Source organism: Phalacrocorax aristotelis, chromosome Z (genome assembly GCF_949628215.1).
Source record: "Phalacrocorax aristotelis chromosome Z, bGulAri2.1, whole genome shotgun sequence".
NCBI lineage: Eukaryota > Metazoa > Chordata > Aves > Suliformes > Phalacrocoracidae > Phalacrocorax > Phalacrocorax aristotelis.
In genome coordinates, this window is record NC_134311.1 from 59,829,818 (window position 1) to 59,950,583 (window position 120,766).

The 120,766-nt window shown below is 40.1% G+C and overlaps 2 protein-coding genes across 7 annotated transcripts; both read right to left on the bottom strand.

The window, feature by feature from the left end:
- Positions 1-20,466: 20,466 nt before the first annotated feature.
- On the bottom strand, positions 20,467-108,119 carry IPO11 (importin 11). Of its 5 annotated transcripts, XM_075079359.1 has the most exons (32): positions 108,031-108,112; positions 107,560-107,634; positions 104,140-104,223; positions 103,705-103,848; positions 100,388-100,488; positions 98,420-98,492; positions 93,743-93,946; positions 89,557-89,689; positions 88,539-88,597; positions 87,982-88,030; positions 86,183-86,253; positions 85,451-85,643; positions 83,823-83,975; positions 83,524-83,567; positions 82,535-82,625; positions 81,989-82,036; positions 81,233-81,338; positions 79,444-79,570; positions 78,260-78,293; positions 78,037-78,077; positions 76,788-76,904; positions 75,270-75,383; positions 71,249-71,364; positions 69,661-69,737; positions 63,788-63,867; positions 63,118-63,198; positions 60,883-60,978; positions 57,328-57,441; positions 56,325-56,446; positions 37,742-37,837; positions 29,398-29,482; positions 20,467-21,347 (listed from the first exon to the last, which is right to left on the bottom strand). In XM_075079359.1, exons 4-32 carry the CDS (start codon positions 103,840-103,842, stop codon positions 21,183-21,185), a joined length of 2,928 nt encoding a protein of 975 aa, XP_074935460.1. In that variant the 5' UTR covers positions 103,843-103,848; positions 104,140-104,223; positions 107,560-107,634; positions 108,031-108,112; the 3' UTR covers positions 20,467-21,182. The 5 variants fall into 5 exon arrangements, with proteins under 5 accessions (XP_074935460.1, XP_074935465.1, XP_074935461.1 ...); XM_075079364.1 differs by lacking the exon at positions 107,560-107,634 and having other exon boundaries at positions 108,031-108,119; XM_075079360.1 differs by lacking the exons at positions 20,467-21,347; positions 29,398-29,482 and adding an exon at positions 37,002-37,246.
- LRRC70 (leucine rich repeat containing 70) lies at positions 43,117-46,283 on the bottom strand. 2 transcript variants are annotated; one of them, XM_075079366.1, is made up of 2 exons: positions 46,140-46,283; positions 43,117-45,557 (listed from the first exon to the last, which is right to left on the bottom strand). In XM_075079366.1, exons 1-2 carry the CDS (start codon positions 46,155-46,157, stop codon positions 43,749-43,751), a joined length of 1,827 nt encoding a protein of 608 aa, XP_074935467.1. In that variant the 5' UTR covers positions 46,158-46,283; the 3' UTR covers positions 43,117-43,748. The 2 variants fall into 2 exon arrangements, with proteins under 2 accessions (XP_074935467.1, XP_074935466.1); XM_075079365.1 differs by having other exon boundaries at positions 43,117-45,676; positions 46,140-46,268.
- Positions 108,120-120,766: the final 12,647 nt, after the last annotated feature.

Here is a 120,766-nt window from a genome sequence, read left to right on the forward strand (position 1 = left end):
TCTTCCTTATGAATTGTCAAGTCATTTTCATCTCCTACCTGTGACTCTTCCCTCCTACATCCCTCACAAACAGGTAAAAATGAAACACATGAAGATTTCTGGGTTGCATCTGCTCTGTCTTATCTCATTTCCATATGTAGGAGATAGGGTACATTTTAAGTGTGAAATGGTTCTCAGTAACTCACCACAAATCACCAATCTTACAAAATACTGCTGGCAGGAACATCAGGTCCCCCTTGTTGTAAGTTCAGACTGATACACTAATAATGAGTGCCTGTCTGAAACCTCTCACAGAGCATTAAAGGAAAGTTCTTTTGTCCTGATCATTTAGAGACAGCCATCCAGAAGTCTGCATGCAAAATGGATTTTATGGCATCACCTGGGACCAGATCATGCAAACTGGTTTTATCTTAAGACAAGTGTATGAAATCCATCAGTTTCCACATAGGCAAAATTCCCCAACAATAGCAAAGTGACTGAGTGGCATCTTTGTGATTTGATTTTTATTTCAAGGTCTCGCTGACATTTATTTTTAGAACCTGCTTTCATTTCAAGTGCCACTGCTGCCATATAAAACCAAAGCACAGAACACACTGCTCATAACCACCTCATACAGAGTTTTGCATGTATACATAAATTTATCTGATTTCTGTTTCATTTTGCACAGGGCTCTGGAGGTGGAGGTACAAAATATGGATCATTTACTTATTTTGTTTTGCCAGCTTATCTGCCTTCTTTCTTATTATCTTGAGCCATAATGATAACAGGTGGCATGATTACTAGGAATGTTTCAATTCCTGTGAAAGACAGATTTTTGCTCAAGGCTTACAAATGCAAAAAGATGTGGAAAGGAGCTGTGTTATTTTACACACACACACACATATAATTCAGGTGCAATTTATATGTAAAATAAAACACAAAGACATTTTAAAAGTCATCTATGCTGATTCCCTGCTGAGAGTCTTCCAATACAACCCACTTCCTAGGCCAGCAGGACTTACAATATGCTTAACTTTGTCATACTAGGTCTTTTCTTGATCTAAAACTGGAATAGGTGTATTTATCTCTAAAATAGTCTTTAGACTTTTCCGACCAGTCTAGGCAGCACTCAGATGCACAATGATATAGGTTAATAATGTTGCTTGTACCTAATAACTTGGCCTTGATGTTTTACTTTTCAACACACACACAGCCTGAGATGGCATTGCTGGCCTGGACATCTGGCCAACAGGTAGAGTAAGCAAAGACAAAACCATGGAATGGTTTAACACCACCCCTTCTTATTAACTAACTGTTACAAAAGTGTAGATGAACATCATCTCTGTCCACTACTGACTTATCCTGTTTAGCATTCAAACAAAAATCGAAGTATTTATTGGTAGCGCTGACTCACTTGACTAAGTCTGACTTCTTACTACAGAAAAGCAATTAGCTGAAGATATGCACAAAAAGACAGATGATCTTGCAAGCTCTGCCTAGCTAATGGGTCTTACTATTAACATACCAATGACAAAAGCTATCTGGCAGAATCCCTGGCAGACTACCTGGGCAGCCTTCAGGCCATGATGAAAGCAATGTTTTCCTTTCTTTTACTGCCCAAATTCTCTTGTCCTAGTCTGAAAGCTTTCTATTTTTATTTCTTTTATCTTCCTTTTCTTTTAAGAAATTCTAAAGGCCTGAAAAAATGTTCATGTACCATAATATTTACAGAAGAGTTGTATAATTTATGATCTTCCTATTTGGAAGCATTATTTTTTAGATTTTGGTCTTTCTTATCTTAAGTTAGGTAAGATTCTGCTCTATGTGTCCAAAGAGTGATTATTCTCTAAACAACTTTAAATTTCAAAAGGCTATAAATAGGAAGAAAAGGATCTGATAGGTCTGACATCAGCTAAAGAACAGAAGAGAGCTGACTTTCCTTAACAGGAGTCACAGAAGATGCAATTTGCAAAAGACAAAAAAATAAGCAGCTCAAAATCTAAGAAGTTAACAGCATTAAAAATTTTCCAGTTCAGGTATCTATAGAGCTTGTTCTATGACTCTCTGAAGAATGGTGTTGGAAATGGGTTTAATGTATTGCAGCTGAATAACTCCTGGTTGTGTCATATCAGATATTTGGTTGTTTCTCTCTTCCTCAGATAAGTTTGCTCAATTCACAGACAGCCTTTAGAGAGAAAATCTCAGAGGAAAACATTTATATTTTGGTAATACTGAGGATTTAAGTGCACAGTGTGGATTATGCTATTGCGCATTTGAAACAAACTTGAGGGTAAAGTGTAAAAAGCTTAGCGAGCAGCTAATTAAGAACTTTCTTTTGCACTCTCCATTAACCCTGCCCTGAATGCACATAATTTTAAATTATTACATTGATAGCTTATGGCCGCAGGGGGCTGACACAGGACCTGAAGCACACCTGTAGCCAGGGTGGAACTAACACCATCCTCTCCAGCTACAGGGCTACAGGCTCTGACTCATTCCACCTGCTTGCTGCCCCTTCCCTCAAGGTACCAGGTTAGTCCCCAATGCCACCTGCTCCTGATCAGCATCTCCTCCCTTTTTCTCTTTCCCAGCAGAGCAAAGTCTGAACTGGGTCCTGCCTTAAAGCAGGAAAGTGACATTGTTGAATCAATCCTTGGAGAAAACTCTCTAAATTCAACTGAAATATAATGAAGCATTACTAATAAAATACCAGAATTATGACAAGAATATTAAGAGTCAATAGTTTTGGTAAATGGTGAGAGAACTTGTAAGCACTTTATCACAGCTGAAGTAATGCTGACAACTGTCAGGACAGATTTATCTCCTCAGATAACAGATTAACTCTAGAGGTACATTATCTATTTTTCCTGGTTATAAATTTTTTCCCATATCAGCAAAATTGACTTATAACTACAAATAAAAAAATACTTTCTAAACGAAAACATTTATATCTAATAAGCCACCATAACATCCACTCAGGCTAATTGACTACTTCAGTTCTCTTGCATAAAGTCTAATCCGTATTTGTGTTTTGCAGTGGCAAACATACAATCAGTCTTGCTAATGCAAATTAACTTATGTCAATAAGGGCTGCCCAGTGACATATATCAGAGTCTCTACACCCACAGCACATAGTAGGATGGTTTAGGGAAATGGGTTCCTCACCACAGAGGCAACCTCTTCAGGAGGCCTGCTTAGGGCTGAGCTGCTTCAGGACATACTCTAAATTTATGAGCACTATTATAAGCACAGGCTAACAAGCCAACTTTTTTATCTCATGCTCTGACCCAAGTCCCTTTCATAAACATACAGTCAATCCCTGCAGTCATAGATCTGCATGATCCTTGTGACTGCAGGAGACCTCTGCATCTTCTTTACAAGCAGCTCCAGAGCAGCCCGCAGAAATGCAGAAGCCCTGTGATTAGTGCTGGCTGTCTCTTGGGTAACATCTGCTTGACAGATCCTAGTGTCACATTTCTGTTGTTGCAGTAGAACAAGAGCAAGGTGCCCAGGGCCTGTGCTGCTACTCTCAGTAAAGATGATCACTGCAGCAATGGTGATGCTACTGTCACTCTAAGGATGCACCTGGAAGAGGGCAAACAGTGCTTTTGCTCCCTCAGCTGGATAAAGATGCACTGTGCTTCTCTCTTGCTGTCCAAGTCAGAGAACATGCTGCAGATGAGAAAGCAATAGCAATTCTGCATTATACGATTAATCCATCCTTGACCAACACTAACATAAAGAGTACTGCACAGTGAAGGTTGGATATCACCAAGTAATGACATATGTAGGAAAGAATAACCTAGAGCTAAAATAGGAGAAACCACTAGCACAAAGGGTACACAAACTGAGCACTGATAACACCCATTTGATTTTTTAAATTCAGTGTTCTGTTTCTGAAGCTTGTAATAATTTTTGTTCTCGATCTACAGGCTAGGAGAAAAAGTCAACTGAAAGACACGATTCAAAACTGTTGACCAGAGATATTTCAGGTCACTGGGCAATGAAAATAAACCCAAGAACATCACACCTCTACTACCCTTTGCCAGGAAAGAGACTGTTAGCCACACATGACATAAATCAATATTGTCTAAAAGTAAAAAATTCACAGAAAACTCAGATATCTCTATGTGCATACATGCACACATGTAGCATTGTATAATATATATATATTAGTCAAGATATAAATTGATTCCAGTTAGCACTTGCAATAAGTTAGATATTCATGTGATCAAATCATGCTTAACTAAATGTAAAATTCATTTCAGTCTAGTTTTCACAACTGAAAACTGATCATCACAAAGCAAACCGCAAACTCATCAGCTGTCCTGGTTTCAGCTGGGATAGAGTTAAATTTCTTCGTGGTAGCCAGTATGGGGCTATGTTTTGGATTTGTGCCGGAAGCAGTGGTGATAATGTGGAGATGTTTTGGCTGTTGCTAAGTAGCGCTTACACTGGTCAAGGACTTTTTCGGCTCCCCAGGCTCTGCCGGGTGCACAAGAAGCTGGGAGGGGGCACAGCTGGGACACCTGACCCAAACTGACCAAAGGGACATTCCATACCATATGACGTCGTGCTCAGTATATAAAGCTGGGGATAGAAGAAGGGAGAGGGGGGACATTTGGAGTGATGGCGTTTGTCTTCCCAAGTAACCGTTACATGTGATGGAGCCCTGCTTTCCTGGAGACGGCTGAACACCTGCCTGCCTGTGGAAAGCAATGAATGAATTCCTTCTTTTGCTTTGCTTCCTCACACAGCTTCTGCTTTACCTATTAAACTGTCTTTATCTCAACCCATGAGTTGCCTCACTTCTACTCTTCTGATTCTCTCCCCCATTCCACTGGGGTGGGAGGAGTGAGCGAGCGGCTGCGTGGTGCTTGGTTGCTGAATGGGGCTAAACCACAAGCATATCTGAAAAATGGGTATGCAAATTTAAGATTTGATCCTTACAGCTGGGTAAGAAACAAACGTTACTGTAGATGTACTTTCCAATCATACTGGCTTTCCAAGCACAGTCCAGAGTCACCACTAACGTGGAATCTATCTGCAGTTTTTATAGTCAGCAATTTAAGCTACCCTTACTCATCCTGCTGATACAGGTGGGTAAAGAATACCTTTGTCTGCGAGAAATGAAGAGTCAAGAAATGCTACACCTCTGAACCAAACACCTTATCCAGAGTCTTCTAGCAAAGCAACAGCAGCCAGAAGCTCACAATCATAGAGAATTACAGCTATAATGTCACATTCTTTCATCCCAGCTAATTCCCCTCCAAACTTAATATCCTTACCAGTGCTTTGTGCAATTCACTCTCACTATTTTTATTGTCACAGCTTTTTACTTCACCTTTAGGGTCTGAAGCACACTGGGGAGAAATGGTGTGGAACAGTGAAACCTATTTGTATCTTTATAGGCAGAGAACAATCTGGTGCCTCTTATAACCAGTTTATCAGAAAAATGGTAGGGAAAGGAGAAGTGATTGCCTTGTAACATTTTCATCTTTTAAAATGATTGCCAGAGTTTATATTTCTGAGCTGAATAACAACAAAAAAGATCCCCAAAGTTCTTTTGAGTGAACTAGAGTTCTTCCATGCTGATACCTTCTGTCCTTTAAACTAGTCTTTCGGAAAAGAGATGAAGTGTAACTTTGCTGCTGTACGCTTCTATGGGAGAACTTATCTTGGGCTGCATATCTCCGGGACACAGGGCTCTACCCACCCTGGGGACAGTGATGCACAGACATCAATATGATGGATACAAAATGTCCGTTTATTTGGCTGCGTCACACGCTTATATAGCTCTTGCGCTTCCTGTTCCTGCCACTCCTATGGGGAGGAGTCTATCTTTCCGTCACATCCTGTGATCTTCCGGTCGCCGATCCCTGTCTATTCCCCTACAAACTGCTTCAGACACTTCCAATCTTTCTGTATTTTGTTCAGGTTTGTAATTTATACATTTAATATTGTTTAACTTATTAATAACTTAATCTGTATAAATATTATAGTAAACATAAGATGGTAGGGTATGTCAGCGGGTAAGAACCTTCAAAATGAAGGGATGTGGTGACCTAGACTATCCAACAGATTTGTTATTTAAACAATGCAGATATGTTAAAATTACAGAAAACTGATCTGAAAGGAGACTCTTAAGGCAGGCATCATAAAATTAAGAAGGCCTGGTGGGAAATTTCTAGCTTTGATCTGAGTTAATCCTCATAAAACCAAAGATTTAATTCTACGAGAAAACCAAAGACACAATTCTAAGCATAATTTTGCATTTCAGAAGAGTCTTCAGAAAAGTGAGCGTAACACTTGAAATCCATAATGAATGCAGGTGCTTGATTTCTGCAAGCAAGAAGGTTGGAATTGGTACCCAGGGGTACAACAAAGAACCACTGCTCTTGAATAGGATCAATTAACACATAAAAGAACTGCTGAATACAAATGTCCTACTAGTTTCACATTAACAACAACAAAATTCATTCATCTCTACAAGAGTTGCTGGTTAGCTCTCTCCAAAAGCAATGATACGAAAAAATGAAAGCTGATATTTTCCAGGTTTATTTTTTGGGGAAAAGAAGTTAAGCTTTACTGCAACCAAATTCTTCAAGTATGACATAAGCTTCAGATATGTTGATGGTCAGACATGTGTAAAGAAAGCACCAATCTTTGCAACAGACAACTTCCCACTACCAGACTCTATTTGGGAGCAAAAGTAGGGGTAAGGAGAGTGAGTGAGTCCAGGGTACAGGAAGAGAGGTGGATTCAAGCCCCAGAATAGAGATTGCCTTTAGGAAGTAAGGAAGCAAGCAGGAAACCTAACTGTAAGCAGTATTTCTCTTTGTACTCAGCACATTGGCTTTCCAACACCTTGAAGCACTACCAAAATAGTGCATGGTAATAACAAAGCAGGAAAAGTCCTGTTTAGTCTGTATTTTTGGACAAACACTGCCTCCCAGATGTAGCTTCAGCACCAGAGGAAGCTCCTGTGCTAACCACATGCCCCCACCCAAAAGCCAGTTACCCTCCTCCACTTCTGGGTGGACTGCTCCAGGAGCTCTCCTGGCACCAAAGCCATCAGCCTTCACTGCTCCCGTGGACAGCACCACAGCGCCTGGAGGAAGGGCAGTCAGTCTAGGATGTTAGCTACCTCAGCAGGAGCAGGAAAGTCTCCGAAACTTTGGCACTGCTCCTTAAGCCAGGCGGATCCAGCGAGGAAAATTTAGAAGGGACATTGAAAGCATGGAAGCAACAAAACCCCACCTGGGGTCTGTCCCACCCCACACCTTCCTGCTCCCTCCCTTGTACCAGCAGCACTGCAGGAGCAAAGCTGTTCGCAAAAAAACCAACCAAAATCACAGACCAATTAAGTGAGCTTTCAGCTGAACCAGGGTGACAATATGGAGGCACAGATAGTATAGCGGGACCAGCCTGGATCTTCCCCCATGCTTTCCAGCTTTACGACTTCTGTTTCCCAGACAACTGCATTGCCACCCCCACACTTTCTACCTCCATTCCCCCATGCACAGCCCCCTCTTCAATATAAAGAAGCCAAAGTATTCATAAGGAGGTGTACCATCTGCAGTGTTAATTTCTGTAACATCTAGATTTAGTTTGGCAGTCTAACACCTACCTGTTCTTTGCCAGCTGCAACCACAATCGGTTTCACAGAATATGACAAGAGCCCAGCAGCCCAGATAAATACAGGGGATCATAGAGGATTCACCTCTGGCCTGTATGATTCTTCTTCCTAAAATTCCTCTCATATGGTGTTCTGACATCAGATAAACCAGATAGTAGAAAAGGATTTGATCTCTAAAATGATTTTTTTTTTTTTGCTTCAGAAACAAATACAAGCAACTGCACTTGGGCATCCTTTGTGGCTTTTCTGGAAAGCATTGGTGCTAAATCCTGAGTCCTGATGACTTAAACTGGTTTGTCAAAGAAAAAAAGAAACTCAGTTCCCATATTCAAAAAAAGCACAAGGTTTTACTTAGTGAGCTCTAAGTGGATTAGGATATGCACCCAGGAAAAGATCCCAGAATTTGGATGCTTACCTAAAATTCACCACAACCCAACTGGCTTGCAAAACAGGACTGAAATCCCACCAGAATTTGCTATAACAAAAACTCTTTTTCAGTCTTGACTCAGACACAACCTACAAATTTCAGCCTTTTCCTATCTCACATTAACTGGACTGAAGTAGCACACCAACATTTTTTATCCCCATTTTAACATCATTTTTCTTGCTCCAGAAATCCCACCCTACAAAAAGAATACAGAAGTGTACCAGCATTTATTTTATCAGTATGTATCTTTCACTATTTTATCAGCACACCCCAATTTTTGCTCAGAGTGAACAATAAGTTCAAAAACAAAGTGTATTCTGGTTCCATCAGATCTTATATTGCCTCTTTAAAACTATTGTGATCCCTGAAATCTTTTAGTTAAAATGAGGCTATTCTGAGCTTTTTAAACAATATCATCAGCACTAACTAAAATAACCTCAGAACACCATGTAACCTATGCAGCTATTACTGTCATTCATTAGACAGTGCAGATGATGAATAGAACTTTCCTGAGGTTTGATAACAAAAAATGAGACCAAGATCCAGTTTACTAAGGCTCTCTCTCCTGTTCTAACCTGCATAACATAAAAAACATCAGAATAAAGTGAGGGCACTGACAATGGTTTAGAAACTTGCAGAACTATCTCCAGCAAATCACTGCAATACTATAAAAATAAGAGTGTCCATAATAGGTAAGCAAGGAACAGCTATGAACCTCCCACTCAACATATGCACATACACACACTGCAATTATTATAGGAAAGCTGCAAATGGTAAGTCTGAAGTGTTTACTGTTTTTTATTTTTAAAAGATTGGCTTTTGACAAGAATTATCTTATCAACAGGTTCAAGAGGAATGCAAGAGCTAAACTTCCAAACCTTCAAAAATTCTTCTGCTTATCCTTTTTTAAATTTTTTTAAAGAATTATACTAATACACTAGCCCAAATAAATAACTGATCACAAATGCCACTATCTCAAGTAGAATTTTTCAGCTGATATTTAATTGGGGGTTGATTTTTTTTTAAAAAGGATGTTTTATTTCTGTCTCAACTTTGTTCACAAGCACACTCAAACCACAGCATTCTCAACAAACCATAGCATCACCTTTGTACCCCCATAAGCACTTAGTATTAAGCTTTGTCAACATTATACAGTCTTCTGTAACACTATTGTATTCTCACTAAAAGCCTATCAAGAAAACCAGTTACTACAAGAAGGTCAGCTTTTCTTCACTGAGGGAGATAAAAACCATCCTAAAACCCTTCATGTCATCAGCCCCGCCATCAGCATACAGTTTACTTCTCTACTTTTTACAGCAAAAAGCCTTGCAATGAAGAGGACTCGAAGGAAAGGAAACAGAAAAGAAAAAGAAAATAAAGCGAAGCAGCCAAAATATAGTAAAGTTCCTGCAGAAGTCTCTCTACACTAAGAGAAGCTGTTTTTATTCGAGCCTCATGTTTGGCTCAGTGGTCAAATGTGCTTCCTCAGTGTGAGTGTCTGCTGTTACTATATTAGTACCTTATGATTTGCACGGGTTTCAGAGGCACCGGCCCCAAGAAATCCCAGCTTCGGCACTGTAAGAACTGCAGGTCAACCCAAAACTGACTGGACTGTTCTGAGGTATGATACAATTATGAAGAACAATACAAAGATTCACACACAGCAAGGAAGGATTTAAGAGAACTGTATAGCAAAAGATATATATTGTGGGATACTATCTTCTATTTCCAGGTCGTTGTTTATAAACACACTTCCCAAAAGCACATGCAACTTTGACCTGGACAGACTGGAGAGCTAGGCCAAGGGGAACCTCATGAAATTTATCCCCCTTCGTCCTTCCTGAACATGAAAAGCAATAACCTCTCAGGTATAATTGCCAGTCTGTATTCAGAAACATTCCACCCCAAAAGAGATTTACTAGTTGTGTCTTTCCATTCATCAATTACAGGGACAGAAAATCATACCACACTCTTAGGATGTGCTATCATCTTTTATGATAATTATACTCAATACAGAATTACACCTCCTTCTCTTGCGTACTACCATTAAAATTTGCCATTATCCCATTTATATGGCTTTTGATCTTCCTTTCTTCAGGTCCCTAAGCAGGAAGCTTTGTTCAAGCAAGACTCTCCTACTACAGAGGGGCTGTTCTCTGCTTACGCACAATCTCACTAGGCAAATATTTGCTTTCAGCAAATTTTACAGCAACTTGCTAAACCTAGGACTAATGTGTATGTCACACCTTAACTCAGACACACTATCTGTAATTTACAGTCTGCTCCAAATTACAGTAATGTAACCGAAGGAGGAATTTGCCTTGGTACTTCTGATATTTTTGGTAGAGATCATTACTGCCACACCATTTAGTAGCTCTTGAGTTAGTACACACCTGTTAATTTTTGCTTCTCAGTTTAACATGATGTAAAGCAAGAAGCATCATCAAATAGAGAAGAGTCATATAAATTCAGCTAGGCTATTTCACTAGAACAGTAACAACCCTTACTTGTGAAGCATGGTGCACAGCAGAACACAGCATACTATGCCTCAGAACAGTAACGAGGTCCAAGAAGAATCTAGAGCCAGGGAAAAAGATAAGAAGAGCGGTATTTCTGTCTGCAGTGCTTTAACCACCACTTCTGTCACTGCAGTGAGAGTGCACCACATGGTGCACCCAAACTTCAAGCCCTTGATGCTGCGTAGCAGGAGCCTGCAATGCTCAACACCTGCCTGTCTCCAGGGCGGAAGCAATGAGTAAAATACTTAGACTGTAGCTATATAAATGATATGTATAGTCAGAGCTCCACACAGGGCTGGTATGAGTGAGAATGAAGCAGTTTTCTAATTCTTTTCACTGTACATCCAATCTATAGAGCCTCTGTTGCTCCAGTAAGAGTCTCCCGCCTTAGGAGCTGAATCATGGTTGCTCTTCACGCAGCTCCCATCCATTTCACATACACTCAAGCAGTCACAGTATGGAGCTGGACTTCCAAGTTTCAGTATATTTTATAAAACCAAGATGGGCCCAAACAGAATTGGGCGAACTGCAAATGAATCGACCACAGTTGATGTTATCTATAGCCCTGTTTTCTTTGCACCCCTACCAGTGCAGGCCAACTGTGGACAAGTTAGATGCATTGAAGTATTTTTAACTGGGCTTTAGTGTTGCTGATACACCATTTTCAGTGATGTATTAGAACATCCAGGCTGCAGATTGAGAAGGCAGGAGGTACAGAAACTTCCGAATTGCCATGCTGTTGACTGGGCTTGGTCTGGCAATGTTTATTAGCTCAGATAGGAAGTAATTTGAACATAATTTATACATTTCAGGCTAGTTCAGACAGATAAACACTACTGTTGCTCATTGTTATGGTGGACCATAACTAACAGGCTGTGTTTGGACCTATCCTAAACATGTAGATCCAAACATGGTGTTTCTGGCCACCTTTCTTGACTTGGGAATGCTAGATACAATAGCACAAGCACATCTCTAGCAAAGCCAGCTCTGGTGCAACAAGGATCATCAGTTCTGGCTCAGCATGGACTTCACTAGAGCTGAGCTGGTTCTTGCAGATCCTATTACCCACAAGCCAGGTTATGGGGAAGCACAAAGCAGCAGGCTGTGTCCAGCACAGGCACAGAGGTAGCAGAAACCCAGACCTCAAGTCCTGGAAGCACAGGACAGTAGTGAAGGAATTCCTTGGTTTGCTTTGCTTGCACACACGGCTTTTGCTTTACCTATTAAACAGTCTCAACTCCAAGTTTCCTCACTTTTACTCTTCCATTTCTCTCCTCTATCCCACCAGAGGAGAGTGAGTAAGTGGCTGTGTGGTGCTCGGTTGCTGACTGGGGCTAAACTATGACAGCACCAAACAGCTTATTTCTCCAAAAATGCAGAAGTTCTGGCAACCTTCTCAATGTGCTCAGATGTAAGCTTCAAGGGCTTACTTCACTGGCGGGAGCTCTGTAAAATATATCAATCCTGGCAACAGTCACAGAAACACAGCTGACTGCATACACACATACTAACATGCACTGAACAGAACATCATTACTTCGACATTGTTGCCTGTGTTTTTGCTGTTTTTCATCATTTTTTATCATTTTCATAGTTTTGTATCATTCATTTCTTGCCTCTCTTCTCACGTCAACTGTCATCACCTTCCACTTTTTTTCTGTCCCACTCTACTTTTCCTCCAGAACGCACTTTTTCTATTCTCTTCCTCCCTAAGGCAATCCATTTCTCTTCAATTCCTACTGAGGGTATGTTGTACTCATCTGCTTTCTGTAAGCAGGCAGCTGAAATTGTCCTACTCCGAGCTATGCAGAGAGAATACCCAGCAGAGAACATAACTGGGTTGTGTTCAAACACTGCTGAGGAGTCACTGGCAGTTATATGCAATTCAGACAAAATAAATCTGCAGGAGTGACACTGTGAGGTCCATGCTATCATCCCAATATCCAGGCCAGAGAGAACTAGTTTAAAAACACAGTAAATAAAAAGGCTCATCTAGAATCGTTCTCAAGTGTAAATAGAAGCAAACATAGACTATTTCTTAAAGCCTGAGAAAATCTTCTCAATTTCTGACTACCAGTCCATCAAAGTCTCCCAATATCTAGGGCCAGTAGCATTATCTAATGCTGCTGTTTTTTATTTAATTCCATATTTTGGCTAACCTGCTTATTCTACATACCTGTAAAGGTAATGAATCATATTAACAATGACCTAAGAATTACACATTGAAGGTAGCTCTGTTAAAAAAAAAAACACCAAACAAAAAACAAACGCAAAACAAAACAGAACAAACCCAAACCAAACTTTTTTTACTCTTTTTGAACCTGGTAAATAGAATAGAGAATGCCAGTATAACACAATGGTCAATCAGAATCAGCATCCTGGAATCCTTCACAACAAATGATAAAAGAGGTTCCAAATAAAATATAAAAATGGAACAGCTTCTGATATGGTCTGCTAGGTTAAAGTGTTCTGTACGACTCTAATGTTACTTAAAAATAGTGAGAAAGTGAAGGAACAGAATAACATTGATAAGTTTCTATTGACAGTTTATGCCATTATTTTACTATTTACAAACAGATTTTACACAAAGTGCAACTGAAACCAGATTATCCTACTTAATGGCCTGTGGGCAACAAGACACTAAATATTTCAGTATGTCACACTTATACCCTTACATATTAAAATAAGGGCCTTGAACTCCAGACATAGTGCTTACGTAGAGGTGCTCATGCTGTTATGAAAAAACAGTAAATATCCCCATCTCAAATTAAGGTTAATATCTTCCTTACTCTTTTGCAAATGGTCAGAGCCAACACTACTGGTTTTGTGTTGTGATGCAAGTATGCATGTGGCTGGGTGCGTATGAGATGCCTCCAACCCAACAACAGATTCAGGGTTCATCTCTCTCCAGTTGTGCAAGTTTACCTAAGAAAACAGGACAAAATTATTCTGTCTTTCACTCTTCAACCTCAGTGCAGACTTCGTGAACAAATACAACCTTAAACACTACAAGATCAAATCCTTCCTTCCGCAGTTAATTTGCCAGCTGTAGGCCTCAAGGCAGAAAGTCTCCTCCAAATCCCATTCTGTCTTTCCCCATATCAGAAGTTCTCCCTTTACAAGGAACCCAAATAAACCCAAATCCATCCAGTCTCCATACCCTAACACTGAGCAGTTCTCTGTTCTAACACATGAAAAATTCTGTTTCTTTTCCACACCAGGTAACCTTAAGATCCACTAAGGTTTACCATTTCACGTTCCTCAGGGGGTGAATTTTTCCAGCCTATCATTTACTCTGCAATTTGTCTTGTGAAACCTCTCCACAATAAGACACTCTCAAATCTTGAGGGATCTTAGCATCATGTATAAATACCTGACAGAAGGAAATGAAGAAGAGTGACCCAGACTCTTCTCAGTGGTGCCCACTGACAGGACAAGAGTCAATGGGCACAAACTGAAACATACGAAATTCCATCTGAAGACAAGAAAACACTTTTTGACTGTGAAGGTGGTCAAACAAATTGCTCAGAGAGGCTGTGGAGTCTCTATCTGTGGAGACACTCAAAATCCAACTGGACATTGCTCTGGGCAACCTGCTGTAGCTGACCCTGCTTAAGCATGGGGGTGGACTAGGTGATCTCAAGAGGTCCCTTCTCACCAAAATGATTCTGTGAAATCTCATTTCCATTTCTCTCTCTCCCTCAGTAATTGGATGCTCTAAGTTTCCATTTCAGCAGCCCCATGAAGCAAAACCTGACACACAAGGGCTGGCTCTAAACATCTCTTGCAAGGCTGATCAGCATTTCCCACCACTGAAGTTTCATCTGCCTTTGCATTGCTAGACCACCCTCCTGTGACGTTCCTTGCAGTTCCTATTCCATGGGCAATTTTTGCCAGTTCACTATTCGTCAAGACTTCCAAACCATTAATAAAATTTGATAAGAATCAGTACTAATAAAGAACCTTGCAACATCTTGCTATTAACCTTTTGCTGGGTTGAAAATCACTTATTCACCTTCTTGCTTTCTACCTCAGTTATTTACACATTAGAATTTAATCTCTGACTGCGCAACCACACAATCTCCTTACCAGTCTCTGTACTACAGCTGTCTGAAAGTCCAGCTCCTCTCATTCAGCCACATTTTTCACATTGTGCTTGCAGAACCTCAAGAAAGACGCACAAATAAACTTGTTGATTTCTGCACGGGTATTTCAGGAGGTGGAGGAGGGAATGGAACTGCTGCAGGAAAGGAGCTGCTGCGAAGCAGAACAGTTCTGCTTGCAGGGCTCTGGGCCTGATTTCAAAAGAGAGACAATAGATCAAAATGCTTCAACAAATGAGCATGGCTAGCAGCAAAAAGCTAGGACTCTTGAGATCCAGGAACTATTGGCACATGCTGCATTACAGTAACATTGAATAAAGCGCATAAATAGCCTTGATGGCAGATAAGACAATAGAGGACTCACTGCTTCCTACATGAACAGCTGTTGGATTAACCATTCTCCTGCCTGTTTTATCCCTGACTGGAGTGCTCAGTGGCCTGAATACGCAGATTTCATTAATTTGTTTAAAAATCGAAAAACACAAGTGCTAGTGAGCCAGCAGGCACTTGCTAGAGATGTAGTAAAACAAAAAGCCGCTTCTGGTAGTACAGAGAGTAGGAAAATACAGGGCAGAGTATTTCAGCAGCTGAACAAGGCAAAAACATTTCGCTGCTTGTACAGTTTACGCCCATGTGCTTCCTTGAACACCTGTCCAATGCTTAAAGACTGGATTGGGGTGAAAGTGATGTTTTTAGGTTTCTAATGTTTCCTTTGCAAGTTCAGTTAGAGAGTCAGGAGTCATAAACTCTGAATGCACATACAAATTGCCACATTCCTGCTGTACGAGAGTTTCTAGTTTTTCTCAGTATCCTGGAAAAATGGGAAAATAAATCTGCAAGATATGTTTCTCACCTTTGTCTAAAAAAAAAAAAAGGAAGTAGAATTATAACTACGCTAAATAGAATGTTTCCAAGTGAAAGAAAGACAATTTGGTTTAAAATACTTGAGAATTTTAGAAATGATTCACAGTGTATTTTTGAAACCCTGCCATGCAGCAAAATAACCAGATTTAGACTTTCTCTGCTCAGAATTTACCTATCAGCAATTCCAATATTCTCAAGTTGATAAGTTGATGGATAGTACTTGTCTATGCTGTATGACTGATTCAGTTGGTTTCCTGAATATCTTATGAAACTTTCTTAGCTTAGACCACAACCACCGACCACCAGACAGGCCCCACAGTGTTCTGTGACTTTCCCTGAGTAATACCAAATATTTTGCTGGTGCAAATATTGAAAAAAAAACAGATGTAACTTTTAGGTCAAAAATTAATTTAATTTAAACCTTTTCTATTTTCAAAAACTGCTTTAATAATCTTTCTTGCTAGGAAGCAGTTAAAATTGCTGTGGGAAGTGATGACAACCCACAATCACAGTGAACATGACTAATTTTTCATTGTTTTAAACACCATGTGTCCTTTTATTTACACTATATTCCATAATAGAATTGCATAAAATTTTCAGACGTTATTAAAATGCAGAAACTGAAAAGTAGGTAAGAAACAATATGCAAGCTCAGGAAACAGTTTTACCTAAGAATGTTTTAAATGTTCTAGGCTTTTGACATGTTTAGAAGTGACAGCTTGACTTCAAAATTGGTTGATATTTTATTAAAAGCAGGTTAAGATATCTAAGGAAAGATACGCAACATTAAACCTTGGGTCAAGTAAAATGCTTTTGCCAACCCACCATTTTTTCCCTTCTTCAGAAACAAAATGAAAAAGTCAATTACTTGCACAGCTCCACTCCAGAAGACATGTTTTGTCACCTGCTGACAGCCATGGCTGGCTTCAGAAATGACATGTACCTTGATGTGGGATGTGATTTTAGTTTGTATGATCAACTTTTAAGGGGCATGCTTTAATTACATTTCTGTATTGGTGCTGGACTTTGCTTGTTTGGAGCAAATTCACTTTTCCTGCTTTTCACTTCATTTTAGACCACTCTTTGGAAACTGATCACCCATTTTGTGTAAACCTGAAAACAAATTCCTTCAAGATCAGTATTTTTAAGCACGTAGTAGTCAGTGAGTACTACTCAGTGCACTAGGATGCACTCAGCCTAACGAAACGGTACCTAGCCAGTGTGGAGAATAGAGGATGTAACATTTTTAAGCATTCCTTATGAAGCCCCAATGAATTTTTAAAGGGGGTTGACTACAGTTAATTTAATTTTCTCCAAAAGCCAGCAAAATCTGGTAAGAACAAGCTATTTTACCTTATGAAAAGTTCCTACAGAACCACTCAAATCTGATTATCTGATGTTTAGTCATCATTATTAATCAAAGTTAGCAGTATGATGGAAATTGTGAACATTTTAAAATTAGGAATTAATAATTTATTTTTAGAAGCAGCAGCATTGAATCAAGACAAGTAAATTAATTTGGAAAGCCTTCAAAATGTGTACCTTAATTACAAAGGTGCTGCCTTTGCTAAGTGAAGATGTGGCACATTCGGCAGTTCAAAGAACACCATGAACTGCAATTTAGGAGCATCACAAGAGTTTGGAACTAAATCAAAATAGAAGAAAAAAGTTAATCATATATATGAATATGAATATAATTAATGAATATATTAATATAATTCAATTACTGAATTATATTGACTGTAAACCTGATACTGCGTCTATGTTAATATGATCTAGAGAAGTGATTTTATCATTGTTGAACCACCAGAGAAATGAGCCCATCTGTTACAATTCGCAGTCACAAGCTGTGATTCCACTTAGGACTTCAGCTGTCACTCCTGGTACCCTGGCAGAAGCTGTCTGAACACCTGCTGGGACCAACAAGAAAACAGAGTATCTTCATAAGCAGCTTTGCTATGGAGTAAACACTATATGGTGGTCCCTGTTCAAACAAACACTGTGGTTCAAACCTCGGAAAACAGATAACATCAAAACAGGAAGGGTGAAGTCTTAACTCTCTAACATCCTTTTCTTCAGGGCAGTATTAGCTTGAATAACGCAACTTACAGAGCAACTGCAACAGCTCTTCCTCAGTGTGACGCCACAGCACTGCAGGAGCCAGGCTTCCTTCCTGCAAATGCTCTGAGGCTTCCCTGGAACCGCTGAGCCCCTTCTCAATTGAGGAATGAATGGCCGGCAGAACGCCCCCTGACATCTGTCAGCGACGCTGCAAGCACTCACTTACCTGGCAAGAAGCAGAGTATTTTCCAATGGCTTTGCCCAAAAAAGGGCTCCCAGGATGGCATGCAGCGTTGCAGCATCTACAGGCACCCACCGTGCTGTGCACTCTCCCTGCACCCTCCCAGGCCACCACAATGGTGGAGGTTATCAGGGAATGGCCTGGCCCTTGCACTTGTTTGCAGATGATGCAAAAAACCCCTCTCGTTTCACCAGAGCAAAGGTAGAAGGCCACAACCTCCCTCCCAGTGAGGCAGGGAATGCTGGGACAGCCCAAGACCGCTTCCCCTGCCCAATTCAAGTGTGGCGGGAGTGCTGGCCCGCCTCTCCGCAGCAGCGGGGCGCCTGCCGTGAGGAGGGAGGCCTGAGGGAGCGCCCCGGTGGCAGCGGCCGCCGGCAGGCGTTCTATTCCAGCAACCTGAACAGTGCGGTTGTGCTGAAACCCAAGTGCCTGTTACCTCCCGCCCCCATGTATACAGGATATACATCTATCTACGTGAAAATTTCATAACATACCTGTAAAAATATATTTATTTTTACTTTGTAAATCTAGACCTTTATCATACTTAATGTTATCTATCACACTTCAGGTCACCTAACCTGAAAGCTTTTGTAGAAGTAAAATTATTCCAGTAATTGTTTTCTATGAGACAAATGCCTGGACTATCTAATAGAATTAACTCAGAGCATGGATAAAATAACCTTTAGAAGCTGAAAAAATATTAAACAAAATGCAATGAGATTAGATGGGTCATTAACACTTCAGCTGGGCCAAAGGCCTAAAGATGGTCACTTAATTGATACACCAAAGTTAATTTTTTGAAGATGGAAGCAGTAGAATTAGTCTTCTTAGTTTCTTTCAACACATACCTTCAACGATATTTAACTCTTATCAGAGACAGAAAAAAGCTTGTCTTCAACTCACAGTCATTGCCTCTTCTGAAAAGTAAACTGAATAAAATTAATTGTGCTGTAGAAAAAAAAAATCCCCAATTTTTGCCTTGAAAAACAAAGCTTAAAGGGCAACAGGATCAAAGACTCTTCCTCATGAGAATTTCAGAAACTATATGTTTCTGCTTTGGTGTAAGGCATTTTGTTGTATTCTGTTTCCCTTCTTCCCCAACAGGCTAAAGTCAGAAATTTCAACAACCAAAAAAAGGGCTAAAGCTTGCTGCAGTTCTAATCCACAACCTTCCAGTGAAAATTTAATCCTATATATAAGCATTTAATATATAAGGATACTATCTAGAAGTTTTTCTGCTGTTTTAAGCCAAAATTTCTCCACTTTCTCAGTACTAGACCATAGATGGACACTTGTTTTGTAGTGTGCTAACTGACCGTGGTTGTCATATAAGCAGCTAAGGTGATGATAATTGTTTCCATTTAAAGTCCAAACCTTGGAGTAAAATCTTCTCGGATGAAAAGCTAAACACCTAGTGACAAATTTAACTTGTTCCCTAACACATATGAAAATTAATACAGACACTTATTCAGAAACATTACTCAGAAAGTTAATCACAATGTTATCATGCCATTATTAGCCAAAAGTATGTCCATCATTCCTGACAGAGTCTGTGCCAACATTAGTTATCATGCACTAAAATAAATTGCAATTAACACTCCATCACATGAGGTAACGGGGGCTCGAATACCTCAGAGAATGATGCAGGCAGGCAGGTCTGGCTCAGCTGAGTGCAGTCGTGCTGACAGGTTTGCCTGACTACAAGGTGCTGCACAGGGAGATTGGAAGCTTGGCCACGCAGCAGAAATGCAGAGACCAGGCTTTTGGCCAGGGCTGGACTACAGTAGGTAGGACCTTCCTCCCTTCGAAACATCAGGGAGCACAATTTGGCTCTGCCCAAGTGATTTTACTGAATGGTGATAGAAAATTATTGCTTCCCAGCCTTAGGTTTTCCTGTACACCATGCAGTCATGCTGTGCAAGGTCAAAGCTAGCAAGGCTGACCAGATGTGTGCTAGTTTTACCCTGAACCAAAAGCTGAGGGTCTCTGCAGATTAACTATGCAACGAATGCAATTTCAGTCAAATGGTGCCAGGTTCTAGTAATTGTAGTTCACAGCTGAAAGGGACCATTAGCACACTGTGTTCCTTCCCTTGCAAATACCAAACATAACCAGGCAAAACTCTTGTGAGAATTGATCTTGGTAGAAGACTGAGAAAATGACATGCTGTCATACTGTCTTAATAGCTTAATCATCCCTTAGTGAACCAAACAAAGTTCATTTCAACTTTGAAGGTGGAAGATCAGAACTTGAAAGGAAAATCTCAAAATGGAAAAGAGCCATCTCTCCCCCATCTTGCTCCCAAGGTATGAAAGAGAAATGCACATAGAAAGGAGCAACATTAGCCTGTCATTCCTGCAGCTGTCCGGGTGACTAATAAATAATGAAAACTCAAAGTGAGCCTCATATTTGCAAATAATTATTTCAGCTGTGAACATCTGGGCTAAAACTTTTCAGTAACAATTATGAAGTATCCTGATGATATGTCTTTGATGAAGAAAGCAAAGAATTGAGATACTGAACAACAACAATTCTAGAGTAGTCCAGGTACAGCCAAGAATTAATTGGAATTAATTACTTATCTAGCTCTGGTGAGTTTCTCTGTATTACAACAGCTAACAGTGAGACAGAAAGAACTCAAGAAAGCAAGATCTTTTCCATAATACAAAATAAAATTGGTGATAAAAATGAAACCCCATATCTTCAGACAGAGATATACCTTGATATTCTTTAACACCTCTTCAAATACAGTTTAAGCATTGCAATCTTAAGTTTCTTTTCCTCTGAGACCATTCAAATGGGAATTATCTTTTCTCATGAAAAGATATTTCTGCTCAGTCTTACTGCTTTCCTAACTCTGCTTATATGGTTGAATGTACAGTCAAGAAATGGTAATAGGAAGGGGAGAAAGTTGTAGGTACACAATATCAAGACAAACAGCTCCAGATACTGAATTGTGCTGCCAGATTAATAGACACTTTTAATTAATATACATTATTAAGTTCCTTCAGACAACTCAGTTTATGACATAGCCTTGTGAATCAGTGAAAAACTATGGGGTTTTTGTGAAAAAGCCAGTAATGGTACCAAAAAAATGGTACTATCTACAACAGCAAGTACCATGTTAGGAATCATGGAAGCGTTACTTTGATGATAAAACTCTAGGCAGATTATTAAACAATAACATAAAGCGGTACCAAAGTTAGTTTAACAGCAATAACAGGAACTTATTTTTTAACACAAGTTATTTTCAGCCTTCAGTAGGCTCTTCCATACACGATGGAAGGCTAGAGTTCTTTCGTATTTTTTTGATAGGGAAATCAGACATAAAAAATCTTGTTTCTGCTCATCTAGAAGCCTTGCAAAAATTCTTGTAGCTGTGCAACTATTTCTGTATCCACGGTTTCCATAAGTGCCTGAAAACCTTGTTCTCCCAGTATCTCCTGCTGTGCCTTTAGCTTCTCATAGATGAACTGCTGCAGTGACAGGGTGTGTACAGGGTCCTTCAGTGCAAGCTGTGGAAAACATGTAAGAGAAAAATATGTAACGATGCACTACAAAATACTCTGCAACTTACTCATCTCTTTTATAACCTAAGCTCAAGAAAGAAATCTGCTTTTCTGTGTATTTAATTAAGAAACAAGAGGAAAAATTCCTGTAAAGCAAAGATCAAATTAACTATTATCAAAAGCAAACATCAGTTTAAAACTATTTGAAACACTCCCATATCCTGGACCCAGTCTGCTGTAAGATTTCACCCTTCTGTAAGATAAAACATTTTCATCGCTGCTTTGTTAATCACTGCCTAATGAGTTTCCCATAACTCCTAAAAAATACATCAGATGTTACCATGACAAGCACTTTAGAGATGGCACGAACTGTGGTCAGTTATATTTTGTTAGCAACGAAACAAAACACTGAAAAATTTGAACTAGTTTAGATTATATGACAAACAACAGCTAAAATAAACTTTACGTACGCATAAAGAATAGACACACTTCAGAAGTAGTACTTATACAGCCTCATCAGTACAGCCGGATTATACAGTTTTCTTCTGGGCAGGGAGAGACAGTGTTCCACGTTTTAACTGCTTCTTAATGAAAGCAAAAAGTGATAAATGAAGGGGCTACACTGACAGAGGACCTATTTTTAATTTCAATATCAGAAGACAGGTGTGGGCAGCCTAAGGACAGAGATAGTTATGCAGCACTGGTCCCTCAGTCCACCAGGCTGGATCAAAGGGCACCAGAGGTGGGGACACCTGAAGGCTGCCACATCGTAAAGAAGTAGGATGTTGAAATAAACATGTAATTACTGCAGACCTGTGATCTGTTCATCTTAGTATCAAAACCTAACAACACTACTATTTACACTAGAAGGTCAGGAAACAAAATATAATGCTAGCTCTCAGAGTCCACTGAAACAGGAGACTTCTGAGCTCACAATACCCTGCTATACTATTATTTCCAAAGAAATGAGGCATATTAAACTTGCAGAACTGCTCTTTTGGCATGGTACAAAAAAAGGAATATTTGAATTTCAATATGCAGTGGAAGACATTGAACCTTAAGATTATTTACTTCTTTATTGAACAATATTATAGCTAAAACAGGGGGAAATACTCATTGAAAGAGCCACATAAATATAAGACACAGTAAAACATCCAAAACCCCTGTAATTACCACAAAAGAAAAGTTAGTCTTATTTCTTATGAACAACACCTGTGAAAAAGCAGGCAGCTTTTAAGCCTTTTAAGCCACTTCCACGAATGCTTGCAAGTTCTTCTTTCTTACTCGGTCACCTCACCTTTCATATTGTTACTCTCTTAATCATTCCTTCAGTATGCCTAACACTACCTTTTAGTCTTCGATCCTTCACCATTTTCTGCTATCCAGCTATTCTACATTTCAAAGGCAAGATACAATCTTATTATTATTTATTCCTAACATTACGCTCTTTTGCCAAGGTTAGTTACATCTTTTTTTTTAACAGTGTTAGCACAATCTACAAGGTAAAATAAAAAAACCCTGTCTTGCCAAGCAAAGAATCTACCATTTTCTGAATAACTTGAATACATCTGTTAACCAACAATCATAATTTGGGACATATAACACATTTCTAATTAGTTAGTCTCAGAAAGTTCATAGCTCTAAACAGTTATGTAGAAAATCATTGAAGGAAATTCTGCACAGAAAAACAGGTATTAAAATTGCCATAGACAAGGAATCTCATCCTCGTGACCCTGACAGAGCAGAAGTTAGATGAATGGCATGCATTACAAAGTCACTTCGGGAATCACTGCCAAAAAGACATCCTTTAACAACCTTTTAGCTCACAAACCAATTACCCTACGTATTTAGTTAAATGCATGACTTATGTGACCCTACCATAAATCCTTGGTTAAGTTAAAGTACTCAGAATTAGAATGGGAAGTAAGAATAATTTGCCTTAAAATATCAATTTCAGGTAATTTTTCTTTCTACTCTACCAAGACAAAATCATGTAATCAGCAATTTCATATTACAAAGTTTATTCTCCTGATACAATTTTAAAAAAAAGAAATTAAAAAAAAGAAATAAAATCACAGAATCACAGAAAGGCAGGGGTTGGAAGGGACCTCTGGAAATCATCTTGTCCAACCCCCCTGCTTGAGCAGCCACACCTAGAGCAGGGGGCACAGGACCGCGTCCAGGCGCTTTTTGAATGTCTCCAGGGAAGGAGACTCCACAGCCTCCCTGGGCAGCCTGTGCCACTGCTCTGTCACCCTCACAGGAAAGAAGATTTTTCTCATATTTATGTGGAAATAAAGTAAAGAAAACCAGACTTAAGTCAATGGTAAACAAACCTCTCAAATCATATGTCAACATTCACTAATAAGCCTCCACTTCAGTCCAATTTTTTCTCCAATTTTAACAAGCTACTAGAATACATGTATGAGTGTAATGCTGTTCCAGCAGCCCAATGGCAGTTTGCAAACTCTGGACACAAGTGCTGTATTGTTTTGAATATAAAGGGTTTGAACCCTTGCTTATTTGCAAAGCTTGCTGGAAATTCAAGTCTGAGCTATCTCTACCATCTCTTACAATAATAATTATAGAGTTGCTCTCTAGCATCTCTTACAGGTGCTAACCCTCTACCACCTGCCTTACGGCAGGTGATGATGGGTTTCCAAATAATCTTCTGAATCACCCCTGCAATACCACTGAAAAGTAATTAATCTTGAAAAACAATCACAGTGAAGAAGATTACAAAACAATATATTACAGAATTCAAAGTTAATATTTTTTATTTCTAATGGAGCTGCCGGATTTGCACAATGCTGGGAGTTACAGGAATAGGCTACTGTATGCACTGCAACTTCAGTACCTCAATACTTCGATTTTAGAAGTATTATAATTCCACATTTTCTTTTTCATAAAACTTCAGTGAGGCTAGTTGACTTTATATGTAGTCTTTCCATTACATAGGAAAGTAACTGAAACACTTCTGGTGCAGATTTACCAACGCATGGTCTGTCAGGATAAATGAGAAATTGTACAAAATGCTGCTTAGTTTATTGAAACAAGCATAAACCCATCCCTCACAGTTCAAAGCAGCAGCACTGGAAGCCACTAGGGACCTTTGTGGTATGATTAATGCTTGCTCCTAGAAGCAGCATCTAACATCTGTAAGCCAAACAGGATTTAAGAGTCTTCAGACTTAATTAAGCAGTTAATACACTAATTTGATTTCATTCAGATAGTCTTGTCAAAAATATTTCAAGTAAATTAAAGTGTGTCCTGCAACAATAATAAATTTGCTTTCCTTTCACTCTGTGTTATTGGAACTTGTATTCAGAACTAACAAAACAAATTAAATAGCTTGGTATAATTTGTCAACAATATTAGACAATCAGCTGCAGTCTTAGCTGAACAAACAAGCAAAATCATAAGTTTGGATGAACTGTAAGCACTGTTCTTTATTCACTCTATTTTCATTATGACAAAATTAAAATAGTATCTGGTTTAAGAGAAGACCCATAAGATGTTTTCAGATTATTCTATTTGCTTTTTGGAGGAAAAATCACGCTTTTGAAAGTTGAGTTCCCAGCTTGCTAAGTGCTAAGCATCCATCATCAGTGCAGCATGGAACACAACCATACAAATATTAATACTGGCTACTTAGTCTGTAAACACTGGGTGAGGGACCATATTTTTGAAAGTAAATATGTATGCTGAGTTCCTAGGTGTGTGGCCAGAGGTTTTTTTAATTGAAATGCTCCTGATTCTGATTCTGATAAGAGAAAAACACATGTATTTTCCCATAGAAATAAAAATTCCTAGAAAATTCCAACAGCTTCTTAGAACAGCTACAGACAGGAAACACAAGTTTGGCGAGGAAATACACATCATCGAAATGTGCTTTACGCTGCTCAGTGAAAACCTGATTTGACTAGCTTTAGAATCTATTTACTTTACAAATTGGTCTTGAAACTGGACACAGGTGCCAACATGGGACTGGACCAAAGAAACAAATCTTCCACCTCACTGGTTGCAAACAGCAGTTTGAATCAGAAAAGCAGTACAGAAGTTTTACAGAACAACATTTCCCACCCCTTCAAGCTCTACCTGCCAGCATCAATGGCATTCTGCAGAATTATCAGTTGTTTGAACCAGTACTTGTTAGATGGATCTCTTTCCTCAACATCTGTAGTGACAACACTACAGTAAAAAAAAATCAATAAATTAAATTCTAATAAAACTCAAAAAAGTGTGTTGGTGGTATCTGAATTAAATTGTTGAAAAGATTTCCAGACTTGAGATACTCTCTTCAGTTTACGTATGGATACATTGATACTAAAGAGGGAGGAAGAATGCTGGACATAAAATTACACATATTTACCATGAAGTTTTGGTTAGTATCTCATGACTGTGATGCTCTGGGAAAGACAGGAAAGATAATTTAAGGAGGGAATGTATCCTTTATGTTTAACAGTGATTATAAAATGGAGCCAAATGACACGAAAGGCTCCTAATATCAAAACTTTTTAACAGATTTCAGTGGGACTTACATTAGACCTGTGGCTAATTTGTAGATTAAATGTATATGGAGAAATTATACCCCAAACAACGAACGAAAAGTATTACTTTCAGTAAACCACACTAACACATAAACGTCATCATTTGGCTTATTACACTGCAACTTATTTATTTATTTTCCTGAAGATATAAAATCACAATTCATCTAGTTTCTTCCCAAACTAGGGTAAAATAAAAAAACTTCGTAGCCTTCCATGTTTACGTATAAGCATCTTCTAAAACATGTACCTGCATGGATGATTCAAGTTTCAATCATATGGATTTTTATTGGAAAATACTTCATTTTTCTCTCCACAGTTTCAAATAAAGAGTTGAAAAAGCTTTACTCCCTTTTTAAACAATGATATTGGAGTTCTTAAAAAATACATTAAGGGCACTCAAAAATAAGACACCTGAAGTCTATACACTATGTGCAGTGCAAGGTCATGAATCACTCTCCACCTGTGTACATTTTCCTCAATGTATCTGCAATGAGACTAAAATATAGCAGTATCTGGAAATGTTGATTACATAAAATTATCATAAACTTATAAAGCACTGTTCTAGCTGAAACTCTCTTTAATAATTTTGAGCTATGCGTAATAATAAATGGAGGTACCAATGACAGGATAAAGGGATAGATCGAAGAAAAATATCTAGACCCTGTTCCAACATCAGGAAGTGATACTTACCATGGAACATGCCAGTCCATCTTTTTCCTCATATTAATGGCCTTAAAAGTTGCAAAGCATTATTATTTTGAAAAAGAATCACATTTATCTTTTCATTATTGTTTTATGAGGTTTAAGATCTAAGCCCTGATACAAGCTGCTGATTCAGCAATGGAATATATAAAATGGTAGGAACCTCTTGCACGAATGAAGTGGGACAGGAGACTAGAAACTTTCTTAAATAAATTGCAGATTCCCTTTAGGTTGTTCTTGATTTTCCTGTTCTCATTTCAAGTATTTGTTCCCACTTTTATTTCACCAGAGGTACCTGCTACTGCAGTTGTTCTAAATGTCACATGAATTGAGCGTGTGCGCTGAGGCTCCTACAGAGAGGAAGAAACTTCCAGTACAGGTGGTTAGGAATGGGCCCAGGTGACGTTCTGTTTTTAATCCAGTTTTTCAAATAAAATGCTAGCTTGTGCTTTCAAAGCCATGATTAACAATCCTGATTACTATTTGACACTTCTACTACTAGTGACGTACCGAAATGACCTGTAAAATTTTGAAATGAACAGGCATGAAAAATGGCAAGTCTCAATTTCTCCACCATCCACAAGAATTTATACCGACAAATTTCAGCTGGGATTCAGAATGAATTTATAGCAGATATTCATAACAACTACAGTTCACTTGCTTTAACAGCTGTGAGAAATTGCATAGAAAGGAATAAGAACACAGTGAATACTAAAGTTAGATGAAAAAATGACAGTATAGAAGGCTCAAGTCTGAAATGTATCAGAAATCATCAGCTAAATATGGGAAAGAGTGAAACTGACAGCTGTTCTTACAAAAGAGGATTAAAAGGAGAAAAACAAAGGCTTTTCATCATGCTTAGGAATTATTAGGTTATTTCCAGTAACCGTGGAAATAGTTATGTCTAGATTATGAGATCAGAAACAAAAATGAAGATTCGATATTCATGTATGACAATTTATTCTGTGTAAACCTTCCAAGGAAACAAAAGCTGGAAAGGTGTTTAAGCTGAATGGTAAAGAACAGCTCAGGAACAAATCACAGGCAATCCCTTACAGAAAAAAGGAAACTGACATGCAAGGGAAGATATATTTCCCATGTAAATCAAAACCTGCATTGCTGTGACCTTATCAGTTCTGGCTCCTCCTTACAAAGGCACAGCCATTTCTCTTTACTCAAAAGGCCATTGACTCTGTATTGCATGTGACCCCTGAGGAGTTCCATCACTATGACTGTGTTCATCAACACTGTACTGGTGCATTGTATCATTGAGGAGGGAAGAATGATCCAGGTCATAAACCAATGTGCCCTGCTTTTCATTTTGCCTAATATATCTACGCTGCAGGTAGTCCACAGCAAATCTAACAAGTCTAAATTCCTGAATACTTATCCAAACTACTAAAGTCAACCTGTAACTGCAAAATTAAGGGAATTTCTGCAAGGTAGTTATTAAAACTTTAGCCAGCCACCAAGAAATAAAATTTAAGTATTATATTAATAGAAAGGACTGTAGGTTTAAATTCAGTTTATGTTTTCTTAATCTGATTAACAAACAAAACGTATCTCTCTCCCTGTTGATATATAGATACATCTATCCCTATTGATAAAGATATAGACATATCTATATATGTCAAGAGATTATCCAAAGCCACAAAGAATAAAAATTATCATTCTGTAACAAGCACATAGAATTTAATCCCACAAACTAGAAGAAAATTTAACCAAATTTAACAGAGTGTAGAGATGCTTTTAAGAGTAACTGAATTATAGAACTATCTAATATGTTTTTAAGGACCATAGAAAATAATATTTCTGTGTTTTGTTTAAATTTCAAGTTGCAAGACACTAGGAATTTCTCTTAAGGCATTACCAATAGCAGAAAAATACACAAGAGTTCTCCTGGCATTTATTTTTTTTTAAAAAGGAACCATATATTGATTAGTATTTAGAAGAAAAGCCTAATAAACTAAAAGCATCCAGTGGCTTAAAAAAAACCCAAACAAATTAAAACAAACTATCAAAAGCCATCCAAACTCTCTTCCACTCCTACAAGAAGAAATAAAGTCCTAAAAAAACACTGTCCACAAGTATTCTTTTGGATACGTATAGGTCAGTTACAGCAAATGCACAACAGGGCTACACATATCTACTCAATCACCCAGTTCTACATTTTGTAGTTACTCAATGACAAGCAGTTCAGACTCTCTTTTATTCCACAGCATTTGTACACTGCAGTTTTCCATGTGAGGAACCAGTTTCCCTGAACTCTTATAGAAATAAGTTAAATTATGAAACATTCACAGATTAGGTTAGACAAAAATAGCACAATTGCATGGTACCTAATCCAGATATCTTCACCTAAATCAATGGTCCTTATTAAGAGTACTTTATATTAGAAAAAGGTTCTATGCAAGCATATGGTTCAATAGCTGTTCAGGTAAAACACATAATCCAATATAAGAAAGATTGTTTCACATATGTGAATTTTGGCCTGCCATGACATTTCAGTAAGCTTTGTCTCCCTGCATTTTTCAAAAAACCCTTTTTGTAGTATCTTAGTATTATAATGTCCAGATTTTGTGAAGAGCTGTTTATTTTGGCAACATTTTCCCAGAGTCAAAAGGAAAGCAGAAGCAGAAGTATTGTGGCTGCACAGTTTGTCATCAAAGCATTTTGCTTTTTTGATTCAAGAGAAGATTTTCCAAGAACAATAGACAAACCAATTCCAAAGGCAAAGAATTTAGTCTGACACAAGTGAATCACATTAGATCTGTTATTCAATTATAGAACTGATTAAAACTTACAATTTTTTTTCTTTTGTCTTGTTCTGTGGGAGGTTCCTCATCTTCTGTAACTTTGGGCTCTTCAAAATGAGATATCATCATGCAGCTAAGAATGGGAATATAGTTTCAAAGTATTTTAGGAGATAATTTCAACATACATTATCATTAAAAATTATTTTAAAGCACCTTTAAAAACACAGGACAGATATGAGGGAGTTTGATGAAAGTCAGGCAATCTGTTACAACACCATTTTTTTCAGAGAACAGTGAATCTAAAGAAGGCTGAATGCATGTTCTGTGTCACCTACACCCATGTAACAATCTCAGTTATCCTCCATATTTTATCCCAAGTTTTGGCTTAAAAATGCATTTCTGCATATACAAAACAGACTATGTGGGTTTATAAAAATTAATATAGAAAAACCTACTGTTCCTAACTAGAATTTCCCAATCTTTCCAAGGAAGTGCTACACAAGCAATCTGTATGCTATCAACATGAAAATCAATGTGGCATACATGCAGAACTAGCAAAGATTTCTCATTGCATTCATGCTTTCCTGTGAGATCTTTAACAAGAGGACCTGAAAACTAATGTGGTCACTGCTGTTGGTTCTAGACACTAAAATCTGCAAGACACTGAACAGTAATGTCTTAGGTGGACAGAAATTAGTTATATTCTGCAGTCATTTATTTAGTTTTTTCTAGGCAGGTAAAGCAAAGCTTTTAAATGCCTTATTTTTTTGTTTTGATCCACCCTCAACTGATAGGTACCAATACACAAAATTAACAGCTACGTTTTAACTATTATTTTTGTAGTTAAGTATAAAACCAGAAAATGTGAAAAAAAATTAGTGTAAATGCCAGATGTTTTTCTGTCCCTTGAGACAGTTTGAATGGACTTTATAAAGACATTGGTAAAAGCTATCCTACAGCAAACATGCTCTCCATTCACTTTACATTCCCATGTTGAAAGATATATAAAATATTCCACCACTTTACCAAATTTTTCCTATAAAATCTGCTTTAAAAAACAAAAGGATTTAAAAATCAATCAGGTGACAACAACTTGACACCAGGTGCTAGGTAAAGGTGCTAGGAAAGACACATAATCCACGTATTACATGATCACTCATTTTCAGCCCTGTACTACTACGCATTTTAATTGCTGCATTCCACTAGCGGGTGAAAGGTTCCGACAGCGAAGTTAAATAACTTGTTTTAAAGTTAGTAATACAAAGAAGAGTTGTGATTTTATGTGAAAATGTTCAGACTTACTCTGTTTATATATTCAGTTTTCTATTAACATGTGTTTAGAGTTATATGAAACACTTGCTAAACAGCACAGTAGAAGGGTCAAATACTAACACAGAAGCCATTTCCAACAGAAAGATTAGCTATTTCAAAATAATACAGCAAATCTCCTGTCTCCTTTCCTCATAAATGGCATCATCTCTCACAACTCAGTTTATTAAAGAAAAAAGGAGACAAAAATATGTTGATTGACAAAATACAAGATTGAACTAACTTATCAGACCTTGATAAATTTTAGGTACCAAAAAGAGTAATTCAAAAAACTAGGAGAAGAGGGAATAAAAAAAAAGATGATTATGAAAATGGTAAGACTGTGAATAATATTGAGATAAGACAAGAGCAATGGAATGCTCCCCTTTCCAGAGATCTGACTTCTGTAAAGCTTTCTTGTAATTATCACTACCATTTGAAACATAAGCGCTAGGAAACCTGGCTGAGTATAATCCCTTTTTATTGTAAGCCAGGGCACTGTGTGATAATTTTCATAACTGTCACTGTTTTGGCTGGGATAGAGTTAATTTTCTTCACTGCAGCTGGCATAGTGTTGTGCTTTGGATTTAGAATGAGAATAATGTTGATAACACACCGATGTTTTAGTTGTTGCTGGGTAGTGCTTGTTCTATTCAAGGACTTTTCCAGTTTCTCATGCTTTGCCGGGTGCACAAGACACCGGGAGGGGAGGGGGCACAGCTAAGAGAGCCGATTCAAATTGGCCAAAGACATATTCCATATCATATGACATAATGCTCAGTATGTTAACTGGGGGAGTTGGCTGGGGGGGCAGAGATCGCAGCTCGGGGACTGGTGGCATCAATCAGCAGGTGGTGAGTGGTTGCATCACTTGGCTTATTTTTCCCCCAGGTTTTGCCTCCCCACCTCTTCCCCTCCATCCCCCCACCTTGCTCTTTGCCTTTTCTTCTTCTTATTATTATTATTGTCATTATCATAATAATTATTATTTTAATTATTAAACTGTTCTTATCTCAAGCCACGGGTTTTCTTACTTTGACCCTTCCGATTCTCTCCCCCATCCCACAGGGGTGGGGGGAGTGAGTGAGCGGCTGCGTGGTGCTTAGCTGCTGGCTGGGGCTAAACCACGACACTCCTTTTTGGCGCCTAACATGGGGCACGAAGGGTTTGAGATAATAACAATTGCTGGTCACAGCATTGACTAATCTGTTCTCAGTGTTAGTTTATTTGATCTGCACCATGCTCTCGCTTTTGCTGTACATGTTAAAGACTGGGGTTGTTTTTTATATTTTGCTGTGCTCCGCAGTGATTAGCAATGTTGTGCCTAGGAGGTTTGTTATTCAAACACTAGCCTGGAGCATTATCTGGTATTTGCGTTTTGTACTGAATCTGTTACTGTACTTTGGGCACCACCTCCTGGAAACATTTAGGAATTATACATCCTCCTCTGAGAGGTTTTTTTTATGGAAGAAGTACAGAATGGCACCTTAGCCGCCTTCTTGTATCATGTTTCCTCCTTCATTACAATAACTTTTTTGTATCATGAACATCCTTGGGTAGTTAAGACAGATATATTGGTATTTCTTGGAAATATTGTTTCAGTGTTGCCTAAGGTTAATAAGCAATTTAAGAATATCATCCAGCAATGTGCCCCAAGGCTTGATATGTATGAGCGGCAGGGCATGTGGGATAGCATGGGCAAATACCTGGGGCAGTGGGCACCCCCAGTGTTTTGGGACTTCACCCCTGAACAAGTGCAGAATCCTGAAAAACTGGTAGAATATTTGGAGAAAGTATGCTGTTACGCTGGGACTCCAGAGAGACACAGATCACTGCAATGTGCTGGGGCCTGGCCCATGTGTACTGTGCCCTGTTCAAAAGTATTCAGTGCTCCTAAGGGGAAGAGAAGGTCTCTGGATCAAAAGACAAAGTGACAGGCACTGCGGCCACTCAAAACCCTCAGGACAAGCACTGTGGCTACTCAGACCCCCACGACAGGCACTGCAGCTGAATCAGAGAATTAACCCGTGCCAGTTATCAGTCGCCCCCATCACAAGAAGAAATCTTGGAAGCGGACATCAACTTGTTTAGAAAGGGATGATGAATCCCTGGAGGTATTAAAAGACGTGTAGCCATGGCACTTCAGGGCATGGTTTAGGAGACAAGGTAGTGTTGGGCTGATGGTTCAACTTGATGATCCTAGAGGGCTTTTCCAAAATTAATATTCTATGATTTTATGATTCTAAGAGCAGGCCCATCATGAGATCAGGAGGAAGAGCTCATAAACAAGACAGAAACCACCTGATCCCTATCCTTGAGTGAGTTGCGAGATACTCGAAAAGATTTTGGCCATCGTTCAGGTGAGCACATTAGCTGGCTGCTCCAATGCTGTGATAATGGCGCCAGTAGCCTGGAATTAGAGGGGAAGGAAGCCAAACGACTGGGATTCCTTTCTGGAGAAGAGGGCATTGGCAAAGCAATTGGAAAAGGGGCACAAGGCCTAAGGCTTTGACACGACTCTACTCCTGTCAGTGTGAAAGAAAGGAATCCCTTCAAGGAAGAAGTTATATATCACCCAGGAAAATGGACAACCATGGGGAAAGGTATCCAGCACCTGAGGGAACTAGCTGTGCTTGAGGTGATTTATGGTGACCTGGACGATGAACAGTCACCCAAAGATCCAGATGAAGCCCAGTGCACATGACCCATGTGGTGTAAGTTTGTACAGAGTGCACCTTCATCCCATGTACACTCATTAGCAATATTGTCCTGGAAAGATGAAGAGGCACCAACAATGGGGGATGTGATTGACAGACACTGGGATTATGAAGCACATGGCTCTTCCTCCCCTGTCTTGGCTGTGGAGAAACTGTCCCAGGAGGTCCAGCAACTCAAAGAAGATATGTCCTACTCCCTACCTGTATGGACCAGTATCTCAGCCATTAGGAGTAAAAAGCCCCTTTGCTCATGAGAGCGGTTACACGCCACAGTCCACCTATGGTTTTACCTGCGTGACCACAGAAAGGACATGAGAAAGTGGGCTTTTGATATTGCTGAACAGGGGAAGTGGCCAGTGCTCTATCTCTATACTGACTCCTGGATGGTGGCAAGTGCCCTGTGGGGGTGGTTGCAGCAGTGGAAGCAGAGCAACTGGCAGCACAGAGGCAAACCCATCTGGGCCGTCACATTGTGGCAAGCTATTGCTGCCCAGGTAGAGAACCTGGTTGTGAAAGTATGTGATGTGGATGCTCACGTGCCCAAGAGTCAGGCCACTGAAGAACGTCAGGTGGGTCAGGCTGCTAAGATTGAAGTGGCTCACGTGGATCTGGACTGGCAACATAAGAGTGAATTATTTCTAGCTCGGTGGGCCCATGACACCTCAGGCCATCAAGGGAGAGATGCAACATACAGGTAGGCTTGTGATCGAGGGGTGGACTTGACCATGGGTGTTATTGCACAGGTTATCCATGAATGTGAAACATGTGCTGCAATCAAGCAAGCAAAGCGGGTAAAGCCTCTGTGGTATGGGGGACGATGGCTGAAATATAAATATGGGGAGGCCTGGCAAATTGACTGTATCACACTCCCACAAACCCATCAAGGCAAACACCGTGGGCTTACAATGGGGGGCCCATCCACTGGCTGGCTGGAAACATACCCCGTCCCCCACGCCACTGCCTGGAACACTATCCTGGGCCTCAAAAAACAAGTCCTGTGGCGACATGGCACCCCAGAGAGAATTGAGTCAGGCAACGGGACTCATTGCCGAAATAACGTCATAGACACCTGGGCCAAAGAGCACGGCATTGAGTGGGTGTATCACATCCCCTATCACGCACCAGCCTCTGGGAGAATTGAACGGTACAATGGACTGTTAAAAACTACACTGAGAGCAATGGGGGGTGGAACATTCAAACACTGGGATACATATTTAGCAAAAGCCACGTAGTTAGTCAACACAAGGGGATCTGCCAACCGAGCTGGCCCTGCCCAGTCAGAAATCCTACATACTGTGGAAGGGGATAGAGTCCCTGTAGTGCACACAAAAGTATGCTGGGCAAAACAGTCTGGGTTCTTCCTGCCTCAGGCAAAGGCAAACCCATTCGTGGGATTGCTTTTGCTCAAGGACCTGTGTGCACTTGGTGGGTGATGCAGGAGTCCAGTGCATGCCTCAAGGGGACTTGATTTTGGGTGAAAACAGCCAATGAACTGAACTGTGTAACATTGTATGTCATCACTTCTCTGGTAGCTCTATGCCATATCAATGGTATCACAGTAGGAATCTCCCAAATTAATGAAGAATGAACTTTGATTAAACCGAGGGAAGCACAGAGGTGATGGAGCAAGTGCTGACTTCTGCATGCAAAAATGCAACACCACACACACCACCTCTCCTGCCCTGAAAGACTGTTATGACAGATGAAGCCCAAAGCCATGGACTGAATGAACTCAGTGGGCATTTTGTGGACATTTGTGGACATTTTACAGCGATGGTTCACACACTAAGGAAATAGGTTATGTGTATTATATCAAAGGATGGGAAAGGGGGTGGAGGTTAATGAGGTTGTATTAGATAGTATGGGACATGAGCATGACGTAAATGGTAAGGAATAAGGGGTGGATACTGCATGGTTTTGGCTGGGATAGAGTTAATTTTCTTCACTGTAGCTGCTACAGTTCTGTTTTCTGGATTTAGTGTGAGAATGATGTTGATAACATACTGATGTTTTAGTAAGCACTATTTAGGAACAAAACTAGTCAAGGACTTTTCCAGTTTCCCATGCTCTGCCAGGTACACAACAAGCTGGGAGGGGAGTGGGCACAGCCAGGACAGCTGATCGAAACTGGCTAAAGGCATATTCCATACCATATGACAACATGCTCAGTACATTGAGGCAGTTGGCTGGGGGAAGCAGAATCGTGGTTCAGGGACTGGTGGCGTCAGTCGGTTGTGAGTGGTTGCATCACTTGTTTGTGTCCCATCCACCCCCGCCTCAGGTTTTGCCTCTCTCGTTATTTTCCTTTTCAAAAATGGAAATAGAAATAAAAATAACTGTTCTTATCTCAACCCATGAGTTTTCTTACTTCTGCTCTTCCAACCTCTCCCCCATCCCACTGGGGTTGGGGGAGTGAACGAGTGACTGTGTGGTATTTAATTGTTGACTGGGGCTAAAGCACAATAACCTGATCAAAACTCCCTCTAAAATCTGGTGAGACCTTTATCTTTGCAATTGTATTTGGAAAGGCTCTTCCAAAATCTCATTGCCCTAACTACAACTGTTTCTTCAAATTTCCAGTTTAAATATATTCATGGTCAGCTTACACTTAAGACAACACTGTAATTTAATGTATAGTTTTCCTTGTGCACGTTTACCCCCTTCTTCATTCTTTAGCAGCTGCAGGTCTGTATTGTTTCAGTCTTGATTTTCCTATGCTAAACATGTTGTTTTAGTCTCTATCTAATATTTAGCCACTGTAGTGTAGTCAGTGGAGTACACAAATTTTTTTCTGAACCAGTTCAAGCTTAAATCGTTCTTCTTCAACCTGGAGAGCCAGAACAGTGCACACAACTCCAGATTATCTCACCTTATTTACTTTCAGATTATGTCAAAATGTGTAACACAAATGTTAGAATCTTTCAAACAGCCCATTCACTATGTCATGTTAACAGAAATATGTCCTCGGTTCAGTGTGCCTATATTCTACAAAGTAAGAACAAGGCCCAGTTTGGAAAAGTACAGTGACACAGTCTACAAGCCTTCAGGCTTAAAATATGAAATGAACTAGGACAAAGTTTTCTTTATTTCTCTGTGAGAACTCTTTTCAACAAGTGCTCGCAAGGTAAGATATTTAGAAATAGAAGGGACTCTGCCACATTGTCTCCAATTGTAAACAGAACACAGGTACAAAGCACATTCCCAGACTTTGGAGTTACGCCTTCTATACTGGAAGTTGGGGGGCGTGCAGAGTGGAAAGTACTTTTTCTAGCAATTCTTGGGCATAGTTCAGGCTCATCATGAGTGGGGACCATTCTCAGAGCACACCTGTGTGCGTAGCACCTGTTTTAAGTGGAGGAAAACTTAATGGATTGCATGCAGGCTGTTCTGTGCTAGCTGGTTTCAGTGCCAGCAAACATCTGCTCAAGCAGTCAATTAATTAGTTCAGATACAGTCTGTTCTATCCACCAGGTAATTATCTGAAAGTTAAAAAGTGTATGAATCTTAGCATCTGGTAAATAGTGTTATTAGAATTTAGTGTCTGTAGGGACATCTTGCAGAGCATCTGTTTTTAATGTTTTAGAACTCTTCACCATTTTAAAACTATGTAACAATTACAAAGAAAAAACAACATTAAGATCTCTGTCCTAAAAAAAATCCCTATTATTCAGTGTTTTTTCACTTTTCCAGCTTTGATGAAATACCACCGGTAACCTGGGAGTCAGCAGGGGATGAACGAGCGAGGAGCTGGGTGACAGTACACTCTAAGCACCCCTGACACCACCTTCCTGCCATGAACAAACTCTTCCTTCTGGCTCTGGAAACTGTCTTTTGAGGTATGTCCTGTAGCAGCCAGTGTGTGAACTGGAACACTGAAGGGGGAGAACTGCCTTTGTGGGGTAGGTTTTCAAGTTCCCAGGGCTGTGCAGTATTGTACACTATGTCCACTCAGTGAGGCTGAGGCATTTAGGAAAAGATCTTGGTTAAAGTCCAGATGTCACACGCAGAGAAACTCTGAGCTACCACCCTACAACATACAAGCTTGTTGGATTGTAATTTTAGATATAATAGTAAAGTGAGCGAAAAGCAAATCTAAGGATATGAACATTTTAAGACATCACTTAGTAGGTAACTTAATGAACAACAGAAAATTATATTGACTCTCATTTTAAGCTCTCCCTCCCCCCATTACAATTATTTTTATTTAGGATCAAAAATTTCCTATTTACTAAAACATTCACTTTCGTTAAAACAGAACTCTCACAAGCATGTCTTATCTGCCTACAGATTTTTCTAATCAAAGTGCTATATATAAAACAGTACTACTACTGTTAAACACACAAAAATTCATTAGATTTTCCACTTACTCTTTGTAAGTTCCTGTTTCAGGATCTTCGGTCATAATATCATGCAGCCCTTCCACTGAAATGTTGATGATACCACAAAATTTATCTTGGATAACACTGGAAAAGAACAGGAAAGTGACTTAGCTAAAAGAACTACACAGGAAATTTGCACAATAACTGTAGAGCACATTTAATGAGCAGTATTTTCACTGCTTACTGCTTAGCTGAGCATGCTGTCAAGCAGCTAATTCAATATTTTCTTTAATTACACAAAGGCTTCAAAAATATGCAAGAAACATTATTCTTAAATAGAATAAAACCTGATGTGCCACCGTTGAAAACCTAGAAATAATTGCAAATGGAATAAAAGAAAAAGTACATTAGCACAGGACTCAAGAATTGAGTGGGGATGGCACGCTCCTGCTAGCAGGTAGGTCAGAGTACTGCCTTCTATTCCTAACATATTTACACATTTTCTCCCATCCCTGTTCAATGCAAAATCTACACACAAACCCTTGAGCAAAGGGCAGCTTGTGAAGATGGTACACTTCCCTGCTGTTTTCTCTGACCAGTCTTATGGGTATTTCTTCACCCTCCTAGGCAGCTGAATGACTCCCCATAGAGAGTGAAAAATATCTGCACCCAGGTCTGCAGGAAAGCCACTTCCCTGACTAGAGAGGTGAGGTAGGATTTCTGTGCTTACACACAGGCACCTCCTGCCATTTGAAACACTAACCAATTTAAAACAACTGCCAAGGGCTGGTAGGTATCACTCCGGACTTAAGAGAGATAAGCACCTTTCCCCAGCATGAGCTGAAGGCCAGACTGGATGCCCCCACAATGGCCAAAATGACACTACACATTTAGGCACTTGCCCCTGCCTTGAGGATTCATGTGCCTGTAGGGTAAAGGCACAGAAACATGATCTCCCCGTGATGTATAAAGTAGTTGCTAGCAGCTCCTAGTTAACGGAAAGCAGCTGTGACTGCTGTCTCTGCGGAATTTACTGTGGGTCTAATGCCAGAGATGCACTATTGTGGGACTTCGGTACATGGAACCCTACTCTGAACTACTAAAGGGTGAAGACATACTGCAAATGAAAAGATGTTAACTTGGGAAGACTGCAAAAGTTCCAGCCTCAAGCAGCAAAGAAACAGAAATTACCTAACTGATGAAGGTAAACTACAGCTCTCTTCCTGGGACTGCAATTGATTGAAGCATTTTATTACTCCCTGTTTGGAATTTCAGGCTTAATTTTCCCCAAAAGATGCTGCTGCTGTCCAGCGGGCAGAAGCAGACATGTTCCAAATTTGTTTAAAGGTACTGAATACTAAGGTCATGTATTGTACTTTGATCCTTTATGGTTTAATGTAGACAAATCTATTTCTGAATATTCTTTCATTTCCTTACTTGAGATGAACATGGAAAAACTGGATAAACTGCAGCTCCTTGTACATTAGTTATTGCATTTGAAGAACTTTGTGTCAGGCATAAAACAAAATTTTACGTATATTACAAACAGAACTTATATAGCAATAGATGCTTTGGAAAAATGCCTATCAAGTTAGAATACTAAGCATATAAAATATTTCTTTTAGATTTGTTTTGACAAGATTATGATTCAAATCACAATCATTTTGTTTCCAAAGGATTATTTTTGTTCCCTTTTTCCTTCAGCTGCTGTCGAATGCCAGGATCTGAACTGTATTTTTATGATGAAACTTGAAACTCCTGAATTCCATAAAATTAAAATTGACACAATTTTGACTCAGTCTGGCTTATTCTTATTATCACTGTCAAGTATATATTTTATAAATTACTTTCTCCCTTGCCAAAAAGCTTCTCCACCTCATTCAGAACAGCAAAGTATTACATGTTGTGAGACTGAATCTTTGTGGGGTTCTGCAGGGAGCAAGCAAACAGCCTACCGACCACAGAGTGCCACTGAGAAAGTGAGTGATGCCTCCTTCATACTCTGCAGAACAAGCCCTCAGAGACAGAGCAGGTTTCTTCACTCAAGTCAGAGATTCCCACCTAGCACACCTCCCATTAAAGCTCTTTTGCTTCATACTTTTTTTGAAACACATCTCTAGGAAAATGCAATTAATGTGGTTAATATTTTCAAACATGAGAAAGGAAACAGCTGTCCTCAGATTCATGTCAATAGAGGACAAGGGGCATTCAACCAAGACAGATCCGAACACTTTGCACCCTGGAGACATAAAATATGCCCCGTACATATGCACTATTTAATGAACAATACAGGTTGCTGTCTATTACCCTGTAGTTGTATTTTTTCCTTCCAAGCTGCGTGAAGGATCCCTAACTGCCACAGAAATTTTACACGGGGAGGGAAGAGAAAGGTGTTTGACCCAACGAAGGCATAGCCTTTTCATGAGCTGCACTGCTCATGGTCAGTGTATTCAGGGAGGTTACTTTAGTTAACCAACAGGTAAATAAATACTCTAGGCATAATGCTCATTAACTTTATGATTTTTTTCCAAGCTTGCAGATTGATAGGAGGAACACACAGGGAGGCCTATTTCAGTAACTTGTGTTTCCAAGGATCTGTGATATTTCCAGAAGAAACTGAGGACAGCTGCTGAAGACCCAAAATACTGGTCTTGATAGTTAACTCCAAAGCACATAAAGAAATTATTCATTTAATTACTTGGAGAGGTTATTTGTACTTTATGGCATAAATGAGGGATGATATTTTACTTCTTTCTTCCATGAAAGATGGAAAATTCAAGGAATTTTATTAATTTTTTTAGGGAAGCAATGCTGAAGAATGTAGAAGACCCTTCAAAAGGGGAAACTCCTTCCTGCAGCTTTCAGTAAAGATCACACCTCCTTTTTTCTACCCCTTCTTCTTTTTCACTTTAAATGGGACATGAAGTTTCTTCCTACCAAAGACTCACCGAAATGTTTACCAAGTATGAAATCATTAAACCATGCAATTATTTTTAGAATTCAAGACACATGCTAGTGAAAAATAAAGACAGCAAAGGCTTATTGTGGTTTGAAAAAAATAAACCTCAGTTGAAGTTCAATGGCAATATAAAATGCATCAGGCCTTATTTTCACAGAAGAGAAAAAGAGCCATGCAAATCAACGCAATACCTTTTTAAAGATACTAAAATTAACCTGCTTGTTCCAATAAATACATTAGAAAGTCATATGAGAAGATTCAGAAGATGACAGGGACACTGTATTTAGGTGAACTTTCAAAATGGAAGTTAATACTGTCCATACTAAAATCTTAACTTCAGAGGAAGGTACCATTTAAGCAACTCCCCCCTTGAATTGCATATAATCCAGACCAGCACTGGAACAAACAACAGCATCAAGTTATAACTGGTTTTATAACTACCCAGTTTCCCTAAGTTACCAGGACAAAGCCTCATTTGGTATGTAGCAAAAATTGTCAAAAGGCAGGCCCAGAATTAGACGATTATAACTTCTATGAACCTGTTAGGATCTAAACCACTCAAGAACAGTTTCAAATATGAAATTTACACATATTAACAATGCTTTTTATAACAGAAAGGATCTTTTATGCTGTCTGTAACTCAAATTCACCTTGCCTATAATGAAAACAAAATATAGTGAGCATTTAGGGCAGCTTATACCTGAATAATCTCAAAACTTTTATTTAAAAATTTGCATAATTTGTAACATGAAAGAATAAAAGCTTTGCAAAGGAAAAAACAGACATCTGTTCCGAAAAAAGTAATATTTGTTTTTTCTCATTCTATCATTTCTAATACACTCAACTATCTATTCAACGTATTTATTATCCTGAGGTTTCATGCAAAAAATCAGAATTTGGATTTCAATTACATAGATAGTCACTGGAAATAAAGCTTTACCATCATCTTAATAAAACATCTATAATGATATATTTTTAGGGATACTTAAATAAAATGGTCCCCATGTCTGCTGTGCATCTTCCTCAGCCTGTCAGAAAGGGAGTTAAAAATCTGCATGGGAAAACATACTTTTTTAGAGATTAAAAGGAAGAGGTAAAAAATCTTTTCTGCTTTTCTCATTCACCAGGATGAAGCAGTAAACACAAAACAAGGGAAAGCTTAATTTCGTACCTTTACTACCTTTACTAGTGTACAGTAGATTTTGGAAAGATTAATTCAATATTTATTCTTATCTCATTAGCCAAGGAAAAAGGTGGAGTGGGACAACTGGAGATTACTTTGCATGTACTGTGAGCTATGTAAAAGATCATTACACACACACAACCCCACCTTAGGACACGTACACTGCTAAGGAGCTCCTAAAATAGTCATGCAGCAGCTAGGACATTTCCAGGAAAGTCTTATGGCTGACCATAAACTTGATAACCATAAATCACCATTTTGCTTCAAGAGGGCAGACTCAACTGAGTCTTCTAATGTAAGACATATGAACCACATGGGCACATGGAAGGGTCTGCAGTCAGTGTCTATATATGTACTGGTAGCAGATAACGTGTGTCATTCCTGGAAATCAACTGGAGATGGATAAACAGGACGACAGGGAGCAGCACAACACGGCTGCACATGAGTTACACGAGCAGAAATCAGGCAGGCTGGAACAAGAACCTTGAGGGCAGTTCTGGTTCGTCTGGAGAGTGCCCCAGCCTCAAGGCTGGATACTGGAACAGCAATATACGTCTACACAACTTAAATAGACCCCAGGAGGACAGACTATCAAACATTGTTCTCCATTCTCCCTTCAACAAAACAATCTATCTGTAAATTGTGTTGCTTATAAGCAAAGTGATTGAAGTCTCTATGGCACAGGCCTGTAGAAGACAAACAGTATCTAGAAGGCCTATTCAGTTATCTGAAAGTTTTACAAGATTGGTCTATTTGGAATATATTTTTATGACTTTTTCCTGAATAATGTTTGAATTATTGGAGTAACGATGAGATTAAAAAAAAATCATAGAAATTCAGGTTGAAAATAAAGCTGCAACACACTAGACAAACCCTGACAATAATGTAAATAGAACATCAATATTCAAAATAGAAATAAAAGTTAAAACAAATGCAAACTATATAGTAAAATAATATCAATCTTTTGAAGATAAAGCCTAAAATTAGGTTTTCACTAAGAAAACGTGCTTTGACCTGGCACTTCAAAATATATACTACAAATATGTAAACATCTTCAGTAATTAATATAAAATTATGTATTTAAAGTGTAGTATATTTCTTCAGTTTACACTTCTTATCCAGCCAAAACCTCCCTCCAACTATTACTATATAGAAGACAAAATACCTTTTACCGACAATAATTAACGAGCTCATAATAAACTTGGTAAGTTTTCAATCCAAAAGAAATTCAGTTTCCCTATTAACTCCAGTTTCAGGTATTATCATAAAATGATACAGATACACGCTAACAAAAAATTATTTTTAATATATTCATTATACAGACTGAATACACAACTTTGTATATTAAAATGTCATCAGTATGAATATGATTTGTATAGTTTTAAATTTTTCTTTTCCTTGAGAGGTCAAACATGCCAGATGTAAATATGCTCACTTTTTTCCCCACTGTGACGATTAATAGAGGCGGAGCAGAAACTGCATTACAATAAATAAATGAAGCATTGCTTTTTTTTCTCATTCTCCCGATTTCTTGGCTTCACGATCCTGCTAAAAACTGATGTTTTGCTTGCTTCAAGCTTCCAGTTAGCTTTGGAATTTCTATAGAAACTTACACCATTAAGTACTGCAAAATAAATTAAATATATATATACATTATACTGCACATTTACTTGAGTTATTCCTGCAACAGGGTCAGAGGGTAACATACCTATCCATGTCAGATTTAAATGGCATCTAATAAAAATGAATAAATTTCAAAACATTCAGAAAGCAAATGATGATTCAGAAAGCAAATTATACCGTTTTCCACAAGTCTATCAACCAGTTGATTTTAATCAGTGAAGAAAATTGAGTTCTTCATTTCTTGACATTTCAGATCACAATAAAGCTAACCTCAAATCAAATGAGATAAATTACAATGATGAATGTTCAAACAATATGACCTGTGCCTGACTTTCAGATGCTGTTCGCTTGAGCAGCCTAATTTGGTCCATTTCCGAATGCCCCACTGAATTCCGAGTTAAAGACTGCACTGGGTCAGTTATGTTGTATCTGCCAGGCTGATAAAAACCATAGTATTCTATTCTCTTTTCCCCTGAACTTTCCAGCACCTTTAGTTTCTGCCTAAACTGAATAATTTTACAGGTTAAGAACAGGATCACAGCACAAGCCAGAATAAAAAAGCCTAGTAAAATGTCAAAAGCTTGATTCAGCTTTTTAATCTGCTGTGTACAAAGTAGGGAAGTTTTTAATGATACAGGAGCAGCATCTGTCGGAAAGAAACCTTTTTCTTCTACAGTTCTGTTAACAGGTATAATCTGCGCTGGTATTGGCACCATTAGTTTTGATAATACCGTAGTTGCCCGGGATGGAATTTCAGCAACATTTTCTTCATAGGGCAACGGGTTAGCAGATGTGGCTGTAGTTTCTTCCCAGAAAGCAACATACTTAGTTCCTGTATTAACAAACTGTTCAAATGCATTGTGCCTGCTTCCCTTATGCCACGCCATCAGCAAAGTGGTAGTGCTGTGATGGACACCTACGGATCCCAGACTCCAGGTTGCTTCTGGGCTGGCAGTAGGGCTACTGCAGTTTGCAAACTTAATGTAATGCAAAGGTCTACCACGCATACTCAGGGGACTCTGACAATGAATTTTTACAGAAACAGGAGATGATGCTAGCCAATTAAGTAATCCAAGCATTTTGCAGCTGCAATTCCAAGGATTATAATTTACCTGTAGATGAGTTAAAGACACTAAGGGCTTGAGCACTTCAGGTTGTAACTCAGTAATATTATTAAATGCTAAACTGAGTATTTTAAGTGACTGTCCCATTTTTTCAAAGGTACCATTGCCAATACTGGTTATTTTATTTCTGTCTAGCTGCAGATACATTAAATTGTTCAATAAAGGAAATGTGCTGGAATTTATATTTTCTAAATCATTATAACTTAAGATTAATTGGCTAAGGCTGTTTAATCCAAAAAATCCATTTACAGCAATACATTTTAGCTTTACGTTTTTTAAAGACAGGTATCTAAGCTTGTCAAGTCCTTTAAATGCAAAAGGATGTATTGATCCGATGGGATTGTGAGACAAAGAAAGTCTTTCAAGATTTTTGAGCCTTCCAATAGCATTCGATGGTACAGAAGTTAAGTTGTTACCTTCAAGGAACAAATATGCAAGGTTTTCAAGATGATGAAATGCTGAATCTGATATCCGTGAAATCTTATTATTGGCTAGGTTAAGAGTTTGGAGACTTATCATTCCCAAGAAGGTCCCACTTCCAAGGACACTGAGACGATTTCTTTGGAGTGTTAAATATCTAACAGAAAGGAGATCACTAAATAATCCTCTGGAAACAAAAGCTATTTGATTATTCTGAAGGTACAAACAATGAAGATTGGAAAGACCTTCAAAGATTCCTGGATCCAGGCGTTTAATATTATTGTTATTTAGATGCAAGTAGCACAGTTTGGGGAGTTCCACAAAAGCTTTTGGGTGTACGTATGAAATACTGGAGTTATCCATGTAGAGTGCAGCAAGCTTCTGAAGGCCTCTTAGTTCATTTGGAGTTACACGCGATATATTGTTCCCACTGAGGTACACAAGAATTGTGGTTTTTGGAAAGTTCTGTGGGATGCTTGAAAGCCCTAAATTTCGACAGCTAACTTGTCTCCCAGTGCAGACCTGGCAAGCAGCTGGACAGCCAAGAGCCTCGTTCTGGAGCAGCAACAAAAGAAAACAATTAAGGATATACAGGAATGCTCCCAAGCAGGGTGGAGAACTTTGCAGACCACACATATCCCTGTCTTTGGCCTTCTCACTCATCTCTGACTTTGCTAGTAGAGATAAAAAGAAGTTTGTAAATATTATTAGCTCAAAAGTTTAAAGATTCTATGTGTACAGTCTAATAATATAAGCATTGCTTTCAAGGTTGGTATTTTATATATTCTCCTTTGATGCCAAATAACTAGTTTAAAAATAAAACTTACTAAGTTTGAACTACACTGAAAAAAATTTTCAAAGTAAATGAAGAATGAAACAAATGTACTGCCAACCTAGCCAGAAAATATTTAATTGGTTACCGCATAAAAGCAACTAAGCTGCCAAAATAATGTTCTCTAGTAAATTTAAAATACTGCTATGCTTTACAGTTAAGAATTACTAGGAAATGTTTCTATAGCATTGAAGTAGAAATGCCAACTGGAAACAAGTTTCCTTTCACTGGTGGTTTATTTATAATTTGAATTTTACTTTTATAAAGCTAAGTTATGTTCAAAAGAAATAAAAACAATTCCTTACCCCAAATCTGAAGTTCATTATTTCTGTTATTTTGCTGTTTTTGCTGTTCAGTGGACTAAGTTACAAGCTGACCGACTACACCCATCCGTGAAACCTTTGTAAAAGCGGTATTGCCGTGTACTAAAGCGCTCACATTTTGCCCCAGGATTTGCAACTGTTTGCTCAGGAAACTAAGAAAGAAGTGGTTAAAGTCAGGTTGCCATGGATACAGGAAACCCTGGGACAGGAAGCCATTTTATCTGTGCTTCAGAAGTATTGTTGGAAAGGAAATCTCAAGTGATTTGTTTCTAGAAAATGAAGAGCTATCTTAGTTTGTAACTGCTGCTGTTTTGGTTTTTTTAAACCACTGTTTTTAACCGGGAGAGCTCAGAAGAGTTCTATCTGAGTTATGTAGAACTTTTAGAATAAAGCATACCTATTTGTGACAGCACTGTTGCATTATCTGTAATTCCTTTATCTTTCAGCCAGAAACTGAAATGTTTAATTAAATCAATAGCAACACTTAGACTGGTCTCTCTCTGTCCGCAGAGCCGAAGAGGGAGAAGATGATGTCTGGAGCCCCAAAGCCTCCTGCACCCCTGCAAGGCACTCCCTGCCGGCAGCCCCAGGGAAGCCCTGGAAATCTTGAAGATGAGAACCACATGATGTGGTACTAAACTGCTGTGTTGTTCTTGTTATTTTTGACTTGATACAGGCACTTTGTTAAGACTCACTTTAGGCCACTTTTTTTAAAGCAAATCTATCCACAGAGGACTATGTATATTCTGACTGCCACACCTTTGGTCCACAGCTTTTGTTTCCTGCAGCGTCCCTTGCACAGATACGCAGTGCAAACACGTGCTATAAATAACCCCCTCACTTAAGTACCGGAGACTACATCCTCATTACATCCCATCACAGGGACTAAATACCTGCGAAGTCCAGTCACATCACCAAAGGGGGAAAGGGGAAACAACAACACGAGATGGTTAATTAGACGTTAAACCTACAAATAGCAATGTAACTACAAAATCACAGTTTATACTGTAAGGAGACCTTCTGCTCAACATAACAAAGGTGACAAAGCCCAACAGTAGCCACTGCCAAGGACGAGACACAACAGCAGAAGAATCAAGTCACTTTGGCCACAATGACCTCACACAGGAAGCATGAGCTCACGAAAGGGGCGAAATACCACCCAAATTACCTTTGTCTATAATAATCCAAGCTGAAATGCATAAACCACACGAGCAATGGAAGCACAACAGACAAGGACATGCTTCTGAAGAGGCTTTCTTCCAAATTCGGCCAAAAGAAACTTACATTTCTGAAGTTTTCAAAAAAACATTTTTGACCATATATAACTGGCTTTTTATGTCTGAAATCTGTAAAACATTCAATATAAAGAGAAACACTCCTTCAATTAAAAATTAATTACCTTCAATTCTATCAAAGTCCATGCATCTTACAATATCTAGTCTACAGTAAGAAATCGGTAGGACATACCTCTTACAATAGCTAGTCTAAAGTAAGAAATCAGCAGTACCAGTAAAATTGGTCCATGGGCCACTTCAGACAAAGCCTGTATCAGTTACAGCCCAGAATTTGAACAGCATTTGGTTCTTTTTTTCTGAGACCATTAAACTAGTAGGAAAACTAATTGTTCTTCAGATTTAACTATTTATTTTCATATTTTAATTTTTAATGGTATTCAACATAACTGTTAATATAAAGGCAAGTAAACATAATTGTTAACATGAAGGAAAATAAAATGTCATTTCCTTAAAGTAAAAACACTGCATAGTTTTGAACATCCCAGGATGATCAGGGAAGTATCCCAGATATGGGGGAAAGAACAGTAAGAGTAACTGAAAAAAATTATCCAGGTCAAATAGAGCCAGGTGAAGGGAAAAAAAGAGATTGACTAAAAACGAAAAATTACTTCAAGCAGGAAATTACCTCCTACCTAAGCTTCACTACCTATAGCCTGTTTATGCTGATATTTACTTGGGTAAAGAAATAGTTAAAAATTATTTCTTCCAAGGTGCGCTATGTGAAACAAACCCATAGTGCTAAAAAGAAGCAAGCCCCAATCTAAAAAAGAAATTACAACAAATTAAAATACAACCCACCCAAACCCCAAATCTTTTTAAAGGACAAATGTTAATACATGTCTCTTTTTGCAAAATGCCACAATTAACATATTTAGAAAGATTGAAGGAATTGCTGAAGCTCTATGGGATATCAGAGAGCATGGAAATGTAAAGAAACCAACAGAGTAGTGACCAGATAAATGAAAGCTGATGCCCAGTAAGTGCCTCAATGTCTCTCTGGTCTTGTACTAAAGGTACCTTACCAATATTCATAAAAATTTTGCTCAAACCCTAGCTGCCACTGTGGTTCTGAGTGTATCGTTGACCCTTCTGATTCTCAGATCCCATGTACAAAATGAGGAAGAAAAATCTTAACCTGGGTCATGGCTCCTCTCATTTCACACTAGGAAATCTGGAGAAAGTCCTGTCTTCCACTTCATAAATACACACTGTTAAGTACACACTGTTAGGGTATCTGAAAGCAATATCTGTTAAAATGAGATGCAAAATAACATGCCACATAACTGATACTATCTGGGGGAAAACCATAAAAAAGACTGGGGTACACATATAACTTGGATCAGCATTTCTCAACTGGCTTGCACTTAAAACAATTAAATTCATTACCAGTTGAAAATTGTAAGGACAACACAAACATTTATTTCAAACAAGCATGGGCAGCTCCAAGAGTGGTTTATTTTATTCAGTGCAAATTTTGTTCTCCAGTGACAGAAATACCAAGTTTATATCTGAACACATCTTCGCATGGCAACAGAGAAAATTATTTTTGAATCCTAACGTGAATTTTGTCTTAATATGCCAACATTGATAGTTACTAATGTCACTGCTTTTTAACATATTAAAATCTACTTCAACGATGACTCCTTGTCAATACAAGCATAAAGTCTGAGCAACAGCAATCTGTCAAATTGTGCATAAAATGACAGATCAAAGTAACTGAAAGAACATACAAGCACTGCACCCAGTACAGCCTTTACAAACCTATATTTTCTCACTGATCCATGTTAGATTAAAGCCAATATAATTCAGATTATTAGTATTAGCTAGCATAAAATAGTCATCCAACTCCAATTTATGTACAGCAGAAAACATCCAACAAGTTCAAAAAAGATTCTGAAGTTACCCATTTTTAAAATGTATTAAAGCTAATTTTTGAGGAGAGATTTCACTCTTGTAGTCACTACAAAATTATGTTAAAGCTCACAGAACAGAGGAAAACCAATTTTTAGCACTACAATTATTTTTTTAAGCTTATAAGAGTGAAACTATCTGTTGCTCCCACTGTACATTTAGCAAGTACCTCCTCTTGCAGGTTTTCTTCCCGTGTGATAGAACTTTCTTGGTTTGTTTTCAAATACCTACCACCTTCTGCCTGCATCATTCTCCATATATGATTGCAAGTCAAAGTATTTCAGCTACTAATCTGCTGCTTGGGTAGCATGCACACCAACAGTCAGTCTCGTTTCACCTGCCTACATCCAGTAACACCTGCTGTGAGCACCTTGTTAATGTTAACTTATCAGACCTCAAAACCCTGTTTTGTTTTTCCCATTATCATCCAGATTATCTCAAAAATTACAGATTCCTCCTAGTATTTCATATTCCTGCCTAAGTAAAAATCTTTATTTGCTGCTTCAGTTACTGAAAATTTCTCTGTACCACAGAGTGTTATTCCACTTTCATAATAGCAACAGTGATAGTTACAAAGTGGAGGCACAGGCACAGAAGTTGTAATACTAAATTAATAACCCAGCAAAAACATTCCTGTTAATAAACCCACAGTACTGAACATTTGTATATGTAAAAATACATCACAAAATCTGTTTCAAAATTATGAAGCTGTCTTTTAACTTATTTTCCTTATTAACCTTGGCATTTATTATATTTTATTAAATCATCAAGCAGGTTTTGCAACATGATGAGAAACAGAAGTGAAAACTATATAATCGTTTTCCCCATTGAGGATAAGAAAATAAGTTTCCCTTCTACAAATCTTATTTGGCTTTAGACTTTAGTAAAGAAATATGACAGAAAGCTCTTATGAAACTGAGACCTCATTTTGAGAAATTGTTAGAGTAAATTTCTCACCTAGTTGAAAATCATTATTGCACCAATGAACTGCATTTGTCATGCAAACTGACAAAAAAAAAAGTCTTCTATGGAGTAAGTAGTAAGTCTGTGAACAAAACAATAATATAAAAAACGCTGGCGACCAATGAAATCCACAGATGTGATGTGCTGATAATAACTATATTTATAGCTTTAGCTTTTATTATTCACAGCAATATTTACTAAACTGTTCAAACTATAAAAGCAAAAAGAAATGTACCCAATATGAATGCAATTCAAACCAAAAGGTGTAAAGAAATCAAAGCAAAGTGATTTCCCAAATTTCGACCAGAAAAACTAATGAATTTTCTAGGAATTGATTCAAAACTAAATCCAATTGTACAACTTTCAGCAGCACAGGGCCTGCTAGTTTAGGAGACAGGAGGGACATGCACTTGGCATTAGCAACTGATAGCTTCTAAAAATTTTACAAAACGAGAAAATGTAAACGATTAGTGCATTTCCTGAAAACTATTACAGAGAATACTCACATGCAAATACAAAAGCTATTTCTTCCTTAAAAATACATCCTTTACACCAGGTGTTTCCTTAATATCAAAACTTGATGTTTTGTTTCAAACCCTCACTTTCCCATTAAATTGTAGACAAAATGTTAATTTTTAAGACAATACTTATTTGCGTAAGTTCTTGCAGGGATATGTATTACGTTGTTAACCACTTTTGGTATCTTATCATAATAGTCTGGCACTGTTAAAAAAAGTTACCAGAATCTCAGTTACTCTCAGGTAGTCTCAAATTTCACTGAGTATCGAGCAGAGAGGTAAGCAGGTGTACCAAAACTGCTCACAACAAACTGAGGCAGAAAACCAGCTATAAATCTGTATTCATTCTTTTTTTTTTAATTTGTTATAATATTAGAGATTTTTACACATTTTTAATAATATGCTATACTTCAATCACTGCTTATTGAATAACTGATCTGCAAACATGTAAACTGTGTATTACAAAGGACAAAGGTAAAAAGATTGAAGACAACTATTTAGTCCATTATCATCTTTTGCTGTCTTTTATATAATTAAAAGGTTCAATTTTAGGGTAGAGTATAATTGGAAAAGTTTTAGGGAAAGACTTCTGAAATTCTTTGCATAGGCCACAAACGAAAGCAAGATACCAGCAGCAATCAATCCCTTATGACTGCAGTTTGTTCTCTGCAGCAATTCAGCTGCAGTTAGTGACATAATCCCATGCAATCACTTGGTGCATTTTCCCTTGTAAACAAGCCTTATGGGTCTTAGAGGAAATGATAGTTTGTTTCTGACCTGTCCATACTAACAATTAGGTGTAGGAGAAAAATTAATGGGGATCGTGAACAAGGGAAGTTTAAAGAGTGCATCCTCTTGTCAATGCTATGATGTAACACACAAGTATGGAAGTTGTGGTATTATATGTAACACACTGAATGATGCCGAACATGATACTCAGACTAAGACCAAAGCCACATTTTTCACTCACGTCATTGAAACTGCACTGTTACCTGGTGGGCAAAGGAAACAAATCCAAGGCCAAACATGGATGACAACTGCAAAAATCATAATTTAAAGAGCTCCTTTTAATACTAATGGTGTAATAGATGTGTGGGTGAGCACACCTTTGACTAGAGGAATTAAAAAAAAAAATCAAACAAAAGTAAAGACAGGGAAATGGATTCCCTATAAAGAAACGAGGATGTACAAGTTAGTTATGTAAAAATTCTTACTTTATAAATGAGGACATAACTACCCTGAAGAAGAACATGACATTTTATTAGGCACATTTTATTGCCATTTCCTAACATTACATATAGACAACTTCTTGAGAGGAAAATTAAATTTCTCACAAGGTACTTTAACAAATGATAGAAGAAAATGTCTGTAATAACCTAATGAAGATTTATAATTGCATACTGTAAGTACTTATACTCACAGAATACCAATTATCTAATTGGCAGAACTCATACTGGCTGACATATCAGATTTGATACACAGCGAGAAGAAGCACACATTCATTTATGTAACTCTTAGAAGTGAACAGAACAACCTGGAGAACCTCTTAGGATCTTAATCTTTTCCTCACAACAGAGTTTCCAGATAAACCCATTTGACTCAAAGGGGAAAAATTAACACTGGCATCTGGAAATGCTAGTCGTGTAACACAAATTAAAAAGGAAAAAGACAAATCAATTAAAATGTTTCATATTTCAAGCTCAGTAATCTCCTCACTTCAGAGTGGTACCACTTTACACTGGTAGATCCACCAGAATGTACCTATCCTCAAGCATCACAATTAGTGGACTGTTTTGGAAAGCACTGACTGAGCAAAAGCAAACTTGGCAGCCTCCCATTCAAGAATGATAGGCATAGTATTACTAACACTTACCAGCAAAAGAGGAGCTTTCAACATGGTGTCAGATGCTACCCATGCTTACAGTTAGGTACCACACCAAGCTAAGTTAATCATCTACACAGCGTCTTTCCAAATTCTGTTTACATTTCCTGTTAGAGACTAAAATATTCCTATCATTCTTAAGCATCTTTCAGTGTTGTGTTCCTCCAAGATACACAGATAATAACTGGAGGAAATAAAAATAAATCTACTTTGCTAAATAAATCATTAAAAGCTTTCAATATCCCCAAATTAGGACATTTCAAAATATTGTAACGCTGACATTATACAAAGGGACAGCAGCACAGTAAGGAAGCTGATTATCTCCAGATATATGTAGGTATGAGAAGGGGAAAAGGTGCAATTATAGCCATATAAAACATAACTACGTCCACTGTACTGCCTAGAAGATTAGTCTTAAAGTTGTACGTTCACAAACAAGCCATTAAGATTGTAGACAAACTGGAATATGACTGAACTAGACCAGGAAAGTATGATATTTGTGAATGTACTCATCTGGGTTGCTGTCACCTCTCATGTCTCACACCCTAGCTCAGATGATTCTCCTCCACCAAACTTCAAGTCCTCTTGTGTTTTTCAAAAACCCTGCACTGTTCTAGCTATTGTGTGTCTATCCATACTTCTCTCATGTGCTGGAGGCACTATTACTCAGTAAGTGTATCCTTACTGCCTAAATCTTGTTACTGGACCCACTGGTGTATACATCAGTTTAAAGACAAAGGTCTTTATTTTACGAAGTATCGAGAACTTTTAATAGATTATTAAAAATGCATGTGGATAGATATAAGTGGCAAACAGGCAGCAAGAGTACGAAATGTGGAAAATAATATGGATACCTATATCAGTCAGACACAAAAAATGCTAACATTGAATGGCCAGACTCAGATAGCAAATGCAGATAATTAGGTAGTATTTAGTTTATGCAAAAAACCCAAGTAATACCAGGAAATTACTGCTAAGTGAAAAGGTGCTGCAACACACTAAACGGGAAATAAGCAGTTATTGTTCTGTTTTTAATATGAACTTCTAAAGTCTAACACAATGTGCAGCTGTGTGCAGGAAGATAAACAGGATGCTGGATTGAAGGACTATATGCGTACATGATAAAATGCAATGGTGCCGTTGGTACTAATATGTCATTGCATGTGTCTCTGGATGATATTGCCTAGACAAGAAAGCTATAGTTTGGCTAATAAACTGCCACTTTAACCTGCCTAGTCCAAATAATTGGCCCAAGAACCACTGTGAACTACAACTGCTCTGCAGCGATTCTCATCTTACCTGCTCTAAAATCCTTCACTTGTGATGGTGTCAAAGGCACTATATTTGAAGTAGGAATTATTTTTGCTATACTGGTTTTAAATGAATAATGATGGAGGCTTTAGCTTCCCACAGAAAGTCCCATGTCCACATAAGTATAAGCACAACCACTAATAAGAAAAGTACCTAAAAGCAATGAAGTAATAATGTAGCATTTAGAGGGAGAATAAAAAAAGGTCACTCCTTAATATTTTTCCAAACATTTTATCCATAAAGCAACTCTGAGGAAAGAGTGAGTATACACACATTATCTTCATTGTTTCCCAGTCTGTTCCCTCCCTTTCCTCTCTAAAATAACCTGATGCTCTTGGGACAGCTCCAGCTAAAGGCTAGAGGAAAGAAGTGGCAAAAAGAGCAAAATCCTTACGAAGTGCTGGACACAGTGCAGATGCCTCTTTTCCCCATAGCACGATCTTGAAAATCTGAGCTTGCTACTGGTACCACCCCTGAGCATCATACAGGAGCAAACTGTGGGTAGAACCTCACCCTCAGCTTGGCCTTCCCAAGCAAGCCCGTCTCATGGCCATCCTCAGGAGACAAAATTTTGTTCTGTCTCTGCAGCTGAGAAATCTTGAACTGGCTTTGGATATTCAAAGTAGTATCGAATCAGGAATCTGGTTAGTGAGGTACTCCAACAGGAAAAATTACTTAAGCTTTTCTTGAAAACTTTGTTTATATCAATCAAAATATTTTGTTTAAATACTGTATTATATTTAAAACATTTTTGCTTAAACTTTGCAAGAGGACTTGCACAAGAAGCCTCCTTTTGAAAAATTTTATCTTTAACACAAGTTTCAGATGTGAGATGCAGCAAGCATATGTCATATAATTCATATGAAATGGCAAAAGCAGAGTGACTCACATTGTTCAGTAGTAGAAGGAACAATCACTAGACAGAATCAGTTTCACATATTCTGTCTGAAGGTATGTTTGGCCCTGGCAGTCTATCAGTTGTATTGTAAATTTTTTGTTGCTTTAACATGTGTCCACTAAAGACAGGCTTTTTGTTTAAGAAGTGGCTTTCTTAAATTATTTACCTGAAAAATAAAGCTGTCATTTGCAGAAGGTTTTGTTATGTTAAAGACTGCCAGAAATAGCTGGCTTTTACAGCAGGTAATTTGGAGCAACTGAAGGTAGTTCAAAATAACACAGCACCTAATGCAATTTATTTTTCCTTCCCCTCTTTAAAAGAAGCTTCACAGGAAGGCAGACATGTAGTTCAGCACCTTAAATTTTAGGTAACACCTCTTTAAGAACATTTTGAGTATACTCATAGCATTGTTACATTTACTTAAAAAAACAAAAAGCTTTCTCGTAGAGCAGCTGCTTGGTTCACCTTTGGCTAGATGTTTGTCCTGATGATAGGGAACAAAAACCAAAAGCTTCTGTGTAAGTTTTACATGTTAAGAGTCCCCTGATTTTTTAGGTAGTGACTACATATTCTACAGCTTTACAGATACTAACATAGCTTTAGGATTTGTGAGCAACATCTAAATTCCTATTAGACAATACTTAAGACTTCTCAGGAAACCTGGCAGACTAAATGTAAACTCATGCAGTCTTGTCTTCCTGACTTTCAAACGGACAAGAATAACTTGAAGTTAAGCATGGACTGAACTCTTACCTAAACATGTGTTATACATGAATTCTAGTAGTGACAATTTAGAAGTGTAACACTATTCAGCATTTTCATTAAAAAGTCCTGTTTTGTATGTATATTCAGCAATGACAATGGCTAGAGAAAGGACAACAGTAAAAGCTGCTTGCCATAGAATTCTACAGTGCAAAAACTGTTTCATGGTCTTTCACAGCAACTCTTCCATTTAATGTTGTAAAGGGGAAAACCAGGATGAAAGTTCAGATCTACCCACAACAGGAAAGAAAACTGAACAAACATTGTTCCCTGGAAAGGACACCAAAATACTAAAAAGACAACTAAAGCAACTACCTCATCACAGATGAGAGAAGCATCTAGTTCAATATTGATATGAGAAATGACAATAAAATATGCAGTTCTGTTTCCTCATTTTTACTAAATGATGTTTGCCATGAAATAGAAGAAAGGTTATGATATTGCTACGCGCCAAATAAGAAGTTAATATACTATAGCATGAAAATGCTACGTTTTTAAGTTTCTCTTGGCAAGAAAAAGGCAATACAACTTACATTGGAATACTTATCTGCAGAATTGTGAAATACCTTAAAACCACCTCAAGGGCCTTTGAAGCATTCTTATTTAAGGCATTGTACATTTGCGTACCTATTCAATGATGGCAGAAGTGAAAGCAATGCCAAAGCAGAAAGTTTTCTTCTTTCTGGCTGAGTGATGTTATCCATCCGATCAACCCACATTTCAATCATGTTACCAAGAATTTGGTCCAACTGCAATGGGAAACAGAACATTCCTTTTCATTTATAAGTACTTCAGCATATATAGAAAATAATTTATTTTAATTTTTCTAGCAACTGAATACATTATTTGATCTGGGAAAGATACGATACCTGTTGCTTGCTACTTCTGTCAGATATATTTAACTGTATTTTTTTAATTTTCTGTGACAGTGCTTCCAGACCCTAAACCCCCCCTCACCATTTATTGTAACCTAGAAGTTAGAAATGCACTTAATTCATGGACAGAGCACTGATTCTGAATTACTGAAACAGTTTTCCTATAGTAGTCTAATACATATATAATGTGAACTTGTGCTCTGTTTTACCGTCACTGGTGACAAATAAAAAAAAGACTTGTCTTTACCTGTTTGAAAACTGTATTATATCTAAGGATAAGAAAATTACTGAATTTCACTTAAAGACATAGTAGAACACTTGTAGCAGAACCACCTCAGTAACCTCACCAGTGAAACTGCAGCAGACTGAATCCAACGCTCCTAAAAACTCATCGGAGAATTATTAGACCATTATCCCTGGCGCAAGACCTATCAAAATGGCACAAGGAAAGAAACTCTCACCCTGCAACACCATGCAAACTGAAAGTGTTTATATGGCTTATTGTGGGATGCAGCAGGAAGAGAATTTGGATTCTGTATAAAACTTCTAATGAGATCTTTTAAGGTAATTGTGGGAACATGTAAAACTTGTTCCAGAATGTTCAGGGGAAGGACCAAAGGAGGGGAAAAGGCCCCTTTCCAAGATGGACTGGGGAAGAACAAACATGGAAAACAGAGGGAAACCTTATTTCAGCTCAAAAGAATGCAAGACTTCCACATGTAACCCAGCTGAAATACCAAGACAAAAAGCCTTACCTCCTGACCCAACTCACAGGCCATCTGGCTCAAAAGTAAAGAAAAAAAACTTGAATTTTGTAGCAGAACTCTACCCATGATCCCCAGATAAGTCGACATCACCACTGGGTATCTCTGAAACAAAAGTAAACCAAAACAAAGGGGGCTTAAGTTAATTAAGAAAAAGTACTTAACATATAAAGCAGAAATATGTGGACAATACTTGCCTGCATCCTTTATGGTTTTTTTATTAAATACAAAATTATAAATTGTAATTTAAAAGCCTCTAAGAACACAAGACTGAGTGCATGATCATTACCAGAATTTCTCAATCCTTACAATAGGAAAACTGTGGCAACCTCAAAGTCAGTTTCCTCCAAATTTCCAAGACAAATTGCAAGGTGATTTTAGTGGAAATTTAAAAACCTGTATCTTAATGAACGAACAGTATATTGTACGGATAAAAAATTACTTTTAAATTTGATTATGGTTTTGACTAGGATAGAGTTAGTAGCTAGTATGGGGCTATATTTTAGAGTTGTTGAAGGGTTTGAGATAATGACAGGTTTGACTGGAATGTGATAGATCAAATTTATAGCTGTTACTGCTGTTCAGCTATTCACTTCAGGCCCCTGTGCTTGCCACAGGGCTTGCTTGCCTCAGGGCATATTGGAGTCCACTGCTCATTAGTGGCTGCTATTTGTTTTCTCTGCTTACTATACTGCTGATCATCTTACTCTGCTGTGCCTGGGAATATTCTGATAACTGCAATGGCCAGGTGCCTGGGCTGGCAGATGCCAGGGCATCGCTGCTGCTTCTGTGCTGCTGTACTGGACAGGCTGGAACTCCAGTGTGAACTGGAGTCGAAGGGACTGTGACCTGCGAGTGAGCCCCTGTGGGAGCAGGGCACGCCAGAGCATCTGTGGCCGTGGATAAGTCCACAGCAGAGCAGGTACATCTCGAAGTGTCTGTGGCCGTGGGTATGTCTATGCCACAGCAGGTATACCTCTGAATGTTTTGTGGCCCAAGGATAAGTCCACACTGGACCAGGTACATCTCTGAAGGCATTGTGGCCTATGGAAAAGGCCATGCTGGAACAGGTGCACCTCAAACAGTCTGTGGTTGTGGATAAGTCTGTACTACACCAGGTATAGCCCTGGAGAGACTGTGGCTTTTAGATAAGGCTCCACTTGGAGCAGGTACAACCCTACGGGACTGCAGTTTGTGGATAAGTCCATGCCAGAGCAAGGGCAGGGGGAAGAGCTCACTCAGTGTTAAACCCTATGGTCTGGTCCAAAGGGACCAGGGGTGGAGACTGTAATGGTTCTACCTTTAAATTGTTGTAACCCATGATTCGAGTAGCATGTTATAGGAATTACTATAGCAGTAACCACCTGAACCAAGGGAAGATAAGCCTTACAAGAAGCAGAACAACTGCAGCAGTGACATGCCCTGAGCTGGCTGAGGTGCCCGAAAAGTCCAAGCAACACACCACCCCTCCTGTACTGGGTGACCACCATAACCAATTGAGCCCAAAATCATAGACTAAATGAACCTAATGGACATTTGTGGACGTTTCACAGCCATTTCACAGGGGTGGTCCAGGAATGATATCTGTGTATTATAGCAAAGGTTGGGAAGGGGGCTGGTGGCTAATGAGGTTGTACTGGATAGTGTGAGTCCTGAGTACGATGTAAATGGTATGGAATATGGGGTGGAGAATGGACTGGTTTTGGCTGGGGTAGTGTTAATTTTCTTCACAGTAGCTAGTATGGGGCTATGTTTTGCATTTGTGCTGAAAACAGTGTTGATAATATAGGGATGTTTTAGGTACTCCTGAGCAGGGCTTACACAGAGTCAAGGCCTCTTCTGCTTTTCACACCACCTCACCATTGAGGAGGCTGGGGGTACACAAGAAGCTGGGAGGGGACACAGCTGGGACAGCTGAACCCAACTGACCAAAGGGATATTTCACACCGTATGACATCATGCCCAACGTAAAAAGCTGAGGGAAGAAGGAAGTGGGGGGACATTCGGAGTGACGGTATTTCTCTTCCCAAGTAGCCGTTACACATGATGGAGCCCTGCTTTCCTGGAGATGGCTGAACACCTGCCTGCTGACGGGAAGTAGTGAATGAATTCCTTCTTTTGCTTTGCTTGCGTGCACAGCTTTTGCTTTACCTATTCAACTGTTCTTATCTCAACCCACAATCTTTCTCACTTTTACCCTTTCTGTCCCCAATCCCAGCATGAGGGGCATTAGTGAGCAGCTGTGTGGGGCTTAGTTGCTGGCTGGGGTTAAACCACAACAGGTTCAAAGTTAGTGTTATCTATTTTAATATCATTAAGAAGTGCTTAGTATTTCTGAAGTTGTTGTTACTTATTTTCACTGACAGAAAGTCAGTGCCATAACTGCCATAACTAATTGGCAAGTGTCTCAAAATTAACTGGATACAGTAATAAGCTCACTAGTTTATTACCTTTTCTTATTAGTTTTGATCTTTTAAAAGAAGCTGCAGGTTTCTTTGTATTAAATTCAGCATCTAACAATATAACAGTGGGTATTTTCTAGAATTGACTACTTGAAAAAATTGCCAATATTTACCTGAAAATGTTAACCCACATTAATAGCTTTTTGAATAGGGAGCAATGAATTTAATCATCTTAAATCAGAAGACATTTTAATAATCCACTCTCCAGTCTTTTGTCTTCTTAAACTGCAAACTGTTCAAACAAACTGTCTTTTTTTGTGTTCTATACAGCAAGAAGTACACTGCTAAGCAGTATTACTTGGTTTAATCTTGGAAATATCTTATTTAACTCAATAATAATTGCAGACAAATATTGATATCTGAAAGTCTTCAACTCTGAAAAAAAGAAAAGGTTTTGATAAAAAAAGTCAAGAAGCAAAGTGAATTCCACCCACTGATTCTGTTGATTAAAGTTTTTTTTATTCCTCCTGCTGATACTGCCAGGTTCAACACAGTTAAAGCATGTTGGATTTTACTCCCCTTTATCCAACATGGAAATTTCTTGAAGGCAAAGAGAGAGACAAGGGAGAACTTAAGACATTTAAGCAAGCAAAGTCTTAAAACCTGTTCTATCCCACACAAAGCATTCTCACATCCTTCAGCTTTTCATATTAGATATGTCAATTAGAAAAGGGTGGAGTCAGTCTTCTCCTTGTCCATTTGTTCTCTGGTGCAGGTACACTTCAAAAGCAGTAATATAAGTGTCTTTAAAATAAACCCAACAAAACACTCCAACCCTTACAAAGGATCTAACTGAGCACAGAGTCATAGCATCTTATCAATGTTAATAGTGACGGAATGGCAGAATATGTTCTGTGTTATTTTATTAAAATAAACACTAAACAGCAATTAAGTGATGGATAAGTTACTTTAACTCTCACACTATGTTACCTTTACAGACTTTTAAAATAGCTGTCAAAGAGCTATCAGATGCTCTTAAAACAAGAGAAAATGCAATATCAATACGAGAAAACTGGGCCAGATAACAGAAGGTACTTTCCTCTTCAAAAGGAAAAGTAGGGGGTAATTAATGAGTAACTCTTACCTCCCCATCTATAATCCCCCTGAATATTGATGGCAGAAGGGGTTGAAACATATGAGGACCCAAAACAGGGTTTACTTTTAGGACATTTTCCACAACCTTAAGAACAAAAGCAAATTAGACAATTAGTAAAGTACATTTAAAAATCTTAACTGAAGCTTTAAAATTATATATACTGGTCTACATATAGAGGCCTAGTAGGATGCTTACCATTAAATACCAGCAAACCCCAGGACTGCTGAAAAGTATATTCTAGTGACATACCCTGTAAACCTGAGCTGCATAACAGACCTGATGAAAACTGGCATCCCAAGTGAAACCCACCTAGCCAAGCTATTCCTCATTGGCCTCCTTCTGGCCCCTGGCAAAGCTGATGGAGGTGGGCTGGAAGAAGGGGCCTTGATATAGTTCCAGGAAAAGCAGCTTGATGACATGGCTTGGCATGGAGGAGTACCAGCAATTTAAGCAATTCCTGTACTTTTGTCCTGTCACTTTCTTAAAGAACCATTGATTAGGAGCTACCATCTCTTTGCGGGTGATCAAGTAACCACAAGCGCATTCAGATGTGCTATTCCCAGTACCCTGCTCTGCTTCCTAGTTTTTACATTCTTTACATTTGCTTCTCAGCTCTTTTCTTCCTCCCATGGGCTGTTCCCTGAAGTAATTTTTTTCCACTGTGTTCTTCCAGCTTTCTTTCACCCATCTCTTTGGGCTCTCCCCTTGTACCAAGATGGTGAGGGGAAGAGGCTGTGAGAATAACAGGCCAATACCTGTTCACTAAGGACAGAGACCATACATCTGTACACTGATGTGTATAAAGCATATAAAGGTACCTCCCTTAAACATTCTCCTCAGTCTCCACCTACTTTTAGCTTAGAGGGACTAGTACTCTTCTGTGCTCTTGTCCAGTCTCCCCTAATTTTTTTTTCTGAGCCTTGTTCCTCCTAGCTTCATTTAATGCCCTCTATTTCTTGCCTTTAGAGAGATGTTAAGCCGTTGACCCCTTTCAATTCCTCTCAGTTCTGTATACCTTTAATATACTGTTATATGGAGGTGAACATAATTTTTCCCCCACTCATCTTTTCTGGGTACTGGAAGTTTTTGCTAACTCATTTGTTCCTTGTACAGAGTCTTTTCAAACCTTTTATTGCCTGTCTCCTATAATTAGAAAATCAAGTCACATCAACCTCAGTAATCTAAATAGTCTCATCAGTTCAAATTAGTCTTTTTCAACCTTATCCATTTATTTACCGTTCCAATGTCTGCTTTCAATCCGGCCTAAGCTGTTTGTAGGAAAATATTTCTGAGAACACTCCCATATGTTCCTGTTCCCAATATTTATCTTAGGTTTTTTTGTTAAACAAGTCAGCATAGTGACACTTGACAAAACACTTCCCTTTTTGTAAAAATACTTACATGGATTTAGCTCAGTTATCCCTCTGGAATCAAGTAGATACACTAGTAAGTTTTTCAGAGTATATTGGAAAACCTTGTGGCTAATGCAAGGCCACACTGGGAGCTAAGTAGATAAGTGATATATATTGATGTTATAAATTATATATCTCGATATATATCTAAATGATATATACCTATATCATAGTGATATATATATAAAGGATCTATAACTATAGCATAGAATCATAGAACAGTTTGCATTGGAAGGGACCTTAAAAATCATCTAGTTCCAACCCCCTTACTGTAGGTAGAGACACCTTCCACTAAACCAGGTTGCTCAAAGCCTCATCCATCCTGGACTTGAGCACTTCCAGGGAAGGGGTGTCTACAAGTTCTCTCGGCAACCTATTCCAGTGCCTCACCATCCTCATAGTGAAGAGTTTCTACCTTATATCTACTCTAAATATATCCTCTTTCAGGTTAAAGCCATTACCCCTTGTCCTATCACTGCATGCCCTTGTAAAAAGTCCCCCTCCAGCATTCTTGTAGGCCCCCTTCAGGTACTGGAAGGCTACTACAAGGTCTCCCTGGACCCTTCTCCAGGCTCAACAACCCCAACTCTCAGCCTGTCCTCATAGGAGAGGTGCTTCATTCCTTGGATCATTTTTGTGGCCCTACTCCTGACCCGCTCCAACAGGTCCATGTCCTTCTTATGCTGCGAACTCCAGAGCTGGATGAAAACTCCATCATGCTTGAAAATACTACTCAAACCTGATAAAACACTAGCAAGAATAATGGATGTACAGAGCTGAATATCTGGGTGTTGTTTTTATTACACTCTACCTTTAAAACTTGAACTTGACCTTCAGTAGTTATGTCCTTCAAAAGGTCACAAAATGACCGGCATAAGTCAGCAGCATACGTCTGAAATTAAAAGAAGAAAGTATTACGCAAATGTGCTTTATACCTATGTATATATTTCAAAACTCAACACATTAGGGACTACCTAAGTCCAAAGACGCAGCTTCCCTTTAGAAATAATATTTTCTAAAATGTTTGTCTTTTCCGAATTAATTAAAATCTAATCTAGCCTTTTGATATTTTTTTTTTAACATTGCGGGTTTTTTAAGCAATCTATCACAATTTTCTGGTAAAGAAGGTGTGAGAACAAGGCATAATATTCCTAGCTCAATTATTGATAGAATTTATGATCATAATTTTATTCTGGTAGGGTAATTGAAGTAATTATTACTACCATGCAGAGGAGCTTTTCAGGTACAAAAGTACTAAATCAACCCACAAAAAGTTAACTCTAAATAATAATCTTTCTTGAATCTAATTTGATTGAGTGCCCACCATAAAAGAGCTAACATTAGAACAATATGCTTGTATACACGTAAATGAGTAAGAGTATAAATGTTTTTGTGTACAATCTGTCCAATGTAAGAAAAAAAAAACTTGCCAGTAGGGAAATAAGGTGTTAATATAAGTCATTACATAATGGTAAACATACCTGTAAAAATTCCGGTGATGATAAGAAAATATAAGCATTGATGATCTTAAAGCAATTTTTGAGATTTTCTGAACTCAGCTCTGGAAAAAAAGAAATCACAGTTCAGAACCTCATCACCAAACCAAAGTACAACTAAAATTATTCACTTCTGAAAGTCTTTCCTCACGCAGCTTTTAAGTGCCAGATGCCTACAAATAGGAAAATGTTATCTTAGATTCAGTACCATTCAGGTTCTGCCTCCCTGCCAGAGACAATAACAAAAGAGGAATGATAATAGCTCTCACATGTTCTCAAATGGAAGCACAAGAAATCCATGACCTCAAAAGCCAATGCTAATTTAAAAAAACAAAGCTTTGGATGTGATAGTGGGCTAATAAGATATTGAAGATGGAACAAATGAAATGTACTTAAGAGACCTGCAATTACTGATAAATTATATCCCTCACATTTGAGTCAGTAAATGCTGAGTAGAAGCAGTGAAATAAAGATTGCAGGTCTGGTCTTCTGACCCAGGTGCCACATCAAATAGCACTGAGCTTTTAGACTGAAACACACTTTTTTAGGCCATACTTTTGAGTATTTCAGAAAGGAAAGCATATCGATTTAAGAGACAGATACACAGGAGGTGGTATACAGCAGCAGTTTGAAGAGAGGTTAAAAAAAAAAAGAAAAAAAGAGACATCCTCAAGCAGTACCTGTAAGACTTTTAAAAAAAAAAAAATCACCCCAGAACACCTAAATTAATTAATACTCCAATAAAATCATCATGGAGAGCCAACAGGAAAATACTTTTATGTAAGTATTAAATAAATTTCACCTGTATGAAAGTGTGGCTTACACCTAGTGATGCTTATACAGAAAAACTTCCACAAAAAATATCACGACAGAAACCATGGCTGGTTTTCCATTATAACATCTGAAAAGTTCTGGGGAGTTTCAGCAGTTTCTCTTGTTTTCCCTCCCGTTATAAAGAATACTAATGCTCCTGTTACCTGACATGGCCATTGAACAGCCTTGAATGTGTGACTACTTTCATACCTCAGTGCTTGGACACATCATGTCTTCTTATCACTTATTTTGAATATTTACATACCTTGACTTGAAAAGAGAGGATTTTCACCTACGCATCCAGTATCCTCATCAAAAGATTCCAACACATCTATAAATTAGCTTTAGTAGCATATTACTAGTGTTACACATTTCTTGAAGTTACTGCACTCTCCTTAGAGGCCTGCAGGTTTTTTTTCTTACTAGATACTAATGCAGTAGACAAATTGTAAAGGAATGTTTGTATAAACATGAAGTACTACCAAGCTTTCCATCACTGTCCATTCTGTGATTCTGTGATAACTGATACAAAGGTAATATATGATAGCAAAATTGCAAGAAGTTAGTTATTTCAGGCCAGAAAGAAAAAAACAGGTGAGATACATGTCATGGAAGCAACAGAATTTTAGTCACTCATCTGTGCATAAAGCTCAACGTTTAGTAAAAGCATTTTTCTAGAAAGATATCACCTTCAGCTGATTACATTTAAAAACCTAATTATGCATCAATTCTTTTGCCAGATTTCATAAATCAAAAATATATTTTGCTGAATAAATTCATATGAATTTATTCATTTCATATTAATTTAGGTTTCATATGAAACCTAAATATGAGAATTATGTTGTGAATGATTATTTTACGTCAGTGATAGCACCACAATCTATGAAGGAAGATCAGTTATGTAAGTGAAATCAAGCCTTCATATCAAATGCAACATTTTACCTCTGTATCTTTAAGATTTAAGGATAGCACTGATTACTTTAAAAGGCAAATCTAATTGTTTTGTACAACTCCTCTGACATACAGTTTCAACAGCAGTAGTATCCTGAAATGGATATGAAGAGCCCTTTTCAGAGGACAAATATATCCAGGAAGGAGTAACTACATATTACTTTCAGACTAGTTAAAAAAACAAAAACAAAAAAATTTATATATTTTTCCCCTTTTAGTTGACTTTTAAAAATTGAAGAGGTGTCACTGCACTTACATATACTTATGCTGACATATGCCACAGGCCTGTGACATAGCCATGACAAAGACATGTTCAAATAATGAAAAACCTAGTATGAGTGAATGCATCACTAATAAAAAGTCATTAACTAAATCTCAAACCAATTTTTATGCATCACACATTGGAACTGCTTGCCAAGAGATAAACATGTTTTAAAAAGAACTCCTAAAAGATGCAGGAGAAAAAATGGCAAGCAATTACTTCTCTAGGCTGCAAATTTAAGTTAGGAATGAAAGTCAGAGAATGCTGAAGGTCTACTCTTGTTAACAAGACAGTTGGCTCTGGGAGAGAAAGCATGAGAGAGACGAGGCAGCAGAGAGGCCTTCGAAGTTCGAGTTTCTAAGGTATCACTGATGGGTGAGGAACCAATGATAGATGAGCAAGTGCTTGTACAGTACATGCCTTGGGAAGCATCTTAAGAGCACTTTAAAAAATTGTGTAACAGATAATATATTCATTTGCAATCACCTAAACATTCACTCACCAACAGGAAAAAAAAAAAACACAGCAGCATATTTCTGGTAAGTGATATCCATAGCACACTTCAAAAACTACCAGGCATAATTTGCACACAGTATATCTTAGTCGGTTTTATATCACTTTATCTAAGAATATGTACTCTTATAACACTGAAATCATAAATCAAGTTTTGTACTTTGATGGTTAAGATAAACTCCCGAATCCAATGAGAAACACTAGATGTTCAAAGAGCTTTTAATGGTCCTGACTCAGAACTGCCAATCTATCACTGCATACCTCCCAAATTTTCTGAAAAAATACAGTGTACAGTCACAATCAAGTCCCACAGGACCTTGCTCACAAAGGCAATGAATGCAAAGCAAAAGCTACAATACAATGAATAACAAACACCTGAATAATACACAATCCAGCCTATTGTCTGTATCTCCTTAAACATAACCAAAGCATCTACTTTTACATAAATGGTTATCAATATTATTTTTCCACAGTCCCTTTGGGTCTGAGTTATCAAAGCTGCACTGTATCTATTTACACACGCTGTTCAATTCCCACAGAGGTTTGTCCCCTATTATTGTATATTAATACATCTAAGAAGTAACATTTATGCAAGACTTAAAAATGCTATAATCTGGTCGTGGAGAAGATAAAACGTCTTCTCTCTCTCTCCAGTTTGATGACTTTTTGGCACATCTCTTTTCTCCTCTTCAGCAGGACAGGATCTGCTATATACACCTAATGTCCAAAAATCTCATGTATGAGTTCTACTTCTCTTCTTCCCTTCCAGCTCCTCTAGTTCAACCATGTTGACCTCTAATAGGACACTTTCTGAAGGACATCAATGCTGATGCAGCTGTTCAACACACCAGAAAAATAGTTACCTTACCCCTATATTAGAGTAATTCCAATCAGGAAGAATGAATTCAGAAACTAAAGGTCAGAAGGTTCATATTCCCTACACTGTATTTTTAACAAAATCATTTTCTGGAGCACCTTGTTGCTAGTCTTCCACCCTGCTCTGACAGATGTAAGCAAGGCAGTCTTCTCAGAACTTCCCTTCACCAGATCTGCCCTTTGGCTTCCATTTTGATACCTTAAGACTGAATTGAGAACCCATCTCAGATTTTCTAGTTTGCCTTATCTCAGACAGCTAAGGCACACAAGACTTACCAATTTTGAAACTTTAAATTTGAGGATCTCGAACTTTGAATGGATTTCTGCATCTGTCCAACTGAAGTCAGCAGACTTCCCAGTTACAACACCTTGTCCTGACAGCTAAGTCACCATCATGAGAAGGATAGGAAATGTTTGTCCTTTAAGTGCTGGAAGTTTCAGGTGAATACTGCCACTTTTATTCTGGAGAAACTGTACTACAGAACTAAGACTGAATAGCCATTTAATTAACTTGCATAGCTGATCATCACTGATCACATTAAGTGAAGCATCCCTTTTTCAAGTATACTGAATGAATGAAGTAGCTGCCTGAGGGATACTGGATGGTAGTATTGCATTGTTTTTGTAACTACCAAGTTTTAAAATAAGGTTAGCACTAATCCAAATTCAAGCTCTATTTCAACATCACAGTGCACGGCTATGTCATGTGGAGGTTGTCCAGCTAGATTCTCCTCATATAAACAGAATGGAATTGCAGGCAAAGACCAGAATGGTTTCTACTTTCTGGCAAAACGCACACCATTTTGGCCTTCAGCAGTTAAAATTTTGGACTGACATGACACTCAGAAGACAAGTTTCTCAGAAAAATGCTCAGGCAGTAAAGTAGTATCAGAAGTCTATATGAGGAGACCAGTCTATGGTTACACATCTGCTGCTGTGTCTTTGCCACTCACCCCCTTCCTTGATAAACCTCCCCCCCCCCCACTTTGGCATAAGTGTGTTTGAAGCCTCACCTTAAGGAAAGCCTACCTAGCTTAAGTGTACTACTTGCTCTACCAGCATCATACATCAGCTTTCATTTCTCCGAACAAGGAACATTCTCTTGAGGATATATTTTTTCCAAAGGAGAGCATATATTTATGCTCCTGGTTTCATTCATAAGATAAAGAAATTGTTACAAGCGTATAATATTCCTGAATAGTCTTCTAGCAAAAGGTGGAGGTATGCCATTCATACTCATCTCTACCCTGGAAAGTATCATATGAGGACTACGGAGGACGGGATGGGGAGGTAATAGCATTAGCAAATGTAAACAAGCCACAGATAAAGTATTTCTGAATTTAACTCAAGCAGATTGGCAGTGTGACACTATTATGAAAATCACATCCAATATATAGTGCAAGCTTCCTGTAGCAGATATTATCTACTACTAACACAAAACATGAAGGAGGAAGGGTAGGTGTGTAGATTTGAATGAAGACAAATAGTAAGTATTTGGCAGCTACAGAACCTGAGGTAGCCCTGGAGTTAAATACTAAAACCACAACAAAACACTACTTTCCTGAGCAGTTTTGTCATTAGATATCTAGTATACACAGAGAAATAACGGACGGTGTCATCTTGCACCTACCCACCATAATATAACTTTCTATTGATCTTTAGTCAGTATAAAATATTAAGTGCCAAAAACAACAATTAAAAAGCTAACTTCTGTAATTTTATACATTCCTCTGAAAAATGAATCCATTTGGTGTATTAGCTCCACAACCTACAAAAACACAGCTAAACATTTAAACAAAAACATGTTACATAATAAAATTAAACTACAAAATTTTTATATTCCCTTTAATTACAAAGCAAAAGCACCTCAAATATCAGTATTTCTTAAGCACTGAATCATAATCCTCATTAATAAGTTTATATTTTGTCAAAAACTCAGGCAAAACTACTGATTTTGATCTCAGTGCTGCTTGACTGATATGCTTATAGACATACTTAGGTAGTTTGAAAACATCCTACACAGTTATTAACTGAATAATGGAAAAATCTGATAATGGAAACTTCTAATTCTTCAGACTAGAAATCATCATTCTCGTTGTAAGCAGAACAGGACAGCATTCCATATAATCAACATGACTGAAATTCAGCACATTTGGTGTTAAATTTCAGGAGCTCCCTTAAAAAAACACTCTGAAATTATAAACTGAAATTTGTCTTACATTGTGGGTACAAAGGAGCTTCAATTAAAAAAAGAGAACTGGGCTAAGCAGATAAATATTAAATAAGATGGGAAAGTCAAACAATAAAAAACACCTCTTCACTTTTTAATGCTTAAAATTTTGCAAGCTCATTTAGTTCTTGCAGCCTCAGCAGCATTACTTAATGCATGAACAACACAAGTAGTAGGAAAAAAACCCAGAAATGTTATTAGTAAAAGACTTACCAAGAAGGGCAGGCATGTTTTGAAATACTCTCAGGAGCTCAGGGGTAAGACATGGACTATTCTCCAATGTCACTAACCTAAGAACAATTAAGAAAAATACTTCAGATGATCTATGAGTAACATTAAGCAATCATTTTGACAGATGTAAAACACTTGTTTTCTGTAACAATTAGTGTAACAATGTGTAACAATTACTTGAAGCATATTTCAGGTGCAGCAGTAGTCCTTACAACACACCCATCAGTATAGGCATGGGTCTTGGTAAGGTAGGAAAAGAAAGAAAAACATGCTACTGTCTTTTTATAAAGACAACATAACCTCCAAAATGCAGCAGTGAGAATATTTAAGTACCCAGCTTGGGAACTCAGAGAAGGTGGGTAGTGAGGAATATTCCTGGTATAAGGATAAAGCGTGTAGTGCTCTACACCTCAAAGGAGCAGCTGTGGCAGCAACCAGCTCAAACATTTATTTTTTTTTTTAGGTCTGAAATGATGCATTGATTACCATACAAAAAAAGCATAACTATATGCACAGCACTGTTTGCATCAATTTAGAATTCCTGAAGTTTGAAAACCGCAGCTATAAATTAAATTCATACTTAAAGCTGCAGGAACACTCTCCAGTCTGTTCCTAGATCTTAGGTGTGGGATTACTGTATTTAAATAATGTTTCTGATTACATAAAGTATCTTAGCTGTTCTTCTCCTCTTGAAGAAGCTATTAGAGTCCCAGCTGTCCCTGCCAGTTCCATACAGATCCCTCTGATGCTCTAGGACACCTTAAAATATCATTCTTCTGCACAGGCATTAGAATAACAACCTCGAGATCAGTATTATTGAGAAGATATAGAAGTTCTGAACTGATACATTAAAAAGGACCCTGTGAATCTTAGTTTTGCTGCGCCTACAATACATTATTTGTAGGTTAATTATATGTAATTCAAATGCTCATCTACAATTTAGATTAAAGGAATTCCTCACTATTTCAAGACAAACTCAACATATTCCTTTTCGGCAGGAAAGAGGTATGCTGAATTCGGTCCAGGCAACAGTTTCCTCTTCCTAGAGTGTCAGCTGTACCAGAAAAAAACGCAAATTAGGCTCATGGCAAACTGAGCAGAGTGCCACTTCTTGTTTTATGTTCAGTCACCAAACAGCTTGAGATCTGGAAGAAAACTTCTAGCTTTTATCCTTGTAAACTCACCACCTCTTCCAGCAACCAGCTCTAAGAATCATTGGGTCATTTTGCTTCCAAAGGCAAGCACATCAAGTTGTTAGTGTAGCATGCACACTACAGTGAGTCTAGACTTTTTGTCTTGCTGTCGATTATCACAGTAGAGCTGTCTCTTACTACCAACTGCCTAAAAATGAATAATCTACTCAGTTATTTTTGATTGTGTTTCTTTTATTAAGTTCCTACACTCATCTCTTCTGAGAGAACGTATGATAACAGATGATATCAAGGTAAGATAGCAGGAACATAAATTCTTAATACATTAAAAGTTTTTTTAAAATCTTTTTTTTTTTTTCATCTGGTGGTACAAAAAAATAACATTTTAAAAATTAGAAACTGATAAAGAAGATTCTTACCACAACTCTAAACCATCTTCAAGAAGATAGACATGTGGAGGCTGAGAAACATCTGTACTTAGCTGAATAACTGGAAGTAGGAAAGGATAGAGATTTTTGCTGTCTGCTCCCAGTCCCTATAAAAGTAAATAAAAACTGTAAAATACTTCAAAAACCTCAAATCAAGTATTTCAAGAATAGCATTGAAAAAGATCTGTGATGCTGTTCTATTCACATACTGTAAACATGCACTCAAGAAATCAAAGTTTGAACTTGCATGCATTTCATACAACATAGTCTGATACTCCTGAACTTTCTCTCAACATACCTTGAGAACATTACATAAGTTTTTTAAAAACAAGCAGCTTACCAATGGTCTGCAAGAAAAAATTATATACAGTACACATTCATAGGTCATTCTCGTTCTGAGAAAAGCCACAGTTCTAATAAATAGTAAATGACTAAATGCTGAACAAAATGTTTTAAAGATCAAGAAAATAATTACCCTTTGGAACTTTTCACATACTAAACCTTTGACATATTCTAAGAATCAGGAGAAGGGTTACACAAAGATCACCTGATGACAGTGACGTATTTTTCACATGATCCATGAGCCATACACAAAGATAGCTTCCCAAGAACGCAGAGTAAAGAATTTTTTCAGCAACCATTTAAAAAGGAAACCCACTTTTTAAAAATTAGTTAAAGATAACAACTGTCAAAACTAACCATAGATTAAAACTAATCCTAAAAGGAATGGAATTTTTAAATTGGGATCTACTGCCTGCTTTATAACATAAACATAATGATATGGAAAAGAAACCGAGGCTAGGTGAATGCTGCTTTTGCATAATTACTATATGTGGCAACTGGTAAGTTTAAAATTATTTGATATATCTAAGCTAAGGCTTCTTTGTGGAATTATTTATTTAAACAAATTTGTCCTAAGCGAAAAACAATCTCCCATCTATTTGTCTAATCTTTGTGCCTATCTGTATTTTTGGCCTCCACAGACATCAGTAACAAGAAGTTCTACAATTTGTTTATTCTGAAAATATATTTTGTATTTGTTTGAAATGACTCCACTTTTACAAAGAACCTTAATTTTTCTTTTAGTTGCAATGTCTAGTCATTTGTCTTCCACTTTCTTTCCACTGCTAACCTCTGTAATACCATCCTCTTAGTCATGCATTTCTGCAACTTCAAGACTGCCTGCATATTCAGTCTGTTCCTGTATGGACACTGCCCTACATCCCAGGAGCGCTTCCTTGGACTTTGCTAGTCCTACTACATTTCTTTTTGAGATGTAGTAGGAGTTGGAGAAGGTGGAATGGTAAATAGTCCATATTAAAGAAGTACTTAATAGCAGAGATTCTGCAGACAACATAGCTATGTATTGTTTTATTTGTCAGTCTTTTCTCAGGAACATGTCACATTTTATCTGCATTTTTACTGCCAGCAACACAGATATTTCATGATATTTCAAGTTCAAGGATTATTTAATTATACCAAAATTCTTGGTCAAGACAACCCAAAGAGTTGTGATGAATAGTTAAACGCAGTTGGCAGACAGTCACAAATGGTGTTCCCCAGGGCTCAGTGTTGGGGCCAGTGCAGTTTAATATCTTTATCAATTATCTGGATCAGGGTATTGAGCGCACCCTCAGTACGTTTGCAGGTGACACCAAATTGGGCAGGAGCGTTGATCTGCTTGAGGGTAGGAAGGCTCTGCAGAGGGACCTCGATAGGCTGGATTGATGGGCTGAGGACAACTTTTGAGGTTCATGAAGGCTGACTGTCAGGTCCTGCACTTGGGTCACAACAACCCCATGCAATGCTACAGGCTGGGGGAAGAGTGGCTGTAGAGCTGCCTAGTGGAGAAGGACCTGGGGGTGCTGGTCAACAGCCAGCTGAACATGAGCCAGCAGTGTGCTCAGGTGGCCAAGGCGGCCAACAGCACCCTGGCTTGTATCAGGAATAGTGTGGCCAGCAGGAGTAGGGCAGTGATCGTGCCCCTGTACTTGGCACTGTTGGGGCCACACCTCAAATACCGCGTTCAGTTTTGGGCCCCTCACTACAGGAAGGACAATGAAGTGCTGGAGCATGTCCAGCAGAGGGCAACAAATCTGGTGAAGGGTCTAGAGCACAAGTCTTATGAGAGCAGCTGAGGTAACTGGGACTGCTTAGCCTGGAGAAAAGGAGGCTGAGGGGACCGTATCACTCTCTACAGCTACTGAAAGGAGGTTGTAGTGAGGTGGGGGTTGCTCTTGTCTCCCAAGTAGCAAGTGATAGTGACAAGATGAAAGGAAATGGCCTCAAGTTGTGTCAGGGAAGGTTTAGATTGGATATTAGGAAAAATTTCTTCACTGAAAGGGTTGTCAGGGATTGGAACAGGCTGCCCAGGAAAGTGGTAGAGCCACCATCCCTGGAGGTACTTAAAAGATGTGTAGATGTGGCACTTTAGGCCATGGTTTAGTGGTGAACTTAGTAGTGTTGGGTTATCGGCTGGACTCGACGATCTTAAAGAGTCTTTTGACTATGATTCTAAAAGGTCAAAACTCAGTTACCTGACTACCACCAACTTTCATTTAGATACAATGCTGGTCAACATAGCTATTAGCGTTATATGACAAATTCTAGGACCACAGGCTGTCTCACTTTCTTTATTTGTGAGAACTGTAAGATACGAGTGAACTAAACAAACTTAGCTAAATAAACAATATGGGCAAATGAAACCTAATGTTGATAAATGTGAACAATATATTCTGGAAAGGAAAAGTTCCCTACAACACACAGATAGAAAAAAAAATTCCACAAGTATCTACAGAAAAACAATGGTCTAAGAATCATTACGTTCACCTCTATTCTCAGTGTTACTATCACTTATTGTACTTTGAAGCCACAGTCACGAACAAAGGTAAGGTAACAGACCCTGGCTCAGACTTTTTAGTAGTTCTGACCATTCCATTTTAAAATGAACATTAAAAGAGGAGATATTCAAGTATACCTAAAAGGAAAATAATGAGCATAGATAAATTCTCAAAAAATAAAAAAAATCTAAAAGATTCAAATGCAAGTAACAGGATACAATATAAATTGATTACATAACAAAGCAGGCAGCTCAGAGCTGCTATTATCTCTGTTTCATATAACATATGAACAAAGCAGAAAAAAGCATCAGAAAAGCTAGGAAATATAAAACTTTTTTCCCATATATTATATAAAAATGGTGCAGAAATCATTGCCAAAGTATGTAATAGGTACCAGAGGTTATGCAGTAGAAAGGTAATGGTAAAAGTGATAACAAAAAAAAGGTCTGGAATTCTAAATAAACCAGATGACCCAAGATTAGCCAATGACAACCAACACCCTTGAGACATTAAACCTAACAGTTGTGACTTAAACAAGAAACATTTGGCATAATCTGAATTAAAATGCAAATGTGAAGAACAGGCAAAGTGAAACTTCTTGTGGTGGTCCATATCTTGGCCTATGATTTAAAAATGGCTCATCTTCCCAGGAAGTTTGGATTCCCCCAAAAAATTCCACCTCCCTGGGAGCTGAACAGAAAGCAACGGGGAAACAGACGTGCCTACACTGTAGAAACAAGTCTGAACCATACACAATGATTGTGAGAAGACATTGACACTCTTAATGCCAGCTGGGAAATACAGGAAGCCAGAATCAGCTTTTTCTCAGACAATACAAAGTCACTAAAGGAGGTTCAATTCCAAGATTAGAAAAACAAAACCCACTCCAGAACACAAGCGAATTTGCCTAACGAACTGCTTTTACTGAACAAGTCCCTGAATGCAAAATAGTTAAGTCCTTAACTTCAGCCATTTTTACCTCCACTATCAAAAAAACATCTTTGCTGTAAGACTGAAAAGCTTTTAAAAACAGCCTATAAAGCCCAAATATACCTTATTTTTACCTATACACCTATATACACCTACACACAAAAACACACAAAAAATATAGGCATGTCTGAGAAAGAACTGTAGGAGATACTGACAACATTTATGTGATTCTGGTCTTTTACCTGGACGAGATGGATTAGGGTGGTTAGAATGGCACATCGTAGCATATTGTGCTCCTCACTCTGTTTCCAAAGCAGTGGTAAATACTGAACCAAACATCCTACATATGGTCGTATCTGAAGTTCAGAACACAAATTTCTTTCTCAATGTGTGAAACAAAGCCATTAATTTATCCCAAGCATCATTTCTAAAACATTTAGAACTGCTTTTCTAACATAAAAATACACTTTGCTTTAATTTACTCCTCTTCTGTCTTCCTAAAACGCCGTATTCCATACTCTGCAACTCAAGTAACTTCACACTGTGCAGTGGTTTGATAAGAACATAGTAGTTACGGTAACATTTGTGCATGGCAATCAGACTTGAGTAATAAATTGAACACCAAAAATACTTAATTTTGTAACCACAGATATTTTCATATTAATATATTCTTTACTTAGAGAGGATTCCTAAATATCAGTATCCTTTAAGACAACCAGAAACAGATCCAGTTCAAAAAAAAAAAAAGAAAAAGAAAAATGCTGAATAACCTCTGAAGTTACTCATGCTTTGAGCAGGGCTTCGACTACATTACCTCCAGGGGTTTGTCCCAGTCTGAATTTGTTCTATGATGCTCTACAATACTAAAAAGTTAATCTAGTTGTCTTCTGAAGTATTTTATTAGGAATTAACTTAGACAGACTCAAAGGTTCTTTCTCTACTTGTTTTTTCTGCTGCTTCTCCAGCTGATCTAAAGAGCAGGGAAATCTGCTGTCACATTGACTTTTACTACAAGGGAAAATTAGGAAAGCTTCACTTGGCTCTCAGAGAGAACTGACTACATGTAGACAGAGAAGACAGGCTAAAAGCCATGCATGAACTCTGTCCTTCGTACAGTAATACTGCAAAAAAAGACCCTCAGAGAAAAGCAGTCAACACTTTGGTTTTTAATTCTTCGATTTCTTCATGTATAAGCTGAAGAATATACTTTAACACTAAGAAGGAAATACTGAAGATTCATAATGTGAACCTGAGACTTTGTATGCAGTTAAGGAGACTGCTGTGTAGGCAATCCCGATACTTATCAGTGCCAATGAGAGATTCCAAATCTAACTGCACCGTCCCTAGGAGTGTGAAGCGTTTTCTACACCAAAATGTCTCTTCTAATATCTAAGTTTTAATAAAATACTTGTTCATGTATAAGAAAAGACAAAATAAATTATAACTAAAAAAAGAAAACTGCAAGAAGCGCAATAACGTAGGCAGGGGAAGTCTTTCTGTACTCTAAAAAATACATAGTAAATAAAGGAAATAGTAACTGAGCAAGAACATTTTACACAAGAGATAAATGAGAACTGAAAAGTGAAAGGAGAACCAAATAATGCAAACAATGCAGGCATCTACTGTAACAATAACCAGGCTATTAGCCAATGACATTTTTCTACCAGCTTTGTATAAGCCAAAGCCATCAGATCCTCCTCTGTGTTCTTCGTGCAAAGCCAACACTGAAATCTGTGTAAAAAAATTATATATATATTTACCTGCATATTGACTCTTTCAATCACACAAGACAGAACGTGAAGAACATGCATTTTGGTGTCACATTGTGTTACTTCCTGAAGCAGCTCAAAGAGCAGTGTAAACATGGATTCCAGATACTAAAAGAAAAATAAACCACTATGGATTAGACCACCAAATATACAATCGGTGCCATGAATTGGTGATTTTCCTGTATGCTTGCAACTCTAAGATGTCTGTGAACTTTGAAAGACACTTGCAAAGCGTGCAAAATGTTACTCTTCCATTTGGAAAAATGCACACTAGCCAACCACTGCCTAAACAACATAGAAAATTTCAGATATGCTCTTACGTAACGGTTCAAATGTGATCAGTTTGAACATCCAGCATGTTCATGTTCTGGTAAGCATGAACATGACTTCACAGTTAACACACTAGAAACCTGAAGGCCGTCTCTCCAGGAGGAGTACTTTGTTATGGTCAAAGCAAAGGTATGGTCTTCCAGCTTTTGGGTCAGTAGATAAAATTTAGATATTGAACTGAAAAAAAAAAAATCTGAAACAATGCCAATGTTCACGGAGCAGATGCACCTGTGTTCTTTAGTTTGCTCTCAAGAGAGTTGCAGTTAATGTGCAAGTCATAATCAAATGAGAAGAAAAAGTACCTGCTAAATCTGAGTGAACAAAATAGATCTTTGCCCTATTTATAGCTAACATTTAATTGTTTACTTAATGACAAGGTAATGGCCACTGTAAACAACGCAAACAGAGGAGACCGAGAAAATCTAGGATTTTGAGGCGCTGTTTTAACCACTCTCTTACATTTAGTAACTGGGTGAAACAGCAGGTTAGAAAGTCCTGTGGAAGCAGGCATACTGGAAAGTCACACTGGCATAGAAACCTATTTATTGAAGACAGCACTCCTATTGTCTTAGCATGAAGAAACTTAGCAGCTGGTAACACACAGTGTATATAGTACTAAACACAATGCTAGGGCGTTGTTCAGAGTCCTAACACTACAAGGTTTTGAATTGTCTTTCTGTATCCTGCACATTAACAGCCTTCACAGCAGCAGTATGAGTCTTCACAGGGTTTGGCCTATGAAGGCTTAAAAGAAAAAAATACACGCACACTGATCACTAAGTAGTGTGGTATGAAATGAAGTTGGAAATAATTTTTTTCCTGGTTCAAAGTGAAATTGGAAAATACTTTTTCCTGCTTTCCTCTACGGATCTATCTGCTCACCAGAATATGCCCATATAAATGCTCTTACCAACAAGAACTGGTCAGTTGTGAACTCAAAGTCATCTACAGGTACACGACCATTAAGGAAAAATAATACAGGTTGCGTGTGGATAAGAGATGCAAATAAGCAAATATTCCACAGGTACACAAAAATCGTAACGTGAAGAATTTGGTAGTAAGTTTGAAATGGTTTACTTTCCAGTAACTCTGAATGAAGCACTAATCAAACGTCTTTGCCAATAAAAGGATATTTAACTTCAGTGTCGTAGCTGTCTCAATACGGACCTGAAAGACAGAAGTCAAGAAGCATCACGCATACATCCATTAAACATTCTGATTATCAACGTAATATCTGACAATATCAAACCAGTGGCTGCTTTGGCAGTTTGCATCATTCTATGCGTCCTGTCATCGTCTAAGAAATGTATTTAGTCCTACCCAAACATTTTAATTTGCTTTCATTTTATTACCCTTTGCAGTCCATTTGGCATTGCTAAAGCAGTACCACCTGGAGAAACTACTCAGGCAAAACTTTCACAAAGGTCAGGAAAGAATTAAACAAGAAGATATCTAGCCTGCAATAACAACTCTTGCAAAGCAGGAGTTTAACTTGGGGTTAACCTCATGGCTTGCTGCCACCCAAAAGGCATAGAGTCAAAGCAACTCAACCAGTTAGCATGGTCCTCCCTGGTAGATGTTCAGATGCTCAGAAAGCATTAACTGAAAACAGTCACAACACTGACACAGAAGCACATCCTGCTCTGCTCAAGCTGCCTAGAATCACAGAAATAACTGTTATGACCGCCAATTTCCAATATTTAGCTGACAACCTAGCTGGGTTTATTTGGTTCATTTGTTGTGGCTGCTAGGTCTGCTGCTTTGAAAATAAAAACACAAAAGAAACAATCACAAGAACAGCTGCTCAACGAAACCTCACCTGCTGGCAAATTGAAACTAGCTTAAAACCACACAATTGTACTCAACCAGCTTAGCAAACAGTGCCCTTTATCATATTCAGTTAGAAAATAACTATGCTGATGCTTAAATAATACTGTATACAGCAGGGACGAGTCACAAAATAACCCTGTCTTATCCACACAAAGTGTTCATTTGTTTATAAATCATTTCTCTCAAGACACCTCACAACTTTCTTCTTACAAAAACCAGACTGTTGCTATAGCCAGTCACCTTCCCAAAGTCATCACCTAGAAAAGATCTTAAGGGCTCGTTTCATGTCTTTGACATTGCTGTTCAACATCTCCACAATGAAACACCCCTACAACTCCCCAGTCGATTATCTTGTACAAGACACAACAGACTTTAAGGTGTGATGTTATGAAGCTCTCAATCAAGTTTACACAAGGTATGGTATTTACGCTTCACCTGTATTTACAGAACAAATGCGTAATCCAAAACGTTACCTACTGGTACTTACCACTAAGTCCTGGTCTTGAAGCAAGTTACGAATTGCCTCATATAACATGGGTCTCAAGTCTGACTGGAATTTTACGGAAATCCACTGTCCAATCAGCCAAATTACTCTTCGGCGTATTGCTTTATATCTTTAAGAGTGGAGGAGGGGGGGAAAAAACAAACACCATTGTATTCTTTAACTAATTTCACTTGCTGTTCACGAATACTTTGAAGAAGTAAGAACATGAACAACTATGAGCTGTGTGCACAGCATAAAAATGCCAAAGCCAGAACGTGTTACAAAGACCATGGCAGCCTTATTCACAGATCAGGGCTTGGGCGGCACAACAACAAAGGATCAATCATATATATGCAAGACCTCATTATTTCCTGCTAAGACCTCATTACTTACTGCTTTTCTGACATTTAGCCTAACCATTGGAGTGCTTGGCCATTGGTGGATAGCAAGGTGAAGTTGAGTCACACACAAAAAAAACCAAACACAAGACTAAGGGAAAAGAAAATAAATCATCAGGAGACACCAGGTAAACAACTGTGGCACTTACTCTGTGACTCTGAAGTAAGGTTATACATCCAAAAGTAAGTAATTAATTTTTTTTAAAGTATATTGTAATGAAAAGAAGCATTTTAATATTTCTAAGTTTAGCAGAGTCTTCCACTCAACATGAAATTGAATGGTATTTGTAAAGACAGTGCTTGTAACTAGCATTTGGAAATTAAAAAAGCTGGCTGGCAACTCATTAAGGAAAATCATTTACAATTTATAATAGCTCCTAAAGGTATGAGCAAGCAAATTAGTTTATATTTCAGATGCAATCAGGCCTGGTAAGACAAACTTAAGGTGTAGAAGAAAAAAATAGTAAAGTTCTTCAAAGGACATTAGGGTCACTGCTAATGAGATGGCAGTGAGAAAAACAGGACGTGCTTATTCAGAGTCAAAGGGTTAGTGGGAACTCCTCTGATGAGGAGTAGCACCTACAACAGCAGTCACTGTCCTTCCCCTGAGGGAAGAGTGACAGTTTGAGTAAGAGGACAAACACCACCTTCTAGGTAGTTGTAGAGATGGACAGCCTGTACTGGGGTGACCACACCAATCTTTCAAAACACCCTATGGTATCTGCTAAACAAAAAAACCAACCAAACAAAACACCCGTACTTTTGTGAAGGCCATCCAAGTGAAGGGGACCTTGGTGAGAAGGAAAACCCGCTCCAGATGGGCTATATAATACACTTTATGTAGAACCAACCTGTGATCATTCACACTTCACAACACAAATCCTTACTTCCCCACTTTACTGCCAGCAAAATTAACTGAAGCATGCTACAGAAGGCTTGTATTTAAACTAGTAGAGAAGAACAAACCACTATTATGGCTAAGCTCCCACCCTACAGAGACTATTTCCACAGATTTCAGTTGGATTTTGCTGCCTAAAGGGCTCTGCGGTCTCAGGAGGCCTAAATACCTTTCTTTCAAGGAGCGAAGGTGGCTGTCCTGTGAAAGTTTACTCAACTCAAACATATGCAAGAGGCCAGACTTGTAATATTATTACAGAACCCTGGAAGCATCCATCACACCAGTAATTCAGCCACACACAGAAACTCTCAGGAACACTGCCGCTTCTGTGACTGTGTCAGTCATCTGTATGGATTTCATACCTCTGCTCATTTAGTGGGTATGTTTAAATATTGAGTATTTTTAAAGCCTGCAATTATTAGACATCATATTTTACCACATTTGTATCAACAGTTTGTATATAAACAATGAAGGCATAACAAACCAAGGTGTTTACCTGTCATGAGAAACCTGTAGTTCTGCTAATAGCTGACTTTTAAACCACTGGTCAAAATCCACACTATCAAACAGTTCATAAGCAGCCAGTCCAACCGCATTATATACTGGGGAAAAACAATAGTTATGCTTATCGTTTGCTTCCATGTTTAGTTTTTAATACTAAATAATCAGACTCATTTAAGTTTCAAAAAACATTTTTGATAACCTGAGTGTAATACAGAAAACAAAACCAAAGCATATCTTTCTGATGAAAGATATCACCAGACCATGGCAAAGGGAACTATGGAGGAAATTTTAGTCAAAGAAAGGTGTTACAGAAGAAAATTCAGATTCTTGAAAATAGCCAAAAGCCAGAAGGACAATATAGATCTTATTCTAACACCAAGAATGGTGCCTTCACAGGTCTTAGCCAATTCTTCTCTTTTGCCATAAAATCTCCTTACTTGTAAGGTGGACAGAGTATCTCCATGGAAGCACTGCAGCTCATTTATGTGCAGAGAGGAAAGGACGGGACAGTAAGGGAGATTGTCTAAGGGTTTGTTTCACAAAAAAGCTGAAAAAGTGACCATATTTTTACACAAGCATTTCAAAAAGGGAAGACTGTCATCAAGTGCAAGGAGAAATAGGTTTTAGGTCCTACTCTCCAAACGTCTTAAAAAATAGATCTTGCAAATTCTTCACATACTTTTTAAGAAGTCAAGCACATACACAAAAGTGCCTCTGTTACTTCAAAGGTAAAGTAAATTTAATTTACCAGCATCTTTAATAAGTATAGCGCTGCTATCTTCCATGTTGGTAGATCCTACAAGACAAAGTTCAAATAAAGAAAAAAGCATAACTAAAACAAAGAGCGCAGTCAACTTTGCACTTTTACACTTTCAGTAATGATGCCGTGAATTAATCCTGCTTCCCTGTTTTCTTTTACATTAACAAGTTCAGTTATTTGAATTTTTGTACTTTCTTCAGTAAATACACTAAAATCAAATCTCTGCTTTCACATGCTATTTTCAGTGAGTTCTTCGGAGCTGAACATTTTTGACAGCCACATGCAAGAAAGTCAGAAGCGTGTATTTTATTAAATGAACAGATTCAAAACCCCCAAATTGCTGAAGACCGTTGACGATATGGTATTATTTCCAAAGAATTTTAAAATATCAATATGTCCTTTCAAAAATACAAAGTGAATGCACTACATAAAAATAGACATCACAGGGTAAAATTGTTTAACAGTTCACAAAATAAAATGTAAAGAACTCTACATTTTACAGTTCCTTTTTTTCCCCCCCAAAAAAAAACTTACCTTGTAGACTGTGAACCATTTCTAAAAGCACTGGGGTGAGAGTCTGATTATATTCATGGAAAATATCAAAAAAGAGAACTTCCGTGCATGGCTGAAAAATTAAAAGATCTGTTTCAGAATCTATCAAAATGCAGGCAACTAAGAAATTTTAGCAAAAAATGTATTTAAGTGCTGCATTTCTCGCACCAAAGGTGCAGCAGAATTACTATTACGTGAAATACCACTCTGCCTACTATACAGTATGCTCAACTCCAGCAAGATTTCCACAGCTGTATCTGTATCAGCCAGTTGTGCGGTTGAAGAACACCACATCTGTGCAGTCAAACGGCTGGTGCTGAGCAGCTGGTGACCACACTGCAGATATGTCATGGTTTCTTTTTGCATTAGCTTGAGCTGAGTCACCTGGACCAAACACCCGCTTGCACTTGGAAAACACTAGATGCACAGGGTTGTGTGTTCTAGTTTTGCAATGAAAGTAACCCAGCAAATGAACTTTGAAACCTCTCTGCAAAGCAAACCACAGCAGCAATAACTGGGAGGTTTACTACCACAGCATACTTTCAATCTGAACTAAAATGCTAACACAGATGCATCTGAAACTTTCTTCGCTCACTGTATCTACTAATAAATAGTCGCAACTGATAACATCAGTTACCAGTTTAAAGAGGAGACAACTCCTACTGCATTTAATAACCATCAGATACTACAAAATACAAATGCTGAAGCAAACTCCTTTTCCCTCCCTCGTAGAATACAGAGAGCGTAGTTTCCAGTGTATCGCAGCACGTTTGAGCATTGAGAAATTAACAAAGTTAATTCATACTAATTCTAATGCAACTTCTTTAACAAAAGAATTTTTTTGAAAAGCACAATCTTATCTTTCTACCAAATTGGTAGGTTTGGAGTTTACCAACCTCTTGTGGTTATAAGACTACCAGGAAATCCATCCAGAAATGTTGAATAGTTTTCTTTCAAACTGAAACACTTACTCTGAGACTGTACTTCCAAGAATCTCCTCCTGACTCTTCCACAGCTATTATTTCATAAAGAAAAGGAAAAAGTATTATTTCAGCCATGGCTCAAGTAAAGTTCACGTATGTCAACACCATAGACTACTGAGAAATCTCCTCTTCTGAAAACAATCTCTAGAGGGAGTATTTGTCCACATAACAAGACTTCAGAAAATCAAGCAGCCAATATTGCAGTAAGCAAGTTGTAGAGGCAATGGGGATACAAAACTCTTACACCAATACCTAAACTGCAACCAACTACACAACACGTTTCTTACTGAAGCCTTCGGGGTCCTCTTCCCACATCGTTAACTCTTCCTTTGTCAGCAGGAAATAGTGAGTGACTAATCTCCTACATATTTCCATTAGGGTTGGATATGTGAAAAATGCTGTCTTTATCTTATGTGCTTCAAGAGTTTCAGGACTGCTATCTGAAATAAAACACAGAAAATTCCAAATTACAGTTAAGGGGCTTAATGATCAAACAGTAGCCTTGTAAAATCAGAAAGAAATCAACAGGGAAGAAAATCTTATCCTCAGAGAAGAAAATAAAGAAAAAGAAAACATTTTCATCGCTGACTTTCACAACAGACTTTCAGGTGGTATGTTTTTCTAAGAAAGTTAAACTCCCAAATTAATTTACTTTGAAGAGAATTCTCTAACAACCCAATTACACTGAAGGGTCATTAGGGCTTCACAAACTATTTATGATGCTTTTTGGCTACTATGTAGTTGAAAAGAAAAACCACATACCTGCTGCTTTTGGTATTTTTGTTTTATTTATCATTACTGAATTAGAAAAACACAAGGACCTCAAAGAAAGATTCTTTTGTACATGTTCAGAAAGTTTATTCAAATACAATCTTAAAAAAACTTGGTTTTTTTAGGAGTTAACATCCGAAAAACAAAGCAGCAATAAAACCAAACACTGTGTGCTGTACAATCAACACAAACGCTATATATTGTCAGAAATTACATAACATAAATTTTCTATTTTAATTTATCTTAACCACCCTGTTCTCAAAAAGTCAAGTGCTATAGCTTTTATCAGAATGTGCTATGTTCTTCTTGTCTCAAGTGACCACATTTCTATTTCAAAACTCAAACACAGCTACGAACTTTCGCAAGGAGAAATACCTGTCAATAATCCGTGGATTGAGGGCATTCTAATGTATCATAAAATTATGGAGCAACGCTGAAATACATCACTCTTCTGAATAATTTTAAATGCTGGGTTTCTGTGATCGGACACATACCAGTATGTTCATGAAACTTTTTCTTCCCCCAAATTTAGAAGGAGAATGCTGTTATCTAGTGATTGCCGAATGTCAAAGTAATTTGGAAAGCTCTTATTTTTTTTAATACAGTTCAATTCTATTTTTTATTATCTCTACATAAAGCAGTGTATGAAGACTCAGAATGAAACATAGTCCTACAAAGCAGGCCACATAAACTGCTTTGTATTCAAACGCATGTCCAATTCAATTCACTGTGTTTCTTTATTTCAGGTTACTGTTATTAGTTAATTACGGCAAAAACCCCATTTTGGCAAACATTTCTCAAGGGAAAGATGCATCAAACCAATTGATGAATTTGGGTTATTCACCAAACCCCATGCCTTAATACTTTTTAAAACTAGTTCAATGAAAACCAAAACAATCAACAAGGAGAAGATATTTACGCTACTTAGGTATATGAAACTACTTCAGCAAGTCAATGTCTCTCTCTATATATTAATACTTTAACCATCAATATAAGAATTATCAATGTAGAGACAGAAGCACACATTACTACCTATTAAAACATAAAGTCCTGCAAAAGAATGTCTTCAAGGAGTTTTTCTGTTGGGAGCAAGCAAAAGTTTCTCAAGAGACAAGAAAACATTTTGAGTAAATAGGTACAGTACCTTCAAGATTTTTAGATGGCTTGTAAGCATCATTTTTTACAATCATCTTAATGAGATTCATGCACTGTACAATAAACCGCTCAAATACAATTCCTTCACCAGCCTCTGTGAAAACATAGCTTACAGCAAACTCCAATGACCGCTGAATCAAAGGGATGAATGAAAAAGGATGCTGATCCAAGAAGTCTAAAAGCTACAAATCAAGGAAGGAGAAGAGCAAGAAAGAAATCAAATTACTTTTTGCGCAAGTCTTTTAGTAAATGTTTTCATAAATTAGTTGCCAAAACCAAGAGCCAATTCATATAAAATCAGAGAAAAGAAAACTGAACACAGACAGGATACTAGGAAGAGATCAGTACCAATGGCCAATGAAGCATCACTTTGCCCTGAACTTCTTCATTCATGTTCAATATGACCTTTTTTTTAAGTTTACGGGACAATAACCGTTTTCAACCACACCAACTTGCTAGCAACACAATACATAAAACATATCAGCCACACCTAAAACCCTGAACATTTCAGCAGATAATTCATCTCTATTACGGGTACCTTTTTCTTTAAAAAAATTCAAAACTATATTTCATAAGAAAGAAGTTTTAAGTTGCAGTACCTTCAACTGCAGTACTTTAAAAGATCTGAAATCTTTTGGCTTTAAGGTACATACATAGCTGAATGGGGACTGTTCCTCCAGAACGGTAAACTATTCAGTAACTGAATGGAGAATTTACTTACCACTTTAGTGAACAGAATTATAGTCTTTTCTAGACGGTCTCTGCATACGTTTTCTGCTCTTACACTTCTACCTGGTAAATCAGATATTTAACAACTATCATTTTTTTCAGACTTTCCTTTTCCTTCTGGAGAGCTCAGTTTTAAAAAATTAACACTGGACAACAACTTGTTTTACATGTATTTTGAGCATTATGGCAGCCGGAAAACACTTCCATGGCAGAATAAATTCAAATTCAAGGTTAAGGTAACGGGTACTGGGGTGGGGTCGGGGTATGTGGAATCTTTAACCCTGTCTCTCAGCTGCTTTGAAATTCACAGTAACTGACCAGAATAAAACGATTTGGGCATCATTACAGACAACTCAATGACAAAAGACAGTTAAAATAATGCAAACAAGTACTAGCATAGACAGGAAGTAGGAAAGCATCAAAAAGATGAAAATGCCCTTTTATGAAAATGATGCTTTATCCTTACTACATAACACTATGTGCTTTTCTACAAACGCCACCTTAAAAAAACCTATTGATTATGGACACTGGAAAACATTCTGAACTTACAAAAAATAGATTAAGTTTTTATAACAAAAGAGAAAAGCAAGAAGAGCCATAATGAAGGCATGCAGGCAAAAACCACGATGTGATAAATGCATACCACACACTAACCTTGTGAGGGAGGCATGCCCGCTTTTGCAGAACAACTTATTGAGTAGAGAAGTGGAAATGGGAAGCTTCAGCTCAGTTCTTGTCTTAGGACATTGAAACCCCACAGGCCTCAAGTTCTAGGGGACTATGATAACCACCAAGCTTCAGGATGGGATGTCCTTCAATTCAGTCTACTAAAGCTAGGCAGCTATCTCACAAAAAGTGAAAGAAGGGCCAGAAAGGGCATGCTATAGTATACTAGAAGGGGCAAACACTTGCATGCAAAGCAACCTGCATTTCAGACGAGCATCAAAGGGATTTTATTTTGGTACTGAACACAGTGGTGGTCTCCATCTTTTCTAGAAACAAGGCTCAGAGCCCATATCAGCCCCTCTCACCTAAGTACAGTCTCCCAAGCCAGGTACCTTCCTTTATAATCAAACAATTCTTTCTAATCAGTTTAGACATGTATTCCTAGAGTAAGTGTTGCTGAATCCCAGAAGAATGACCTGACAGGCTTCAGATGAATGCATGGCTCACACCAGCTCTACTACAAGTGTACCAGCAAGAAAAGAGCAGTGAGTTCAGACGCAGCACTGCCAAACATCACCTTTCTGCTAACTTTGCTGCAAAAGCACTAACATCTGCCAATTATGCTTGTATTTCTGCTGACAGTGTTAACCTGCGGTTACCTGTTGCACAATACTACTCTTCCAGTTATAAAGTACAGATAGCAGAATGTCCTCTTTATTTCCCATTTGACACTTACCAAAATACATGGCAAACTCCAGGAGAAAGAAAAACATAAAACCCGCCCAAAGAAGAAATTGCAGGATGGTCTGCAGTATCATAGAAAACTGCAAATTCTAATATGGATATACTTTGTCAATCCATAGCATAAGAGTTTGGGTTTTTTAATTGGTGTTGTCACACCAAGGATAATTTCGGTGGAATTTTAGTCTGTTGATGTAAAAGGACATTTTTACTGAACTCTTTTCTGACAGTTTCAGTGGCATTGAAAGCTTTTGGATAAGCTTTGCACTTATCCAAAATACCTTACAACTAAATGATTAATGATCAGGCACTAAACTGTATTATGTTTTCATCCAGCTTCTACTGTTTAACCACCAATACAAGGAAAAATATTCAGATACTTACTACACTCCAGAAACTGTTTTAGCCGTTCAAACACTGCATGCAGAAAACCCTGAAGAATTGAAAAGTATACGTGTCTTTTAAAGATGAAGCTTATTTTGTTTCTTTTCTTCCACCCTCCCACCCAGCTCCCCAGATGGGCCACACAGCACCGGCTTTCATCTCACTCTGACAAATTCTATCGACAGAATTTGGTAGGACAAATACGCCATTACATTCATCATTAAATGAAAACATCCTCTTCAAATGATGGGGGACACTACAAATAAGACATCTTCCTGTAGGCAACAGGGGTGTCACTATCACAAGGCAGGTGAATTGGAAGGGGTACCTTTTCTTTTTTTAAACATCGTGCCATTGGTGTCAAAGTGTTTAACATCTATCTAGGATCTGGCAGTTCTTAACTGATGAGAGGACAACTTCGAGAGCGCGTTGCTTCATCTTCCTTCACATAACACAAGTGCGCGCTTGCAATGGTTTGGAAACATAGCTCAGACAACAACTGAAATCATCACAAAAGATTTCTAACCTAGAACTAGAAACAGAATTACATCACTTACCATCACCTCTACACTCCAGCGAGGTTCTACAAACCCATGGACTGTCAGTTTACGAAGCACTAAGGGGGAGGGGGGAAAAAAAGTTACTTGTGTAGCTGTTTCTCAGCCCTTGTTCCAGCAGATTTCAGAACATGATTACAATTACAGTGGCTCTGCCTTTCTTCCAATTCTCCATATCAAAAAGTACATTTCATTTCGGGCCCTTGGACGCCTCAACCATACCTAACATGAATCTGATCTTCTTGAAGTTACTCTAGAATTCAGTACATTATCTGTAAAATAGTACTCCAAGAGTCACCGAATCAAGGAGAATTCTGCAAAAGCTGTAAGTATTCAACCTCTGAAAGGTTCTGCAGCAGGAAAAGGGCCAGCTACAGTCTACTAGGGCCCATAAGCTACCTTATGAATTTTCTCAGGTTTAATCACTGCTGGCAACCCAGACAAACTGCACACTGCACCTCCTGAAACAATTCAAGACTGCTATCATCTATATTGCAAGCACCGCACACAAACATCTCGATTCCTCAAAGCAGCAAAGGACAGTAAGGATATGCATGTATTCATCCCACTGATGACTACTTGAGCATCAACCTAAAGCCTAAACTGACTGCTAAGGCTACCTCTTCACTGAACACAAGGTGAGCTTAATGCAACAAAACTCACAGTCCAGCTTCTCAGTCAAGTGCCTAAGATAGACAGATGCAAGCCTAAAATACAACGCATGTAAAAATACTGTTATGCCCTCCACCTTCCTACCTCCTAGGCTTTGACTTCTTACAACAGGCATATCAGAACAGTACAGTACTACTGAGAAACAAGAGCCCCTTCTTGCCCTTCTGTGTGAACAATCCTCCTTCTGCCTTGCTAAAGGTACAGGCAAAATAAACCAAGATTACTGCTTTTCCCAATGGGCATAGCTTTGTTAGAGAATGCTAACTCTTTACCAAAGAACCCTTACTTGTTCACTGTGAAGAAACTTATTTGACTCCGTATATTTAATATTATTCTATTGTATTACCTTTCAATGACAACAACGTTCTTTCTAGAGAATTTGAGGCTGCAGCTTCATCCCCTTTACACACTTGCTGTAGGAACGTATCGGTATGATGATTCCACAAGGAACACACAAAGCTATAAATACCTGATGTAAGCTGCAAAAGGAAGAAACACCAACAATATATTTGATTTCTTGAATTTGGCTACGGCATAACAAATTCCTAAATTTTAAAAGCCAGTTTCAACTGTTGAACTACTTAATCTACATTCTTGTATATTACAGGCCACAGTGTTTCACGTACTTCTTTGTTGTACTGAGTTTTACCAATCCAAAGACCTCTTCCAGAAAAATACCTTGTCTTAATTTGAAGATGTTATGATACACTCACCTGCTTCCCTGACTACTTGGTCTATGACTCTACCACTTTAAAGGTAACTCTTCATGCCTCCTTCTTACCTAGTGATTTTCATTAAATACAGTCAAAGCTCTACAGTACAGTATCAGGCTTCAAAAATCTATCCACTCTCCTCATCGCCACCTCTCCCGCAAGACTTAAACTGTTTGTCTTAGGGCATAGTTAATACCTGAATCAGCTTACCCTGGGACACACTTAGCAGTTACACGCCTACTTCTAATAAAAATAGTACTGAACAATGCCTACACTGAAACTAACTTTTGTTTTGTTGATTGATAGCTGCAAACCCTGACTTTTTCCCTCAAATTATTTGATGTATAGAACGACAAACAGTTTCTCATCAGCTAGCACCAAACAAATGTCAAACTCCATTCTTATTACAAAACAGTGCTTACCTGATAAGGTTATCTGAAGTATAAAGAGAAGATAAAGAACTTTTCATTGAGTTATGGCAGCACTTGACAGCTTCAAAGTTAAGGAAGAAACTGCACTTAAGTCTGCTACGTGTGACATTGATGGCATCACAACCGCATACGACCCGTTTACTTGGTTCCTTTGACTGAGTAAAGGTGAGACAGGATAAACTCTTGATAATCATTCAATGGTGTGTTTGTGGAGTTGCAAAAACACGTCACAGAATAATTATCAATAGTTTCAACCTACTCATGTTCAGGGGTTGACTCTGTGTATTGGGCAGGGTGTGTCTTTTAAATAGAACACACTAATACCAACCCATGTAGTAAGCAGTTACCACTCAGATAACATAACAAAAACAAACAAAAAACAATGTCCCCCCAAAAACCAACACCAATTCAAAGCAGCAATAATAGTCCTAACAGTAGAATATACTCTGGATAAACCCACTGGTCTGTCATCCAATCAGTGTACCTTAGTACTACAAAAATTTTAAACAAACATTCCTGTATTAAAAACTGGGGGGACAGAACCACAAATACACAAAGTATCCAGGAGGACCCACCACATTTTTCCCGTTGAAGTCATTCAACTAGCAATTATAATTTGTATTACTGCAGGACCTAAAGACCTAGTCATGGGGCTTGGCTGCCTTAAATTCCTCTAGTCAGTAAAACACGGGCAAAGCATGCTGGTGGTGGTAAAAAGATCCCCAAAGCAGCAAAGAAATCACAACAATCGTAAAATTTCTCACTGAGGTTCTAGAGACACTAAACTGAATTGTATGCATCCAGTTGCAGAGGAGGCACCCAAAACCTTCTTGTACATTATGGTAGGACTGTAAAGAAAAGTGCTCCCAGTTTAAGATAGAGGTTGTGCAGAACTACAGTTTCAGGGAAAAAAAAATCAGATAACCTGTAAAAATATAACAGCATTCTTTCAAACCAGGGCCAAGAAGCAACAGGAAGACTCAAAAGCTTAATGTCAAATGAATTAGGGGAAAACTCTGTAACCAATATTCTTACTGATTTGCAGTAAATCCACGATATCACTTCTCCAGTATGTGCTATATGGCTACGTGAAATTATAAAAAAGATGTCCAAGTCCTACAGGTTTTAACACATAAAATCAATTGCTTCCTGAATGTAGTAGTACATTTTTGTTAGAAAAACAAAACTCCCTGGTTTTATTTCAAAGAGGCACCATACTCATTTAATAGACTAGGTCCAGAAAAATAGGCTCAAAAGAAAATGGAGGTTTGTAAGCATATCACCAATGGTATATAACCAGATGTTACATTTTTCTGTTTGAACTAAAGCAGCCGATTCCACCTTGGAGATTGTTAATGTAATTATAATCATAACTGTACTATTCACCAGAAAGATGAAGTTATAAATCGGCTGCATCTACAAGTTAGTGTTTCACAATACACACGTCATCTGACATTTTTCTCTTCTTCAATAAGGGATGCCTTCTCCATAAGCATGACCCTGTAATTTTCCAAGTACTGTAGTACATGAAAACTTATCAAGTGTTTCCAAAGCTGTACTTAAAAAAATGTTGAAACTGTGACTGCTTATGTGAAAGTATCAAGAATGTTTGTCATCCATTACTTAAGCTTTTAGCTTCAGATGGGCTTCATTCTGCAAGAAAGGTTTTTGGACCATCCGAGAGAAGTCATGTGCCACTGAACAGATGTGAATTCCCTTTACCAGGAGACAGAAGAAGCAGACTTCAACACTGTCCAATTTTGCCATTACTTCAAAGAACAACAACAACAAAAAAAAGAATCCTTCACTGTGAACCCTACAGCACCAGATGCTCAGAAAATTTCCTTTTCCACCTCAAGTTCAAAAACCCATGAAGATAGACAGTGTTCCCAACACAGTGAAACTGGATGCACTGAAAATTTTCATTCATATTAAATCGGGGGATAGAGGAGCTTTGGATACTGAACATAGCTACAAGTTGAAAACCACCATTTAAGCATAAAAAGCCTGCTTAAAGACTATGCTTATTAAAATGAAATGCCAATTCTATTGTTGACAAGAACTGCCTTACAAATCTAAAAAAAATTTTCATAAGCCTTTGCTTCGCATGTCTGAAGTTGACACACTCCACTAATAAAAGCATAAACAAAGAAAATACCATGCTGGGAAAACGGCATCCCGTAAGGAGAAAGGTCCATCCCAACTTAACGAGTTTCTTGGAAACAAAAAAAGGGCTGAAAGTAACTAAGCTCTTTTTGAGCATGGTAGGAGGGTGGAAACACACCAAAGGTACTCTTGGACGTGACAACTTTAACAAATACTGCACCTTACAACCTATAAATTCCTTTCTGTCCCTCTGTTGAGATGGCATGGATCTGGCTCTTTTATGAAAGTGGGGCTTTGGGACTGGGTTTTGTTCTTTTTGCTATATCCTTGAGCATTAGCAGTATTTTCAGCTGCACAGCCAGGCTGTATAAGCAACAAGACGATTTAGGAGAGCTCTAGAAAAGAAGTCATTATCTCGCTTTGCTCTTTATTGCTTTGGAATTAGTGATTTGCAATTATCCAGACCATGTACAATGGCCTAATAAATCTCAAAATATAAACAAATATTTCCTATACAAAGATTACATTGATCCATACCTAAACATGGCAGAGAGAGAAAACACCTGAAAATTTTGAAAATTCAAATGTAAGATGTTTGGAAAAATTCAGTTAACTCTACTAAATTCAGTTAAGTCTATTACATCACTGCCTAACTCCAAGTGGGATTGAAGATGTAACAGCCTACAGCCAAAGGTAAATCTGTGTTCTGATCAGTGCGTTCTTACAACATACAATGTAAGCTGCATGACGCAAGATTTGGCATTTGCATTCACAGCTTGCCTTTCAACTGACGTGGAGAAAGTTGATCTGGAAAACCCCACGCACACTCCCACTGACAATAAAAGCCAAAAGTGCTGACATATGGACGCCTGAAACACAGTATTTTTCGAAGACTATACTCAATTATGAATCCAGAGCACACTTCCAAAACCACTGCAAGTTCATATATGAAAAGATCTGCTGTACGGCATGGTAACATGTGGCTGATACATAGATCTTGTTCTGTAGATGAAGTTCTGCTTCTTAACACAACTTATTATAACAACACTGAAGCTGCATGCAAAATTAATAAAGATCTCAAAACCATTTCACCTAGGAGCTGACTCCCAGGTATTTTGTATTGTACACGCACCCACCAAAGAAAGAGCAATTCTGTTTCTAAGGCACACATTAAAGTCAACATACCTGCCACTAAGGCACTGCCAGCTCACCATGGGAAGTGGCAAGCATGTACAACATGTGGTTTGTGTGTTGCTCTACAACATTGCATCACGTTACTTACATCATAGAAAAGTTTCCTATCTGCAGCAAGCCGTTTGGATGCCAGGGTCTTTGTAACATGATAAAAGGTAAGTAGGGCTCTGTGTTGTTGAAGATCATCCTGGACCTTCACAGATTGTAGAAGAGTGGGTATAAGTTCTGGCCATTGCCTTGGGCAGTCCACCCTGGCAACTTTAGCTATCAGTACAGAGATCTGAGTTGCTATCTGAAAAAAAGCAAAACAAAACACAGATACTACAAAGTCAAAGATCATTTTCAACATGTACAATGCAGAAATTAACAGCCAAATAAAACCTGAATCAAAAAACCTAGTATGGATGGCTAGATTTTTCTGTGCTTTTTCCTCAAACTATTTTTAAGTTTGCTGAATGCAATAAATGTGGAGGAAAAAAAAAAGTCTTCTATTCAATGCGGACGCATAAAGAAATACTTACACAAAATGCTAAGCCAGCTACCTTGTTTAAATTTTACATAAAGACCACTAAATTTATTTGTTCCAGAAATCATGGAAAAGAAGAAACAGATATTTGGGTGTCATGGTTTTAGCTGGGATAAGAGTTAATTTTCTTCACTGCAGCTGGCTTAGTGCTGTGCTTTGAACTTAGTATGAAAACAACGTTGATAACACACCAATGTTTTGGTTATTGCTGGGTAGTGCTTACACTAGTCAAGGACATTTCTAGCTTCCCATGGTCTGCCGGGTGCACAAGAAGCGGGGAGGGGAGGGGGCACAGCTAAGAGAGGGGATTCAAACTGGCCAAAGGGATATTCCATATCATGTAACGTCATGCCCAGTATGTTAACTGGGGGGAGCTGGCCTGTCAAGGAGGGAAGCAATCGTGGCTCGGGAACGGGCAGCGTCGGTCGACAGGTGGTGAGCGGTTGTATCGTTTGTGTTTCTGGACTTTTTTCCTTTTCCGTTTTATTATATTATCATTCTTGTCATTATTATAATAATCATTATAATAATTATTATTTTTATTGTAATTATTAAACTGTGCTTATCTCAACCCACAAGTTCTTTTGCTCTTCCGATTCTCTTCCCCACCCCACAGGGGTGGGGGGAAGTGAGTGAGCGGCTGTGTGGTGTTTAGTTGCTGACTGAGGCTGAACCACAACATTGGGAAACACTTTTAACTTAGTGATACTTTCCATCACTTTCTACAAACAAGCATAGACTGATGAATACACTCATACATTACCCTTAATTCTGCTGTACCTAAGTTTTAGCTTTAGACACACATTGCCCCCTGCCAGGCACGCGTGCCTGTAAGACACAGTGGCTGAAGCTGAGACTCTCACTCGCTACAGACCCTCACACCACAGGCCAGGGCCACCTCCACCATCTCACTCGGCTTGCTGGCACCAAATCCCACTCACGCCAGTCTTGCCAGTAGCTGCACCTAGTCCTTGCAGCACACACACACCACAAACAGAGTGAGATTATGCAGAAAGACAGGTAAGGGATTCAATCAGAAGACATGGCAGGTGGTGGGGATTAGGCACAGGGTTGGTTCAGACACAGGTACTGACCAGCCATGGTCTACACATGACTGGCCCTTTTCATACCTTCTTCCCACTTTGCTGCTCCACAACCCCCTTCCCCAGTACATTCCTTAGTAAATTTCAAATAGTCACTCATAACCCCACCTCAGATAGCCAAAGCCTTCACATTCTTCTATCCCCATTCTTAACCTGTTCACATGGAAAAGGTCGCTGATTGCACTGATGAAGCAGATGTTCTCTCCTTCAAGATACCCCTACAACCTCCACCACACTTCCAGCCCAGGGAATAATTCATCTTCTTTTGCTATCAAAAGGAATCCAAGCAATGTACAGGCATAAGAGGGAAGAGCTATGCCCTCCTTTCCTAATTCCCTAGCTGCTTCAGCTTAACTCTGACCATGCCACAAAACTTCCCACAATATTCATTCCTGCCCACTTGCTTAGGTAGGAGAATTGTTTCAGAAAACTGACGTCAACATTTGTAAGGAAGAACTGGGAGACTTAGTTATTTTCAGATCAAATTTTGTCGATTGGCAGGAGGGAACAAAAAAACCCTTCTCCATATCTGATACATGAAGCAACCTCACCAGGGATGTCTAAGGCCAGCTGGATGGCCTTTACCTCTGCAAACTGGCTCGATTCACCTTCTCCATCAGCAGTTTCTGTGACTTGTCGCATAGGACTCCATACAGCAGCCTTCCATCTCCGGTGCTTTCCCACAAGGCGACAGGACCCATCAGTGAACAGGGCATACTGCTTCTCATTTTCTGGCAGTTTGTTATACAGTGGGGCTTCTTCAGCACGTGTCGTCTCCTCCACTGGGAGGAGGCCCTCTGGGTGACTGGGGTTTCCTACTCGAGCCCGCTGGGTGATCAGTGCAACCCATTTATTCCACATAGCATCAGTCGCATGGTGTGTAGAAGGGACCTTCCCTTTGAACATCCAGCCCAGCACCGGCAGTCGGGGTGCCAGGAGCAACTGTGCCTCAGTACCAACCACTTCTGAAGCAGCTCGGACCCCTTCATATGCTGCCAATATCTCTTTTTCAGTTGGAGTATAGCGGGCTTCGGACCCTCTGTATCCCCAACTCCAAAACCCTAGGGGTCGACCTCGGGTCTCCCATGGTGCTTTCTGCCAGAGGCTCCAGGTAGGGCCATTCTCCCCAGCTGTGGTGTAGAGCACGTTCTTTACATCTTGTCCTACCCGGACTGGCCCAATGCCTACTGCATGAACTATCTCCTGTTTAATTTGCTTAAAGGCTTGTCGTTGCTCACGGCCCCATTTGAAATCATTCTTTTTCCAGGTCACTTGATAGAGAGGGCTTACAACCAGATTACAATCTGGGATATGCATTCTCCAAAAACCCACAACACCCAAAAAAGCTTGTGTTTCCATTTTGCTAGTTGGTGGAGACATGGCTGCTATTTCGTTGATCAATTCCATTGGGATCTGACGATGACCATCTTGCCACTTGATTCCTAAGAACTGGATCTCTTGTGCGGGTCCCTTCACCTTACCTAGTTTTATGGCAAAATCAGCTTTCAGAAGGATTTGGACTATTTTCTTCCCTTTCTCAAAAACTTCTTCTGCTGTGTTGCCTCACACGATGATGTCATCAACGTATTGTAGGTGTTCTGGAGCTTCTCCCTGTTCCAGCACTGTCTGAATCAGTCCATGGCAAATGGTAGGGCTGTGTTTCCTTCCCTGGGGCAGTCGATTCCAGGTGTACTGGACGCCCCTCCAGGTGAAAGCAAACTGTGGCCTGCACTCTGCTGCCAGAGGGATGGAGAAGAATGCATTAGCGATATCAGTTGTGGCACACCACTTGGCCGCCTTTGACTCCAGTTCGGATTGAAGTTCTAGCATGTCTGGCACAGCAGCACTCAACGGTGGAGTGACTTCATTCAGGCCACGATAGTCTGCTGTTAGCCTCCACTCTCCATTAGACTCCTCCACTGGCCATATGGGACTGTTAAAGGGTGAGTGGGTCTTACTGATCACTCCTTGGCTCTCCAGTCGACGAATGAGCTCGTGGATGGGAATCAGGGAGTCTCTGTTGGTGCGATATTGCTGCCAACGCACTGTTGTGGTGGCAATCAGCACCTGTTGTTCTCTGACCTTCAGCAACCCTGCAACAGAAGGGTCCTTTGAGAGGCCAGGCAAAGTAGACAGCTGTTTAGTTTCCTCCCTATAAAATCTCTCCGAGGAGGAGGCATAACTGCTAATTGCCTCAATAAGGTGGTATCCAAAGTACAGATAGGGTTCCAACACAAACCCAAATACCAGATAAGGTTGAAAACCAGTGTTTACATAACACATCTCTTAAGCAAAACATCACTAATCATGGCAGAACACAGCAGAATAAACAAACCAACACCAATCTTTAAACACGTACTACAAAAACAACAGCATGGTGCAGTGACCAGCAGCTGTTCTTATCTCAAACACTCTGAGCCCCACGCTGGGAGCCAAAAGATACTATTGTGGTTTAGCCGGAACTCAGCCTCCATGCAGCCGCCCGCTCACTCCCCCACTGGTGGGATGGGAGAGAGAATCAAAAGGGTAAAAGTGAGAAAGCTCAAGGGTTGAGATACGAACTGTTTAATAATTAAAATAAAACAACAACAACAACAATGCAATGAAAAGGAAAATAACGAGAGCGAGGCGGAACCCGGGGCGGGTGGGGGCGACGGGGAATGAACAACCCAAACCAACAGCACGTGTTGTGGCCGCTCACCGCCCGCCGACCCGACGCCGCCAGTGCCTGACCCGCAACCGCCCCCCCGCGCGCCAACTGCCCCATTAATGTACTGGCCGTGGCGTCACATGGTATGGAGTGAACATCCCATTGGCCAGTCGGGGTCAGCTGACCTGGCCGTGGCCCCGCCCCTCCCGGCCTCCTGCCCACGTGGCAGAGCGCGGGAAGATGGAACGGTCCCCGGCTACTACAGGCGCTACTTAGCGACACTGAGCCGCTACTTAACAGCAACTAAAGCATGAAGGTGCCATCGGCACTTTACCAGCTACAGTGAAGAGAATTAACTCTATCCCAGCCAAAATCAGCCCACCACTTCATTAGTATTATCACTGAACACTTTGTAAAGAGAGAAACCAAATTAGATAGCAATACAAGCCTTTGCTGGGAGGGTAATAACAATTGTCCACCACTAACCTGATTCACTGGCTCATTGAAGTTGGTGATAAGTCCAGCACGCAACATAGTTTTCTCGTCTTCAGAAAGAGCACTGTCAGAGTATATTCATTAGAATATTATTTAACTATCAGTAAAAAACAACTATTAATTCATATTCAGAATTATCTCCTCACTCTTACTGGACACAGAGGTTAAATGATCATTTCCATTTGTGCATCCGTGTTTGACTGGGCAAACATTACTTTTATATGCCATTTCCTTGAAACTTTAACAAGTTCCAGTTTGATAAACGAGCAAGAGAACGTCCCTTGGTTTTCCACTATCACCAAGATATTTTAAAAGAGAGAGAACAGAGAAACAGACAAATATTTATGAGGCCTTATGACCTCAGGTTTTGACCTGACCTTTGCAAACACAAACAGCAAAAGAGAAAGTTCAGAGTCAGGGACCCAGATATTTTATGAACATAAGGGAGAACTGTACAAACTATAAACTGATGGTTATTAGACAGTTATTACAGAGTTATTACCATGGGCATTCATGACTTGAGCACGAGTTTGCCCATGCATATTCATGGATAGTGACAAAAAGGTGCCCAATGTAAGGCAATCCTTGTATCAGATGACAGCTCTTTTTGCAAAAGCAATAATCCTCTTCTACCACAAATCCTCTTCAACAAGAAAATCCTACAGCTACACTTCCAAATATGGATTCTTTGAAAATCATACCTTTCAGTGAAGAATATGTATATGTTGTTGTTCAAAAAGCAAGGATGAATTCTAAGCCACAAATGTTCATTTTCATTCAAGTGCAGTTTTATGCTATCTTTATACTTCCTTTTAAGCAACCTCGTTCCATTTGATGCTACAAGTCACAGTATCATAGCACTCCTGGACTATTTCAGACTTTATATGTCCCATGTAATTTTCGTTTAAGTTCCAGGCAGGAAACAGAACAAGCTGCTTTTAAAAATACTTCATTGGTATTTACATATAATACAATCAGGAAAAATTGGAAAAAAAAAAAATCCACTTTAATTTACTGATAGCAACTAGAAAGCTGTTTCTGGTATAGAAAAATACCTCAGTTATTGCGCAGCATTGCTGAGATGAAACTGTTTCACCTAACGTTGCAACAATTTAGAAGCACGCACACAACCATCACATCTCAATGAAGTCTCGTGGCTGGAAATGAAGATTAAACACACCAACACAACCACTTCCCATTTTCTGACCTCAGACAGAGATACTAACCTACTAGTTCTATACACTGAGATTTGAAATGATGCCTAAAGCTCCCTAAAACACAGCTTTTACATTAATCTAGACAAGTATGAAATATTAATCTCAAAATAATAGAGAACAGAGGTCAGTTTTACTCTAAAAGCAAACATTTGCAACAATATTTTAGTGGTCACGTGTCCCTCTCCTGTGCATGTAACACAGGGACTCACTACTTCCAATAGCAAAGACTTATCACGCTGAGTAGAGTAAAAAAAACCTCACACAGAACACTGGGAAGTGTATAGCTCTGTAGGTATCACCAATTATAATGGCATTGCTTGTAACTTTTAAGTCAACGATTTGGTGCTTGAGAATACTGGTTAGATTTTTAGCCTCTCTGGAGAACTTTTTGTCACACATTATCAGAAGCCACAGAAAATGAATATCGGGTCTTTCTCTCGTGACAGCTACTTCCTCTTTCTCAAGTCAATACAGATTATTAATCGGCTTCAATGAAATGTCTCCTTCATAATCTCTCCAAGAGACTTCCTATCTTTCACATCTGCCACTATCAGAAAGTCCAGGTGTTAACTTTATAAAGCTCATCACGTCACTTCAAAATCTGGGCTTTATGAAATAGCCTTCTAACTCAGCTTTCTGAAGTAAAACATAAATAACCAACCAAGTAATTTGCTGCTTTCCAACTTGGCAACTGTAACAAAACCTACTGTAGAAGGTGCAGTGGAAGAAAACCAGGACTTACTGTGGTGCCACCCGTCTCCAGTAGCGGTCAATTCCATTTTTGAAGTACAGCACAGCTAACCATCTTACGTTCACATCCAGGGTATGATTTGTAAAGATGTTCTGTTTAAAAAACCCATTACGTTACAAACTACTCAATACACCACAGACAGCAGAGAAAGTGTTTTAACACATGCGCTGGCAACTGGCATATGTATAAATACACACATCTCTCTGTACAGGTGTATATAAACAAAATGCACTAGTCACCATTTGACAGACAAGAGAAACAAGGTGTTAAACATTAATTTTTAAGGACTACAAAAATGCTTATCACTAGCCCTAATGCTTGACTTATAAAAAAGAAACCCAACACACAAGGCAAATGTATTTCTGAGGTCATCCAGCTGAGCAGGAAACAAAATGGTAATAAGCACTAGAACCAGCCAATTATTACACTCTTTAATGACAGAGCTGGATTCTGACGAGAATAAGGAATTACTCAGTGTTGTGCAGAGCCACAGATTTCTGAGACCTTTCAGGAGATTTCTGCATTGTCTTGACATGTGCTGAGAACTGTCCTGGCTACCACTGCTGACTGCAGAACAGTGACCTGGTAGGACCGCAACTCTCAAACTTGCCTCTGCTTATTCTAGGAAATTAGTTTCTACTACTGAAAAGCTACCTATCCATAACACGTACCTATCTCTGTATCTACCTAGGTACACTTTTATGTGCCTATTTGTATATACAGACAAACACAGAGGGATTATTTCATATAGTAACATGTAAAATTAACCAAGCAGGAAAAGCTAAAATAAAGGTAGGCTACTGAATCCTAATACAGGTACTGCTCTGAACAACAACTGTCTTCTTCCTGTTTTCCAGTGCATTCGATGGATCCTTCTCGAGGGCCTGAGGCATTACTCCCACCTTCAGGCAGCAAATAGGCATGACCTCAGTGGTCTTACTGTACAGTGCGCTGTAAAGAAAGAGCGTACCACTTGTGTCAATTGCTTTTAGGAGGCCACTGGGAAGGGACATGAAAAACTTCAAGAGCATCTGCTACTTTTGTGTGCCATGTCTGAAGAACCACAAATAAACCCTTCCAAGAACTCAGCACTGTAGACACCTGGGACCTCCTCAAGCATTTTCACTATGAAGTAAAAATTTAATCTTGTCTCAAACTCTACTTCTGTAATACTAACAGCTTTCTAGATATAATGCCCAACACGATAAAAACCCTCACAAACTCCAATCACTAGAAAGCAAACAGGCTTACATGCCAACAAAGGTATTGACTCCCAAAACAGCAACCTGTAGAAAAACACCAAACAGGTTGTGGCCCACTGACAAACACCACACAACATGAAGAGGATCTGTATGCGTATGACTTCCTTTCCCAAAGCTCATTTCGAAAGAGGGATTGAACCTCTGCCAGATTTGACCTCTCCCAAGTGCAACTTAGGTATTTGGCACTGTGAAGAGGAAACTTCAAACACCCCTTTAGCCTCATATCCATGAAAAGCATTGCAGGACAAGTGAAACACAGAAAAAGAAAACTATTTGTTCTGAAATTCCCATTGAGTCTTCTAATTACCATTCCACTCCTTGCTACAACATTCATTGGAAGCAAAGCTTCCTCAAATCAAATACCGTGAAACTAGGTGGGGCCTGGATAAGAAATGCAAAAAAAGGCCATGGGATCTACACAAGAACCAACAAAACCTCTCTACATACTCTCCAGCTGTATATGAGCTTCCCAAAACATAAAGAATTTCATACAACGCACTAATGCTGCCGTAGAAATAACAGGAATGACGTTAAACAATACATAAACTGATACAACTGGTAAAGGACAGAGGTTGCTTTTCAAAAACAGCCACTCTCTCTCTGACTTTTCAGCTCCCATTTTCAGCAGAGAGGTATATAACACCTCAAAACAGAAGCATAGAAACTAACCTGAATAACTCCACTAGGTACTAAAAACAGTACGTTTAGAGATGCTCCTTTCATGGTTCATTATCATTTCTCTATCCTGATCACCCTAGGGGCAAATGTGTCTGACAGTGAGTAATTATACTACTTTCCATATCCCACAGAGATCTACTGCCTCACCAACCCTCCATTTAAAATCATCTGCTTCCACCCACCCTTTTCTGCTCCAGCAGGAAGGTGCCAGTTGTCTTCTCTCCCAGGCAGTACCCCTCTCATAACCAAGTTAAACAAAGAAGTACAGATTTTCTATTTTCCCTTCGTTTGGAAAATTACTGTCTCTACTTCACACTTGAAGAAAGGCTGATGTGTCCCCAAACAGGGCTACTTAACCACACTACTAGAATTAACAGTATTTGATCCTTTCAAACCCTTCGTTTTTAGTCCTTATATTTAAAACAAATCATAGCAACTTCAGTTACACTGGGAGTGCTCAACTTGCTACAGCCTGACTTGTAAACATCCCACTGCAAATGTCCAGAAAATAACAAACGCCCAGTCACTGGCAATTTCTGCTGTTTTCTATCGAGATCATTTATCACTACAGAAACCCTCTTCCCTAAATCCCCTGACTCGCCTTCCACTTTCCAAACAAATGAAACGGAGGGTCTACAGAGAACAGAACATGTCACTCCACCACTCTGAGTCAGTCATCCAAGGCACTGAAGAAAGATCTTTGTAGGAAAAGCAGGTTATCTGTGTTTTTAAGACTATTATAAACATACACACCAGAATCAGAACTCTTCTTTGACTATGTTTTCATCACTTTTCACCTTATAAATGCATCTGTTTTTGCACGGTCATAGTACCTTTAGAAGTATTCACCTTTCCCATTTCAGGAACCTCGCTGCCAGCCCAGTCAGCTTAACCCCCTGGGAGTCTCTCTCCACTGAGGAGGAAAGCAATCCCAGCTGGGTACCAAACTCAGTGCACTGAAAACCATGGGGGAACTTCTATGAAAACAGTCATAGTGCATCACCGCCACAATAAGACAACCGGGTTACTGCCTCACTATATACAACTGTCCCTGCCTCATGGGGTACAAAAGGTAATTCCTCTCGGCCGCCTATTAGCCACGACTCACAACAGGCCAACAAAAGGTTTAGCGCCAGAGCCACCCCCCTGTGCTGCTACAAGTTGGATTTCCTCCTTCTGCTGAATGCCTGGGAAAAGAGCCTGCTTTGAGACACACTGATGACAATGCCCACCACTGCACAGCATAAGGTTACTAGCAGCTGCACCATGACAGCTCAAGGCTTCTCTTAGCCAGACATCATGGTTCGACAGTGTTCCAGAGAGCCACAATAAAAGTTACTCAAAGTCTGCTTTTCCACTGTATCTTACCAACAAGACTGAATAAAAACCTGGCTGTGTCTCCCACTGCTTCAGTTGTTCCTCAGCTGGCTTCAGCACTGCAGTATCTTGACTGGTAGCTTGCGTCAGGACTTGCAAGACAATAGTGCTAGCACTATTGAGATCCATGAAAACCTAATAATGTTTAAAAAAGAGGAAATACACTTAAGAAAAAAAAAAAGGACAGTGAATATAGACAGATATTTCCATTCACATTATCTAAACAACCTACGGCTACTTTTTCATTAGATTACACTGCATAAGATAGCAGCACACCCACTCACAGGCAGCATCAAGGTACAGCCATTAATGGGTTTTGCTTTCTGAAATCTCTCAGCTGAAGAAACAGGCACTAAGTCTATCATTACAAGCACATTCACCCGATCTGAGAAATTACAGGAAATATTTTGATTTTAAACCAGTTACCTCCCCTGTGAAGCACAGCAAACTCAGAGCAAAACTGCAACTCGCAATGACTTCAGATGTAGGCAGAACAAACCACGGGCTTGTCTGAAACAGGCAAAGATACAGAGGATTAACATTTTTGTGTTTTCAGAATAGTTTTTCCTCAGATGAGATAGTGACCCATTTCAGATAGTTAAACTCTACAATTCCAATTGATCTAGACATTTTATGTTGATCAAAAGAGGATAAATTGTAGTTTCACAATTAAAGTCCTGAATGAAACTGGATTTTCCTCAATATATTTGTATTCCTTCATTACCTATTAGGCATACAAAATGCTAATGAGCTGAACCAAGAATGCCAATTGCCTGATTTCCAATCTAAATACATTCTTGTGCTCTCTAAACACAAAACTTTGCAACTTAAAGAGAAACATACACAGAAGCAACTACGAAGCCTGGCAATTAACACTGGATTCCTGTCCATAAAAACTTCCACTTATAACCTATGTAAACCTTCCGCAACACAGACACATGTTAAATATTTATATACTTAAGTTTTCTAAATACACAGCCAAACACAGTTTCTCTTCAACAAACACGCCTGAGGATTTGCTTTTGCTTAACACCAGAAAAAAAAAAAAAGGTGCTGATTTTTCCAATGATCAGGAAAAAAATATTGAAGTGTAAAATTGTTATAGTGATGGTAAGGAAGCTAGAGAAATTAAATCTTATTCTGACATAGGTTTCAGATTTTGATTTTTCAAAAAAACCCAAACACCCAAACCACTAAAATAGCAATAAAAGACCTTTTACACCAGTGACAGCCCTGCACAATTGAAAAAATAAAAACAACACAAAAAAACCCCATAAGAAATCTCAATCTGTAAGTCTCCAAAATTCCTCAACAAAAACAGACTAAAAATTGAAGATCCTAGTGTCAAAGAAAGTGTACTTTCAAAACTATGAGCCACAAAATCAGATCTTTCTTTACAGCAATAATTGAATGGAACTAGGAATTCAACCTCTGCTTTATACTTTACATGTGATGCACCTTTTTCTCTCTCTGCTTTTACTGCCCTGTGTGTTGGGTTTGCATGGCAAGGTTTTGGCAGCGGGGGAGCTGCAGGGGTGGCCTCTGTGAGAAGCTGCCAGAAGCTTCCCCCATGTCCAGCAGAGCCAATGCCAGGCGGCTGCAAGACGGACCCGCTGCTGGCCAAGGCTGAGCCCATCAGCAACGGCGGTGGCACCTCTGGGGTAACAGATTTAAGGAGGAGTAACGCTTCATGTTATGAAGTTATTTCATTTAGTTACATTCAAAAGTTAAATTACTTGCTTTCAAAAGAAACACAGACATTGTCAACACTTTCAAATAAGACCTGATAAGTATAATTATGAGCGCCTACTCAACTGAAAAAAGAGCAGGCCATCAGTTTGACTACCAGATGAAAACAAAAAAGAGAGAACTTCTGAGAGTCAGTAGGCTGACAGAGCACGTCTGTGTAAACAAAACCATAAATAACTTCTTCAGCTTCAGAGAAGCTGATTTTAGGCCTTTTGCTGAACAGTGTTTGCAGCAGTACCTGTGACTGCTTCTCGAATACTGTCTTCAGTTCTGCCATCAAAGTTCTCCCTTTCCCCAGCACAAGAAGGAAGTGTAGAAACTGGAGAGGAGCCAGAGCTACTAAGACGGTCTGGGGCCTAAAGCTAATCACCTACAAGGAGAGCCTGGGGACTTATTTAGTAAAGTCTTCCCCTAGCTTCCACTTAGGAGACACAACTAACTTCCTGAAGGGCACTCACAGAGGGGACAGAGCCAAATGCTTCTGTCAGCAATTATATGACTAATACATCACCATAAAGCTACGAACTGCAGCTTGGCAGGTTCAGGTAGAAACTTAAGGCTGTCTTTTCTAGCACATTCGTTTTAAGTAGAACCAGAAGATCAGTGTTGCCATTCTGAAAAGCCACAGGAGCCACTTACGGGCCACCTTCTGAAAGGCGTAACACAAACGCTAGCATTTACAGTGACAATGACATGACTGACATATTGGCGATGCTTTCAGGGACACTGTCGATTTCAGGGACAGTTGGTACTGAGACCAATCTCTCCCCAGACTTTTGTACGCTGTCCCACAACTATCTTCCTGCCCCTACAGTACCTGTATCAGTCATGCCAGATGCCAGTGTTTCGACAGAGCAGTACAACCAAAGAACCATCAGCATCCTGGCTACGCGAGGCACTACCTAAAACCACTAACGACTACACTAATGACCACAGCCACTACCATGGCTAATGGCAGTCCTCACCAAGATTTTTTCAAAAACAACAGATTTAACTTTTCCTTACGTAAATCAACAAGGCTGTCCCTACTTTGCCCAATCTAAGCCACAGTGAGTGAAGAAGACAAATAAAAAGACCCAAGTTGCAAAGACTTACAGGGCTTTGGTTTTTTTTCCCCATGCTGCTACGGACCAAAACAAAGGACTAGAACTTCTCCAAATTCATTTTTACAAACACAAGACATCAAAACTGAAACCTCAGTCTCAAAATAAGCCAGCATGCAGAAGACACAAAGGACAAAAGAACAAAGACCAAAGAGGAGCACAGGAATAAAGGACCGCAGTGACCAAGGTGGGCAATAATAATAAGGGAAGTCAGTCAGATCACATTGACAATACTGAGGAGACAGCCTTTCTGGTTAAACGCAAAGCGCCAAACTGACCAAAACTGACCAAACTGACCAAAAACGCAGTACAGGCAGTACAAAAGTGTCAGTGGGACTATTCCTAGGATTTGCTTGCACGTAGCTTGTAAGAAACTCTGTCGCAGGGTTCAGTGCTGATGACTCAGGAAAAGCCGAGGCAACACACATACACCAGAAGAATATTTTTAGAGTTTAATAGTAACCTGATGGGAGGGCCCATCTCCCAAGACCAATCTCTTTCCTTGGGCATCTCATCTTTGTTCATCTCATCTCAACAGATGTTCAAAACAATATGACAGAACACTTCACGTAACCAGCTAGGGTGCAACAGCTGAAGCAGAAATGCAAGTTGCAGTCTGCCCTCATGCTCCGAAACAGCTTTAAACCATGTCGCCTTAACCGCAGTTAAAACCTGCTTCTCATTACACAGTTCCAGAAGTTTCCACATAAACCTTGGGTAAGAAAGACCTTTCTTATGTCATTGACATGTATGGTACTAAATGCCCTTCTGCAGAACAGTGCAATGAGAGGACGAGAGACGAAAAGCAGAGAGCAGAGAAGAACACCGGCACCGAAGTGAAGCTTACGCTATGGACTGCGCTTCACCGATGAGGCATGGGAAGCAATGGGCACAGGAGCAGCCGGAAGCGCGATCGGTATGGATTCAGGGCCACGGTCTTACGCTTTGCACACGCGGCTGCCTTTGAAGGTAACAAACTGGAGAAACAACTCACCACCGCGCACTGACTCTGCCTTTGGCTTAGGGAAGAACCTGCTTAGCAGTAAAACGGCAGCTGCTCCTCTTCACCCTGCGGGAGGAAAACAGCCGCCTTCAGCGAGGCCCAGCCTTGCCCTTCCCTGCGGAAGGTGAGCTCTGCACCGAACCGCGCCGCCGAACGCTGCTCCCCCGCTGCCCTCAGCGCCGACCCGGCCTGCGGGCACGGCACCGGCCGGCTCCGCGCCGCGCCGCGCGGTACCGCACCACCTCGCCCGGAGCGGCGGCAGCTCGCAGCCGCCCCCCCCCGCATCCCCCCGGCCCCGCTCGGAGGGCCCCGGGCGCATCTCACTGCTGGCGGCTGCCGGCGGCCGTGGCGGGCCGGCGCGCGAGACCCCCGCCCGTTCCGAAGCTCGAGACGATATTCGGGAGCCGCCTCCCCGCGGCGAGCCCGCGTGTCGTCATGCCCCGTGGCGCGCGGCCGGCTCACCCCGTGGCGCGCCGCCGCTGCACCACTGCCGCAGACGCACGGCCAGCTCCCGCCTTGGCGAGCCTTTGGGCGGCATGACGTCAGTGATCGGCGACACACGGAGCCACGGGAGTGGCGCGCGGTCGTGACGTCGTGCACAGAAGTACGCTGCCGGCCCGTTAGGTGGTACCCGAAGGTGCCGGTGCGGCTTTGTTGACGGCAGTTCTGACAAGACTGACGTGCCGTCTCCACATCAGTTGGAGAGTTGCCAGGGATAATGGGACAAGCTCTTCCCATAAGAGCAGGGCCTGCATACAGCGTACGCGCTCTGGTTCTGAAAGCCTTACATGCAAAACACAGACTGTAAGCAAGAAGCTGCAGCTCTGTATTTTAAAAGCATCAGTTCTTTCATGACTGAAGTGAGGTGCTCTCTCTTCCCTTTGTCCTCTGGTAGCTACCTGCATTCCAAGTCTGCTAGCAATCGGCTTCGCTTGGAGAAATCCCAGTTACTGTTTCTTGGAAACGAGCATTTATCTTGTTTGTGGGCTTGGTATCATTTACAGTTTACTCTTATGACTGGAGCGCTGCAATGGATGGCTCTAAGCTCTTGTCATGGTTTAGGCCCAGTCAGCAACTAAGCACAATGCAGCCACTCGCTCACTCCCCTCACCCCTGTGGGATGTGGGGGAGAATCAGAAGAGCAAAAGCAAGTAAACTTGTGGGTTGAGATCAGAACAGTTTAATAACTAAAACAAAACAGTAATGATAATAACAATGATTATGATAATAATAACAAATAACAATATGATTAAAAAACCACAAGCGATATAACTGCTCACCACCCGCCAACAGATGCTGTCGGTCCCTGAGCCGCGACTGCTCCCTGCCTCCCCCGGCCAGCTCCCCGCAGTTAACATACTGGGCATGACATTACATGATAAGGAATATCCCTTTGGCCAGTTTGAATCCCCTCTCTTAGCTGTGCCCTCTCCCCTCCCCGCTTCTTGTGCACCCAGCAGACCATGGGAAGCTAGAAATGTCCTTGACTAGTGTAAGCACTACCCAGCAATAACCAAAACATTGGTGTGTTATCAACATTGTTTTCATACTAAATCCAAAGCACAGCACTATGCCAGCTACAGTGAAGAAAATTAACTCTTATCCCAGATAAAACAATGACAGCTCTTCAGAAAGAGAAGGGATGAAAAGAGAGGCGGTGGGGTGCATCTGTTAGGGAGTATTTCGATCGTATAGAGTTCAATGACTGTGATGATAAGGTCAAGTGCTTATGGGTAAGGATGAGGGGGAAGGCCAACAAGGCAGACATCCTGCTGGGGGTCTGATACAGACCACCCAACCAGGATGAAGAGGTAGACGTAGCATTCTAAAAGCAGCTGACAGAAGTCTCACAATCAATAGCCTTTTTCCTCTTGGGGGACTTCAACTTCCCGGATATCTGCTGGAAATACAGCATAGCACAGAGGAAACAGTCTAGGAGGTTCCTGGAATGTGTGGAAGACACAGCTGGTGAGTGAGCCAGCCACGGGAGGTGCCTCGCTTGACCTGCTGTTCGCAGAGGACTGGTAGGAGATGTGGTGGTTGGAGGCCGTCTTGGGCATAGCAACTGTGACGTGACTGATTTCTTGATTCTTGCCAAAGTAAGAAGGGGGTCGGCAGAACCACTACCATGGACTTCCGAAGAGCACACTTTGGCCTGTTCATGACACCGGTTGGGAGAGTCCCTTAGGAGGCAGTCCTGAAGGGCAAAGGGGTCCAGGAATTCTGGGTACCTTTCAAGAAGGAACTCTTGAAGGTGCAGGAGCAGGCTGTCCCCATGTGCCATAAGACGAACCACCAGGAAGGCAACCGGCCTGGCTGAACAGAGGCTTTTGCTGGGACCAAGGGAAAAAAGGGCAGTTTACCACTTTTGGAAGAAGGGGCAGGCAACTCAAGAAGGGTACAGGGATCTTGTTTGGTCACGCAGAGAGAAAATTAGAAAGGCAAAAGCCCAGCTAGAACTCACTCTGGGTACTGTTGTGAGGGATAACAAAAATGTTTTTGCAAATACTTTTAACACAAAAAAGGAAGTCATGGTGAATCTCCATCCTCTTGGATACAGAGGGGAACAACGCCACTGAGGATGAGGAAAAGGCTGATGTACTTAATGCCTTCTTTGCCTCAGTCTTTAATAGTCAGACCAGCTATCCCCAGGGTATTCAGCCGTTGGAGCTGGAAGGCAGGGATGAGGAGCGGAATAAACCCAATAATCCAGGAGGAAGCAATTTATGACCTGCTGTGGCACCTGGACACTCACAAGCCTGTGGGGCTGGATGGGATCCACCCGAGAGTACTGAGGGAACTGGTGGAGGATCTCGCAAAGCCACTGTCCCATCATTTACCACCAGTCCTGGTTAACAGGGGTGGTCCCAGACAATGGAGGCTTGCCAATGAGATGCCCATCTACAAGAAGGGCTGGAAGGAGGATCCAGGGAGCTACAGGCCTGACCTTGGTACCAGGGAAGATCATGGAGGAGTTAATCTTGAGTGTGCTTACAAGCCCTGAGCAGGACACCCCAGATTCATGCCCAGCCAGCATGTGTTCATGAAAGGCAGATCCTGCCTGACTAACCTGTTGTCCTCCTATGGCCAGGTAGCTCGCCTAGTGGATGAGGGAAAGGCTGTGGATGTTGTCTACCTGGACTTTAGCAAAGCCTTTGATACTGTCTCCCACAGCATCCTCCCAGCAAAGCTGGCGGCTCATGGCTTAGACAGGTGTACTCTTCACTACATAAAAGACTGGCTGGATGGCCGAGCCCAGGGAGTTGTGGTGAACGGACCTAAATCCAGTTGGTGGATGGTCACGAGTGGTGTCCCCCAGTCCCCCAGGGCTCTTTTTTTGGGGCCAGTTCTGTTTAATATCTTTATCAATGATCTGGATCAGGGGAATCAAGTGCACACTCAGTACATTCGCAGATGACACCAAATTGGGCAGGAGTGTCAATCTGCTCAAGGGTAGGAAGGCTCTGCAGATGGATCTGGACAGACTGGTCAATTGTATGAAGTGCTGGTCCTGCACCTGGGTCACAACAAACACATGCAACACTACAGACTTGGGCAAGAGCAGCTGGGAAGCTGCCCGGTGGAAAAGGACCTGGGGTGACGGTTGACAGCCGGCTGAACATGAGCCAGCACTGTGTCCAGGTGGCCGATAAGGCCAATGGCATCCTGGCTTGTGTCAGGACCAGTGTGGCCAGCAGGAGCAGGGCAGTGATGTGCCCCTGTACTTGGCACTGGTGAGGCCACACCTTGAGTACTGTTGTTCAGTTTTGAGCCCCTCACTACAAGAGGGACATTGAGCTGCCGGAGTGTGTCAAAAGAAGGGCAATGAAGCTGGTGAGGGGTCTGGAGAGCAAGTCTTATGAAGAGCATCTGAGGGAACTGGGGTTGTTTAGCCTGGAAAAGAGGAGGCTGAGGAGAGACCTTATTGCTCTCTACAACTACCTGAAAAGAGGTTGTAGCGACGTGGGTGGTGGCCTCTTTTCCCAAGTTATTAGCGATAGAACAAGGGGAAACAGGTTCAAGCTGCATCAGGGGAGGTTTAGATTGGATATTAGGAAAAATTTCATTACTGAAAGAGTGGTCAGGCATTGGAACAGGCTACCCAAAGAGGTAGTAGAGTCATCACCCCAGGCGGTATTTAAAAACATGTAGACATGGCACTGCAGGGCATGCTTTAGGAAGCACAGTAGTGTTGGGTTGACGGTTGGACTTGATGATCATAGAGGTCCCTTCCAACCTTAATGATTCTATGATCTTCATTCTCACTGCTTCAGTATCTGTCTAGAGCTGACCTTCACAGCAGGCTCCATCACAAAGTCTGTCTCTCAACATGTCATTTACAAAGCTTCATAAAAAGGTGCTGCATCCTATCTGCCTCTGTCCTTCCTGTCCTCTTTGGTACCCATTGCAAACCACAGCCTGGCTGCGGCTCTAGGCTCCCATGGAGGTAGAGTACGGAAGTCACTGTTTCTCACGTGGGATGTCTCAATCGTCAGAGGCTTTTTAGAAACTAAGATTTCTCTAGAGCAGCTTTGAAGAAACCCTCCAGTATTATAGGATAACCTGTACTATCACCTGCTTCCAAAAGCTGCTGCCTTCTATTTCACTGCTTTTTCTTTTAACTGTGAAGTACGATGCTCTTAAACAAATGCTCAGAAAGATGGGTAAGTGTTGGGGTTTAGCTGGCAACTAAACCCCACACAGCCACTATCTCACTCCCCCACTGGTGGGACAGGGGAGAGAATCAGAAGGGTAAAAAGCTCGTTGTTCTTTGGCTGTTTTCACCCAAAATCAAGTCCCCTTGAAGCACGCACCGGACTCCTCTATACTCCTCCATCACCCACCAAGTGCACCCAGGTCCTCGAGCAAAAGCAATCCCACGAATGGGTTTGCCTTTGCTGGAGGCAGGAAGAACCCAGACTGTTTTGCCCAGCATACTTTTTACGTGCACTACAAGGACTCTATCCCCTTCCGCAGTATGTAGGATTTCTGACTGGGCAGGGCCAGCTCGGTTGGCAGATCCCCTTGTGTTGACTAACCACGTGGCTTTTGCTAAATGTGTATCCCAGTGCTTGAATGTTCCACCCCCCATTGCTCTCAGTGTAGTTTTTAACAGTCCATTGTATCGTTCAATTCTCCCAGAGGCTGGTGCGTGATAGGGGATGTGATACACCCACTCAATGCCGTGCTCTTTGGCCCAGGTGTCTATGACGTTATTTCGGCAATGAGTCCCGTTGCCTGACTCAATTCTCTCTGGGGTGCCATGTCGCCACAGGACTTGTTTTTTGAGGCCCAGGATAGTGTTCCGGGCAGTGCCGTGGGGGACGGGGTATGTTTCCAGCCAGCCAGTGGATGGGCCCCCCATTGTAAGCACACGGTGTTTGCCTTGACGGGTTTGTGGGAGTGTGATATAGTCAATTTGCCAGGCCTCCCCATATTTATATTTCAGCCATCGTCCCCCATACCACAAAGGCTTTACCCGCTTCGCTTGCTTGATTGCAGCGCATGTTTCACATTCGTGGATAGCCTGTGCAATAGTGTCCATGGTCAAGTCCACCCCTCGATCACAAGCCCACCTGTATGTTGCATCTCTCCCTTGATGGCCTGAGGTGTCATGGGCCCACCGAGCTAGAAATAATTCACTCTTATGTTGCCAGTCCAGATCCACGTGAGCCACTTCAATCTTAGCAGCCTGACCCACCTGATGGTTGTTTCAATGTTCTTCAGTGGCCCGACTCATGGGGACGTGAGCATCCACATCACATACTTTCACAAGCAGGTTCTCTACCCGGGCAGCAATAGCTTGCCACAATGTGATGGCCCAGATGGGTTTGCCTCTGCGCTGCCAGTTGCTTTCCTTCCACTGCTGCAACCACCCCCACAGGGCACTTGCCACTATCCGTGAGTCAGTATAGAGATAGAGCACTGGCCACTTTTCCCGTTCAGTGATGTCTAAGGCCAGTAGGTATGGCCTTCACCTCTGCAAATTGACTGGATTCACCTTCTCTGTCAGCAGTTTCTGCTACTTGTCAGGTAGGACTCCATACAGCAGCCTTCCATCTCTGGTGCTTTCCCACAAGGCGACAGGACCCATCAGTGAACAGGGCATACTGCTTTTCATTTTCTGGCAGTTTGTTATAGAGTGGGGCTTCTTCAGCACGTGTCGTCTCCTCCTCTGGTCATAATCCAAAGTCTTTGCCTTCTGGCTAGTCCATAATCACTTCCAAGATTCCTGGGCGGCTGGGGTTTCCTACTTGAACCTGCTGGGTGATCAGTGCAACCCATTTACTCCATGTAGCATCAGTTGCATGATGTATAGAGGGGACCTTCCCTTTGAACATCCAGCCCAGCACTGGTAGTTGGGGTGTCAGGAGTAGCAGCTTTCCTGGAAGAACCTCCCTGAGTGATTGTTCTTACTTGCAGCTCATGTACCTGTGCCTTTAGGGTGAAGGTAGGCTTGCCATCCCACCTGCTCATGTCCTTTCCGTGGTCATGCAGGTAAAACTATAGGGTGGTCTGTGGTGTGTATCCTCTCTTTTGAACAAAAGGACGCTTATTCCTAATGGCTGAGGCACTAGTCCTTAGAGGTGGGGAGCAGGACATACCTTCTTTGAGTTGCTGGACCTCTTGGGACAGTTACTCCACAGCAGAGACGAGGGAGGAGGAGATATTTGCTTCATAATCCCGGTGTTTATCAATCACCTCTGCCACTGTTGGTGCCTCATCACCTTTCCAGGACATCACTGCCAATGAGTTTGCATACGAGGATGGTGCGCTCCGTACAAACTTCCTCCACATGGGTCGTGTGCACTTGGCTTCATCTGGATCTTTGGATGACTGTTGATCGTCCAGGTCACCATAAATCACCTCAAGCACAGCTAGTTTCCTCAGGTACTGGATACCTTTCTCCATGGTTGTCCATTTTCCTGGGAGATATGTAACATCTCCTTTAAAGGGATACCTTTACTTCATTCAGGACAGGAGTGGCCTCCAGAGGCTGAGGGCTTGTGTTCTTTTTCCAATTGCTTTGTCAATGACCCCTTCCCCAGAAAGGGATCCCAGTTGTTTGGCTTCCTTCCCCTCTAATTCCAGGCTACTGGCCCCATTATCCCAGCATAGCAGCAGCCAGGTGACAATGTGGTCACCTAGATGGCGGCCAAAATCTTTTCCCATACCTTGCAACTCACTTAAGAACAGGGATGGGGTGGTCTCCGTTGCATTTATAGCTTCTTCCTCCACTTCTCATCCTGATGGCCCTGCTTTTTCATCATCCATTTCTAAAACAGTTGATGTCCGCTTCCAAGATTTCTTCTTGTGATGGGGGCGACTGATAACTGGCACGGGTTGATTCCCTGATTCAGCTGCAGTGCCTGTCGTGGGGGTCTGAGTAGCCACAGTGCTTGTCCTGGGGTTTTGAGTGGCCGCAGTGCCTGTCACTTTGTCTTTTGATCCAGAGACCTTCTCTTCCCCTTAGGAGCACTGAATACTTTTGAACAGGGCTCAGTACACATGGGCCAGGCCCCAGCACATTGCAGTGATCTGTGTCTCTCTGGAGTTCCCAGCATAACAGCATACTTTCTCCAAATATTCTACCAGTTTTTCAGGATTCTGTACCTGATCAGGGATAAAGCTCCAACATACTGGGGGTGCCCACTGCCCTAGGTATTTTCCCATACTATCCCACATCCCATGCCACTCATAACTATCAAGCCTTGGGGCAGATCTCTGGGCGATATTCTTAAGTTGCTTTCCCACCTTAGACAAAACCAAAACATGCCCAAAAAACTAACAACAAGTACATCTTAACTACATAAGTATGTTCCAGATACAAAAAGGTTGTTGTAATAAAGGTGGAGACAGCGTAGAAGGAAGTAGCAAAGATACCATTCTGTGTTTCCTCCATATAAAATCTCCATAGGACTCCATACAGCAGCCTTCCATCCCCGATGCTTTCCCACAAGGCAACAAGACCCATCAGTGAACAGGGCATACTGCTTCTCTTTTTCTGGCAGTTTGTTATACAGTGGGGCTTCTTCAGCACGTGTCGTCTCCTCCACTGGGAGGAGGCCCTCTGGGTGACTGGGGTTTCCTACTCGAGCCCGCTGGGTGATCAGTGCAACCCATTTATTCCACATAGCATCAGTCGCATGGTGTGTAGAAGGGACCTTCCCTTTGAACATCCAGCCCAGCACCGGCAGTCGGGGTGCCAGGAGCAACTGTGCCTCAGTACCAACCACTTCTGAAGCAGCTCGGACCCCTTCATATGCTGCCAATATCTCTTTTTCAGTTGGAGTATAGCGGGCTTCGGACCCTCTGTATCCCCAACTCCAAAACCCTAGGGGTCGACCTCGGGTCTCCCATGGTGCTTTCTGCCAGAGGCTCCAGGTAGGGCCATTCTCCCCAGCTGTGGTGTAGAGCACATTCTTTACATCTTGTCCTACCCGGACTGGCCCAAGGCCTACTGCATGAACTATCTCCTGTTTAGTTTGCTTAAAGGCTTGTCGTTGCTCACGGCCCCATTTGAAATCATTCTTTTTCCAGGTCACTTGATAGAGAGGGCTTACAACCAGATTACAATCTGGGATATGCATTCTCCAAAAACCCACAACACCCAAAAAAGCTTGTGTTTCCGTTTTGCTAGTTGGTGGAGACACGGCTGCTATTTCGTTGATCAATTCCATTGGGATCTGACGATGACCATCTTGCCATTTGATTCCTAAGAACTGGATCTCTTGTGCGGGTCCCCTCACCTTACCTAGTTTTATGGCAAAATCAGCTTTCAGAAGGATTTGGACTATTTTCTTCCCTTTCTCAAAAACTTCTTCTGCTGTGTTGCCTCACACGATGATGTCATCAACGTATTGTAGGTGTTCTGGAGCTTCTCCCTGTTCCAGCACTGTCTGAATCAGTCCATGGCAAATGGTAGGGCTGTGTTTCCTTCCCTGGGGCAGTCGATTCCAGGTGTACTGGACGCCCCTCCAGGTGAAAGCAAACTGTGGCCTGCACTCTGCTGCCAGAGGGATGGAGAAGAATGCATTAGCGATATCAGTTGTGGCATACCACTTGGCCGCCTTTGACTCCAGTTCGGATTGAAGTTCTAGCATGTCTGGCACAGCAGCACTCAACGGTGGAGTGACTTCATTCAGGCCACGATAGTCTGCTGTTAGCCTCCACTCTCCATTAGACTCCTCCACTGGCCATATGGGACTGTTAAAGGGTGAGTGGGTCTTACTGATCACTCCTTGGCTCTCCAGTCGACGAATGAGCTCGTGGATGGGAATCAGGGAGTCTCTGTTGGTGCGATATTGCTGCCAACGCACTGTTGTGATGGCAATCAGCACCTGTTGTTCTCTGACCTTCAGCAACCCTGCAACAGAAGGGTCCTTTGAGAGGCCAGGCAAAGTAGACAGCTGTTTAGTTTCCTCCCTACAAAATCTCTCCGAGGAGGAGGCATAACTGCTAATTGCCTCAATAAGGTGGTATCCAAAGTACAGATAGGGTTCCAACACAAACCCAAATACCAGATAAGGCTGAAAACCAGTGTTTACATAACAAATCTCTTAAGCAAAACATCACTAATCATGGCAGAACACAGCAGAATAAACAAACCAACACCAATCTTTAAACACGTACTACAAAAACAAGAGCATGGTGCAGTGACCAGCAGCTGTTCTTATCTCAAACACTCTGAGCCCCACGCTGGGAGCCAAAAGATACTATTGTGGTTTAGCCGGAACTCAGCCTCCATGCAGCCGCCCGCTCACTCCCCCACTGGTGGGATGGGAGAGAGAATCAAAAGGGTAAAAGTGAGAAAGCTCAAGGGTTGAGATACGAACTGTTTAATAATTAAAATAAAACAACAACAACAACAATGCAATGAAAAGGAAAATAACGAGAGCGAGGCGGAACCCGGGGCGGGTGGGGGCGACGGGGAATGAACAACCCAAACCAACAGCACGTGTTGTGGCCGCTCACCGCCCGCCGACCCGACGCCGCCAGTGCCTGACCCGCAACCGCCCCCCCGCGCGCCAACTGCCCCATTAATGTACTGGCCGTGGCGTCACATGGTATGGAGTGAACATCCCATTGGCCAGTCGGGGTCAGCTGACCTGGCCGTGGCCCCGCCCCTCCCGGCCTCCTGCCCACGTGGCAGAGCGCGGGAAGATGGAACGGTCCCCGGCTACTACAGGCGCTACTTAGCGACACTGAGCCGCTACTTAACAGCAACTAAAGCATGAAGGTGCCATCGGCACTTTACCAGCTACAGTGAAGAGAATTAACTCTATCCCAGCCAAAATCAGCCCACCACTTCATTAGTATTATCACTGAACACTTTGTAAAGAGAGAAACCAAATTAGATAGCAATACAAGCCTTTGCTGGGAGGGTAATAACAATTGTCCACCACTAACCTGATTCACTGGCTCACTGAAGTTGGTGATAAGTCCAGCACGCAACATAGTTTTCTCGTCTTCAGAAAGAGCACTGTCAGAGTATATTCATTAGAATATTATTTAACTATCAGTAAAAAACAACTATTAATTCATATTCAGAATTATCTCCTCACTCTTACTGGACACAGAGGTTAAATGATCATTTCCATTTGTGCATCCGTGTTTGACTGGGCAAACATTACTTTTGTATGCCATTTCCTTGAAACTTTAACAAGTTCCAGTTTGATAAACAAGCAAGAGAACGTCCCTTGGTTTTCCACTATCACCAAGATATTTTAAAAGAGAGAGAACAGAGAAACAGACAAATATTTATGAGGCCTTATGACCTCAGGTTTTGACCTGACCTTTGCAAACACAAACAGCAAAAGAGAAAGTTCAGAGTCAGGGACCCAGACTCTGGTTTTGACCTGACCTTTGCAAACACAAACAGCAAAAGAGAAAGTTCAGAGTCAGGGACCCAGATATTTTATGAACATAAGGGAAAACTGTACAAACTATAAACTGATGGTTATTAGACAGTTATTACAGAGTTATTACCATGGGCATTCATGACTTGAGCATAACCCGCTGCCTGCCAAGGCTGAGACCATCAGCAATGGTGGTGGCGCCTCTGGGATAACAGATTTAAGCATGAAAAAAAAAAGTGGCTGGGCACTATCAGCTGGGAGAAAGGAGTGAGAATATGTGACAGAAACAGCCCTACAGACACCCAGGTCAGTGAAGAAGGAGGGGGGGGTGGTGCTCCAGGCACCTGAGCAGACATTCCCCTGTGATGGAGACCATGGTGAGGAGGCTGTTCTCCTGCAGCCCATGGGGTCCATGGTGGAGCAGGTGGATGCCTGAAGGAGGCTGTGACCCCGAGGGAGGTCCACGCTGGAGCAGGTTGCTGGCAGGATCTGTGACCCGACACTGGACCCACGCTGGAGAACTCTGTTCTTGAAGGACTGCACCCCATGGAAAGGACCCACGCTAGAGCAGTTTGTGAAGGGCTGTCTCCAGTTGGAGACAGCCTACATGGGGTAGGACCCCATGTTGGAGCTATGGATTAGTGTGAGGAGGAAGGAGCGGCAGAGACAACACATGATGAACTGACCACAACCCTGATCCCCATCCCCCTGTGCTGCTCCAGAGGAGGTGGAGAAGCCAGGACTGATAGTGCCCGTCAAGCTGCTCTGTCCCGGATAATCCAAACATAGACCCACCGTCAGTGAAGGAAGAGTTAGTACATGAATTATTACAGGAGCTTGACCCCTACAAATTGATGGGCACTGATGCCATCCACCCAAGGGTGCTGAGAGACCTTGCAGACATCATCGCAAGGCCACTCTCCATAATCTTCGAGAAGTTGTGTAGAACGGGGGATGTCCCAGAGGACTGGAGGAAGGCAAATGTTACCCCTATCTACAAGAAAGGCTCGAGGTAGGTTCCGGGTAATTATAGGCCCATCAGCCTTACTTCAATCCTTGGGAAAGTTATGGAATGAGTCCTCCTGAGGGCCATCGCAAGTCAAACGAAGCACGTGATTGGGGAAAGCCAACATGGCTTCACTAAGAGCAGATCGTGCTTGACAAACTTGGTGGCCTTCTGTGACAAAGTGACTTGCCTGGTTGACATGGGGGAGGCAGTGGACTTTGTCTACCTGGACTTCTCCAAGGCCTTTGATACGGTCCCCCACGGCCTCCTCCTGGAGAAATTAATGCGTTATGGCCTAGACAAGTGGTCTGTGCAGTGGGTGGGGAACTGGCTGACAGGCCGCACCCAAAGGGTGGCGGTAAAGAGCTCCTTTTCCAAGTGGCAACCTGCCACAAACAGAGTCCCCCAGGGATCAATATTGGGCCCAATGTTATTCAACATCTTCATAAGTGATCTGGATAACGGCATCAAGTGTAGCCTGATGAAGTTTGCTGATGACACCAAATTGAGTGGGGAAGTAGACACTCCAGAAGGGAGAGCTGCTCTGCAGGGAGATCTGGATAGGCTGGAAGAGTGGGCCAACAAGAACCTTATGAAGTTCAACACGGACAAGTGTAAGGTCTTGCACCTGGGAAAACATAATGCGGGAGTGCAGCACAGACTGGGATCCACCTGGCTGGAGAGCAGCTCTGTTGAAAGGGACCTGGGGGTCCTGGTGGACAGAAAGCTCGACATGAGCGAACAGTGTGCTGCTGCAGCCAAGAAGGCTGACAGGATGCTGGGTTGCATCAAAAAGGGCATCACCAGCAGAGATAAAGAAGTCATTATCCTGCTCTACTCAGCACTGGTCAGGCCACACCTGGAGTACTGTGTACAGTTCTGGTCCCCGCTACACAAAAAGGATGTGGACAGGCTGGAAGGGGTCCAGAGAAGGGCCACAAAGATGATCAAAAGACTGGGAAGCTGCCACACGAGGATAGGCTGGGAGAGCTGGGTTTGTTCAGCCTGGAGAAAAGGAGGCTCAGAGGGGATCTCATCACCATGTACCAGTATTTAAGGGGTAGCTACAAAGAAGAGGGAGGCTCCCTTTTTACACGGAGTCCCACGGAGAGGACAAGGGGGAATGGACACAAGTTGCTCTTGGGGAGATTCCGATTGGACACAAGAGGGGAATTCTTCACAGTGAGGACAGTCACCATTGGAATAATCTCCCCGGGGAAGTGGTTGACTCGGTCACGTCCAAGATTCGTCTGGGCAGGGTGCTGGGCCATCTTGTCTAGGCTGCGCTCTTCCTAGACAGGTTGGACTAGATGATCCCTGAGGTCCCTTCCAA

Bases quoted from the DNA above. Each gene is read 5' to 3' on its own strand.
- LRRC70 (XM_075079365.1), bottom strand. From the start codon at position 45,665: ATGAGTGAGAAGGCCAAAGACAGGGATATGTGTGGTCTGCAAAGTTCT.
- IPO11 (XM_075079364.1), bottom strand. From the start codon at position 103,842: ATGGATCTCAATAGTGCTAGCACTATTGTCTTGCAAGTCCTGACGCAA. The intron at 88,031-88,538 runs GTAAGTGATGTA...TCAATTCTTCAG, and splicing joins GCTGGAGTGTAGAGGTGATG to GGTTTTCTGCATGCAGTGTT. The intron at 83,976-85,450 runs GTACTGTACCTA...GTTTTATTTCAG, and splicing joins GCCATCTAAAAATCTTGAAG to ATAGCAGTCCTGAAACTCTT.